Genomic DNA, 144,179 nt, shown 5'->3' with positions numbered 1-144,179 from the left:
GATGTCATACGCCGACCAGTCAGCGCTGCACCATTTAAAGTCGAACACACAAAGCGTCAAGGCAGGGCCGCTGGAAGTCATTTTGAACAGGGGGTGCTGTGAATTTTTTTAACAAAAAACCTATGAGCCTATAGGCCTATTTAAAATACATTTGAAAAATAAATACATTGAGATTTACTACTTTATTGTCATATACACTTCAGTGCACACAGCCAGGGTCTGAAACACACAGACATCATCAGTTCTCAGATGAATATGCGCTATTAATCAGAAGCAAAAATACTTATCCCAGGGGGAATTACTTTCGTTTCCACTTCAGATATACATACATACAACATATTTACATACAACATATAATACTATAACAACATATAATATTAATTAAACTTCACAATTTTCAATGTCCATGCGGACGAACATATTTTACTTTCGTTTTTAAGTTAGGATCACACGTCGATTAACAGTGGTAAAATATTCTCACATTAACATACCTAGTATATTTTTATATAGATCTTTTTTACTAAATAGTACTATTACTGTCTTTTTTTAAACTTATAAATAATTCTTAATTTGAAAAAAATAATGATGGGTTTAGTTCTGATATTGTATACTTTTATAAAGAAATACATGGTGTATAATTACATTTTTAGAATATATTAGGCTTTATATAAGGTTTGTACTGTAAAAATACTTTATTTGTTACAAACAAAAGATAAAGAATTTACAAACGTGCGGAGAGCCATTTCAACACTTGGACAGCGAAATGTTTTTTTTTTTTAAAGCATTACTTAAAATGTTTTCTCATCTCACCATATCCACAGGTGCAGAGTCATTATATACAATAAATCTGTTGGGTAGCATTAAAAAAAAAAAAATACATTTAAAAGTAGATGCATGTGTTTAAAGCAAAGCATTTATTTACTTAGCTACAGATGAAGCAGTTCTTTAAGCCTTCTAACGTCTCATAATTGGTCATCATTTATGTCCAAGAGACTCAATAATAATCTGTTACATTTTAATTCTTTAATTTTTCATATTAAAAAGCGTTTTTTCGCTGCTGCGCATCCATGTATGTGATGAACAAACCCGCGTTGTCATTCCGTTAATACGCATATTATCAACGCGCTCTTTACTCTAGCAGAAAAAACTTGCGTCGCGCATTGTGCCGGTTGTATAATAGAGAGTCCAAAGTCTCTCATGAGCTAGGGGACGAATGTCCAGGGAGTTCAGTATTTCTGCGTGGGCATGCATCAGCGAAAGGAGTATGAGTCTTTTCTGGGTCATGGTGCTGCATACCCATGTCTTCAAAAGACGCAAGGCAAAGAAAGTGCGCTCGGATGAGGCCACGGTAGGCACAGACAGTAATGAAATTTAAATCCAAAATACACGTAATAACCTACGTGTGTCAAAAATAATTTCCTAAAATATTCATAAGTAATATATAAATTGTGCAAAATATTTTTAAAAATATCTCTCTCGCCTTCCCGCAACAATGCGTCAAGATCTGGAGGAAAAGGATACCTGCCCGGATCCCACGCACGCAGATACCCTCAGAAAACGGCAGATTTATTAACCCTCACCCGCGTGTGCATGTTTGTAAGTAGTAGAAGCCTGAGTGAAGTTTGCTGTGACAAAAATATAAAAAATCAATTGATATTTGACGTCTATTAACAATAATATATTTATATACAAAGTAAAGTTGTATTGTCAGGACTTGCACATTGCTTGTATTGCTTTAGTTTAATATAAAGTGCTCATTTGGTTTGGTGTATTTTGAGTGTGGCAGTCATTCTAATAGCCCCAATCAATGACAAATCATCGCTTCTCCTATTTCTTAGTAGGTGAACTGAATAAGACCTGCTGTCATCTGCAGTTATATACATTTTACAAAACCAGTATTCATTAGATTTTAAGAACCTTTTTGCCACTTTTAAACTGTAAAACTAAATAAAAAAGATATCATGCGCCGAATGAGCATGTAAGCATATGTTTTCTTGTTCGCTCCACGGGTTTAAACGCCGTTTTTTTTCTCTAAAGAATAATGTTTAAACTTTATTGGTGGTGGTTGAGAATAATTTATATTGCAGATTAATGTATATTGCATTTTAGCGCAATATAAATGTATCATATTGTTATTCTTAATATAAAAGAATACTAATATTTTTTACAACATTTTTAACTTTAAAACATACATATACTGTAAAGATGCTTAGTACAATAGCTTTGCTTCTGACAACAATTTTCTGTAATAAATCAGTAAATCAATCACAAAATGTGTTGACAGTGGCGAATAAAATGCTTGTCAATTCAAACAAAGCGAAAGGTGTATAAAACCGCTTTAATTAACAATAACTAAACTGTGCTCTTTTGCATACCTCTACTTTTCTCATGTCTTTCTTTATACCACCTTTATCTTTTTAAAATCTTGCTACTTTTAGAAATAATTTGTTTGCATATTTTGTATACTGCACACTTTATTTGCATCAACTATACCCATAATAACATTTTCTACGTTTTTCTTTCAATAAAAATAAACATATTTATTAGGGGTTGGAATCGCTTGGACCCTCATGAATCGATTCAGAATCGATTCTTAGGGTCCCGATTCGATTCAGAATTGATTCTTGACGTACTAATTTGCATATCTGTGACGTCATTACGTCGCATTTGCTTTCAAAGCCAGGTTAATGTTTGCGCTTTTGCTAGTCTCTGAACTGTCATATACTGTACTTTAATGCAACTAGGGATAAATAATGTCATTCTTATATACATACATGTGTTGTTTCTGTTGTAAGACATTAAAACCAGTAAAAATATTAATTTAACGTGACATATTAATTCTGTATGTTAACCGGCATTAACTTCCACGAACGTTAAGCGTCTAATCATCATCATTATACACAGTGATTGGCAGTATTACTGTATTTATATAATGCAGCGCACCCAGCGACTGAATAACAAACTATGTGCATATTTTTACAGATGTATATTCATGTTATATCTAAACAGTCTGCGGATGGTTTAGGGCAGGGGTGTACAATACGTCGATCGCAAAGGCAATGCCGGTAGATCGCACAACTGCTGCTCCACGCGCAAAATTGTCATTATGGTCTTTTGGAGTAATTGTGAAACATGCAGGTCTTTTTGAGTTGCTGCGCCTTTCTTCTCAAATGTGTTTTGCCAGGCCACTGCAGCTCAGTCGTCTTTAACTTTCAAAATTCACATGGATGCGCATTCTTGCCTCACGCAGTTCCTGATTCACACGCACGGTGTGTGTGTGAGCGAGCAAACGAGAGGGAGAGAGAGGCAGCGTAGCGCTGATTTGTATGCTTCTACTGTTTGTTTCACTAAACCGCAAGGAGTACTCGACATGTACTCAAGGATTTTTTTTAAAACTCCTCAAAAAGAATAGAGTAATGGTGACAGCCCTAAATTCAATGTAGAGATATGCAGTATAGTCCTACAAGCATTTAAAGTGTTCTTTCTCTTCTGCTCTTGTAAGCTCCGCTATGCGCTCTTGCAGGGCGCGCTCTCTTAAGTTGTCCGTGTGCATCACCGCTCCCCCAGTTGAGTTCCGCCTTTTGGTTCTGATAACGTGACGTTATTTTGTAAACTAACATTTAAGAATCGATTCTTGACATTTGTGAATCGATTCAGAATCGGCCCACGTCCAAATCGCGATTCATCTAAGAATCGATTTTTTTGCCCACCCCTAATATTTATTATTGTCTTAACTTAAAACTTTGTTTTTTAATTTATAAATGCGATTTATTTAGATTATATAAATAAGTTTTAAAAAGTGTTGACTGCAAACGACTGAGATAAGATATCTGGAAGGAGACGCGGTGTGTTTGTCTATATAGGCGCAGTTTCTCTGTTCGCTATTTTATTAGATGTAGTATATGACTATAATATATGTATAATATTTTTAATTAAAATGTCTGTTCTATTTCTAGCCATTTATTTTGGTTTGACCAACTAAAAAATACATAAGAGATTTTATAAAGTTACTTTAATCCATTATTTTAGTGATATGAATTACGGTTGAAAGGATTAAAAAAATCATAACACTTACTGCCTATATGTGCAAGAAAGGTATTATTAAAGGTATAATAAATATAAATATGTAAAAATAAATAAAAATATCATATGCCCACTGTACAGTATGTAAGCATAGTCCTATATTTTCTTCGCTCTGCGTGGGTTTAAACGCCATTTTTCTAAAAAATAATTTTTAAACTTTATTGGTGGTGGTTGAGAAGAATTCCTTTTTCCATATGTAAAGCATTTTAGCGCAATATACATGCGTCATATTATTGTTCTTAATAAATTAAGAACAATAATAATAATATATTTTTACAACATTTTTAACTTTAAATTATATGTATTTTTATACCACATTAATCTCTTTAAAATATTGAAACTTTTAGAAAAACTGACATAATTAATAATATTGTGAACAAACAATGAAACAGTGTAAAAATTCGACAATACAAATAATTAAGATTCATTGTAAATAGAGCTCACACAAAATTCTCTGTTGCACTTAGTATAAATGCTGATTGCACGTACAGTCATCTTAAAAGATGTATGCGCTGTTATGCTGGCAAGAAGGGGTTGACGTCACTTTGCTGTTTTAATAGAAATGTTAAATATTCAGCAATGCTTTTATTAACTTTTGGAAACAACCACAATGACAACGCATATAAAAATTTAGTTTTTTATGCGCCACCTGGTGGATTTTCTGTGAAGCGAAACACATTAAGGGAAAAGGGAAAGTAGCCCCCCCGAAAACACTTGCAGAATTCTGCGAGACTCCACGAGACGATTTGGTGAATGCCATGGGAGAAAACGCGCATTTTTAAAGGCCACATCTGTATGTATTTTACTGTTGTATTTACTTGAAGCTTTCTTAGATTTTGAAACAAAGTAAACACGTAATGTGTGTTGCTAATGTTTGGGCATGTAATACATTAACGTTTTAATGAATAGTCTAAAGATTTATAGTCGTTGTACCCTATTGTTATAATATGTTTTTTTAACTGAATACATGTTTGTTTTATTTGTCTATTTCCTAGAATCGCAGCTGGACAGACCCTTCTACATTGTACTGGCAGCAGTAGATGTGATGTATTATGCCAAACATGCAACATCAGTGGGCACACAGTACGAGGAGTCAGACTGGCATATGAGGAGCAAAGGTATGTAACACATATGATGTATTAAGCTAGTGATACCACTACCAGTCTTAAATGTATAACTGATGATGACAAAGGTTTTTTCGTCTGCATAGGAACCCATGCAGTCGCATCGTTTTACAATGTTTCCATCACCATCATCAGTGGATGTCTTTGCCTTCCGTAGCCTGTCAGATTTGCAGCAAAAAATGAGATTTTCCCATTTATTGGAATGCTGTGCAGGTATTTAAGTATTTTAGTAACTGTGTTAAATAAAGTAGGATTTACTTTTACAATAATTGTATTGCTTGTTTATATTTTTACAGGTTGTACCTTGCAGCCATCCATTACAATGTCACCAAGCCATAACAAAAGCATGAGAGGGAAAGTACAAGGTTATGTTCCCAAAGTCTAAAAGGGGGAAATACATTACAAGGCCAGTAAAAACACAAGCGACATACTGTAAGCAGTAATATTTGTATTTCAAATATATTCATAAATAGAATAATACTTAAAACACTTAATTATAAAAAATATTGCAGTCAATAAATCTTGTTTTGATCATTTATTTCCCTACTTCACACATTATGTGGATGATGTGATCAGGCTAGGGCTGGGATAAACGATTTTTTTTTTAACGATTAATCTAGCGATTATTTTTTCGATGCATCGATTAATCTAACGATTCATTTTGTCAGTCCGATTCGACTTCGATTCGATTCTTGATTATCTCCCCATTAATTAACTAATAGCAAGTTATACATGTTGATTTACATATCTGAATGTAAACATTTCAATATATCTTTATTGCTCTTAAAATTTTAAAATAAAAAAAGACTACAAGTGCAAAATAATGCATTCTTAGACAGAGGTAGCATTCAAAAAAGCATTTGTACTGTACATACTGTGCAGTTAAGTAACCGTATAAAAATCTCAAGTTCAAATTACTTTATTTTACATGCATTTATGAGCAAAACCTCTTCAATGTGCCTTTTGATGGTCTGTGTAATTTTTATAACTAGATTTGTTTAATCCACATTGTTTTTCTGTCCATTTAATGACAGATATAAACACAATTATTTTAAGAAGCACATATATTATTAATTCTCTTTCTCTTAAGTTTATTAAGATAGATGAGGACTCATTTACTGCTGGACAGAGAGTGAATGAAAGCGCAGTCTTCTGGCAACAGTGACATATTTCATTGCTTTCTGTTAAATTGCTCAAATGACTGTTTAAAACACACTTGGCATTACATTCATGATTTTATGGTAAAATGACACTTTTTCGCGTAAATCCACGAGCATTTAAACCATAAACAAAGCACTTTCACTTTAATTGAGCGTGAGCAGCGCAGCAGAACCACGCAGAAACGATTGCAACACTGTTGCTACAGAGCCGCCCAAGTATTTGCAGCTGGCTCCGACCTCCGTTTATATCCGTTTCGAGCCGCGAGCTCGCGCTGCTCATGCGGCGGGGTGCATGCTTGTTAACATGGGCGCTGAAAAAACACGCGCCAGGCGGCCGCAGGCACTGCTCACCCTTGCTGTGTGAAACCGGCGTGGACTGAAGCCAATTGCGTTGCTACTACTGCGCCGCCTTTTTGGGTCTGACGAATCGACGCGCATATTTTGCGTCGACGTATTTTTTGCGTCGATTACGTCGACGCGTTGTCCCAGCCCTAGATCAGGCTTGTGTTTGATGAGGTATTTGAAGATAAGCTGAAGGAAATCCCGATTCTATTGGACCTGGCATCACAGTTTGAGAGACCTTCAAAGAAGGACGTGATTGCATGCCATCTCACACGCTTCAGTGTAGGGGTTGTCGGAAGCCAACATACTGACCAGTCTGATCAGGAAACTCCATGTGTATCTGGAGAACAACACACAACAGGATGACAACCGTATAGTGTCGTCTTAAATAGCACCAGCTGACAAAGCTTTGATATGCCATTTATCTGTATAGATATCTGTAAGAAGTGAATTAAACAATTTTTGGAAGAAGAGCACAATATGGTTACTAAATTATGTTTATTTGTATATTGTTTAACATTTAAATATATATTTGTAATAAATATAGTACTCAGTCAAAAGTTTTTTTAAGTTACATCTTTTGTTCTTTTGGGTACTTTGTAACTATAATGCTACTTTAGTGTTATTAGTTTAAAAATGTAATGCAACTTATAAACACTAACTCTAGTGTCCTGTGTCTCAAAGGCCCATAGTCGGTACAATAAATGTTCTGTGTGTAGGGATTTAGACAATTTGTGCAAAACCTGGTTGATGAATCACGCAGGTAAGAGGCCCTGGAACCTGTTGCATTCTCCTTAAAACCTAATAAGTAATAACATAGCACTTATAGGTAAGCAGTCTTTCATAATAAAGTTTACCATAGTGAAATAATGTAGAAATAACATTCATTTCAATTAATACTTTCTATGTGGTACATTCAGTGTTTCCATATAGTTTGCACAGTAATATAGTATGTAAGCAGCCTTTCAAAATAAAGTTTAGTATAGTAAAATAATGTAGAACTAACAAATGAAATAGTTTTATCATCATTTCAATAAATACATTCTATGTGCTACATTTGGTGTTTCCATATAGTTTGCACAGCAATGTAGTACATTATAATTACCTTTTGAATGTCTTTGCAACACAATCCAATTGCGTTCATTGACGGACATCGTTTATATTGTAACGGCCGTCTGAACTCTGGATCGAGCTCGAAGTGGTAAGGCAGTACAGACACCATCGTTTATAGAGAAATATAACTGCTTGTTAACATTCATGCCTGTGATTCTCAGTACCGGAAAACCCACGCGTAGTCAGAGGCGTAACCTTTCGAACACACGCTGAACCCAGTTGACCAATAACAGTTGAGTAGGTCATCTGACCAATCTTGAGTACACTCGACATTTTGAGAGGCGGAGACAGGAACTAAATCCAAGCGTTTCACAGACAGGAAAAAATCTGTGAGATATGTAAGCAATTTATAAGACTCATAATGCATTAGTTCAAGTTTTAATAACATGTATGTACTATGGGATATTACAATAACATGCTAAAGTGCTAATTATTAGCATAATAGGTGCTCTTTAAATCCATAGGCTTGCAATTTCCTGTCAAAAATATACATACAAGTATTGAATATGGCAGAGGGAAGGCACATCTATGGCATTGGAGTGCACTTCTGCCAATGATGAAAATTAAAAGTGGTTCACAGAATTCACAAACTGTCAGATATCTCTACACAACACATCTTTAGAGACAGATCGAGCTGACAGAAGTCAAGATTGATGTGAACAAAAGAAAGCTGCAGGACATGGACCTTGAGATGCATATTAAACGCAAGACACTGAGGAAACTAGAACTGGAAATCCAGAAACTAGAAAGAGAAGTAAGTGACTTAAGATCACACTGTAACCATGACTGTAACAAAATGTATTAATCATCATTATTTTTTCTCTCCAAGCTGGCAAGTGATAACAGCAAAATAAGAAAAAAGAATCCAAACCACTGTGATCTTGTAAATTTATTTTATGAATGTCAAGTACACTTTTTAGTTATTGATCCAGTTAAGGGAAAATAGAATTTGGCAACATAACCACAGTGTGTGTTACTGATGCCAAAAAAGGCATGTACACATGAAAAAGTTATATTCATTATCCTTTATTACGGGATGGGCTAAATTAACTGAAATAATTTGCGATGTATTGTTCTCTGAACAGTCTACCATTTCTGATATCTGGGAAAATGTCAGCATTGTCCCAATCAACATCCAAAGCAACTCTGAGAGCCCATTCTTTTCTTAGGTTGGCAATATAGTGCAGCACTGTGCAGGCAACAGTCATGTCACATGCTCTGTCTGGGAAGACCCTCAGGTGGTGCAGGCACTGAAATCATGATTTCAGGAGGCAGAAGGTCATTTTAATTCAAGCCCTGGTTTTGGCATGGGTATGATTGTAAGCTTTCTGTGCTGGGGTTTTATGGAGAGCCAACTCTGCCATATTCATAAATAAATAATTACATAAATAAATATACAAGGAAATGTAAAAAAACAAAAATACAGAAATAAATAAAGATTTAAAGACTAGTAGGTCATCCGGGTACTTTTCGCATACTGTTTTTCGAATACTATGTATTCGGACTAGAGATGCGCGGATGGGCTATTATTTCATCCGCAACCGCATCACAAAACTCATCATCCATCCGCCATCCATCCGCACCAACGTTTCTGACCAGTTTTCAAAACCGCACCCGCCCGCCATCCGCTGACTGGGCGATGCAAGACGCTGCTGATGACAGCCGCGAGACTAGAAAGCTCTAGAATATCAGCAGTGAACTCAGTCTCCGATCGGCGCACACGGGACAAAAATAAATAAATAAATAAGTAATGCCTAAATTAAACGCACAAATTACATAGTCTGCACTGGTGTCATCCTGATTTACCACTTTGTAAAACTTATTCCAGGCAAACCTTTTCTGACCTTCTATTTCCTTTGTTTTTAATTCTCATTTTTTGAGGCGTTGATAAGAGCTATGTCAAAATGCGTCCTCATTTCTCTGCGCTGTTAATGATAGAACGAATGGATTCTTAACATGCCGAGGCTATCCCAAACAATTAAAACCTTTATTAAATAAAAGTGTATTAGAAAACTTTTTCTTGTCACTGTTTTAGTATTATAAGTTATGTTTTGTGTTAATATTATTATGTTTATGTTGCGTATATTTGCAACATAAGGTTGATTATTTGATATACTGTTGAATAGTTTAATCTACATCAATGTGTCATATTTTCTAAAATAAATTAATATTTTTGATTACATATTTATTTTAATAAGTCAGAAATGTCTCCGCTGTTTTCTGCTGACAGGCGCGGTGGGGGCTACTGGGGGCGCGTGCAACAGGTGACGCAAATTATGGGTCCTCAGAAGGCTAGACCGTCTCATTTCATTTCTCTTTGAGAACTGCTGAGGCTGCCACCCTGAAAGACAGAGTGCTCACCTTTTAAGGTTGCATGCTTAGAAGGACACAGCTAACAAGCAGTCGATCCGCCACCCGCCCGAATCTAATTAAAATATTATTTTTCGTCACGTCATCCGCCCGATCCGCGGTTTATCCGCGGAGTCCGCGGCTGTAACCGCCAACCGCGCATCTCTAATTCGGACATACTCCTCGCCTCGCCTACTGCATTTCGCGTACTTTATAGTATGAAGTAGGTGGTTTCGGACGCAGCAAATGACTTGGAGATGGGCAATATCCAAAACCTTATTTCAAGTTTTAAATCATTTTGTGTCACCATAACTGTGTATATATAGGGTCACTATACATAGTATACATACTGTACTCAGGACATGGCCGTAAATCGCCATCCGGTCGTGATTTCTAAAATGTCTTTGCACACATCAATATCAAAATGCACATTATCAACAGATCTGATGACAGACCCTTTGAAGTGGACACTTTAATATGGAAGCGCGTGAAATTATGCACTATTAATAACATTTAATGTAAATGCCCTGGATGGGGGCTGATCAGAGTTTGAGGCCTGCCCAACAGCAGCACAGAACGCGGAGGGAAACAGCGCAAGCAAGCATATTGATCAATGGCTTGTTTGAATTGCGCCGGCTGCAAACACTTTACATTGGCGTTTGCTAATTTTGCAATGCACAACATGTGACAATTCGTATGCGTCGTAATGAGCCACTTAATCACAAGTCATTAAGTGGAATCAGCTGAGCGGGATTAAATCTAACAAAGGGTGATCATGCAAACTCAGCGAGACACGCATCTAACGCCATGCAGGTGATCCAAATCATGGCGAGGTGACGCGTGACTGAGCTGCTTAGAAAAGCAGACGATAGACTGAAAAGGAAGGAATGATTAGTAAGATCCCAGGGTACTGTTGGTGCACAGAAGCATCATGTCCTTTCAAACGCTCAGATTTTGAGTTCACTGATTTTTTAAAAATGAAACGTCCAAAAGACAACGTTGACAGCAACGGAAACAAACCTTTCTATTGCGGTTATATTTCTCCATATAAATAGATTTTTAAACCTTATATGCATCACCATATAGCTTATATCAAGACATACAGAAAGCTGTCTCGTAGCATATACTATAATACATAGCCTAGTTTTACAATGCTAATGCATAGGAAATTGCCCTTAGTGCAATTATAGCATATACAAACATGAGATTAGTGCTTTAATTACAGAGGCGGACACTACTTAAGTATTTTTACTTTCTAGAAAAAAGTAAATTTTCAAGTATTCGTATTTTAACAATGTTTTTCTTTGGAAAAATATATTCTAAAGCATATTATCATAATTTTTACCCCACTACATTTCATAATTTCAAGTTTTTGGTTTATATTTAATATCAAAGTACATTAAACATCTAGTAATTTTTTTACTTAAGTAAAAAGTACTTTCGTACTTCTACTCAAGAAAAGTAAAAGTACACAATTTTTATGTAATTAGGTATTAAATCAATTTTAATATGCAATATAAAAGGAATTCACAGCATGGTTCTATGCTTTAGAATGTAGTGAACAATTTTTTTTCATTCTCAAGTAGTGTCCGCCTCTGTTTAATTATAATAACATTTAAAATATAGAAGTGATGGAATCAATGAAATGATACGTTTGATGTAAAACTAAAACTGCCAGCAGGTGGCGGCAAGTCTACTGCCTTAACAAGTAGGTTCGATCAATTCAGCCGATTCATTTGAATTCTGATTCATTCAATAACACCACGTGTTGCTTGGAGGATGCATTGGCCGTTGTTATGTTATTGCAAATATGTTAATATCTGGTAATAACATATTCTTCCAAAACAAAGTCACTGCAACCAATCTCACCAAATATAGCACATACAAAATTTGGTGTATAATTAAAACCTCTCATAAAACGTTCACAACACAATTCTAGACTTTTTATTACTATTTTGGAGCATTGCGATCTCTAGACCAGTGGTTTTCAATCTTGTCCTAGGGGACCCACTGCTCTGCAAATGTATGTCTCCCTTAACTGACACACCCTGTTCTGTTCATGGATCTCCCCCTTAATGAGCTGATGATCTGAATCAGGTGTGTATAAGGGAGACATACAAAATGTGTAGAGCAGTGGGTCCCCTAGGACAAGATTGAAAACCAAGAGTCTAGACGACAGCAATAACCTTATTTTTGACAAAAGGACTTTTTTGTTTTGCCTGTGGATTTTAATCAGCCTGTCCCCGAGCCCATTCCGACTAATTTTGCCAGCACCGGTTATGGGTGGGCTTAGCCCCCAATGAGGGTGTGTGATTAATGAAAACTACCTGGATTTTATACTAACCTAATTGAAGTATTCCACTGTATTATAAATATTGGTATACCATCTGTGTTCATTTTTTTTATGCAGGCTCCCTTTATTATATTCTGTGCAAATGTGCATGACTGTATTTCATCTAATGCAACACCCACAATAGTCAAAATTTTCAAATAAAAATAATATGACCAAACATTGTTTTTTTAAAGTGTGCACAGTTGATGACTGTAATTTCGCTGTAGATAAACAACGGGTGCACATTTTTTACTGTGAATGTAAAGGTTTCTTGTATTGCCGCAATTTCATCAAAAATTTATGGCAGCAAATAAATTTTTACATTAGTTAATGTTTACATCTGGAGCTCAGACTAATAGCGGCAGTATTTTTGACATAGAGACAGCCTATGATATGATGTGGAAAGAAGAGCTGATTAGATTTTGTTAGAAATTTTTTTGTTTAAGTTTTGTTTGGAAGATCTTTTCAAGTAAAGGCAATATTTTCAGGTATAATAAGTAACAAGGAAGCCTATAGTACTTTCATATTTTTTCTATGATGACTAATGATGTGTTTTTAAATATTGAGAAGGGAATTTCCCTTGCAGATGATGTGCAATGTGGAAATGAGGTTTAGATAAGTGAGGGTTTAGATTTTCTGTGGAAAAAAGAAAAAATATATATTTTCTCAAAAAGTAGAAATAGAGTCAAAACTGAATTTATATGAGCAAAAAATAGAAACAGTGTTTACATTTCTGTGCATATGAAGAACTCACCTTTAAAAAAAAAAAACATTTAGAAAATGCGTGATGTTTATGGGGAAATAATGGAACTAAGAGGATGGCTCTGAAAAGTACATATAGACTTATATACGATCTGTATTTCATTATGGGATTGTATTAGTCTGCTGCTGCTAGTGTGTTAAAAGAATTGGACAAAGTTCAGTATAATGCATTAACATAATGCACAGGGGCATGTGTTGCTGTAATCAATTCTGAGAAATGGCTTTAGAATTTAAAATAATTCAACTCTGACTAAGATATTGGGTAAATATAAAAGGACATAATAAAGAACATTGCATGATAACTATACAACCATGCTGGGAAAATAAATAAAACATTTTGGATGGGAAGTAGGCTACCTAGAGTGTTAAAAGAAGTGGAAATGGGTGAAAAGTCCAACAGTTCTATGTTCCAAAATCTATAGTAAAAATCTCAACCTAACATATTTCAACCTACAGTAGACATGTTTATTAAGGAAAATAAGGATGAGTCAAAACCATAAACTGTAAACAAAAGAACCAAATGCTCAACCCAACACATAATTGAAAACATATATGTTTTGATTCAAGTTAATCTTTATTTACAATTAATGTAATTCATTGTGCAGATATATCGTATATAAACAATGGTGTTTCTTGAGAAACACTGAATAAATGTATAGAATAGTAATTATATAGAATATTAGCAGTGGCGTAGTGCAGGGTATACGCAGGTATACGGAGAATACCCACTTCTTTATTTGATAGCATGGGATATATCCACTTCTACTTTAAAAACATGGGGGCATAAAGTAAGAGTATACCCACTTCTCCACGTACCACTACCAGTGATTTTTACCAGTGACTTTGAAAAAGTAATCTGATTACCGATTACTGGTTACTCCTTTAAAAAGTAACTTAGTTACTTTACAGATTACTTGATTTGAAAAGTAACTAAGTTAGATTACAAGTTACTTTATTAGTTACAATCCAGCAGCTGCCAACAACACCCCCGCCGCCTCAACATAAAAATGACAACCGGTTTTGGAAGTGCATTTTTAACAGTAGGGTCATCAAAATGTTTCCTGACATTTTAAGTTGAACTGTTGTGCTTAAAAAAATAAAATGTTTTTTTTATAAAAAAAAATAAAATAGAGTCTTTCTTGACTTCACTTAACATAAATACTTCACTTAACATAACATAAATATATAATGACATTCTTTCTTGAATTCACTTAACATAAATTAACATAAATACTTGTTTTTTATAAAAAATTAAATAAAGACAGTCTTTGTTGACCTGATATTTTTCTGTTAATACTGTAATGGCAAAACTTACTATTTATAATCTACATTGTTTATAAATGTAATTATTCAATTCTTTTTAACATGTTTTATGAACATTGAACCTGTTGTTCACAGCATTAGAACCGCAATAAGTATATTATGTCTACTTTTGTTACTTTGGCCTAATCTTATGTTGTAATCGATGTTATGAGTGAAGCAGTGGAGTGGGGCGAGTGAACCAGTGGTTGTACCTCATTAACAGAAACTTCTCAAACCTCTTGTCAGAAAGTCTATTTCTTCTAGGTGTGAGCACCAAACCTCCCAGACTTGAAAAGTCGCTCCACAGGAGCACTTGATGGGGTTGGAGTGTTATATTTCAAGAAAATGTTTTTTATGTTTGGAAACTGATGCAGAATCTGAAGGTCATAGGCTGACCTCAGGTAGTCCGTGACTTTATCTTCTGCAGAGTACGTCTCCTCTGGCTCTGCCTCAAAAGTAAAAAAGTCCATTTCACCTTGGCTGGCAGTTGTGGTGGCCACACTGGCAGGGCTCTGTGCTGCAGGAGCAGTTGTGCGGTGACACTCTTCTATCAGAAGCTCTTTTACTCGCTCCCTCCTACCTGCATCTCTCAGCCATCTGAGATTGAATTTTGGATAACTGACAGCTGCGAGATGGGCATCTTTGTCATCCAGCACACCGGCAAAACATGTCTGGATAGCCTGAAAAATATAATTGATATGTTTATGCCTACAAGGCCTAATATTTATTATGTCATTGAATTACTTGCAAACCATGCCTAATGGTTACTTACTGACATTTGTATTTGCTTTAATCTTCTTTTGCAATGATAATGAATATTCTGTTCCATGTAGGGCTGCCTAACGATTAGTCGTGACTAATTGTTTGCAGAATAAACGTTTTTGTTTGCATAATATATGTGGGTGTATTGTGTATTAGAATTATGTATATATAAATGCACACGCATACATGTATAATTTTAAGAAAACAATACATTCATAAAATAAATATTTATAATATAAATTATATGTATAAAATGATAAAATGTATATACACATATTTCTTAAATACACACACACACACACAAACATGCATGTATATATTTATAGTATACATAATTATTATTCACAGTACACCCACATATATTATGTAAACAGTCCTAGTTCCATGTTCATAAATAGTGTGATTCAAGAAATTTTAACTAGCTTAAAAGATGGAACATACCTGAACTATGGCATCTGGAAGGCCTGCAGTCATCCTGGACAGGGCATCTTTCACATCCAGTGTCTTCTGCATCAGAACTTCAAGTGTGGGTTGTAAAGTGCCATAAGGACAGTCGCCTTGTAAAATGTCCAGTGCTCCAGTCAGAGGCTTCATGGCAGTGCAGTACACTCAAAAAAATATTTAACCCCAAAAGTTAAAACTTATGCATTTCAATTGCATGTCAATTTTCCATCCAATTTAATCACATAAATCAAATGTAAAAGTTAACATTATGTTTTAAGCTAAACCATCACGTTCAATTTATGTGAATGAATTAAATAAATTTTATGTAAGTCGATTAACTGGGTTTTAAGATTGGGTAATACATAAACTTTATTCTTTTTAAATAACTTATTGCTATTGCTTTATATAATTCATGTTTCAGTTAATTATATTAAATAAATTGTCAAAAAATGTTCAGTTATCACTGTATGCATTTATTGTGCTGCAATTGCTCAATGAGTCAAAGGTAACATCCACTATGAGCCAAAAAATAAATGCAATCAAAAAATAAAGATACTTAACAAAATAAGGCAACTGTTTACTTAAGGTTCATGCATCATCTTGAACTGGACCTTTTAGTATTTATGACTCACATTTGACTTTCCACTTTTAAACCTGTGTGGCAACAGGAATCAACAATGAACCAGGTTTTACCATTAAACATTATTTTAACATTTTCAAGGTAACATCAGTGCTTAGTACTTAGTATTAATCCATTTTTTCTTTCTACTGACATGGAACTTGTAAACCAAATGTAATTGCTGTAACAAATAGCTAGGAGCAGGGATACACCAAATACACAATCAAGATGCTTGAAGGAAAAAAAATTCTTTATGACAGGTTACTTTCCTTTTTATATGTAACTGTAAATAACACTTATTGACATATAACGGGATTTAACATTTTGGCAGGGCAAGTTTAAACATTTAGGGCAAAACATGAGTGCCCTACTCTCTGCTTAAGCTGCCTAATCAGGCTATCAGTGGGATATGCAACAAACATACATTTTCTTAGATATACTCTCAAGATTGTCCAATCTTAGTTCTTAAAACTCTGAAGCTTAATTTCAGCTTCATAAAACACAGGAACTACTAAAACCTGACACACAGAAACTGTTTCTTAATATACATTACTACTGTATTACAGTATCAGTGCTGCTACAAAACAAGTCCTTAGATTTCTGATGTGCCTCAATAGCACAAGAGCTAACCACTTTTGTTTCTAGATTAACAAGAGGTACAGGAAGGTGCTTTAAAAGGTGCATGTATCTTGCATTTCTGTCATTAGCAGCATTCCAGAGTTACTGAACTCGGTTTCAACACTCCAAAGTGAAATCTGGAGCTTCATATGAACACAGGAATCGAACAACATTTTTACTTAGGAGACATAACTACAACAGTATCGGTGCTTGTATTTCCAAACTGGCTCAATAGCACAAGAGCTAACAACTTTTGTGTCAAGAGTATCAGAGCTACAGGAAGGGGCATCAGGTGCATCATCTTCATCAGTTTGTAGAACAAATCCAAAAGTTCACAAGTTTTCAAATGTCCTTATAGATGTTGGAAAAATCCAAACAAGCCGAAATGCCCTTTTCACTGAAATATTTTGATTTTAAGAGCTTGAACTTTTGGGGAAAGCTTGTTGCCATCCAAATTCATCAGTACCTTCTGGAAGAATTCAAACGTGAATTTGAGGCTCTGAGGGTAGCTTAAGTTGAGAGTGTAGATCAGTCCGAACAGGATCACTACTGCAAAAGAAATACTCTTCAAGCGTTGAAGCAGCATCACACCTTCTATCACTACACCAACATCCTGTAGATTCTCCTCAGCACCAGCACCTTCTCCACGGATAGCATAAATCCTGAGAGTAGTCTCAGAAATTCCTCTCTCAGCTTCTACAGGGTTGCAGTCCTAAATCCAAAAGAAAAAAAATAACGCTGTTCAGTTTAACTGAAATATTGGACACATGCAGCTTAGAAATTAGTTTATATTCTTATATAAAAACATATACGAACCATGAATTCTTTCACGAGTGTTGTGATGTCCTCATTGAGATAAACACACAGACTCTTTATGACACAGTCTCGTTTGAGGTGTATGTCATCACGCTAGAAAATAATAAAACAATATTAAATACAAAGATTATAATGCCATCATTGTAATTAGTTCTACATAGAAAAAAAACTTTTAACCACACCTTGTCAGCAATTGCCATTATGCGCGAAATCTTCTGTCCAGAAGCACCTCCTTTGCTTTTGAAAACCTTATGCAGGTTTGCGGTGTATCTATCCAGCTGCCCAAAGAACTTGGTCAGGAGTGGCACTGTTGTTATCCGCATGAATTCAGCGTTTATCTGAGAGAAAAATTGAAATTAAAATGGACAATAAATATAGGAGGATTTAGTTGATTTGACTAAAATTGTATTGTTTCTATAGTTCTTACCTCATTTACTGTGAACAATGCCGACCACCTGCTTTGTAAATCAGAAATCATTGGCATGTCCTCAACCAATTCTTGTCGCCTATAGGAGAAGGTCAACTGCATTTTTTCCTTAATGACTGCTTCATTACTTTTCTTTTTCACTTCTGTTAAGAGGGCAATCCTTTCCTTCTCCATGCTCTCTGCTGTTTCTCCTTTTGGGAGGCAAGGAAGGAAGTTTACCTCAGCTTTTCTTGGCTTTTTGATATTTGATGCTGCTTTACCCTGACCTTTACGCTTGTTCTTAAGAGAATTCACTGTAATTTCAGGGTGTCCAATCTTGCGGAGTTTTGAACGAAAGTTAGCCATCTTTATCTTGAGGTAGTGTTTCCATCCTTCTCGGCCAGTGCGAGTTCCTTTTTCCCTTAAACAAGGGTGGGCAGTTATCAGGGCTTCAGCTGCCTGATCAAGCTGACTATCAGTGGGATATGCGGCATACCTAAAGACCTCCTCAGCCATTGCTTCAAGAATGTCCGATCTTAGCTTTGGTGGTGGAATAAGTAGCATTCCACTACTGCTGAACTCTGTACCAGCTCTCTGAAGCTGAATTTCAGCAGAACATGAAAAACGAGGAACTACAAAAACCTGAGGCCAAGAACTGGTCTTGACTCCGGAGACGTGACCATGACAGTCTCAGCATTGCTGCAAACCGAGTCATCAGACAAGTTGACTTCTTCGACTGAGTCCATAGCACAAAGACTAGCATCTCTCATGTCAGCAGTATCAGAGGAACATGATGAACTGGGTGAAGGAACATGAATGGTAGAACAGGAAGCTACATCAGGCTCAGGTTCTTGCATGCTGTTATTAGAGTCATCAGTTGATAGAAAAATCAGTTTAAGGGTATCCTTATCTTCAATTTCACTGGTAGACATGAGATTCATATATTCATTTCCAAAGTCCTTATCTTTGAACTGAAGCCTGAACTTCTGCTTAATCCCAAAAACAGTCATTATCTCATGGACAAGATCTTTCAGAGATGATGGTATCCCACTCTTAAGTGTAAGTTTTCTTGCATCACCATCCCGACCAAAAACAATCCTCAGACTGACCGGACTTGACATTTTTTTCTTGTTATCTGAAAGAGGGAACAAAACAAATCAGTAATGGTTACTGCATGAAACTGTATTAAACACTTCATACACAATTTACCTTATATGAGGATGTGCCTCTTCAGAGTAACCATTCGTCTTCCTCCTACCATATAATCATAAAGTGGATAAGCATCAGTTAGCTGTTCAAGATTAACAAGGGCAACCTCTCTATCAGGAGAGACAGTCAACTGAAATGCTCTAAAATGGTCCAGATACCATGCACACAGTACCTTCACAACAAAATGCAAATTGCTCTTAACGATACACATTTGAAGAATTTCAGCAAACTCTGGGAGGCCACCAGCTGAACCAGTTGAAATCAACATACCAGTTCTATAATTGATCCCATTGTTTGTCACATTTTTTGCAAGATGGACCTCACTGATTCCTGGATATTTCTCTCTCAACTCTGCAACAACTTCCTTGTTTAAAACATCCACAGGAAGTGTGGAGACATGTGTTACTTCTAGTGTGGGCTTCTTAAGCCTACAGGACTGGATATGGTAAGCAATCATTTGCTGGTGTTTGGCAGCTAGTGTGAGCATTATGTTTTTAAAACAATTTGTGTGGCGAGCAACTTTCTTAAAGAAACTATGTTTCGCCTCAAATCTCATAGTCCACTGGCCCACCAGAGGTCCAAAACATTTAATCATTTGTGGATAATGTTCCACAAAATGATGTTTTGGTAACAGTTGTGCTGGAAAAAGTTCAACAAATCTGCATCTGTGCTCTGCAATTTTGCAATTTAAGTAGGCAATGGTTTCTTCATTATGAATAGGGGCGACAGCAAGTTCAACTATTTCTTTCAAATCAAGAAGAACATGCCAGGCTGGCTCTGCCTCTGGTATCAAATTTCCAATAATAAATGGAAGCAATCGCAATAGATTCCAATTTTCATGTGCATTGCCTCCAATGGTCCTCTTGGAGGCAAATGTACATGGAACAACATGAGGTCTATTGGTTCGATCACTCCACTTATAGGGAAAGTTTAAGATCAGTGTGTTAAGAGTATCAAGAGATAGGTACTTCTTGGAAGTAAATTCTCTTAAACAGAGTGCCAGTTCCACTGGCACAATACCCTCAAACAGGTCGTGTACGATGTCAGGAGGGTAGCCTTGTGTTACATGGAAGTGAGATAATTTCTCTGTTAATGCACAACCCCTTTTTACTCCACAAATTGTGGCAGAGTTCTCCTTTGCAGATGAAACGTGTGTGTCATGAACTTGCTTTGTTCTAAGGGCAAAATCCCCAGTCTGAACTGACAAAGCCTGGATCTCTGACCTCTTCCCTACACAAAACCTGCAAAAGTACTCACCAGAGAAACTTTCTATGAAACCTGCTAAACTGTGGGCACCTAGGTTATCTGCAATGACAGACTGGACTGTACCTTTCACAAACCTTCCAAGTTCTGGAACATAAACACCATGACTCTCTAATGTAATCAATTCCTGTAAAAGAGGCTCTAAAATTGTGTCATATCCATATGACTTTACATGTTCACTCTTGCATAAAACTGCCAAATAGATAGATGAAAGTGTTGAGTTGCATCCAGGTGGCAAGTTATTCAAAATCCAATAAACCCCACAAAGTTTATGTTTCTTGCGTGAGGTTCCTAATGGGTTGCAGAGCTCAAAATCATCAATATACAACGACAACGAAATTTTCAATTCCTCTCCACAAAAAAAATGATTTTCCTTGAAATAAAGGCCGTCTCTTATGGACCTGTACTGCTCTTCTTTCTGTAACCCTGAATCTGTTGCCTTTCTCTCGTGGTCATCAGTAACACACTTTAAAATATTACTGCAACCTAACAGCAGCTGAAGAGAAGGCAAAATAGGAATATATTGGTAGGTCTTTCTATTCTTTTGATCAAGTATAAACTCAACTGGCTCTACAAGACTTACGTGTTCCTTGTAGAACTGCTTGCGCTTGAATACTGTGGCAAGGGGACCACCTTTTTCTATGGCTTTAACCAAGGGATTTGCCCTGCCCACTGCTTCAGTAAGCTCTTTAATGACAGACTCCTCAATTTCTAAGTTATGGTTTTTAAGAATGTCAGAAATTATGCTATGGGTCAATGGAACTGATGCTGAGGTTAATGAATAATGTAGTTCCTGAAGTAATTCATCAACTGCTCGGCCTGGGACATGCAAAATGTTTTCCAATTTTAATAAAACAAGAGCAATATTTAAAACACTTGCCTGAGCACTATCTTCATCACTATTAATATCACTGCATAATTCCAACAAAGATTCTGTTGAACATGAGGGAACATCAATTGGAGGACTGTCTGACTCCTGACAATCTGCACTGATTGTGACAACATCCAATTTAAAGTCACTTAGACAATGAGGATTGTGCTTTCTATTTTTATGTGTATGAAAGGTGTTATAAATGTTACTTTGAAATGTGCATTCTTTAAACACACAAGTCACGGTTTCCTGATTGCGCAAATGCTCATTAACATGTCTGAAGAAATCTCTTTCATTAGACTCAATGCATGCACACAACTGACATGAAAATGTGGCTATATGGTCTTGTTTTGGAGATGACTGATCACGGTGGGCACGGTAAGTGTGACTTAGGAGGTTATTCCATGATTTAAAGGTGCAGGGACAATCTCTATATACACAAGGATGACTGAACCTCGCCCCAAAATGTCCGTGTTTAAGCTTAGAATGTTTTAGTAAATCATACCTACTAGTTACTTCTATGCCACACACTTTACATTGCCACATTCCCAGAACTCAGATACATGAAAGTCAAAAGTGATTTGACATCAACAATTGAAATGAACTGAAAGTTTAAATAAATATGAAAAAAAAAAAAACTAATTTGACTGACTGTATCAATGTTGAGTCAAAATGTGCTGGTTGTCACTGATGAGGTCTCTGAAATAGTAAAGATGACGTAAAGTTAGATTCCTTTTATTACTTGTAACTTAGCATTCAAACGCAAAATCCTATACAAACATATTCAAAATATGCTGGAACAATTACTAAGTTTACATGTAAACCAACAATGCAATTTTTTTCTATAATCAGAGTAAGGACTTAATCGCTGTAAGATGTTTACATGACTGAAGCTAACCTGTTCACTCCTGTTTACATGCAGTTTTTATTTTCTGATAATTCGCTAATGATAAGTTTATTATTTCACACATAGCCCAATGACGTACTCACATATACTGTCCATTGTTTTAATATACTTATGTTAAATGACAAACATGTTCTTATAGACGGATTTCGTTTTTTGGTTTCGTGATGAAGAGAGTTTTATATGCTGTAGCGTAATTAAACCGTTTCTGGATGAAGGCAGGCTGCTGACAGCAAGTCGTGTTGACAGAGTTCAAAGAAATTTAATGTTTAAAAAGTTAAAAATGAATTTGCGCTTAAGGTGCACGACAAAAACACACGCGCACTTCAGTTAGTGTGGTATAGATGTGATTAATGTGTTTACATGGCCACATGCTGCGATTAAAAACTGCATACGCCACCAGTTTAAATGCCATTACACTTACTGCGATTATGAGCTTAATGGCATTATTTTTATCCAAATATTGTGCTTACATGAGGTAAAGTATAATCGCAATATCGACAAAATCCCATTATAATCACATTGAGAGTGCATGTAAACTTGTACAAATTAGGTCTCTGCAATAGTAAAACGACATATTAGATTTCTTGTACTCAGCATTAAAAGAATGCATGTTTCACTTCCATGGATTTGTTTAAACACAACCTTACGTGAGTGATTGTCCCAAACGTAGTCAAAATATGCTGGAATAATGACACTTATGGGGTCTCTGCAATGGTAAAGACAACCAACAGTTAAATTGCATGTACTCAGCATTAAAAGAATGCATGTTTTACTTCCATGGATTTGATTAAACGTAAAATCCTATACAGGTTTGCATGTAAACAACCCGTATCATTAAAATAAAGCAACAACAAAAAACACAAACCTTAAGTAAGTGATTGTCCCAAACGTCGTCAAATATGCAGGAAAAAATGACACTAATGGGGTCTCTGCAATAGTTAAACGACATATTAGATTTCTTGTATACAACATTAAAAGAACGCATGTTTCACTTAATGGAGTCGTGGATTCCCCACTTCAAGGACTTGTTTAAACGCAAAATCCTGAACACGTTTGCATGCAGATAACGCGAATGAGCTCAATTACGTCCTTGTAGAAAGTTTCTAAATACGTGCAAAGGATATTTCTAACAAAGTACGTCGAGATGACAAAGCTCAGTGGTGGCGTTAACCAGCGATGCGCAGAACCATCATCTTATGACGTCAAGTACCGCGAGACAGCTGTAAGAGCACAGCTCTCAAATCGCTCTCGCGGTACTTCTGTGTCATTAAGGATCAGTCAAACGACTTGTTATGAAAATGAAAATAAAGTGTTAGTTAAAGTAATTATGACGGAACTTTTATGACCATAGAAGTCTAACGCAACCTCTGGAAGTTGTTAAAACGAAGCACACACAGCGGACCGTACATCAAAGTATTTTATAAGAGATTTGTTTCAACGAGATTTGGTATATACTTTCAAATATATTCAACTCTTTTATACGATCGTTTTACTGCGTTTCGTGTGTGCAATGTTTGGGCATAATGCAAAACAAACATCGATATAACGAAGCTTTAATTTTTAATAAGTTATAATTGTTTTAATCATATATGCGTACCTGCCTAGATACATAAATTATAAACAGTCAATCGGCAGTACGTCTTGGAAAAAAAGAGTTTACTTAACAGTTACTCGTTTTTAAAATGGGGAATCCGAAAAATATAACGTTAAAGTTTAATTAGATCAAGCATCGATTAAATGATTACCAGTAATAAGTAATAATGAAGTCGAATCATTTATAGATATATAAAATATCTTACCTTGTAGGAATAATTCAAATATGTTCCTTGCTACTGAATCAGAAACGCGCCGTCGTCCACATGTCGTCTGGCGCCACCGGAAGTTCAGTTAATCAAGGCGCATGCGCAACACATGACATTGCGCCTTATTGTAACCAATTAAGTATGTTTTATGTAATTTGATCAGGTTGCTCTTAAATACATAACATTCATGTAGTGTAAGAGCACTTCAGAAAGATAAAATTTATTTGACATTTTTTCAAATATATTATATTTGAATTGTTTGCTTAATATCAATTACTGGCAAGAATCATTTTTTTGAGTGTACTCATGCAGGAACTGGTATTCTTTGTCCTTAAAGCACTTAATTCCCAGCTTGGTGCACAGAGTATTCAGCTCACTCATGGGGATTTCTCTTTACAGCATCAAAAAAGGAATTCCATCTTATGGATGTTGGTACCAGGAGCTTTCTTTTGCTGACTTCCTCCACCGTTTCTGATGCAATGGTGGATCTACTTGACTTGGTCCAAAGAGCTGTACATTTTGCTGTGCTGCTTCTATACACAGTCTTGCTCTCTGCATTGGAAATATTTCTCCACATCATTTGTGGAGATGAGGTTGATGGTGTGTAAAGCACACCTGTGGTGTGGGGGAAGAGACAGCTGGCCATCACTTTCATCATTAGCTGAGAGGATTTCTGACAGATCTAAAAAAGTGACATCATCATCTGTGGGGGTGGACTCTCCTTCCGTCTAATAATCGGACTCTGTGACAGGCTGATAAACTTTAAACGCCTTTGACAAAAATAGATCCGTTATCAGTCACTGTTGCAACTACTTTGTTGATTAATCCATATGAAGAGTGAATGTTTTCGATTTCTGCACCAATAACATCACACGTGTGTCTACCGCGAATTCTCCTACATGCCAATGCAGCCTTGTCACGCTCTAATGTGGATCTACTGATCCAGTGGAGCGTCACTCCCATATAACTTCTGTTGTTAACAGTCCAAATATCCACGGTAGTTGACACAAAGTCGACCTCATTCAGCGCAGCCTTCAAATTTTTTTCTATCACTGCATACTCATTCTCCATGTACGAAGAAAAGGCTGTTCTGTGAGGCAGCTCGGCATTTACAGTAGTAGGGATCTTGCTTATTATGGCACGAAATGAGGGCGAATCAACCGTATGTAAGGGCAGCATTTCCTCTACAACATACTGCCCGACCAACTTCTTCAACTCCCCCCCACTCACTGGTTTAGCTTTTGTTGTTTGGGTGGTGGGGGACCTGCTGGCTGCTTCGCACCACCGGGTGGGACTTGCTCCGTAAGTTTGACTGTGCCGTGCTGCAACTCCAAATGTTTTTTTAAATTTGACGTCGTGTTTTTGTAGCTGGATAGCACTTTGTCGCCAGCACAGAGTGTACACCGAACCTTAATTTTGCCATCTTTAGCTGACACAAACTCAAAATAGTGACGATATTTCCAGCTAGAAAACGCGCATCTCTCTCCTCTCTCCATGATGTTTACGTTTGTGTCGCTGACACGTGACGTGAACTGTCCTCATGCTGGAAACGTGACTTGTCGCATGCCTGATTTCACTTCCCGAGACGCAAGAAGAAATAATAATTTTTACTAAGGAAAATTACAAAAATAGTAACGCACAGTGACTTGGATAAGTAATTTTAATCTGATTACTGGTTTGGAAATATTAACGCGTTAGATTACTCGTTAATGAAAAAAGTGGTCAGATTAGAGCAACGCGTTACTAAGTAATGTGTTACCGGCATCACTGTTCATAACCAAAGAATTGAGAGACTATGGAGAGATGTTTGGTGTGCAGTTACAACCAACTTTTACTCTGCATTTCAACATCTTTTTAACACTGGTGCCCTTAATCCTGATAATGAATTGGACATCATTTGTCTTCATTATGTAATGCTCCCAATGCTCAATATTCACCTTCAGCTCTTCAGGCAAACATGGGATCGAAATCCGGTTTCCACAGAACATGGGAGGTCCCCACAACAGCTGTGGATTGAAGGGCAGTTAAGAGGAAGCAGTCAGATTTGTGACCCACTGCTTGATCAGGTATGTTTATGTTTGTTTATGTTCCAAATACATATTTACTAATGTTTTTATGTGTACGTTTATTAGCTGATGCCATTGTCCTGTGATTACACCTACCTGTTTTATACAATTCACCAGTGTTTGTCAACTTCAGATCTTGGCTCCCTCTCAGAATGTTTTAAATGCCCCCCTGCCCTGTATATATGTTCATAATGTCCTTAAGAATGCTTTACGCAATGACTTAATGCAATGTAAGCTATGTAACTTCAGCCCCTAAACTGAAGTCCCATTCACACTGCCAGTATTAACACAGACATTGATTGTTTCCATGTATTTTTGCACAGTGGACACTAAACAACTCTCTAAGCTTAATCACATCCAGACACTCAAAGAGAAGTAATACATTGCTAATTCTTATTACGTCCTCCTATGCCCTACAGCTGGCAAAACCCAGTAATTCGGCAAATGACAGTAATATTTTGACAAGATTCTTATTCTGTTTTAGGCATATATAGATTAATACAGCATTGATTGGGATGGACCAATACCAGTGAATGATTATGGTACAGAAGTTCCTGCACCACCAGAGACTTTACACAGTGCCGTTACTCAGTACCTTCAGGGAAGGGTGGATCCTCTGTGCAACAGCACATGTTCTGGATTTGACATTTATTTGGAAGCATTGAGACTTTGCCAGAGAATGATTTAAAACTGATAGCTTTGTCTATAAACTGTTGTCCGGTCACGAGTGACATCAGTTTTGTTTTGTTTAATAAAACGAGTTACCCTTCATATGAGTGAAACATATAAAATTAAGATGTGTGCGTGTGTGTGTGTAGTTCTGACATCAGTTTGGTTTCGGTATGCTACTTTAAACTTATAGCTTTGTGTTTAAACTTTTGTTTGGTTAAAAGTGACATCAGTTTTGTTTGCTTAATAAAACTAGTTAACTTCATGCAAGTGCAAAATATACAATAAAGATAAATAAATTGGTGACACTTAACGGTAAAAGTTGGAAAACCAAAATGTTCCTCCCCTAAAATGGCACCAAACTGCATGCCATATGCATAGGGTGACCAGATGAGATTGACTGAAATTCGGGACGGGGGGCAGACGTTACCAGAGGGGTGGGGGGTTTGGCTTGCAGATCGTCCAATAATAGTTTTATTTACATATTTTATTTAATTATAAAAGATAATGCTAAACCAATCATATTAATAAGTATATATGCATATAAATAAATGTATATAATACGTAGGCTATAGAAGTATTATACTTCATACAATAATAGTTAGATCATCCAATTTCTTTATTTAATGTACTTATAAAAGACAATGAATTTCAAACTGAAGTTACTGAACCAATCATATTTTTATTAATATAAGTACATATGCATATACATTTATATAATACTTATAGAAGTAGTTTTTTTTAACACAGAGCCTCGCCCTCGACCAATCTGACTCCTTCACGTGACTGACTGTCACTGCCTGCACTTTCAACTGTACTCTGGGCTGCTGTAACTTTCACTCTCTTAATCTACTCTATAAAACAAAAAGAGGACAAAAAGCTCATATTGTCTTGTGCATATAGACAAATTAGATAAATTAATAGAAACAATACAACTTAAAATTCACACTAAAGCTATAGCCTACCGAGGTTGTGGAGGATCGACGCCAGCGGAGGTTTTAACTGCGGCCAGCTCTACCATGCCTTATCAGCTTATATAAAAAACAAAGATGCTGCAGCCAATGAGCAGCCGGCGGGGGCTGGCTGCAGGATGACTCAAACTCTTCGCGCATGTTTTAATAGACATAACTACTCAAGATTTTGCATCAGTATAATTTTCGGGGAAATTAGAGCAGGATTCGGGATTAAGATTTTGCTTCAGTATAATTTTCGGGACAATTAGAGCAGAATTCGGGATTCGGGACAGCAGCTTAGATTTCGGGACTGTCCCGAATTTTTCGGGACGTCTGGTCACCCTACATATGCATCACATTTTAAAGAACTGCAATCCGTCCTTGACTACAGTAATGTGTTATGTGAAAGTAAAAAATGTGTTGCAATTTTATGAAAATGAGTGGTGTCAAATTTGAATGAAGGAAAGAGTGCTATCGAGATACTCCAGTTCAGGTGGTGGCGGTACAGAACGAAATGCTGGTTTGGCAACCGCAGAGAAGCGGCTATTGCTGAAGATAACCCTCAATTTCCACCGACTGCGGAAAGGCTGCGGATCCGTTGCGGAACGGCGCCGGAGTCAATCGGTTTCCATTCAAGTCAATGTGTGTATTTCCACTGACTGCGTTCCGAATCCGTCACAGCTCCGGCTCTCCGCAGCCCTCCGCCACAAATACGCAGAGCTTCTATTTTTGACGGATGCCAGACAGCTCCGCAGGGCGGAGCCATGACTTTATCGTGAGATCATACCTGAATTCGCGAGATCTCGTGTTGTAATCTGTGCTGGTTTGTAAAAACATCATAATTCAACGTCATAATGGGCGTAGACAGGACTCAACAGGTCAGATGACAAGTGACCCTGGCTATCATGGACGAGGAGATGCTCATCGTCGAAGTGCAAAATCACAGAATTATATATGACACGGCGCATCCTTTTTATAAGGACAATATTAAAAAGGATATGGCGTGGAGAAGCATAGCAGAAGTATTGGGTGTGGATGGTAAGTCACTAATTTGGTCACTAATAATATAGGTAGAAAGTAAATTGTTTACATGTAGCGAGAAATTCTCTACTATAAATGTTAAAAACCAATAAAAAAAAACTTTGAATTAAGCAACCATTGCAGGGTTGTTAGATTTGGATGAAGAACTTTATTATTAGGTTATGTAATGAAGTTTAATTTGACGTAATCTCTTTCGCTCTCTCTCTCTCTCTCTCTCTCTCTCTCTCTCTCTCTCTATATATATATATATATATATACATACACACACCTGTTAAAAAGTTGTAAAAAGTTTGAGGTCACTCGTTCTTTATTGACATTTTTTTCCATGTTATAGATTAATAATAAACTCGTCAAAACTACTACATAACACAAATTTAACTGTGAGAATTATGTTGGTGACGAAAAGCATCCAAAATAAATCAAAACTCTTTATTTATATTTTATTAAGGATTAATTTTAAAGACTATAGAAGGAGTTCATCTATAATATAAAATTTATATTGATTGCTTTTTCTTCAATATTCAATGTATATATTTCAAATTTAATATTTTAAAGTAAGATTTTAGTTTTACAATGTAAGTTTTGCACAGGTATGTTTTTGTCCAAAAAAGAAACTACAAACATTTAACCATACACCTTCAGATTACATGATTTTTAAGATCATAGTTAACAGTCAAGTGACCTTGAACTTTTGAAAAGTATATATGTGTATGTGTGTGTGTGTGTGTGTGTGTGTGTGTGTGTGTGTGTGTGTGTGTGTGTGTGTGTATAGCTTAAGTCAAATTTATATATCATAAATATATATATTTAACCATTTATGTAATAGTGATTTTTGCAAATGAGGGTGCTGATGTGGAGTACCCAAAACAATGGTCTTTAAAACTTTATTTTCAATACAAATCACTCACAATTCACATAACTTAACATTACAGTACAATACAAAAAAACAGTACACACAATAAATATATAATGTGTTTCAGTCAACAGGAATGGCAAGGTTTTTTACACCATTCTGTCCTGCCAAGACACACTTCCCTCGGGAGAATTGAAGAAAGTGGCAAAGCTCTCCCTAACAGCACAGGCTTCTCTTGATGCCCTGTTTCCCCCCATGTTTCTCACTGGTCCCATGTGTCTCCCTAATTCCTCTGCCTCTTCCAGCAGCCGTACATTTTCACTTGGGGCAAGGAGGAAATTGTGCAAGATGCATGCTGCCACCACAACTCTATCCAAATTTTTTGGGTGCAGGTTAATCCTGCGATGAAAAATCCTCCAACGTGCCGCCAAAATTCCAAAGGCATTTTTAACTACCATCCTTGCTCTCGAGAGTCTGTAGTTGAAAATCCTCTTCCTGTGGGTGAGGTTCTGTCCTGGGTAGGGTCTCATTAAGTATGTCTTAAGAGGGAATGCTGCATCACCCACCATGACATGTGGGACATCCCCGAGGTGAGCAGCACCAGGCAGACAGGTACTAGGAGGAACCTGTAGAGTTTTGTTCTCCATTTCACTCCCCAAATCAGATCCTGCGTACACACCACCATCAGATGTTCTTCCAAAGTCCCCCACCTGTATGCACCTGAATCGGTAGTCTGCATCCACAAGTGCCAAAAGCACAATGGAGAAAGTCTTTTTGTAGTTAAAGTACTGACTACCGGACAGAGGTGGTGCTTGAATTACAATATGTTTCCCATCAAGTGCTCCCAGGCAGTTTGGGAAGTTCCATTTCTCCCAGAAGCGTTGAGCTATCTCCTTCCATGAGTCTGCAGTTGGCCGGGGCAAAAATGTCTGCATCATGACCTTTTCAATGGCAGCACACACCATATGCACAGAGTTCATCACTGTTGTGTGGCCAAGGCGGTAACTAAATGCAAGGCTGATCAATGAGTCACCAGAAGCCAAGTATCTGTGAAGTAAATAAACAATTAAAGATTAGTTACATGTATGAATATTATTTTATTATGTCTATCTTCTTTTTTTTTCAGTTGATCTCTGCAAGGCAAAATGGCGTTCACTGAGGGACACTTTTGTTAAAAGCAGAAAGAAAGTATCTACCAGTGGTTCAGCTGGAGGATCTATAAAGGAATGGAAATATGCGGACATCATGTCCTTTATTTTGCCCTACCTACAACAGAGAAGGTGTGTACGAAATAATATAGCAGTACTGATGACAATATGATCTTTATGCTCAATATTCACATTTCAAACAGATAAAGTGATAGATAATTATTGTGTGTATGAGAAATTTGTCAGTATGTCTAAAATTTGCATTTTTGGTTCTGAAGTTCCAGAAGCAATCTTGCTGGTGTGTTGGCGGAAGAAGAAAGATCTTCAACGCCACTCTCAATGTGTGGATCTGATGGGCAGGGTCCTTCAACAGTGCCACCGGACAGCCAGCAGCCACAGACTGTTTCCCCACAGACTGTTTCCCCATCACCATCGGGGCTCCCTACATCTGGGGTGAGAGACAGGCCCCACAGGTCCCGGAGTCCAAGGGAGAGGGTGCCTATTCCCGTGCCAGAACCAAGGAGGAGCCACAGACCACAAACATCTGATGTGGAAGAACGGCTTCTGTCCATGTTACAGGATCCGCTTCCCAAACCAGATTCAGAGCTTGCAGAAAGCTACCATTTTGCCATGAGTCTGGTTCCACTCCTTCACAGACTTGACCGTAACAAGAGGCGGCAGGCCAAAATTGGTATTTTGAACCTGCTGCACAATGTTGAGGACAGCACAGAAAGGCAAGAACCAGCAGGACCATCAAGTGGATTTCACCCTCCCCCTACGTTCCACAACCCCCCTACGTTCCACACCCCCACTGCAACTTTGGCTGGGCCAGGTATTTTCAGGCCATCAGCTCAACCCCATCAACACACCCAATAGGACCATACACTGGCATGCTCTCTGATGATACACACTGGGGGTAGGGCAGCACCCCCTACACCTGTAAATAGTTGTTTTGCTGTGATTTTTCACTGATATTTTTACATTTGTTTTAAATATTAATCTTAAAATTTTTACATTGTGTTTGTACTTTTTCTATCTGTTTGAAGTGTGTATGTCTTTAATATTGAAAATAAAAGGTAAAATATATTGTGATCATAAATGTTCATTGTGTATGAAATTTAAGCTCACCTTAGTCCAACAGCCAGTCTTTGCTTTGGTTCTATGGCACACCTGTAGTTGGTATTTTTTCTGGTGAGTTCATGGCCAATGATTGAGAGTAGCTCATTCATCTTCTCTGCACTCATCCTAAAATACTGGTGATGGCGTTGACTATCCAAACGCAGTTCAGCCACAAGATAATAAAAGTCTCCTTGTTGAAGCCTGCGCTGGTTCAGTGGATGGACCCAGTACTGGCTCCTTCTCCTTATACCCCTCCTCCGCAGTCTTGCAAGAAGAAGTAAAAAAGCTATTTTTCTCCTCCTAGCAATGGGCACTGAAATGCACAGAATAATTTAATGAATTACTATAGTAATATTGAGTTTAAAAATAAAACCAAAACATTATTGTCACTGTGAAAATGTAAACCATAAATGTGTTCTATATATTTTTTCATTTCCAACAACAGGAACAATAGTTAACTATATTTACCCAGACTACTAGTTTTCAAATACATTAAAAAAAGAACCCAAAATAAACATTTAGCATTTAATAATACAATAATAATACAATAATAATATAATTATGAATATTGTACTTACCCATTGTAGAATCACAATAAACAAAAACGAGAAATCCGCAGTTCAATAACGAGTGGTTTCCTATCTGCTCCTTTGGATGAAAACAACTGTTGCTGGTTTTGTAGTTTTATTCACCAAAAGTCTCGTGATCTGGGCGGGTCCAGCAAAACGTCATAATGGGCAGAGACGTAACTAGATATCGCGCGATCTTCATGTGAATTTGCGAGACCTCACGGGTCCTCGTCACTTCAGCACGCAGCCGCTCTGCAACAAATACGGAACCGGTGGGTATTGGCGGACGACGGAGTGCGGAGCCGTAACGCAGCGGAGCCGATCTGCAGCCGTTCCGCAGTCGGTGGAAATCCGGGGTAAGGTGGGCAATTTTTTGTCAACGTTGCTTGGCCAAGAAAAGTTAGAAACTTGACTGTATATTGTGTGCTGGTGCAGAGCCATGAGAGAAATAAACTTATCGTGGCACATTTTATTAATTTGTTCCCTCGTTTAAGCTAAATTGTGGGGACGTCTTAATAGTGCCCAGAATGTCATTAAAACCACCGGGACATTAACGTGACGCGCAATGCAGCTTAACACATCAATACAGTGTTAAAATATCAAATTCACTATGCACCTGTTAATGACGATGATTACTGTTGATTCCTGCCCAGAATTCATAAAACATTGGGACATTGAGGTGACGCTTAACGCATAAATACAATGCTATTAAAGGTTCAAACTAATTATATACACATTAATGAGTCAAACTACGTATACAGTTTATCAATTCCTTGCCAGAAAACATTGGCTCATTAACGTAACGCTATAGTGTATTAATACAGTGCTATTAAAGGATCCAATTCACTGTACACCTTATTATTGAAGAATATACTGCATATACAAGTTTACATATCCCCCCAGAATTGAAAAAGGAAAAAAACAATGCAGCCTATACATAATACATTGCTATTAAAATATCAAATGGATCCCGAGTAGCCCCATCTGTTGTGGAAATTTAAGAAAAAGACATTTGTTATGTCTGAATATTGTTGTAATGTTGTTTATTTTTTGTTTACAATGTAATTTGCTATTACAAAAGACAAATGGTAAACGTGAAATATAGGGCATGTAAAAGATGGAAGGCCGATATACGGGAGAAATTGAGTGTTTCAGATTTTTACCACTTAATATGTTTGATAAAAATTAAGGAAAAAGTTACACAAAATAAAATTTGTTAAACAAAGCAATGTTTTGTTGATTAGTTTTCTGAGTATAAATAAATAAGAACATCAAAAGACACAGTGTAATACAACCCACAGCCATGCTTCGCAGCATTGAGAAAATGCCAACCCTTACGAAAAAGAAGTATACTTCAAGTTCATTTTATTAAGTATACTTAAGTAATGTTGCAGTATAGTTTTAAGTATACTTTATGTAGTAAGTGTACTAACATTTATGTTCTAGTAGTATACTTCTAAGTGTACTGCTTGAATACCGCTTGGGACTAAATTGGCCCACTTTTAGTAAAAGTATGCTTCTAAGTGTACTATAAGTGTAAGAGTAGTCAACTTTAATTGTACAACTAGTGCACAATTAGTTTTTCATTTGTACTGCAAGTGAACTCATAAGTATACAAGTAACTTTCTAGACTTATACTTTAAGTGGACTCCTGTTGATAACTGAGGTGAAGCAGTTATCAACAGGAGTCCACAGAAACGTGTAAGTGTATTTGATTTGAGACTTGTGAAGTTTTAGCGCAGTGTCGTTGCTAAGAAACGCTCTCTTGTTTACCTTTGTCTCACGTGCTGCAATCCGCGTTTGTTCTCGCGTGTCCTCGCGTGCTTTAGTGTATTACAGTAAATACAGTAGTAGTTTCGGCCATTAACATGTTGTTGATTGTTTTCGGGCGTGGCCAACGCCAGGAGAGTATTTAAACAGCAGTAAACAGTTCAGTCTTCAGGTGAAGCAGTTATCAACAGGAGTCCACAGAAACGTGTAAGTGTATTTGATTTGAGACTTGTGAAGTTTTAGCGCAGTGTCGTTGCTAAGAAACGCTCTCTTGTTTACCTTTGTCTCACGTGCTGCAATCCGCGTTTGTTCTCGCGTGTCCTCGCGTGCTTTAGTGTATTACAGTAAATACAGTAGTAGTTTCGGCCATTAACGTGTTGTTGATTGTTTTCGGGCGTGGCCTGCTGAGTTTCAGCCCACATTTGAAGCACTTATAAAAACAGTCAGTCCACCGCGGCAGCGGTCGCGTGCAGCCCTCGTCGTGTAAAGACCGAAGAGTGTAAAGACCATCGACTCTACCTGCGCGACTCCACCGAGCAGGGACACCGACTGGGCACTTAAGTATTGCACTTTTTGTACTAACTTTTTCTATTTATCTATATAGCACTCTTTTTCCTCTCTTGTACATTTCCTATTCTTATAATTTTACTATGTGCTTTCAAATCTCTACTGTCATTACAACTCGTAAATCTGTTGTATCACGTCGCCGTGGGAGAAATATTAATAACCTCCGCACTCTCCCACCTTCCACTATTGCCTCACTCTCTCTTCCCATTGGCTTATGGAACTGCCAATCTGCTGTCAACAAAGCAGATTTCATTACTGCCATTGCCTCACATTCTGGCCTTTCTGTTTTAGCACTTACTGAGACATGGATTAAACCAGAGGACACGGCCACTCCGGCTGCCCTCTCCAACAACTACACTTTCTCACACAGTCCTCGCACAACAGGAAGGGGTGGAGGAACTGGTCTGCTCATCCCAAAGGACTGGAAATTCCAACAGCAAACCCCCTCATGTGACAGCAACTCTTTCGAATCGCATATTGTTACTATCATCCACCCTACTAAAATGCATTTTTTAGTTATCTATCGCCCCCCAGGTCAACTTGGACACTTCTTGGAGGAGTTAGACGTACTTCTGTCTTCATTCCCTGAGGATGGTACTCCTTTAGTAGTACTTGGTGACTTCAATATCCACCTGGAGAAACCACAGGCAGCTGACTTCAACACCCTGACTGCGTCGTTTGACCTCAAGCGAGTCCATACTTCACCAACACACAGGTCTGGTAATCTTTTAGATCTTATCTACACACGCTGTTGTTCCACCTACCACACCCAGGTCACCCCACTTCACACATCTGATCACTTCCTAATTACTCTCGACCTCGACCTGACTCCCCCTGTCGCTACATACGATCCCCCATTGGTCACGTTCAGGCGCAACCTGCGCACGCTCTCTCCCTCCCGCTTATCCTCTGCGATTGTTTCCACGCTGCCCGCTCCCAGCCAACTCTCTCTGTTAGATACTGACAATGCCACTGACACACTTTGTTCCACTCTTACATCCTGCTTAGACACATTATGCCCTCTGACATCTGGACCGGCCCGGGTCACACCTTCTGCTCCTTGGCTAACTGAGGTTCTCCGTGAGCATCGCTCCACACTCAGGGCTACAGAGAGGAAGTGGCGCAGATCGAATGATCCTTCTGATCTCTGCCTCTATCAGTCTCTTCTTGCCTCCTTCTCCAAGGATGTCTCCTCTGCAAAGACCCTATACTACCATTCAAAGATTAACAACTCACCTGACTCTCACACTCTCTTCAAGACCTTCTCTACCCTTCTTTGTCCCCCTGCCCCTCCACCTTCATCCAACCTAACGGCTGATGATTTTGCTTCCTTCTTTGTGAAGAAAACGAAAACTATTAGGAGTCAGTTCTCCGAGCCGCCGCTTCTTGCGCATTCTCAAATCCCTGAGACATGCTCCCTTCCCTCCTTCTCTCTCCTATCCGAAGCAGATGTTTCCAAGGTCTTGGCTTCTAATCATCCGACTACCTGCCCGCTAGATCCCATACCCACCCATCTCCTCCAGGCCATCTCTCCGTCTGTTATCCCTGCTCTCACTCACATTATCAATTCATCCCTTTCCACTGGCACCTTCCCTGTAGCATTTAAAGAGGCCCGGATAACCCCGTTGCTGAAGAAACCCACTCTCAATCCTGCTATGCTAGAGAACTACAGACCCGTTTCTCTTCTTCCCTTCATTTCCAAGACTCTTGAACGCATTGTGTTCAACCAGCTCTCCACTTTCTTCACACAAAATAACCTCCTGGATAGCAATCAGTCTGGATTCAAAAGTGGTCACTCCACTGAGACTGCGCTGCTATCAGTCATTGAGGCCCTAAGGCAGGCAAGGGCAGCCTCCAAATCATCTGTGCTGATCTTACTGGATCTATCTGCAGCTTTTGACACCGTCAATCACCGCATCCTCCTGTCGACTCTCATGTCTATGGGTGTCACTGACACAGCGCTTTTATGGTTCAAGTCGTACCTCTCAGATAGGTCATTTCGGGTATCCTGGAGAGGTGACGTCTCCGAACCCCAACGTCTAGATACCGGGGTCCCTCAAGGCTCTGTGCTTGGACCGCTGCTCTTTTCGATATACATGACATCCCTGGGCTCTGTCATTCGGAAACATGGCTTTTCCTACCACTGCTATGCAGACGACACTCAACTCCACTTGTCGTTCCACCCTGATGATCCTACGGTTTCTGCCCGCATCTCGGCATGCCTGAGGGACATCTCACTCTGGATGAAGGATCACCATCTCCAGCTTAACCTTGCGAAGACAGAACTGCTTGTCATATCATCCGAACCAAAGATTCAGCACAACTTTTCCATTCAGCTAGGTTCCTCGACCATCACGCCTTCCAAGACGGCCAAAAACCTGGGAGTGGTCATTGATGATCGGCTTAGCTTCACGGAGCATGTTGCCAGCACCGCTCGCTCTTGTAGATTCATCCTCTACAATATTAGGAAAATTAGACCTTTCCTAGATGAGCATGCTACGCAGGTCCTGGTCCAAGCTCTTGTCCTGTCCAGGCTGGACTACTGCAATGCGCTACTGGCAGGACTTCCAGCCTGCACGACCAAACCCTTACAGATGATTCAGAACGCAGCGGCAAGAGTGGTCTTCAATGAGCCAAAGAGGGCGCACGTCACTCCTCTCTTTGTCAAGTTACACTGGCTTCCTATAGCAGCCCGCATCAAATTTAAGGCTCTGCTCCTGGCCTTTAAAACCACCACTGGGTCAGCACCCCCTTACCTTCGCTTGCTTATAGAGCCTTATGTACCCTCTCGATCACTGCGCTCTGCCACCGAGCGACGACTTGTGGTACCATCTCAAAAAGGGAAGAAAACACTAACGCGTACCTTCTCAGGAACTGTCCCACAACTGTGGAATGATCTGCCGGTCGTGACACGATCAGCTGACACTGTAGCTGTCTTTAAGACTCGGTTAAAAACCCATCTCTTCCACCATTACCTAACTTCCTAATTACAGATTTACTATCTTTATTTAATTACCCTTCTCTTTATCTCTTTCTCTATCTACCTTCCTCTTTATCTAAAAAAAAAAAAAAAAAAAAAAACTACTAACATACCCTTGGCTATGTATATTGTGTTGGACTTGATGAGACTATTTCCAGTGCACTTATGTATTGCTGTCTTATGTTGCCATAATTGCTTCTATTGTTTACCTCACTTGCAAGTCGCTTTGGACAAAAGCGTCTGCTAAATGACTAAATGTAAATGTAAGTGTACATGCAAATGTTCTGTTAGTGTACTTTTAGTAAACTAGTAGGTTACTGATTTTGTGCTGCAGGTATACTTCCAAGTGTTCTTTTAATATACTTTAGTTAACTAGTAGTTTACTAGTCATATACTGAAAGCGTACATGCAAGTGTTCTGTTAGTGTACTCTTAGTAAACTAGTAGGTTACTTATTGTATACTGCTTGTGTAACAAAGCACTTTGACACTGAGGATCCATCTGCAGGTTTTTTATTAAACACTCATATTCCAATAGGCAAGGTCAAACAACAGCAAACACAGCAATGTAGGGGTCAGGGCAGGCAACAAACATACTCATAAACCGGGTAAACCAGATAAAGATAAATAAATACAGATAGATATGAAGGCAGGCAAACCGCTCAGCAATGACAGCCGGTACAAAACAACTTTGCACGGACTGAATGTTTCCAGGGAGTTAATATAGGCTGTCCAATGAGTTTCAGGTGGCAGAGTAATCAGTCCAGGTATGCGGGATTATGGGAAATGGAGTCCAGAACGAAAGTTTATATTCAGGGGATTCAGCCATATATATACAACCTCAAATCAGAAAAAGTTGGGACACTGTAGAAATTCTGAGCAAAAAAGGAATGGAATAATTTACAAATCTCATAAACTTATATTTTATTCACAATAGAATATAGATAACATATCAAATGTTGAAAGTGAGTATAAAATATATATTTATATATTTTGTTTTTATTATTTTTGTTTGATTAGCTCACTGATAGCATACGAAAGATTTAGCTTCAAATTGAAAATACAATTAAAAAGTATATGTCAAGTATAAAAATTAATACATAGGAACATTGTATTGTACTTTAAGTGCAATATATATATATATATTTATAGTATAATGTTAAGTTCACTTAAAGTATAGTTGAGTAGTAAACTACTAGTTAACTAAAAAGTATTGTAAAAGAACACTTGCAAGTATACCTGCAGCACAAAATTAATAACCTACTAGTTTACTAACACAAAAGATTCTCCATAAAGATAATATACATTTGTACACTACATATACTTTCAAAATTTACTTAAAATATACTGTTTCTAAAGGATGCTAAATAATGTATTTTATAAATATTGCATTATTATAATGATAACTTTAACAGATAAAGTATACCTAAAATAAACTTTAAAATAAGTTCAAATTAGTATACTTTAAAAATTGCACAGAACTTTAACTCCAAGTATATTTTTTTAAAGAATACTTTTAGAAAATATACTAAATTATAATTATTTTTTAAATATCTTAAACATTTTAAGATATGATTAAGAGACTGATCAGATGTCACATTACTAGTTATACCAACGCACTCTAACTCTTCTTATTAAGGAAAGTTATGCTTCTTACCTCACATTTTTTGCAGCGAAAGCGTTAAGAAACAGTGTAGATCGCTGATGCAACTTTTTTTTTCCCGCATAGCTGCTAATGCGTGAGCATTTTCCATCTCACACTCAACACAAAGTTTGGGCTGTTCGTTTACCCGGAGTGGTTTACCTTCGCACTCAAACTTGCTTGGAAAGGAAAGTTGTTTGGCTAATTGTTGCCATCAGTGTTTGCACAGTGGCGTAGATTTCATAGCGGCCACGTCAGTTGGTTTGTTTACTTCGCGTTTTCTTTGTCTTCCGTAGTACAAACTCAATCAGCTGTTTTCCCGTCTCCGTGGATTCCGTACGGGCACATCGCTGCAGACCAACAATGCATACCGTACATCTGCTTCGCATTGTTCTTTTACTTATGACTGTTAAAATTACTACATTTTATTCTGTTTCATTTGACCAAGTCCCTGAGGATAAAAATGACTTTCACTCTGAACTCTCTTATATTACATTTATGCATTTTTCGTGCACTGCATTTTATCAACCAGTCACTAATTATCATTTCTTTCCCTGTGACATATATTTTTGTGTTTTTAGTAAAACTGTAACAGAAAGTTTTGATGTTTTAATATCAACTGGCCAACCTCATAATCATGATTCTCACAGTTCCAAAGCTGTCAGATTAAAATATCGTTTGTTAATAATTTTACTTCTTTTGATGTCAGGTAACATTAAGCCGAATCCTGGGCCTACACCCCCATGTATTATTTTACCTACCCCATCCGATTTTAAAGTACGAAATGGTCTTGGCTTCCTCCATATGAATGTTAGAAGTCTTGTCCCAAAAATTGACTTAGTTAGGGTTTGGGTGTCAACTTCAGACCCTGATGTTTTGGTTTTATCTGAGACTTGGTTGAAGAAATCTGTTTCTGATTCTTCTATCCATATTACTGGTTATAATTTATTTCGTAGTGATCGTCAAAATAAGGGTGGTGGTGTTGCTATTTACATTAAAGCCAGGTTTAATTGCAGAGGAACTAGATCTATATCTCGTCCTAAAATGTTTGAGTTTTTGTCTATTGATATCTCTTTCTCCTCCACATCACTCCTTACTGTTATTGCCTGCTATAAGCCTCCCTCTGCTGTTAAGGAGGCCTTAAATTCTTTGGCTGATATATTAGCTGAATTACGGGATCTGGAAATTGTGCTTATGGGAGATCTCAACTGGGACTGGCTCTCTGCTAATTCTGACTGCCTAAAATATATATGTAATGAGCTAAATCTTACTCAGCTTGTTTCCTCTCCTACCCATCCTAATAGAAAATTTCCAGATAAGTCAACCTTAATAGATTTAATCTTCACTAACTCTCCCCAGAAATATAAAGCAATAGGGGTATTCTGTAATGATATCAGTGACCATTGCGCCATTGCATGTGTCAGGGACACCAAGCTCCCTAAATCCAAGCCTCGTATTATCATAAAAAGAAATTTTAAAAGGTTTGTAGAACAAGCCTTTTTACATGATTTAAACATCTGTGATTTTTCTAGAATTAGTCTTATACCAGATATCAATGTGGCATGGAACTACTTTCACTCACTTTTTCTCTCGATAACTGATAAACATGCCCCCTTAACATGCTATAGAATTAAAGGGCGTGATAACCCCTGGTTTACCAATGAACTGTCTTCGCTGATTCATGAGAGAAATGCAGCCTGGGTCTTAGCAAAGACCACAAACCTCCAATCTGACTGGACTAACTATAGGTATCTAAGGAACAAGTGTACTTACCTTATAAGAAAGTGCAAATCTGACTTTTACCTTAAATCAATTTCCTCAAACCTAAATAATCCATCTAAATTTTGGAAGACGATAAAATCCATTGAACTAGCACCCAGTGACTCTGTTCTCCCTAAGCATATAGTTAAAGACACCCAACAGATCTCAAACAAAAATGATATTGTTAATGCTTTTAATGATCATTTCATTAAGAATGGGGACATATTTGAACAATCATATCCTGAAGAAGTCTCTAACAGACAGGTTTTTTCACCCCTCCAACACAATTCACCTGTTTCTGTAGTCAGTGATGGATATGACTTTGAACCCATTACTTTATCTGCAGTGCTTAAGGCTCTTCATGACATTGACACTAGGAAATCAGCTGGTCCTGATGGCCTAGACCCTGCTTTATTGAAACTATCTGCACATATTATAGTGGAGCCTATTACATACATTTTTAATTTGTCCCTGTCTTCAAATGTCCTACCAGATGTTTGGAAATCAGCACATGTGCTGCCTTTGCTGAAAGGGGGGGACCCCTCCATTCTCGATAATTACCGCCCAATTTCTAAATTGTCAGTACTTGCAAAAGTCCTAGAGTCTTTAGTGAACAACCAACTTAAGGGCTTTTTACAAAATCATAACATACTTAGCCTGGCACAATCAGGCTTCAGGGCCAAGCATACCACCATTACTGCAGCTGTCAAGGTGCTTAATGATATCATCTGTGACCTTGACAATAAGATGAGCTGTGCAGCCCTGTTTATCGACTTGTCAAAGGCATTTGACACAGTTGATCACTGTATCCTGCTTAAGAGACTCCATGATATTGGTTTGGGCACTAAGGCAGTGGATTGGTTTAGAAACTATCTTGCCAACAGAACTCAAACTGTTGTTGTCGATGGGCATAGTTCTGCCCCACTGGGGGTCCGGCGAGGTGTCTCTCAAGGATCTATCCTTGGTCCGGTCCTATTTACCATCTACATAAACACCATTGCCTCTATAGTAGACAATGGCAAAATACACCTTTATGCAGATGACACAGTATTATATTGTTCCGCCCCTACCCTAGCTCAAGCTTATCAATCACTACAGCAGTCTTTTAATTTGTTACAAGCAACTTTTATTGGACTTAGACTTGTATTAAATGCTGGTAAAACTAAGGTGATGCAGTTTACAAAGTCTCGCACAGCACCCTCATCAACCGCCCTATCCATTTTCACATTGGATGGGAAGTGTGTAGAAAATTTTTCATCTTATAAATATCTTGGTTTGTGGATTGATGAAAAGCTAACTTTTAAAGTTCATATTGAGAAATTAGTGAGGAAGTTGAGATTAAAGCTTGGTTTTTATTTTAGAAATAAATCCTGCTTTACTTATCAAGCTAGGAGGAAGTTGATTAGTGCCACTTTTTTACCAGTGTTGGACTACGGGGATGTTATTTATATGCATGCTGCTTCTACATTACTGCATACACTTGACACAGTTTACCATGGTGCATTACGGTTCATTACTAACGCCAAGTCATGTACTAATCATTGTCATCTCTTTGAGGCAACTGGTTTTAGCTCTTTAGGTTTGCGTAGATGGTTCCATTGGCATATTTTTATTTACAAAGCTATTAACGGTAATTTACCCAGTTATCTTAACAGTCTGTTGACCTGGAATCATTCCGTTTACAATCTCCGCTCCATTAATATTCTGGCGTTAAAAATCCCACGTAAAACAACTGAACTTGGTAAGACTGCTTTTAGTTATGCTGCTTCTTGGTGTTGGAATTTGCTCCAAAAAGATTTAAAGCTTTCTGATTTTATTTCACTTGAACATTTTAAACAATTGCTTAAATGTTATAAATTTGAACAATGTACATGTTTTTAATGACCCCTTTGTGTTTTAAATTGTTTTATATGTAGGCTGTAAATTTGTATTGTCTGTTGTGTCTGTTTCGGTGATTCTGTGTAATTTGTGTAATTGTTGCTCCAGGGCTCCCTTGCAAAAGAGATTTGAATATCTCAATGGGACATCACCTGGTAAAATAAAGGGTAAATAAAAAAATTTAATTGTAAGCAAATATGTTGTAAGCATACTTTCAATATATTCAAAGATGGTACATTTCTTTCTATTTGTATATTTGTAATGTACTATTGCAAAGATAAATATAATTGAAATACAATAAAGTATATTTATTTTTCACCAGGGCTATTCATATGGCTTTTTGCAGCTTTCTTGATGTAGCTTTCGTTGTTGGATTTTTACTTTATACTTTTAAGTATATGTCAGTAAACAAGTATAGGCCAAATATACTTAGACATTTTGGTCAGTATAGGTCAAGTATACTTTAGTACAATGTAAGTATATTTCTGAGAAGTACCTAAAGTACATTTTAGAGAAGCACATAAAGAGTAAACTGAAAGTATACTTTCCTATTTTAAGTTTAAAAGAAGTATACTTATAGCACACTTGAATAAACTTCTTTTTCGTAAGGGAAAACATGCAGTATAAACTCAACCAGGGGCTAGTTATGACTGACAATACAAACGACTGCAAGGATTAAAACAGTGATAACTGTGGCATGCATATGTGCAAGAGGTAAGCTATTACACACATGCCCAGCTTTGGGTGAATGGTCTCATGTGTTTACTGTCATGTATGTAGATCTTTACTGAAATGCTAGTATAGAAACGGATTGTTTTCATTTTAAAAGTCCATTACAGTTTTTTTCGATTGCTAAACGACAGTGAGCACAACTGGAGCTACATGTGCAAAACTCTAACTACAGTCTGCACTACCAAAAGTCACCTGAGCACAACTCTTAACACATGGCTCAAAACAGGCTCAGTGCAGCCAAACACTATGCACAACCCTCACAGATAACACACACTGTCACTCAGAACACACTGAGAGGAAAAACACTAACATCAAACACCAATACAGAAAATACAAACTTTTTATCTTTACAGTTTCAACAATTTCACTAACTTCATACAAAGTAATGTTTTCTTCAAAGAATGATTTATTTATTGATTGATTTATCACATGATTTATTGAAGTTTTTAAAACAGAACAATTCTTTAAGGTAAATGAAAATTAGCACAGTCTGGAGTAATTTACGGAATTACAGTAATGAGAAAAAAGGTAGAAACTAAAAGTACATACTGTAATTCAAACAAATAATTGAGGGGCTAATCCTGCTTCTCTCTATAGCATCAGGCCATACCCAGATAGCACACGTACGTCTCAGATACGTATCTGCGAGGTAATCACTGAGATTTCCATTCCGTCTGGAAAACGTATTATAAAGGTCGTTTGCCCATATGAATTATGTATCTGAGACGTACGAGCCCAGCCGTTTTGAAGACGCTTTTAAGATCTTTTCAAGACGCTTGATATTTAGAATGATGGTTAGCAGATGTTTCTAAGATATTTCCAAGATGTTTCTTAGATCTTTAAAAGATCTTTATAAGAGCTTTAATCGAGCTCTTTCTAAGATGTTTCTGAGAGCTTTAAAAGACGATTAAAAGATCATTAAAAATAAATTGCTCTAAACTACATATTCTACACAGTTATACACACATATTATTACAATATATCATTGACAACAATTAAAACAGTATTTTCAATAAAACAGGCAGTTGATTGCGTAAAATTTATTAAAATTAGACAAAGGAAAACATTCATAAGATGCATATTTACACGAGTGTATGCAAAAAAGCAACGTTTTTCTATAACATACAAAGAAACACAATATCTTTAAATTAATCAAATGCTTCCTCGGGCAAAGAACATCTTTTCCCGATTTTCCGCGTCTCCTTCAGTGCTAGACGGACGGATTCTTCATCTGCAGCAGCTGCATTCTAAAAGAAACCATTACAAAAATAAGGAAAAATTAATTTTACAAACTATGTCATATGTTTTCTTTGTTTCCTCAATATAACTCTGATTAGAATGTCAAACAAAGATAAATTCATCCGTATTAATCGTCAATATCGTGTATATTATTAATATGAGCGTCTTTGCGTTAAATTCGTGCTACACCACACCATGCACTTATATCGACGTCGCAATGCAAAAGAAGAAGGGCAAGAAAGAAACCTGTCCTGGTCTGGCGATTTAAGGGGACATTTGTTTAAGGTATGTAGTAATAATACATTTTAATAATGCTGGGTGTGGGATCAGTTAACTAGAAATTTCTTTGATAATAAGCAATGTATGTACAGTAACTAGCTAGTTCATGTTAGATATTTTATTCACGTGTCTGTGGTTATTTTAGGTTTTTGATAGTTAATTTCACTGATAGTTTGAGCCCGTGTAAATTTCTTAAAAAGCTGTAATTATTATTTTATTTAACATTATTATGTTTGCTGTCAAGACTGATATTTATTTATATATATTTATTGACGTTGATATGTAAACTTAACCTACTCAGTTGTACTTGACTAATGCAATAATGACAGGTCCACCTGTTTAAGTATATTGTAAAACATTTGAACATAACAACATTTGGACATAACATACACACATTGTTTCAGCCTGCATCAATTTAGTTGTATAGCATTGCTGGTTAACACCTCTGGGCAGATTCTCCATGTTCTTCTTTTATGTGTAGCTGCTCACCTTAAACAGATACAGTACATTGAAGTAATGTTAAAACAAATTAAGCCCTATAATATTGTTTGTTTACAATAATTGGTAAAAAGTTTGACGGATAAAATGGTTCTTACCATTCTCTATATAAGCCCCTCTGTTAACTTTTGTTCAAGCCTGTCTAGATCTTTTATCAGTCTAGAAAGATGTTGGAGAAAAGACATCATCCTCTTCTATAATCTCCATCTGTAATTGGACTAACAACTGGACCAGTGAATGCAGGTGACTCCAAGATTGTCTCCTTTACAGCTGCAATATCAAAAAAATAATTGAATTGAGGCTTTTTATATACATTTAGTATTTTTTATTAAAATTCATAATGAGCATATGTATACATTGATTTAAAACAGTACTCAAGACTGTAGATTTACTGTGAGGTTTTGAATGTTGGACAGATTATCAAACCTGCATCTGCCTCAGACATGTTGATGTTTAGCTAATGACGATTTTAAATACATTTATTTTATTTTTTTTTTAGGCAACTTACTCTCCATTCGACCTTGCAGGTCACACCATGGTCTCAAGAGGGAAAATGAGTGCTCTATGGATTGAACAGAAAAGGTTGTATTAAACAGTGTTATGTTGTATTTAAATGCCATGAACAATGCGTTTATGTTTTCTTCCTAATTATGTCAACAAATGCTCTCTTACCTTGCATGGTACTTTAGATTAATCAAAACTCCAACCATCTGCATGAGGTTCTGGATGGATAAAGGATGCCCACTGGAGCTGGAAATGATGGATCAGGTCATTTTCATTTGTCACATTTACAAAGAAGCACACTCTAAGGAATGCGTTACCCTGTCTGTGGCAAATACACTAGACAAAAGTATTGGGAGGCCTCATTCTTATAAACATGTTTATTTATTCCAGTATGTCCAATCAAAACAAATATAAATGCTATACCATATAATACCACTACAAAGAATTTTGATTTTTGTTGCAACAGTTTTGTAAGTGCCTTTTTCTGTTCCGAAATGACTACAGCTTCTTGTACAAGTCATTGATAGGTTTAGGTGATGAGTTTTTGGCTAAAAACCTTTGAGTCATATCAAAGGTGTTAGCTGAGTTAAGGTCTATTCAGAGCAGTCAAAGTTCTTCCACACCAGACTGAATCACTAATTTTCTGTTTGAACCTTACTTTGTTTGTAGGGTCATTCTTAAGTTGGTATTGAAAAGCGCCCTGCAAAAACTCTTGCTATAAATTTAGCATCAAACGGTTTTTCTAGAATATCATATGCTGTAGCATTAAGATTTGTGCTCATGGAAATAAGTAAAGTATTTAAACCTGTTTATTAGAAGGAGGTGTCGCAATAGTTATGTCTATATAGTTTATGTTTAACAAGCCAAAATAACTAGGGCTGCTTCTTTTTAAGAACTTTTGGGTATTTTTAAATCAGCCAGAGGAATAACAGTCCTTAAATGTGTAATGTACTGCCATAATTTTGTAATGGTCAAACGTGAGGTCAGATTCTTGTTAACCTACTGTGTTCTTTCTTGATGGTTAGCCAAGTGTCCCAGGACAGAAAATCTGTTTCGTATGGATCAGAGTCAGACATTAACATCTAATATGTAATATCTAGTGATATGTTTTCTTAGATAATGCTGTGAACAAATGCTCTTTTACCTTGAATATTAGGTGGATCCACACTTGAACCATCTGTATGATGATCTGCACCCACTGGATCTGTAAATGGTGGTGCAGGTAAGTTTCACAAGTAAACAAACTAAAATCCTATTCAGACCATTCATGATTCCAGCAATAACCAATTTTTTTCATAACAATAAGACTGCATTTACAATGCAAATCTTAATGCACAGATCACATTTTTTTGACTATATTCATTTTTTGTTCTGCTCTTTTTATATTTACATAAGACACTATTCATATCTGATATCGGTGTTACAATAATTTGCAAAACTACAGTTAATATGAGTGTCATGATTTGCACTTGAGTTTTGTATCGACTTAAGCCAGGGTCACTGCCAATTTAGGCATGTTTTAATTATGACACTTAAACAATTGTATATGTACTTCGATAAAAGTTTTTGCAATCATGGAAACATAAGTGAATCGCAGACAGAATTCTTCTTTTATGAATGTAAAATGGCTGGAGTAGTGATGTCACTAGCTAAATTAATTTTCATTTGACCTCCCCCACAGAAAGACACAGCACATCATTATATCGTTGGCTCCGCCCACTGGTGTTCAGTCTAAAGTAGTAGTTGTTGACAATCATAAAGTTGTAATAACAGTAAGATTGTGATGTCAGACAAACATTGTGCTGTTGCTGGCTGTGGGAAATTAGTGTCTTTGTAAGGGTCGCAAATAATTTGAAAATATTTATGTTTCAAAATATGCCCCCCTACCATGAACTAAACTGGACTGTTGCAGAGACCAAGTGTAGTAGGGTACGGAGTGCTCACACTAGTCACACCAAACTTTGGAGGTAAAACATACTTTGGTATGATACAGTATGCATAGTGTGAGTACCCCATAATTTTACTGTAAACCATGCCGCTCCTTAGAGCTTATTTCTATGTATATTTTAAACATTCTTCATTCTCTTGTGATTATTTTTGCAGGTTTCTGAATTGATGTCAGATGCAAAGCAGAAGCTTATTTTCTGCCAGTTTGGCTTCATTGTGGAAAAATGCTTGAAACTAAAATGCAGGTGACATTCTTTTGTTTATTGAAGCTATGACAAATAATTTGTCTGTTTAGTTAATGTTTTATACAGTGTAACTGTACCTAAACATTGTTCCTTGAGGTCCTCTGCTATTCACATTTTGTATGTCTTCCTTATTTAACACACCTTATTCAAATCATCAGCTCATTAGTAGAGATCTTCATGAACTGAACTGAGGCTGTGTCCAAATGTTCACACTTGTTGTCTTTGCACTAGACTACTTACATTACGTTTTTTTTTTGTATTTGGCCTAGGTATTCTAGTGGGCGTGAAGATCCCAAGCGTGCATGTAGAATTATTCATCCGATGACACACTTAGCATGTGTAAAAATTTCAATCCAGGTAGTGCCAGCAATTTGCACCAAAACGTATTTGTGTTTTATTTACTACTTTTAATTTATATTTAACATTTTTAAGTTTTTCTGTAAATAAAATGAACACTCTGAAATGAACATTTGCTTATATCAAACTTTTAGATGCAGAATTCTTTGCTCCTGTAAAAAAGCTCTTTGTTTTGAGTATGTAGCTTTATTAAAGTGTATTATTTATTCAGTAGTCCCTAAATAAACGACACGATGTTGCAGATGTTTCACAAAATGCATAACAATAATGCAGTGAACACCATAGAAATGTTAACATACCATTAAAAGTCTCATGCTTTACATTCAGAACATGATGCACGATAGGATGCACAAAGTGATATTTGGACGCAGCCTCAGTCTGTCAAATCAAAGAGACATACAGAATGCACAAAGCAGTGGGACTCCATGAACAGAGTTGAGAAACACTGCTGTAACTCATTATGCTTACCTGACTCATGCAGAATTCTGGCCTGGTGTTTGGTCCCCCCTTTCTCTGGCTTGTGTCTCCATCATCATTACACTCTTGTCAGTGTAATAGTATCGTCGTCTGCGTACCAGGACTTTGTTACTCAGCTGTCCCTTCTCCTTCAAGCTACATTTTTGTCAAGCTGCAACAAGTTGGAATACATAATTATTAACGTTTAATGATTTTGATGTATGAAATATGTAACAAAAGCAAAAAATGTATAGACATTCTATTAAGAAATTACCTTTTTGTTGTTTGTTTACTGACCTTTCAACCATATTGCATTTATAATTGATCATCATACCTTTGGTCTACTGTTAACAGGCTACTGTAGAAAACAAAGTCAAACAAAAAAGAGAGAAAAAATGTTTTTGTTTCATTGAATTTGGATGTTTTGATGATTTAAGGAAAATTTACGTAGCATATATATTGATGTTTTAAATCAGAGTTTGTTAATGACACTTAATCATTAACAAACATTTAAAAAGGTTTATTACAATACTAATTGATAATATTAATGTAATAATATTGTTTTGTAACACCCTAAATCACTGAGCGCACAAACGCTACCCCTGTTACAAGCATGAGTGGTTGACTTCATGCAGACATGCGCAGACATTGAAGTACCGCGAGAGTGATTCAAAAGCCCACGAAACAGTGTAATCACGCGGTACTGTGATGTCATACTGGTTAACGCTAAGCCACGTGAAGCCGGACACAAGGGCTACACTAATCTTTGGGCTGGAGTAGCCTGTGGTTTTTAAGGCTTCGTGTCTCATCGCGTTAAACGATCGCAGAACGATTTATTTCTCTTTTTCACCTCGATCTTTGGCCTCGTGTGATTTACCAAAACCAACATGTGAAGTTACAATGCTGACGAAGGAGTTTCATCAGTAGAGGTAAGTAACCAACATTCTGTTATGCATGTAGTGGATCTAAAGATTGATTGTCGTATATGATCATTCTTTTTTTGGTTTGTTTCTTTGTAACGTTTATCAATGCAAGCCAAAATCGATCTGCAAATCCTGAAGGCAAGGCACGTTGAACATGTAACCGTTTTCTCAGCGGTGGTGGGGTAAACATTTGCTAAGTTAGCCTAGACCAGCCCCTGTTTAACTTAAAGTTACTTGAGTTATAAAATGTATCAATCTTCCCGCCCGACTTGCTTGGAGTAAGTTAACGTTATGTAAACGACCGGTATTCACAAGAAGCCTTAAAGTTTTATAGCGAAGTGGTTTGATAATTAAGTTAATATATTTTATCAGTTGTATTAGCTATAAAGTTATTTATATCTGTGAATTAATTCGTATTTTTATCAGTTTCTAACAACACGTACATGACAAAAGGCTAGCGTAACGTTAATAACGTACGTTAAGTTACTTACCAACACGAACAAACTGAGTCTGACAGACAAATTAACTTAAAGCCAACAATTAAAAAAAAAACATTATAAATTAACATAAACGTTATGTTTACGAATTATATTATTTACATGTTAATAATGATGTTAAATGCGAAGAAAATGTTGAAGTGTGCCTGAGGGAAAACGGTCATATGATGAAAATGGCGCTCACGTGACGTACGAATGGCCTCGCGACCACTGTCTATGCTCGCGACCAGCTCGCGTTTGCGCGACAGAAGGGTTCCTGCTCCAACCTGCAACCATTTGAATGCAGGGATAATAACAAATAACCAAAGTTTAATAATATTGCTGGATTTTTTATAATGGTTAATAAATGATGCGTGTAAATTTACACATATTTATTACGTCACTGACATTGTTTTTTATTGCGTTTATTTCTTTTATATTGATTGAAAATGAAAACCTTATTTAATTTACCTAAAATTTGTTTGTGTTTAACACTGATTTATGTTGTTTTTCTGTTTAATATTAGTGTGTCCTGGTAAACGTGTGCTCGGAAACATGCAGATTACAGTATTTACAGAGCCGACCTTGAGGCGCCCACTGATGGATAATCTGTTTACCTAAAAACAGGTAATGTGAATTCATTATATTTGCAATGTTTATACAAGTATATAATTTCACAAATATTAAATATTATTAACAATTATTATTAATAATGTACATATTAAATTATATTATACATGTTCAGTTGTTCTGTTAAGTTATTTGAAGGATATGCATGGTAGATCAATTAGATTATCTTTCTCACTAGCTATAAGCAGCATGCTATATAAATGTTCCACTTAAAGGTGTAGCGGAGGATTTTCTCGAATTTTAGAAAAGAAACGCCGTCTCCGCTTTTAAAAAAAAATGCAATTGCGCAACACTCCAGATTGACAACTAGGAGGACCAATAGTCTTGATGATCCACCCGGAAAACCTAAATTCTCTGCAATACCTTTAATGTTTAATGCTCTTTTACCTTGATTGTTAGGGTGGTGTTCATACAAAGCAACTTATTGCTCATCTGCTTGAGAGAAAGTTACTGCTGGGGCTCTCCTGCTAAGGTTGTCTTAATTCTAAAAAGAAATTAAGTCATTTAGGCTTAGGTCATAGCAAGTTTTGAATGAATGACTTCACAATCTGTTTTAATAATGTTTATTTACAATGTATTTTATTCCACTTACCTGAATCGTGCAGAGGCTTGATGTTTAGTCCACCGGTTGTCTTCTCCAACCTCTGAGTGAAGCCACCACGAGTGGTCGTGTTAACCAATTTTTTTAATTTTAGTGCACAGTGAGTGTGTCTACATAGTCTAAACGCTTAATAAACTGATAACGTGTAAGGTCATTTAAATGCATAAAATGGTTTTCTTTTATAGGGTAAAGCCCATAAATGGCAAAAACTGATTGGCACAGGTAGTTTTTTTGCTCTTAAACCAGATTTTAACGTCTTTTTTGCCGTTTCGTATGTGCGTATGTCTCCACCTGTGATAGATAAACTTCACAAATAAAAGTAAATTAAAACGCTTGAAACATGTTAATGTAATAAGCTGATTTTTATAATATCATAATAAGATAATTGTCCTCTTATTATGTGCATGTAAACATACGCAATGTCTTTGTTTATCCTTTGTCTCAAGTCACACTGAGTGTGAGAAATCATTTGTCCAGTGCTGTCGTGAAATCTAATGATAACTGCAATTCCTTCAGTCTAACATGATGGTTGAATTACACACAGATAAACTCCCACTTTATAGACCACAAGATTTGAGTTCAGGCAGATTAAGATAGTTGATTGAGTTTAGTTGTTATTGTTTGGCTGTTGGCTCATATTATTATTGATTTTGACAATTTTCTTACAGCCCTTGTCTGTCAAAATAATGCAACCTCTGGTTGTAAAGCACATTTTAAACTGATCTTCTTCATTCTGTCACTAGCCCACCACAATCCATGTTTACCAGCTGTGAAAGTGCAGGCCAAAAATCTTCCTTCACCTGTGGGCCTCTACCCACATGTAGATAAGGTAATGAATTATTTGATTACTGTCGCTGTTTCTGTCACTGGGGCAAAATAACTGCCCTAGAGAACATGAAGAATAGCCAAAACTGTGGTATTGCGCTAGCCCTAAAAATTTGAGAATTTTGATGTTTCTAACACATGGTACAACCGCTTAGTACTAGGCATGGCCCAGTATAAGATTCTGGCGGTATGATTACCTTTAGCAAAAATACCACGGTTTCACAGTGTTGCGGTATTCCCATTGCTACACTCATTTTTTTTATTTTTCAATGGCAGGTAAAAATAAAGCCTTTAAATTATATTATATATAATATTTTCGAAATGTATATTACATGTAAACATCAAATCAATCACATGACTTAATGATTTAATGAATTTTGTATAAATACAGTTCATACCTTGGAGACGGTTTCACAGACCATTTTAGTGGTTTTGTAACCTTGACTGTTTAAAACCACGGTGTACCTTAAAACTGGTAACCAGCCCATGCCTACCGCGTAGTATCTATTATTAAGGTGGTTGACAGGTCTGTTTGCATGTTATTGCATTGGTAATAATTTATTGTTTATAGTCCAATATTGATTGTGAGAATTATTTAAATTTCCTTAAAAATGTTCTAACATCTTTTCCTTTCTTTTCTTAATGCAGCACTTCAGGAGAAACCTGCTAAGATGCACAGATTCAACTCTGGCCCATTGTCATCCCAACACCTCATCTGCCATCAGTTTCGTTTAGTGTCGGTCTATTGCAAAAGTTCTTATAAACTTTAAATGAGACTTTGTGTTAAGCAGGGGTTTCCAAACTTTTCATTCCACAACATATTAAGCCCAGGATACACAGCAGGATTTTTGCAATCCAATAAGACCTTATCACACTGTGTGACAAGGATTGTTTAAACTTCAGCAGTAGACTGTCGATGAAGACACCTATTGCATCTGAAGCTGCGACATCTGTCATCAACATGCGCTAGTGGTAAACAAATACAGGTATGCAGGTCGTAGAAGCAAACACATTGTTGATGTGCGATGATCATGCTGAACTTCTTACACTGTCATAAAACTATCGTAGGTGTCTTTGGTCCCAGGACTGGGAAAACAGACGTCTTTAAACCTCTCACACTGTACGAGATAGGACCACCAATTAAGAGCCACGATCACAGAAATCTCCACGATTGGTAATCTTTCATCTGGGACAGCCAAAAATCGTGCCGTGTATTATGGGCTTTAGACAGGTGTAATCTTATAGTATATCAAAACCATTGCTAATAATTAATTGGACAAACCATCACTACAATGCAACACTCACTATCTTACGGTGCGACCCACAAGTGGGTCTTCACCCACAGTTTAAAAACCCTGAGTATGAGAAAGAGTATGTTGTATTGTAATTAAAGTCACATCTAAGTGTTATGGAACAGTTTGTCATTATATTCACAGTATTACATGGTTCTTTCAGCAGTTACTACGTTACAGTGCTCTTAAAGTGTCCTGATCAGCTTTGGGTCTTGTGAAGTAATGTAATGAGAATGTGATCAATAGCTTTGCAGTATTTTGTTACACTGTGGCTGTAATCATATTAACACATAGGTTAAACATTTTATTCAAATTTGGTAAACAAATAGTCAATATAATTCATGCTGTGATGCTGGATTAAACCTGGTCAAATGATTGTGTATTGTGTTTTCAATTTTTTATGAGGTTTCTTCATCTATATAAACATTCTCAATATCACCTTTGGTTTGCTCAGAGTTTGTTCAGATGATTTTTAAAACTAAATGTTGTGAAAATGCAAGGTGTGTTACACAATTTCAATGGATGGCGTGGGGTCAAAAACTATCAAAAGTTTCAAACTTAGATATATAACTGTTGACAAACACACTTAATGTGAGTCACACCCAGTAATTATAATAAGCAGGAATTGCAGTAACCATTAAAGCAGGGTCACCTTAAGATAATCAGCTTGTTGGCAATTGTTTTATTTATTTAAATGTATAACTTTTTTCATTTAAGACTGATAAAACAGTCAGAGGGGCAGTGGCTGTTGGCAATGATGTTCTTGTGTGTTTTGTATTTGTTAATATTTTGTTGTCAGAAAGAGTATGAGATCACCTTTTCTTGTGCATGGTGCTTTATCTACGGTAAGTGCCTTTTTAACGTTTTGGATTAAACGCAAAATGTCTACATTGTTTTTTATTATACGTGATATGGGCTTTTATTAATTATATTTAATTATATTTTTTGTTTCAAAATTAATGCCAACCCTTAAAAACATGTTGACTATATTTTTTAAACAATTAAACAAGACATTTATTTAAAAAATGAAATGAGTTGGAGGTCTTTGCTGATTCGTCTGCGTTTGATCGGATTCAAGACCAAACGGAGATGCATTGCAGGCAGGTAGGATTTAGAATTTTTTAAGATCTTAAATAAGTCTTGTAGAGATATGGAAGACGTATTATTCAAAGACGATCGTCAGCAGATGTAAAGATCTTTACAAGACGTATCTGAGACGTACGTGTGCTATCTGGGTATATATATCATATTTATATGAAAGGTAATATTTTATATATATGAAATTGGAATTTATATTTATATAAAATTGCTATCAGCAGTGTTTGAAAGGCACAAGGCTGAAATCAATTCTGTGCTGTAAATCCACAGTGTTGTGCAGGTTGTGGTTAAAGTCATTGGATTAGTGTGTAAAGTTTTGAAAACTGTGTTTAACCAATGAAAAACGAACTAGAGTTTGGTCCACATGAACTGCTGCTGTGCAGACTGTAGTTATAGTTTTGCACATGTGACTCCAGTTGTGCCCACTGTCGTTTAGCAATCGAAAAAAACTGTAATACATTATGGTTTTTATGAAATTCTGTGCAGGAATTAATAAAATTCTGACTCATTAATAAGGTATAGTGAATTTTATATTTCAATAGCATTGTACTAATGCAATTAGCGTCGTGGCAATGTGCCGATTTATTAATTTTTTTATTCTTATTTATTTTTTAATAGATAGATAGATAGATAGATAGATATAGATAAATATAAAGCACAATGACAGCATATAGATAAATATAAAGCACAATGACAGCATGAATCAATGAACAATTTGTCATTGCTAGTCAGTAATAAGTTTATATGTAATTCTTCCACAGTTTATAAAAACCTGACTTCATAAAGAACTGCGTGTGGGCTCACGTGGAGTCTGCTGGACTAATTTTTATGTTTTTCGGGGCCGCCACTTTAGTTTATTCCTTGCAAACTGGTTTTGGTTGAGCGCTTGAAAAACTATCTTTTCAGGAAGTGACAAATGCAATAGACCAGGGGTTCCCAAACTTTTTTTCCTGCGCACCCCCTTCTATGTCCCAACAGGGTTGGCGCACCCCCAATCCCCACTTCAAAAAAAAAAAGACTTTTGTTTTTAAAGACTCATGTTTAATCATGCGCAAATAACCAGGGGCGGTTGCAACAGCCGGACGTTAAGAAGTTGGGTGTAAGTCCTACATCAAGCTTAGCTACGTCTGACATTGTGAAAATATTTACGCGTGTTGCACCATCTGAAACTACGACCAGACGCAGCTACGCTCAGCGTAGATTAATGCGCGCCCCGTGTATGTGTTTAACCACTGTGATATTTAGATGCCATTCGAGTTTACTATGGTAAAAAACTTACACTTACTGCCGTCAGCTAATAGATGATATATGAGTTTCCTCATGTTTACCAGTGCGCTCTCCTTCTAGATGCCTGCGTAACGTGCAGACCCATCATTCACGAAAGCCTTTACTGTTCGCACAAAAGGTGTATAATAGTTTGCAGATTCATTATAACAGCTTAAGTTTCAAACAAAATTAAATGAAAGCTTTTAATAAGTTCCCTACAGTGTCTTTTTAAGTATGTATGTATTTTATTATATAATTCATTGGCGGTCTCTTTACCATGCATGAAAACACATTGCTCGCGTATCCTGTGCATTAGACGTGCCCATGTCTCGTCACATTTCATTGTTTCTATTTGTGCCATAAAAAGTCTCTCTCTCTTGGTCCCTCTCCTCCTTTGTGACTAACAACTTAATCATAAGACGTCCCACACTTGACAGTTTCCCTGATTTCAGCCAGTTAAGCATATTTATAATATATATGGAATGAATGAAACGAGTTGGCACGCATATAGCGGCTGCAGTGCATAACAGAAGAGCAGTGCGTAGAAAAAGACAGCAGCTGTCTTCTACGTTTCTATCAAAAACTAATTAAGTATAGTTTTTTATTTAAAATAAAAGCGATTACAAAGGAAATGTTTACTGTTCATTTTTGTATTTATTTATTGTATGGAAAAATCCCACTTAAAGAAACAGACCGCCATTACATTTTTCCTCTCGCGCACCCCCTGGTGGCAGCTCGCGTACCCCTGGGGGTGCGCGCACCACACTTTGGGAATCCCTGCAATAGACAATCGTTCTATAATTTCCACAGATATGTGTACTTCTTCAAACAGACAAAGGATGTTTAAATTCAAAAGATGCTGTTGTGTTCACCAGTGACAGGGCTTTTTTATTATTTGTCCAAGGCACCGAAGAGTCTGAACTGAGATTCTTCATAAAAGTTACAGTATGACGTTCCGTATCATTTTTCTTGAAGTTTGAATTAAATTTAATGTCTTTCAGGAATGCTGTATCGCGAGGACAAATCAGTGCCTTTGTAAACATATGGGATGCTGTTGCAACCTATACAGCAGGAGGTATTTGCAAAAAGCGTAATTAGATGCTACACTTTGTACTGGCAGCTAGCCTACTATTTTCACCTCAGCTTTTTTACATTAATAGGATGCAATAATAAAAAGGAGTTTAAATTAATATGTTTATTAAAGTTATTAAATGGATGCTGCATTCTGGGAGAGCAAAAGCCCTCCGTAACACTACCCAGTAGGCTAAGCATTTTCATTGTTATTAAACACTCGTAAGGCACACTATTTCCACTTGTTTTATTGAAAATATATTCCTTTTCGATGTGATATTTGAGAGGGCAAGTGAGAAAAGCGAGCACGGCAAAAGCCACTTCCAGGGACCATACAAGGCTGTACTGCACATGCCGTTAATATGTCCGCGTGGCTTTTTAAAATGTACTGTTGTCCAAATAGACAATAATAATAGAGCTGAATTCTTTTTTTCACAAATGTAAATACATCAAAACAAAACCTTTATTTGTCTGTGTTTAATAACGATTTTCTTGGATGGGTATTTTCCATCATTAAACTGTATGAAACCTCATAGGAATGACCCCTGCTTGACACCCTTCTATGCAGGGGTCCAGTCCTGGTGTTTATTCGCCTTTTTTCTCAGCGCTGTAGAGTATTACAGTACGAGTCTCTTTGTTAAACTTGTAACCGACTACTATGTTACTTTCTAGCAAAATTTCATCAGCCACGATGTTCTTATTTTCATGAAGAAACTTTGTCAGGCAGATATGCCCGTGCTGTTTTTTTGGCGCCATACCAAGATGATTCAAGTCAATTTGCCATTCACTCACCGGAGTACCGTGCGAGCTGCATGGGCTATCCATGTTTGTGATTTTCGTAACTCTGATGTTCCTGGCTTTTATTATACATATTGGGGCCCCACCTTATATAATTTATGATGGGAGCATAGAATGTGGTTTTAACGTGGACCACTTGTGTAAACACTGTTTTTATTGTTTTAGTGTAGGAGGACATGATTTACGATGCAATGAACATTATCCACCATGTCCACCGTGTCGTAAACAACACATCTTGCATTCAAATAACCCTGAGGTCAAAGGTTAGCCCCTCCCCTGAGGCCAAAGGTCAGCCCCTCCCCTGAGGTCAAAGGTCACCATCAATCATTTTTAATGGTACAGTATGTCCCTCATATTTACTACTTAGGTGTTAAGTCAGTTATGTTAGTTTAACGTAAATTAGACAGTCCAGAGTTAGACAGAACCGTTAGTTAGAGAAATTTATTTTATCAAGACATAGGATTAGGGATGGGTATTGTTTGGGGTTTTTTCGATACCGGTGCCAAATTGATACTTTTAAAACGGTTCCGGTGCCTAAACGGTGCCTAAAGCGATACTTTGAAAAAAAGAGTCACAAAAAGATGGTAGATGAAAGTACAGCATAAAACACAATGAAAATTCTTATCTGTTTGTCATAATTTGTTTATTAATGATTTGCCTAAAGCACCATCATCTTTTAAGACCTGCATTCTTGATTTCTTCTTTATAAGATTTTTGATTTGTGAATTAAATAAATCTTCTCAACACTCCACTTTGAGCTCAGAAAAATGTTCTATGATTGGTTGTTAATAATCTGTTCAATGATTGGTTAAAGCGGCTGCCGCTCACAAAAAGATAAAGGGCGAGTTCTAATCGAAAGTGATCCTCCCTATTGTCCATTGTCTGCTACTGTATGTATTTACTGTTTACTCCTAACTGTTATTGTGAAGCGTACTTGAGCTATGGAAAAGCGCTATATAAATTAAACTTGTTATTATTATTATTATTATTATTCCCTTCGAAGATCAGATCTCTTGAACTCTAGAGAAAGTTGCGCAATTGTGTCTCATAGTGTGGCTAGTTAAACACACTTGGCAAATAGAGCAATAAAATACAGCGTCTTTTTCTTTTTATTTGGATCGACTGTTCATGTGACATCCTCTTCGTGAAGTGCCTTGACGCAAAAAACGGCATTTGGCATTCACCCCAAATATTTTCTCGGCTTGTGAAACCATTCACGTTTTGACGCTTTCTGCTTGTCTCCGATGAACTTGACACCCGTGACTGCCGCGGTCCATCTCAGGCCGATATAAGCCGAAGTACTAATAAAACATTAGTGAGATAATACGTTTTAGCAAATGAAGAAATGAAGAAATGTTACCATATTAGCAAAATAAGCTGCCGTCAGATCAATTGCGGCATTCACGCGCTCCTCAGAGGTTCTCATTTTCCAAATTGTTCTTTAAAGTCAGAATATAAAAATAACCTGGACATAACGTTATGTTTTTACAAAATTTGTTCGTTTTGTATTATTAGGGATGTGCAGATGAGGATTTTTTCACATTTTAAACTTATTAAACACAGCGCATATTTTAAATGAAAATGTATTTGGCAAAGTTCAAAAGTTGGCTACATCTAATCTTTAACATTAGATTATTTAATATTTACATTTATTAATAAACTATTTTTTTAATGTTTGTTCATTATTACTCTTGACGAAAAACTCAACTCCAATAAAATAGTAGCTCCAATTACAAACTTGCTTATATTGCTTGTTTATTAATAAAACGAATTCAACGGATGGTATCTGCGTTAAAACACAAATAAATGTAAAATTTAATTGACATAATTTTTCATTACTACGAATGCTTATTTGTTCATTTTTTTTATTAAAACAGAACAACAATAAATTAGTAAAATGACTTGCTTATATTAAACAAAACATTTAACAAAAACGAATAGACGGAAAACATTTTACCGGCCCTATAACATAAATAAATCTAAGATCCTTAGATTTTTCAAAACACATGATTGGTTTACATTTTTTTATCAATATAAAGCTACAATAATGTAAAATATGAACAAACTCACCTAAGTTAAGCGAAGAAATCAAACTTGAATCCTATGTATTATATCAAAGCTTTCCGACTTTCACATTCACGTGAATTTAGTAAGTCAGGAAATTATTTACACCATATGAGTGTACTATAATTTAACTAGCGATTGTGCTGTGCTTGTGTAATTATGCTTTTTGCGCTACAGAGAGCAAAATACTTCAGTCAACTGTTCATGCATTAAAGAGGCACCGAAATGAGGCACCGAAATCTGTGTTCTGATTCGGTCCGGTAGGTACCGCCCATATAGGTTCCGGTGCCATAATGGCACCGCGTTTCGGTACCCAACCCTACATAGGATATGGACTTCCGGTTTGTGGGCTAATGGAGTAGACGTGCTTTCTATTGCTCCTGTACCTTTCAGTTTAACCCAACATTTTAAGCCAATGTGATCGTTTACTCCGTTTCCAAGCTGATCTAAAATACTACGCACGCTATTATTTTGTTTAAACATGACTTCTAAATCGGCCAAGCAGAGCAAAAAAGAAACGAAAACGGACTCTGTGGACGACGCTGCTGGTGAGCTCAACATGGCGGCGATGGTCAAGCTCCTGGAACAACATCGCCATGCCTTATCGACCGAATTCAAGACATTCATTTTGTCACTCGAAGAGAAGATTGATCGCATTCAGACCACAATGTCGGATCACACACATAAAATTGCTTCGCTCGAATCGAGCGCCAATGATTTAGACGAGCGGGTGCAGGCTATGGAAACGACTTGCGCCGCAATGGCTGAATGTAATGCGAAATTACAAGATAAAGTGGTGGACCTTGAGTCACGCAGCCGCCGAAATAACATTCGAATTGTAAGCTTACCGGAATCGCTCAAAGGGCCACGTCCTCGTCCGGTTTTTTTCGCGCAAGTCCTCGCGGACATCCTGGGAGAAGATATTTTACCCTCTCCGCCGCAGATCGACCAGGCACACAGAGCTCTCGTTAGTAAACCAGCGACTGGGAAGAGACCGAGGCCAGTAATCATCCGGCTTCACCACTACCGTCAAAAGGAGTTGATCATCCGAGAGGCTCAAGCCAAAAGAGGTAAACTGGTTTACCAAGCCAACCCGGTCACCATCTACGAGTGGCCACTGAACGCGCTAAATACCGATCCGTAATGATAGAACTATATAACCTTGGATTCAAACCAACTTTGTTTTTTCCTGCACGGCTCTCAATTTGGACCAAAGACGGAGGTAAGATGATGTTGTCTTCAGTGACAGAGGCCGAGAACTTTGATGCGGCTGCCAGCTTGTCGGATCATGGGTCATAAACTGTCCAGGAGTGAACCAGTCTACGGTGCTATATTGTTTATATTGCTGTTCTCAATTTTCCGGTGGTTAAATTGACAGAGGTTACAGAAACTATTTCCATTGTTTTCCCTCTGTGCGGATGCCGGGGTGATTTTTTTGGATTTTGGCTTCTTTATGTTTATCTATTTTGCCCCTCCCCCTTTTCCTTCCTTTTCAGTCATAACAGAGAGTCGGGAATTGTAGTAGTTTTTCTATCTGCTTAATGCCGTTTATAACAACTGTCCGGTTGGCTTGTCATGATTATTGCACTGGTTATTTAGTTGTCTTACAGTATTTGTGTATTAATGTCTGAATATACAGATGCCCTGTTATTTTCTGTTATTTTCTGATATTGGTTTGTTTTACTGTTCTCAGGTAAAATTTTACATTAATCTTTCTTACTCTCCGGGGTGGGATTTCAGGAGCCCTGGATTATACCATATTTAACCTAAGGTTTAATTTTCTTTATACCACTGTTTTGCAAAACTATATTGGTTGCCTCATAGCTGGCAATTGCATCTTGCAAAATTTCATTTTGACATTCTATTTTTACCTATTTTGTTCCTGTATGTATTAATTTATAGGAAATTAGTTTTATTCAGTTTATTTTTATTTATTTTCGTTTCTTGATGCTCTTCCCTTTTGTACTTTTATACTATAAAAAGTTGTGTTCTATACCTGTTCAAGCTTTATAGGGCTTACTATTGGAATAGGGGAATGAGATCCAGAGGGATAGAATCAGTAGCGGAAGTCGAGTCTAAGTGCTCAGGCAAGTTAATTGTTAAGGCGGGTGGGGGGTGGTTAGCAGAGGTGTCAAGTAACGAAGTACAAATACTTCGTTACCTTACTTAAGTAGAAATTTTGAGTATCTATACTTTACTGGAGTAATTATTTTTTAGACGACTTTTTACTTCTACTCCTTACATTTTCACGCAAATATCTATACTTTCTACTCCTTACATTTTAAAAATAGCCTCGTTACTCCTATTTCATTTCGGCTTGTCATCTTTCAAAAATAACCTATCAAGACAAATCGCGCCATCCGGAAACAGTGAATTTGATTGTGGTTGGATGAGAAGTATAAACATATACGATTCCGACACGCTATTGGTTTGAACGCGATCCATCGCACCTGCGTATGACACAAATCACGACACACTTCAGTTACTCCAACGCTGGACACAGCAGACGTAGCGAAGATGTCCGTGGCAGAGGCTCAAAACTCAAGCGAAATGTTTCAACAACCAAGCACCAGCACCAGCGAGGAAGTTGGTAGCCAGGAAGACCAACCAACCCTTATACAACCCCAAATCAGAAAAAGTTGGGACACTGTAGAAAATTGTGAGTAAAAAAGGAATGGAATAATTTACTAATCTCATAAACTTATATTTTCTTTACAATAGAATATAAATAACATATCAAATGTTGAAAGTGAGATATTTTGAAATGTCATGCCAAATATTGGCTCATTTTGGATTTCATGAGAGCTACACATTCCAAAAAAAGTTGGGACAGGTAGCAATAAGAGGCCAGAAAATTTAAATGTACATATAAGGAAAAGCTTAAGGACTAATTTGCAACTTATTAGGTCAATTGGCAACATGATTGGGTATAAAAACGCCTGTCAGAGTGGCAGTGTCTGTCAGAAGTCAAGATTGGTAGAGAATCACCAATTCCCCCAATGCTGCGGCGAAAAATAGTTTTCTGAGTTTCTCAGAGAGAAATTGCAAAGAGTTTGAAGTTATCATCATCTACAGTGCATAATATCATCCAAAGATTCAGAGAATCTGAAACAATCTCTGTGGGTAAGGGTCAAGGCTGGAAAACCATCCTTGATGCCCGTGATCTTCGGGCTCTTAGACGGAACTGCATCACATACAGGAATGCTACTGTAATGGAAATCACAACATGGGCTCTAAAATACTTCCTGAAAACATTGTCGGTGAATACAATCGACCGTGTCATTCGCCGTTGCCAGCTAAAACTCTATAGGTCAAAAAAGAAGCCATATCTAAACATGACCCAGAAGCGCAGGCGTTTTCTCTGGGCCAAGGCCCATTTAAAAAGGACTTTGGCAAAGTGGAAAACTGTTCTGTGGTCAGACGAATCAATATTTGAAGGTCTTTTTGGAAAACTGGGATGCCATTTCATCCGGACTAAAGAGGACAATGACAACCCAAGTTGTTATTAGCGCTCAGTTCAGAAGCCTGCATCACTGATGGTTTGGGGTTGCATGAGTGCATGTGGCATGGGCAGCTTAAACATCTGGAAAGGCACCATCAATGCTGACAGGTTTATCCAAGTTCTAGATACATATGATCCCATTCAGACGTAGTCTCTTTCAGGGAAGACCTTGCATTTTCCAACACGACAATGCCAGACCACATACTGCATCAATTACAACGTCAAGACTGCATAGAAGAAGGATCTGAGTACTGAAATGGCCAACCTGCAGTCCAGATCTTTCACCCACAGAAAATATTTGGCGCATCATAAAGAGGAAGATACGACAAAGAAGACCTCAGACAGTTGAGCAACTAGAAGCCTGTTTTAGACAAGAATGGGACAACATTCCCATTCCTTAACATTGGTCCTCCTCCAGCTTTTCCTTATATGTACATTAAAATTTTCCGGCCTCTTATTGCTACCTGTCCCAACTTTTTTTGGAATGTGTAGCTCTGATGAAATCCAAAATGAGCCAATATTTGGCATGACATTTCAAAATATCTCACTTTCTACATTTGATATGTTGTCTATATTCTATTGTGAATAAAATATAAGTTTATGAGATTTGTAAATTATTCCATTCCTTTTTTACTCACAATTTCTACAGTGTCCCAACTTTTTCTGATTTGGGGTTGTACATCCCTGGCCGTACCTGGAAGAATTTTTTGAAATGGTTGGATCGAAAAATAACTCGCATGCGTTGTAAGCTATGCGCACCCAAATACCATGAGCTAATGGCTTTCAAAAACTCACCATCTAATTTGAAAAAGCATATTGAGGTAAGCTGAAATTTTGTTATTATTAGTCAATTATTAATTAATTTGAAGTTTTACTTTAGCCAAATGTTATCTGAGCTTAAATTATTGCTATATTTGTAAGTTAATTGTGCAACGCTATAGTTTTTGTTATTCTCAGTCGATTATTGACAATATTGTAGTCACCTAATAACTTAAAAATAATGATGCATTTGCAATGTTTGCTATGCTAAACTTGGGTAACATGCCAATGGTTTGTTTGCCTGCTAGCAGTAGGCTATGATTTAACGTTGCAAATTAGTTTGGTGGGCTTGGTGTGAGTTTTGAAATTCAACTTTCACCAAATGTTTTCTTGGCTCATAATATTACTATATGCAATATTTGTAAGTTAATTGTGCAAAGCTATTAGGCTTGTTCGACTTCATGCGGCGCCGTAAGAACTTGCAGCCGGGTGACGTCAAAGTACCGCGAGAACGATTAGAGAAATCTTAAGAAGTCTAATTTTGTCTCGCGGTACTTTGACAGGGTTTCCGCGGGGTTGTAAAAAGTAGTAAAAGGTAGTAAATTAAATTATGCCAAATTAAGGCCAGTAAAAAGTAGTAAAAAGTAGTAAGCGTCATCTGACGAGGTAGTACATTTTCGATTGCCTTTTGTAATGTTATGATGCCTGGAAATTAGTTCAAATCACCTGCATATCTGGGCAAATAATCAAAGGTCTTTCGTCTCTGGGATGTGATCAAAGCCTGGAGTGGAACCAAATCACGTTCCTCTCTCCGCTGTAAGCGTTCTGTAATCACTACGGACCGGATCCACTCCGGGTTTTCTGACTGTATTACGTTAAGCTGAGGTAAAACTTTATTTCAGCTAGCATGGTCAAACTTATAATGCAGGAAGGCTCCGATGTTTTGAAGATCGATAAAGGTGTAAAAGACGATTGACTTGGCTAAGCGAAATGATGAAGATTGGCAAGCCTTTCAGTTCGTGGGCTAAGAAAACAGGTAATTGCGTGTCTTTGCACAGTATGACTAACGTAAGGGGTCCTCTATTTTGGGGGTAAATGATTTCTCACGTTACTGATCATCCGCGGCACGCTTTTTAATGCTATGCTGATATAGCCAGTGACTGGTACAACGGGTTTGTTTAACTCGTGGGTAAACTTCATGTGGCGCCACAACCATAGATATGTATATAAAGGCTAGATGGCTCAAGGCGGAGTCAGCTGTGTCGTCACTTGGCGGCCATCTTAGGTCAGTGCTGCCATAGTGCTGCTCCGTGCTGCTGTGGATGGAAGGTGAGTGACATACGCCACATGGATTAAAGTGAAAAAAATTCTTCTGACTGAAATTTTTTTCAGGCCAAGTCATATTCCTTTAACTAACACTCTATGTAGCCGAGACCAATAGCATTTTAAGGGGAGATTTTTTTGCCATTAATTCCATATTAAAGTCTCCTGTGGCATATATAGGTTGCTGTAGTTTGCATGGCATTTAAGAGATGAAGGCAAAACAGCTAAATAACTGACTATATAAAAAGATAACATGAATATCAACACCTTTAATGAATCTTTTATTAATTATTTATTAATTGTAAAAGTTGAAACTGTTAACATTAGTGAATGCACCATGAACAACCATCAATTACTGTAATGACATAAACAAGAATTCATTAATGCTTATATACTCTAAATTATTTGTTCATAATGCATTTACTAATGTGAAGAAATACAACTTTTTAATATCATATTATTCAGTACACATAAACGAATAATCCAGGGTCTGTTCTGTTCACACAACAGTTTACAGTCACAGCTATACAGTAACGTTATAAATATAAACCCTGAACGAGTAACTCGAGTTAAACTCGTGTACAATTCGCGCACAGGATCACTGTACCTTTATCAACAAAATATTATGTTTACAGTAGAGGCAGCGCTGATGTGCTATTTTATGCGCAATACTTCTGCAGTTTACTTTCTCCTAAGACCTAAATGGTCGTGTTTATATGAGGATACTTGCAAAGACGGGATTTTTGACGCTATTTGTATTTAAGGCCAATAAAGTGGCAAAAATACTCACAAGCTCAATGAAGCGAATGCGCGGCTTACGTGTTCAGCTCTGACACAGAAACAGCGGATGCATTTAACGTTAGCACTGTTGTTTGTGTTTGAATGGCTTAATATATCACTTGTTTATAAACGGCGGCGCTTAAATATGTGTGCAAATTTTAAGTTTTTTGAGACCACACGCAAATGAAACTGCAAGAACCGACAGGTGGATGACATCAAAGTGACGCGAGAACATCAGAAGCAGTCTCCTCTTATGATTCCTGAAATCGCTCTCACGGGATATGGATGTCATCTGCCTCTTGGTTCTTGTGGCGCCACGAGTTTAATAAACCCGTTGTATCAGCAACTGGCCTGATGAGCATAGCAGTCAAAAACGGGACGCGGGTAATCACGTACGTGAGAAATCATTTACCCCCAAAATACAGGAACCCTAATCGCAAAGACACGTAAATTACCTGGCGGTTTGGTTTTCTTATCCCACGAAATGAAAGGCTTGCCAATCTTCATCATTTCGCTAAGCCAAGTCAATCTCCATTGGTCTTTTACACCTTTATCAACCGCCAAAACATCGGAGCCTTTCTGCATTACAAGTTTGTCCATAGCTGAAAAAAGTTTTACCTCAGCTTAACGTGATACAGTCAGAAAACCCGGAGTGGATCCTGTGCGTATGATTACAGACCGCTTAGAGTGGAGAGAGGAACGTGATTTGGCTCCACTCCAGGCTTTGATCACATCCAACTTAAAAAAAGGTGAATACACGTCGTCTTTATGATTTAATAATTTTGCAATTGACGGAAATCCGTCTAGCGACGGAAAACTTTAATCCATGTACGCCAACTAAAATGCTCGTAACTTGCTGAATTCTTGACGGATTTACAAACGGTTTGGTTTTTTACAAACGTTATTAACGTGGCTATAATTATGGATGCTTTAACATGTTTCATGAATTTTTTATTTATTTTTAGTATACGTATTCAGTGTCATAGGTACATCTTTGACGTTTATAACAAACCACTGTTGTGTGAACAGAACAGACCCCTGGATTATTTGTTTATGTTTACTGAATAATATGATATGAAAAAGTTGTATTTGTTCACATTAGTAAATGCATTATATAACATAAACAAACAATGAAAAATATAGAGTATATAATCATTAATTAATTCTTGTTTATGTCATTACAGTAATTGACCGTGGTTCATGGTGCATTCACTAATGTTAACAGTTTTAACTTTGATTAAAAAATAATTAGTAAATGCTAAAATAAATACATTTACAATTAATAAATAATTAATAAAAGATTCATTAAAGGTGGTGATATTCATGTTTTCTTTTTATACAGTATAGTGAGTTATTTATGTTTTGCCTTAATCTGAAATGCCCTGCAAACTACAGCTACCTATATGTCACATGAGACTTCAATATGGAATTTATGGCAAAAAAATCTCCCCTTAAAATGCTATTGGTCTCGCCTACATAAAGTGTTAGGTAAAGGAATATGACTTGGCCTGAAAAATATTTCAGTCAGAAGAATTTTTTTCACTTTAATTCTTTTTTGTATGTTATATATGTCAAAATCTGTGTAAATAATAGAAAGGTCGCTGATTAACACTTGCAATTCAGTGTCGTGATGGTTTTAAAAAATATTCTGAAGGTAGTAAAAAAGGTAGTAAAAAGTAGTAAATTTAACTTAAGGATTTCTGTATAAACCCTGTTTGACGTCATCCGGCTGTCGGTTCTTGCGGCGCCGCATGAAGTCGAACAAGCCTATAATCTCCAGCTATTTTGATAAGTATGTACTACTAAGGATACTAGTCATGATCCTGTCTGTGTATGAGAGTGCAAGCACCTGTATGGGGCAGGGCCTATGGGTCCTTGTAAAGAGTTAGGCCCAACTATTAGCCAAATGCTGTTTAAAATGATTTTCAGTCATGCCAGCAGCTGCTTCTGGTCCTAAAACAGCTGTAAAGGGATAGTTCACCCAAAAAGAAAAATTCTGTTATTTTCTCATCCTCATGATGATTAAAATCTGTATGAATTTCTTTATTCTGATGAACACGAAGATATTTTGATAAATTATGGTAGGCACACAGATAATGGTACCCATTGACTTCCATCATAATAGTTTTTCCTACTATGGAAGTCAATGGTTACAATCAGCTGTGTGCTTATCATCATTTATTAAAATATCTTCTGTTCATCAGAAAAAAAATTATACAGGTTTAGAACAACATGAGGATTAGAAAATTATGACAAATCTCTTATTTTTGGGTGAATTATCATTTAAAGCTGTTTTAGCCACAAGCAGCTGCTGGCATGAATGAGAAGTAGCATTGAATTTATTTAAAACTGACTTTGGCTAATAGTTTGGCCTATTACCTCTTTACAAGAATAGGGCCTGTCTCACACAGGCACGTGCACTCTCATACACATAGGGTCGTGACTATTCTTAGTACATTGGGTGAACTATCACTTTAAGTGGCAATATTCTGGACTGCTCAACATAATTGCATAGACCAGTGAAACTGCTCCATAACTTGTAGTCTGACCTTCATTCATGAACTTTAAGCATGACATTAATACAGCGGAAGTCCTAGATATTCTAAGCTTGTGGTTTGAGAGAAATAATATGAATCTCAATCTGTGCCTGTGCATTCATTTTTCTCCACAGAAGAAACACCCCACTCGTCTAGAGAGGTACACAAAACTTACTTCAGCAGCCATCAAAAGGAAGTCATCCACTGAAGGTTCTTTGGCCCCACCCTCCAAACAAACCAAGCTGTGGGAAACTCAAAGAGTGTCCCAGGCAAGTGTAGATAAAGTAGTCCTCCAATTTATTGTCCAAGGCTTGCACCCACCACACATTGTTCAGCAACAGGGCTTCATTAATCTTGTGCAACATCTTCAGCCAAATACAAATGTCATGACACGCAATACTGTTGTCAACAAAGTCACAAAGGCCTCTTTTGAAATGAAAAGAAAACTGAAAGCTGCTCTAAGTGGAATTGAGTTCATAGCAACAACAACGGACTGCTGGACAGCACACCGTTGCGGTTTCATTGGTGTCACTGCACACTGGTTTTACCCCCAGACCATGCAGAGATCCTGTGCTGCACTGGCATGCAAGCAGCTAAAAGGGTCCCACACCTTTTCTGCCCTGGCTGGTGCCCTAAATGATATTCACACAGAATTCAATATCAGAGAGAAGATTGTTCGCACTACTACTGACAACGGATCAAACTTCCTGAAAGCCTTCAGAGTTTATGGGCAGACTGATGAGAACAACAATCCTGAACCTGTAGGAGAGGGTGATGGAGAAGAGGATGATGGTGGGCAAAATGATGATCACGATGAAGAAGAGGAAAGCTTTGAGGGTGTGGATTTTGTTGATGCCGGAGCTCTGTTGGACGAAGATGATTACTTGGAATACCAGCTACCCAAGCACCATCGCTGCGACTGCCACCTCCTTAATTTAGTATCCACAGTTGATGCTTCAAAAGCAGAAGTCAATCCATTGTACAAGCGTGTGTCAAGGTCCACATTTGCCAAATGCTCTAGCCTGTGGAACAAAAGTTCAAGATCAACCACCGCATCTGAAGTAATTGAAGACCACTGCAAACTCCAACTCGTAAGGCCTGTTGGTACAAGGTGGAATTCACTATTCTCAGCTGTAGAAAGAATAGTGAGAATAACAAGAGAACAAGGCGAAGGAGCCCTCGCAGCTGTCTGCAGTGAACTAGATACACCCAAGTAAGTGCTTTTTTTCTGCCTTTTAGTTAATGAAGTGATAAACAATAGATTAAGTCACAGTTTTATACTTTGAATAATATAGAACACATGTATGCACAATGCCAATATTCAGTCCCCATATTTACTATGGAAATGATTTGTAGCAACACAACTACATTTCTAAAAGTCTCAGATGACAATATTTTCCTTTTAATTATCAGTTTCTCCAGTTGAAGGTGCTATATCAAGTAGGCTAAATGTTCCATGTTGTGTTTTTCTTTTTTCTCTGTACAGATTTACTCCAGTGGAACTTGCATTTCTTGCAGAATATTCAAAGACAATGAGCCCAGTTGCAAAGGCACTGGATGTTCTTCAGGGAGAAACCAGTGTGCAGATGGGTTGGTTGGTCCCCACCATAACTCTACTAAGGACCAAGCTCCAGCACCTTCAGGTCACCTCCAAGTTCTGTGAACCTTTGATTGCTGCACTTCTTTCAGGCCTTGAAAAACGATTTGGCGAGATGCTTGCTGATCCAGAGCTGATTGCCGCAGCCATTCTAGTTCCTAAATTTAAGACCTGCTGGACAAGTGACGAAAATATCCTCAAACTTGGTAAGTGTCTCACTTCTCAACTTCCCCTTAAAGGGATAGTTCACCCAAAAAAGAAAATTCTTTCATTTTCTCATCCTCATGTTGTTCTAAATCTGTATGATTTTTATGTATTTCTGATGAACACAAAATAAGATATTTTGATAAATGATGGTAAGCACAAAGTTGATGGTACCATTGAATTCCATCATATTTGTTTTTCCTACTATTGAAGTCAATGGTTACAATCAGCTGTGTGTTTACAATAGTTTATTAAAATATCATATATTGTGTTCATTTGAAAAAATTCATACAGATTTAGAACAACATATAGATTACAAAATGATAACAGAATTTTCATTTTTGGGTGAACTATACCTTTAATGTGTGTAATTTCTATGGAAACCATTCAAACTCATTTCACTGAGTTTAAAAAGAAATTTAATGGCACACACACACACTATCCAATACACTTACAATACTGTCATATGGTCTAAATTTCCTGATTTTTGTTTTTATTCCACAGGCCTTGACTACATCAAAAACCACTTGGACTGTCAGGCTGAGAATATCATCAATGAGGGCTCCCAATCATCTGAGGAAGAGGACTTCTTTTCCTCCTTGAAGAAGACCAACCCGCTTGAAACAACACAGCAGTTGGATGCATACCTGGGGTGCCCAGGAGACACAGTAGAGGTACTGAAGTCCTTCCCAGCTGTGTGCCAGCTATCACTTAAGCTTAATATGGCACTCCCTGCATCAGCAGCCTGTGAAAGACTGTTTAGTGTTGCAGGGCTGATCTTCAGGCCAAGAAGAGCATGCATTGGTTCAAAGAACTTTGAGAACCAGCTGCTTTTGCGGCTGAACAAAGCCTATTGGTAACTCTGTCACATGTTCTGTGCTTAACTGATGTTGATTACCCTGTTGTTGTTTGAGTCCAATGTGTTTGTTTCAATAAAGGTTATTGATGACATGCCTCTGAAGTTTGACTTTTTGCACCATTTACAAACTTCTAGTCAACTAATCATATCTTCTGCTCCATGAAACACAGCTCAGGGTCAGTAGTACACATATATGGTTCTTGTAATGTGTATTTTCATTGTACTAAAATGTGTTGTTTTTTAATGGGCATATGCAGTATGCGGCTGAAACGGGTAGCCTAGTACATCCCAAATTTTTCAACTTTATAATTTTAATATAATCATTATGGCCTTTAGAAATGTTTTTTTAAGGAGGTGGGGTAGTGCACAATAGGCCCCTGTGGCACAGCCTAAGCGTTTGTCATTAATGGCATTTTTTCCTTATTACTTTTACTTTTATACTTTAAGTAGTTTTGAAACCAGTACTTTTACACTTCTACTTAAGTAAAAAGCTTGAGTTGATACTTCAACTTTTACAGAAGTCTTTTTAAACTCTAGTATCTATACTTCTACCCAAGTAATGAATGTGAATACTTTTGACACCACTGGTGGTTAGTGGTGGAATGGTGGGAGTTGGATATTGGTCTCCCTTCTTTTTTCTCCTATACTTGGAACCAGAATGCTTTAGCCAGTTCAATGCTATCCCATTTCGTTAAACTCACAGAATGGCTAATACCATACTGTTAGGTGACAGAAGCATACGCTTAGTGTCGTGGAACACAAAGGGCATGAACAGTGCCGTCAAAGCCAGTAAAATTTTAGCGCATTTATGGGATCTCAAGGCAGATATTATGCTCCTACAAGAAACCCACCTACGAACGGTAGATATACTTCGTATCAAAAGACCATGGATGGGTCACCTATTTCACTCCAAATTCTCTCAGAGAGCCCGTGGGGCTGCTATTATTATCCATAAAAGAGTTATGTTTGAACATAATGAGACTAATATAGATCCTAATGGCCGTTTTGTTATGGTTTCGGGCAAGCTTTGAAACATACCAGTAATTTAACTTCCATATATGCCCCTAATTGGGACGATGATGAGATTTTCGTCAAGTTTTTTTCTAGCCTACCCAAAGTAGATGAGCATCATATAATTATTGGAGGGTATTTTAACTTGGTTCAAGATGTAACCATGGACAGATCTTCATCTAAACAGTCTACGCTAACAAAATCAGCCAACATGGTGCTAAACAACGCCTCTCAACTGGGACTCTCTGATCCTTGGAGGTTTAAAAATCCTCAAGACAAGGCTTTTTCATTCTTTTCTCATGTGCACCACACATTTTCTAGAATTGATTTCTTTTTGGTAGATAATAAATTGTTACATTGTATTTCCATGTGCACCTATCACACATTAGTGGTCTCTGATCATGCCCCAGTATCTATCGACGTAACTCTGCCAACTAACAGGCCGTTACCCCAACCCTGGAGATTCAATTCCTCAGGACTATCAGATAGCGCATTCAAAGTTTTCCTTTCTTCACAGATTAAGCTTTATTTTGAACTCAATCAGACTTCAGATATTAGCAGTCACACCTTGTGGGAGGCTTTCAAAGCATTCATTCGTGGCCAGGTAATTTCATATTACTCACAAGTACGGAAAGCCAAAAAATTTAGACTATCCACAATAGCTGAGGAACTGTCTAAGTTAGATGTTTCTTATGCGGCTTCCCCTTCACCTGCCCTCTATGCTAAAAGAGTTCAATTACATTCAGAATTTAACCTTCAGTTGACCGATCTAATAGAGAGACAGCTTAGGCAATGCAGACAGCAGTTTTTTGAGAATGGAGACAAGGCTGGTAAGCTTTTGGCCTACCAGGCCCTATCGGCTAGCACTTCGAGATGGATTTCTGCTGTTAGTTCTCCAACAGGTGAATTAGTTACGGAACCAACTGAAATTAACCAAGTTTTCTCAGACTATTTTGCAAGACTGTACACTTCAGAAAGCCCTCCCAATAATACTACAAATTTAGATTCTCTTAACTCGCTTGAATATCCCACAATCGACGAAAATATGTCTAAAAACCTAGGTGACCCAATTACAAAATCAGATATACAGGAAGCAATTAATTCTATGAAACCGGGAAAATCCCCTGGTCCTGACAGCTTTACCATTGAATTTTATAAAGCTTTTGCTCCCCTTCTAGTTTCTACTTTAGCACAGCTTTTCAATCACTCTTTTAAGGTGGGCTGCCTCCCTCCTACTCTATCTGAGGCCTTTATCTCTTTGTTCCTTAAAAAGGATAGGGAACGACTTCTTGCGGTAGTTAAAGAGCACAGCACTGAAACAGCACTGCTCAGGGTGACAAATGACCTTCTCATGGCAGCTGATTCCGGATAACCTTCATTGCTCATTCTACTTGACCTAACAGCCGCATTCGAAACAGTGGACCATGCCATCCTTCTGGATCGTCTCCAAAATACAGTTGGACTTACAGGAACAGCACTGCAGTGGTTTAAATCCTACCTTTATGGTAGGACTGAACGTGTTATACTGGGAGACTATAAGTCCAGGCAGCTCCCTGTTACATGTGGTGTTCCGCAAGGGGCCGGTTCTAGGACCGATTCTATTTATTCTCTACCTGCTTCCACTTGGCTCTGTCATCAGCAGACATGGACTGTCATTCCACTGTTACGCCGATGACTTGCAACTTTATATTAAAACTGCCCAAAGTCCCTCCACAGTCTTGTCACGACTCGACACATGTTTTCTGGAAATAAAGGCATGGATGGAAAGCAACTTCCTCCAACTAAATTCTGGGAAAACTGAGGCATTACTCATTGGAACCCCGCATCAGATCCACTCTTCTCTGGTATCTCAGTTCACCTTTGGACGGCCAAACCATCACGTTCTCCTCCTCAGTTACAAACCTAGGGGTTAAGTTTGACCCGCAGCTGACTTTCAATGAACACATTAAATATATTTGTAAAACTTCCTTCCACCATCTTCGAAATATCTCAAAACTATGTCCTTTATGTTTACTCCTTGAACGTGTATTATCAGGTTTAATTTCTCACGACCAGACAGGCTTTACCACAGGTCTTACTAGGCAGACTAGATACTTTGAGGCAGGTGTGTTGAGGGAAGTTTTAGCTAAACTCTGCAGGACACAGGCCCTCCAGAATCGACTTTGGACACCCCTGCTTTATGCTGACGACCTTTTATTATTTGTCTCAAACCCTGCTGTCTCCCTATCCACAGTTTTGGATATCCTAAACAAATTTGGCCAACTATCTGTCTACAAGATACATTTACAAATAAAGGGAAGTTTTTTTTGTTAACCCAGAAGCTAAAAAACTCCCACAATCACTTTTTCCCTTTAAGATTGCGCCTGATGGTTTCAGATATCTGGGGGTCTTCTTTAAAAATTCATATAATAGCCTATTTTCAAAAACATTTCAACCGCTTATGGATAAATTAAAACTAGATACGGGTAGGTGGGCCTCCCATCCTTTATCTCTTGTAGGTCGAATTAATTTGGTCAAAATGGTTATTCTACCCAAATTTATGTACCTCTTTCAGCACCTACCTATTTGTATTAATAAATCTTTCTTTACTGGCCTTGACAATGGCTTGCAGTCATTTTTATGGGCGAATAAACCCGCTCGCCTTAAAAAATCAGTTCTTCAACTCCCTAAAGCTAAAGGAGGCCTTGCACTTCCCAACTTTCAGCAGTATTACTGGGCCTGCAACATCAACAAGCTTCTTTTTTGGAACAAAGATATCTACTCTGACAGTCCTCCATGGGTGCATATAGAAACATCATCATTGAAAAGCACTCTTTATTCTGTTGTCTGTTCTCAGCTTCCCTTAGTTGTAAACAAAGTTTCAGATAACCCGGTAGTCACTAGCTCTCTTAAAATTTGGGTCCAATTTAAGAAACATTATGGTCTACATAGAGGCTCCATTCATATGCCTATCCTCAATAACTACTTTTTGAGCGCACCTAACCAATGCCAAATTGGCAAAAATCTTGCCTGTAACCATTGTAAGCTTTCTCTGGCCGACCATCTACATATGTTTTGGACCTGTCCACAGCTGGTGACCTTTTGGTCTAATATATTTCAGATGCTTAAAAAAACTATCAAAACTAATATTGATCCAATTATAGCCCTATTTGGGGTTTCCCCTATGCCTGATTTGGCTGCCCGAGATCGTAAAATCATTGCTTTTACTACAATGTTGGCAAGACGGGCCATTCTTTTCAAGTGGAGGCATAACTTCCCCCCAACACATGACAGGTGGATACAGGACATCTTCCACTGTATTGGGCTTGAAAAGTTAAGATTTTCACTCTCACATCCTTTTACAAAACCTGGGATCCCTTTTTGAATTACATTAAGAGTTTACATTGTGCACCTGTAACCGGCAATGATGCATAATATTTGCTATTAGGAGGATTTTTTTATACCATTAATATTTATTTTTATATTATTGTTATTATTAGTATTAGTATTAATAACAATAATATACGAAATTGCACAGACTTTTCCTTTAACAACTGGAGATATTGTTAAATTAGATGCAAGCCAGCCTTCTTTCTGCATTCAACCTATCTCTAAAATTAAAACCCTGGCAATTATTAATTATTTTAAAATCTCATCAGCAAAAGATATTTATGGAATGGACTCTAAAATGGTTAAATTTCTGAAAGAACATCTAGCCTACCCTATTACACAAATTGTAAATCAGTCAGTGCTTGAGGGGATATTTCCAACTTCATGGAAGACTGCAATTGTAACTCATTTTTAAATCAATTGACCCTCTGAATATATCTAACTACGGCCCAATTAGTATTTTACCCGTGATCTCTAAGGTTGCTGAAAAATGTGTATCAGAACAGCTTGTTTTTTTTCTTAATAATATTCCATTCACTCTTCATCCAATGCAGTTTGGCTTCAGGGCCCATCACTCTGCAGAAACAGCAAACTGTTTCTTTTAACGAGCAATGGTTGACAAGGGAGGTGTTGTTGGTGCTGTGTTTTTAGATCTTCGTAAAGCTTTTGACACCGTAAACCATCAGGTTCTTATTGCCAAACTCTCTACTTTTAATTTTTCTTCTTCTGCTATCAAATGGTTTGAGTCATACTTAACTGGTAGAACTCAATAGGTCTCTGTGAACACCTATCGCTCATTAGCTCTTAATTTATGCACAGGGGTGCCACAAGGATCTATTCTTGGCCCGCTTTTGTTCAGCCTATATATCAATGATTTGCCCTCAGTCTGCCCTGATATCAATACAATAATGTATGCGGATGATACTGTAATCTATGTGCATGCCAAGACAAAAAAACTGGCTGCTGATAAACTGACTACAGCTATGGACCGGATTACAGGTTGGCTAAACCGTTCGTGTCTTCAACTAAATGTAGTTAAAACTGTGGGAATGTTTTTCACAAAAAGACAATGTAATATTGTGTCAAACATAACAATCTCAGGGCAAAACATTAGTATTGTGCCACAATTTAAGTATTTGGGCATTTTAATTGATTCAAATCTCTCTTTCAAAGCACATATTTTGAAAGTCTGCAATATGGTCAGGTTTAATCTTGTTAAAGGGGACAGAGAATGAAAAACCATTTTTACCTCGTCTTTGTTGAATAATGGTAGTCTACCCGCATTCACAAACATACAAAAAGTGCTAACTGTTAGGAACGACACAATTCAGGAATCCCAATGCAGAGGGTTTAATGAGAAACACAAGTATGTCAGAAGGTATGTATAATAGATAAACACTCAATGTCTGTGGGTATGTATAATAGAAAAACACTCAATGTCTTCATGTAAGGGCAAAACACTCAAAGTGGGAAACCCAGCAGGGCTGTAGGACATCCACTATCCGTCAACACTCGAAGCGACCTGTCACGGGGCACAGAGAGAGTTCCTGGCGGGGCACGGCGAGAGAGAGAGAGGCGGTCAGTGACTTCAGCAGAGTTCGTGCTGGACAGCGCACTGGCAGTCCGAGAGAAGCGCAGAATTACGCGCCCGAAAGCGCACTGCGGCCGGACAGCGCAAGGAGTGGGCAGGCGCTGGGAGAATCCACTGACAGAGTGTTAGCTGAGGCTTGACGGTGACACACCAGACGGGAGAGATCAGCAGCAGAACGGGGAATCTGAAGAGGTAAGGCAGCAGAGAGCACGGTAAATAATCCAGACAAAACTACAAACAGACACTCGACACGACAGGACTAGAACTAGCCAGGCTAGCGGGCATGTACATACAAAGACGAACTTGCAAAGAACAGAGGAAACGAGGGGAATTTAAATCAAACCGGATGGGCAAATAATAAGGATCAGGTGTGGGACGCCGGTGAGAAGAGTCGGAGATAATGAGGTCACCAGGTGGAAGGCGCGCACGTGTGGAGCTGTCAAAACATAAACACAACACAACACATGGTGAAACAAAGACAAAGCGGCCAATAAGACCGAAATCATGACACTAACATGCTAAACATCTCAGTCTCATAGAAATTCCTCTTTTAGAAATGTCAGCCAGAAAACAGCCCAATCTGAAAAACTGATGCGTATGACATCACAGGCATCTAACTGCCCCTCCACTTTAAAATAATTGGCTACATTTTTTGAATGGTAGCAAAGTCAGCCAATCAGTAATGAGATTGCAAGTTAAGCCAGTAGGGGGAGCCAAATAGGTGCAAAACCACTTGTTTAAAATCCCCCACCCTAATAGAGCTATCTGAGAGAGGTTTTTAGGAAGCTTCTAAGGCATTACAGACCCAAACAAAAACTTTTTTGTCTACATGTCACATCACAGAAGAAGGATAAATACTCCGTTCAATCATTCTTTGTCACCTTTATTTTTTGATATATTAGAAATGCACTTACTTTTAATGCTGCTAAATTATTCATGGATGCAATGATTATGTCACACTGTAAAAAATTTCTTGTTGTTTTTACAAAAACTTTTTGGCAGCTGTGGTTGCCAGAACAATTTGGTAAAAATTACAGATTCTCTTTAAGAGGAAAAAATGTAAAATTTACATGTTTTCACTTTAAGAAATACATACATTTTAAGTATATTTATTCAAAAATATAGGTTTATTTCACAGAAAAAGGCTGCTGCTTTGTCAAAATTATTTTGTGAAATACCTGGTAAATTTACACGGTTTCACTGTAACAAAAACATACATTTTAAGTATATTTATTCAAAAATGTAGGTTTATTTCACAGAAAAAGGCTGCTGCTTCATCAAAATGATTTTGTGAAATACCTGGTGAATTTACATGGTTTCACTGTAAGAAAAACATACATTTTAAGTATATTTATTCAAAAATATAGGTTTATTTCACAGAAAAAGGCTGCTGCTTTGCCACCATATTTTTGTGAAACACCTGATTAATTTACATGTTTTCATTGTAATAAATACATACATTTTAAGTATATTTATTCAAAAATGTAGGTTTATTTCACAGAAAAAGGCTGCTGCTTCATCAAAATTATTTTGTGAAATACCTGGTGAATTTACTTGGTTTCACTGTAATAAATACATACATTTTTGAGTATATTTATTAAAAAATATAGGTTTATTTCACAGAAAAAAGGCTGCTGCTTTGCCACCATATTTTTGTAAAACACCTGATTAATTTACATGTTTTCATTGTAATAAATACATATATTTTAAGTGAATTTATACAAAAATATATTATTATTTTACAGAAAAAGGCTGCTGCTCTCTCAAAATAATCATGAAAATGGCTTTGGAACAATTTATTCACATCAAATTAGTGGACAAAACATCTGTCATTTGTTAACATACAAATTTGTAATGTGTACTGTACTTTTTTTTACAAACAACCCAAACATCATCTACAAAAAAAAATGATTATCTTGATCATCACTGACTCAAAGAGAAAAAGACATAGAGAGTCAATGAAAGAAATAAGCTTTTCTCTTTAAACTATTAAAAACCACGGAAGAGGATTAGGGCCACTGGTGAAAAAAATATTTGAATTCTGACTTCATTCTCAGAATTCTGACTTTAATCTCAGAATTCTGAGATTAAAGTCAGAATTCTGAGAATAAAGTCATAATTCAAATTCTGAGTTTAAAGTCAGAATTCAGAAAATTAAAGTCAGAATTAAAAAAAAAAATTCACCAGTGGCCCTAATCCCTCTTCCGTAAAAAACAATTAAGGGTGTTCAATGCACAGAACTTTTAACACCTTTTAAGGATCACTGCATTTTCCTCTTTACATGCAATGAAACAAATATACCAATATCTACAAAAAGCTCTTTAAATTGAGGTAGATGATGGCAAATCAGAAAATTTAACAAATATTAAAGTTATTTGTACACAAACTTGTCTGTATCAATTTTGTCTGAAATGATCTGGCCAATCCTAAGAACAAAACACAGGAGATGAAACCAACGGTTAAGGTAAGACTACGGCGCATCATTACATGTCAGAAATCTTATTGACTTCAGTCCATATTCAAAGTTTTAGACATCACGCCACTCATGATCTGAAAGTTCCTGAATCAAGGTCAGAACTCTAGGGTTTACATGGAGACGTGATGTGTTTGTCTTCTCCACCTTAGTGCCCTTCTCTGGGTTGATGGAAAAAAAACACCTTTGGAGAGGAAAAGAGAGGCAAATTTTAAATAGGTTAGTAACAGTAACTTTTTTTATTCAATATATAAATAATTAGTTTTGGCCATGGTTTCACAGACATATTTAAAACTGTGTCAGTGCCATAATGTACTTTTGTCTAAAGATGCGCATCAGTAATGTTTTGTCTCCGACATATTTAACAAATTTAACCAAGGCCTAGTACTGGCTTAAAGTCATAATTTGGCCAAAAATGAAAATTAGCCCATGATTTTCTCTCACCCTCAAGCTACATATAGTATGCCACAAAATTGAGTACACCCCTCACATTTCAGCAAATATTTTTGGATATCTTCTCAAGGGACAATACTTCAGATACTACAATCTAGCTCTTATTGTCAAATAATATTAAGTGAGTACACTGTAAGTGATAATAGATGTATATCATGTAACCATGCAAAGCCACATGTCCTATTCATCATCTTCATGTTTTTATCTGCTTGACCAAACCATACAAATGCGTGTGTCTTGTATTAGAACTGTTCAAATTTGATGCTTTGAATGCAATTCTCTCATACAGACCACTGGATGTTGAACATGGCACCTCATGACAAAAAATTCCAAGGATTTGCAAAATATAATTGTTGCTTTCCACAAAGATGGCCAAGGCTATAAGAAGAAAGGTAACATCATAAAACTGAGTTACAGTACAGAAGCGGAAGTTCAGACTGTCAGTGCTCAGACCAAACACAGCACACTGCAACAATAAGGGTTTGAATGGCCATCATCCCAGATGGAAGCCTCTTCTGAAAATAGGTCACAAGAAAGCAAACAAACAGTTTGCCCAAGACAACTTGTCCAAGAGGATGAATTACTGGAACCATGTCCTGTGGTCTATGAGACAAAACTTAAACATAAACTTGTTTGGCTCAGATGGAGTCCAGCATGTGTGGTGTTGGTCATGCAAACCAAACTGTTGCAGTCTGCTGCGTATGGTCTGAGCACGGACTATCTGACCTTCTTCTGCAACCTGTAAAGCAATGTTTGCAGCACTCATGCGTCTGTTTCAGATATTCAGATATTTTTAAAAATTTCGATCTATTCCAATCTTTATAAGAACTTAATATGGGCTCAACCTTCTTTAAGCCCAAAGAATGTGCAACCATCCTTCACAAAAGTAATCCACACAGCTCCGGAGGACGAATAAAGGCTTTATGTGGCTAACTGATATGATTTTGAAAGAGAAATGTCCATGTTTAAAACTATACAAACGAAAATATGTAGCCTGCCATAATGCCGCCATCTCAGTCTCCTCTGCATTCAGAAGAGTGTTTTAGTGTAGTGTACGCACATTTCTTAGTGACTTATGACAAATGTGGAGGGTTGTTTTGCCTCCGCATTTGTGGTATGTTGCAACAAAAAGTGTGTACACTACGCTAAAACAGAGGGGGGCATGCAGAGGAGACTAAGAGGGTGGCATTACCAGACGCTTGTCATTTTCCTTTGTAAAGTTTTGAATATGGATATTTCTAAGAGAAAATCGTGGATTAACCTCAGAAGGCCTTTATTTATCCCCCTGGATAAATTTTAAAATTAAAAAAAAAAAAATATTTTTGTAAAATGATAGAGGCACATTCTTTGGGCTTGAAGGAGGTGGACCTAATATTTGTACACTTAAAATTGGAAGATGTAGGACATTTTTAAAAATAACTGGAAATGTGTTTGTCTGAAAAATGAGGGACATATGCATCTTGGATGGCTTGAGGGTGAGTAAATCATAAGTTAATTACCATTTTTGTCCGAACTATCCTATTAAGCTAAACCTTGTCTTTGAAACCAGGCCTTGAAGTTTTAAACCTAACCCTAAATAAGAAAATATTACTACAGTGGCTATTAACCACATATAATCGTAAAAAGTCCCCGTAGCCCTAAGTCAAGCAGCCAGCTACAGTAATTTTTTTCGGAACAAGAAAGCAAAATAGTTCTATCGAAGAACACATACCTCTGCATAAACTCAAGAGTTGATGCCAGCTGTGATGGGTAGTGTATATTAAAGCAGTAATAGCTGCCAAACATCAAGCACACTGCGGAAATGAAGGAGGGGAAATTGATGTGAACAATGTTTTGATCCACACATAGCATGAACCGCTTCGCAGAAAAACACGATCGACCTAAAAGGAAAAAAAATTACATTAAACATACAGCAAAACACGTTGCACAACAATATCCCAATGTCCCAGGTGAAAAAGAAGTACACTTCCATAGTGTACTTAAAGTACTCTATTTTCGAGTACTAATTTTTTTACCTAATATACTAAAAGTTCTTCTTTAGTACTTCTTAAGATAATCTTAAAAACATCTAAGTGTATTTAACTGTGTTTTTTGAGACACCATAAATATGAACTAAAATGTGCTAAAAATGTATTTAAAAAATGTATTTTGGTACCACTTGTAGGAAACAAGTGTTTAATACAAGTGTTAAATAAATAAAAATTTTTAATACAGAGATAGTATGTTAAAAGTGCATTTTAGTTCATATTCATGGTGTCTCAAAATAGCACAGTGAAGTACACTTAGATAATCTTAAAAACATCTTAAAAAGTACTAAAGATGAATTTATAGTATATGAAGTACAAAATTAGTGTGCGAAAATAGAGCACTTTAAGTATGGAAGTGTACTACTTTTCACCTGGGGTGTACAAATACCTCAAAGAGTGGATGAAAAAAATTTGAGATACAAGACAAATTAAAAGAATGGGAAAAAATTTACTTACCACATACAACAAGGCTGGGAGTCAGATGAACTTGACCCATCGGTACTTCCTCTGGCAGGCAGGTGTCCTCCACATAACAGAACATTGTGTCTTCCTTATCATTAAAGTAAGACAACAAAAGCAGCAACATCTCTTTGACATCTTCAGAGCCATCACTCAGCTCTCCCCTGATCACTTTCATGTTCGTTACAGCCTGTGGGAACTTTTTGTTCTTGTTTACACCAACAGTATTGAAGTAGTTCAAGAGTCGTTTCCCCTTCAGAACCACATTCCGTGTGAAAGTTTCTATGAGCCCAATTCCAGTAAGTTCCTTAAAGTGGACTGTCATGCCAAGCTCGCTGAACCAAAATGGCCACTCTTTGAGGAGATGTTTCATATTTTCCCCTTGGTTGACTTGTTTACGCTGTGTATAGAAAGTCAACTTCATTAGATGCTTGACCTCCTCTGCATTTGTTTCAGTTCGCAGAAACATCCTTTTCAGTTGTTCTTTCTTTTCTCGCTGGCTCTCTTTGGTCTCTCCAAGGGGCAGGAATTTTAAATGCCAGTTAATGCAGCCATAAGTATCTTGCATTGCGGCTCTCTGTTCTGGAGAGATTTCATTGGTGTCAGACTCATCAGAGCAACATTTTCTTTTCCTTATTTTTGGGGTTGTACATCGTTTCACATTTTCTATCCTGTACTGCAACTGCTTAGCCAAAGAGTGGTACCCTAGCCCAACCACCTCTCCCTCAATTACGTCTTGCAGAGATTTAGGATATTTTGCTACCATCTTCTTGGCAACTTCATTAGAAAGCTTCGTACTTGGGCAACGATTTTTTTGTATCATCTCCCGAACCACAACCCGGACCATCTCTCTTCTCATACGTGGACTTGGTCGGTTTCCTCTTTCAAATATTTGTATCAGTTCCTCTGGTAACTTATCCCATGGAATCAGAAAGGTGTCCATCCAGTCTATATTAGGGTTTTGGGAGCTGATGGGAGAGGTTGATTGTGAACTTTGGGGTGAAAATGAACAAAAACTTGTTGAAGGCCCTGGCAAGGCATCACCAGATGAGCTGCTGCTTTCAGGAGTCAGACCTGCAAGACACAAAAATTATTATAAACATAATTTAAAAAATTTATATTTCCAACTTTTTAGATGATTTATGGTTACAATGGGCACTAGTTATATTCTGTATTGCGAAACATGACTTACACCTCAGTTTCAAAGCAGCAAGGACTTTGCGGGCTTGAACTGGCCTCAATGCTGACAGCAAATCAGCTTCTTCAATAAACCTAAAGTCATCCCTTGTCTCCACACCAAGAGACTGCTAGGTCTCTTCTAAAATATGTTTTGTCACCTCTGGAAGGTCAGGCAAGATGTCAGTGATGGTGGTGTGTAGAAATGTCTTTTCTGAGTCAGTCATTTCTGGAATCAAGTAAGCAGTAATTAGACTTTCAGTGAATACTGTACATATAAGCAGAGCTGTATTTTTTTTTTTTTTTAGTAAACAATGTGTTTGATATTTTTAAGTATTGTCTGTACATCTAATAGTAAAATAAAACTCATTACTCAAAACTCATATTTTCATACTTTAAAAGTTGTATGTATTGCTGCCTAACGATCGCGACTTATCGTTTGCAGAATAAAAGTTGTTGTTTACATAATATATGTGGGTGTACTGTATATAATACTTATTTATATATAAATACACACACACATACATGTATAATTTTAAGGAAAAAAAATTAAATTATAAATATTTATATATAATATAAATTATATATAAATATAAACATGTATATACACATGCAACTGTGGGTGTGTGTGTGTGTGTGTGTACTTATACATAATTATTATACACACTACACCCACATATATTATGTAAACAAAAACTTTTATTCTCCTCTATTTCAACAACACGCTGTGTTTCAGTGGAATGACTTGATGGCCATTAACAAAGTATGTTGGTAATGGATAAAAATCTACCAAGTCATTAATGTTAAGACAAAGCAACCTGGTGATCTGTTTTGTCACAGAGTACAGATGGTATTCAGAATGATAGTCAGCTTTATGTATTTCCATCACAAAGTACACAGTGGCATCATTTTGAATTAAAATAATGAGACGTTCTCCAAATTCAATGGTCTCATTATTTCCTGACACAAGGAAATTACCCTTTTCATATGATGTACCTTTATACACTATGTTTGTGGATACACAAGTATTAATTTCTGAAAAGCTAAACTGTTAGGAACTACACAACACGGGGAATCCCAGAGCAGAGGGTTTTTAATAGTATGTATATAAGACAAACACTCAATGTCTTCAGATGAAATGTGAAAAGTATACGAGAAAAACACTCAATGACTTCAGATATTATGCAAAATGTATAAGAGAAAAACACTCTGTGTCCATGTGAAAAGGTGCGGGGAACTGGAAACACTGGAGAGGTGAAACAGAGTGATATCCTCTCGTTGGGCTCAGGTGTGGGAAAACTCCGCCGGACTGCAAGACATCCACAATAGTCCGTCAACATAGACGAGTTCCTGGCGGGGCACAGAGAGAGAGAGAGAAGCGGTCAGAGTCTTCAGCAGTACGCGCGCTGGACAGCGCACTGCGACAGTCAGGGTGAAGAGCAGAATTACGCGCTAGAGCGCACTGCGGCTGTCAGCGTCTTCAGCAGAATTACGCGCACATGAGCGCACTGCGGCTGGACAGCGTAAGGTGTAGATATCGCTAGGAGTTTCCTCTGACCGAGAGTATCCGAAGACTTGACTGATGCCACACCAATCGGGAGAGACTGACAGCAGGGCGGGGAATCTAACGGGGCAAAGGCAGCAGAGAGCACGGTGAAAATATTCTTGAATAAACTTAGACACAACAAGAACTGGACTCGACAAGAACTAGACAGAGCTAGCGGGCAGGAACACACAAAGACGAACTTGCAAGGAACAGAGGAAACGAGGGGAATTTAAATCAAACCGGATGGGCAAATAATAAAGATCAGGTGTGGGACGCCGGTGAGAAGAGTCGGAGATAATGAGGTCACCAGGTGGAAGGCGCGCACGTGTGGAGCTGTCAAAACATAAACACAACACAACACATGGTGAAACAAAGACAAAGCGGCCAATAAGACCGAAATCATGACATAAACTCTCTGACTGCATGTTTAATTGCATCACTGTAAAGGCTGGGGTAAAATGTGCAACTGTCTTTGACTTGCAAAAGCTGACTGCATCCTGGTCCAGCTAAAAGATATGCCTGAAACATTTGATGTCTTTCAGATAGGGTTAAGCAGATGTTTTTGAAGTTTTTTAAATGCCTAGCACATCTCTTAAAGTAGCTGTGTTTACTTTCAAAACGCATCGTCCACAGTCTAATCAGGGGGCCAAATTGTAAAAATAGGGCAGGATAGTGCCGCAAGAAGTGGTGTTTAGGTTTTAGTGGACTCTCAGGAAATAAAGACTTTCTTGATTCCAAATATTCTTGGATTAGAATGTCAAGATAGGCTACCTGTGCTGATGAAATCGTCTGAGCACAAATCAAATCAACAATATCTTTAAGCTGAAGAGTTACAGGGTTCCCGCGGGGTCTTAAAAAGTATTAAAAAGTCTGAAATTCAAAATGTTAAATTTAAGGCCTTAAAAAGTCTTAAAAACACCCAGATTTTTATCCTAGGTCTTAAATTTCATTTACCCAAGTCTTAAATTTCTTACCTCCGTCATTCCCGAAAAGCGTTGTCCGCAGAAAATAAAATAGTAATTTAAAACGCTGAAGAATTAATTTAATCAGTGGCGGAGGCAGAAAGTGTATTATGGTGGGTCTCTAAAAAGAAACCTTCCGCATTTTGTCATAATCCACGCAAATCGTGCCATAAGCTATATTTCAGGTGTTGTGATCTTACTGTATACTGTGGGTTTGGCGAGAAACAATCCTTAAATTTTGTTTTGTATAAGCAAAAATCTTTTTTCAGGGTAACGTAATTTAACCAATGAGCCCGTGGCTTACCTGAGCATTTGCCAGGTTCTGAAACAAAGAGGACCCAAAATCTAAATAAAATCAACACTGCTTTATTGAAAATCAACTTAAACCGTCAAGTCACCAACAGCGTGTCAACTTTAGTGTTACACAAATATAATATTTTAGACTTTAATATTGCTCTCTGCTGCAATGCACTCGTACGTAACATGGTCCACCTTCAGCTCTTCCCAAACAGCAGCGATTGGTGGAAGGAAAGCAAGAAAGTACCGTAATAAACCATATATTTCCAAAAAGCGCAATTGTCTTCTTTTAGGAACAATTCAAACTTTTTTGATGTCGCAAATGCTTCAGGAGTTACGGTTAAATGAACAGCGGTAGAATCAGAGCCCTCTCAATCCGAAGGGTCTAGTCTCCGGAGGTCGCATAGGCAGGCTGCTGCATACGTCATCAAGCCTGGTTTATTAAAGTTAACTGAGCATTACATTCGTCATAAGCATATTACATCAATCTTACTAACTAGTCTAATCCCTGTCTGGGAAACCACCCATATAAGCTTACGTGTACTACACAGTGTGATGCATTTTAAAGCTTTAAAGTTGTATGAGGCAGTGTAAAACTGGGCACAAACCAGCAGCTGACCATACTAACCTCTCATATTAGTGGATTTTATTAGTCAAAAAACACTGTTGATAGAATTTTATAAAAAATACTACTCACACATATTAGTGTGATATATAAATATTGTAAATCAATGCATTTCTTGACTATTAATTAAGAAATATCACAGCTCTTTGGCCTTTAACTCAATGTATTTCAATGGCTCACTATGAGCTTCCAGGAACTAACTGAAGTCTCTATGAATCACGTGACGTCAGAGCTTTTTGGGCTTCCATTGTCAGAAGTCTCTTCCTAAAGAGCTATGGGTGGAATTTGTTGGCGCCAACACACGCGGTCTAATAGGGTTAAGCATAATGTATTTCCATGTATTTTGATTATCTGTTTTAATACTGTGTTTATTTTATATTTTTCTATAACTGAATCAATAAAAATAGAAGGTTTTGAGAATTTCTGAGATCATTCTAATGCTTCTAGTAATGTATCGTGTTGGTCTTAAATTTTACTCATAATGGTCTTAAAAGGTCTTAAAAAGGTCTTAAATTTAACTTGCTGAAATCTGCAAGAACCCTGAGTTAACTGCCACACATCATCTTCTGGATTTTGCACTTTTCAGAGGTGTAAAGTACTCAAGTAAATGTACTTCGTTACTGTACTTAAGTATTTTTTGGGCTACTTTGTACTTGTACTGAGTATCAAAAATATAGGCAACTTTTACTCTCTACTCAATTACATTTTTGATTGGGTATTTGTACTCTTTACTCCACTACATTTGAAATGACACTTAACGTTACTCGCTACATTGTTTATTCGTCAAATAAAAACGAGACGAAAGTGCCAGAGGGTGATGATGGATAGAATCTGTGGTCGCGAGGTTACACGCACACACACAACTGAGGGACTTCATTTGGCTCTGCGCAGAGCAACCGTATGAAATCAAAGAACTGCGAGAGCGAATCAAATGCATATGGAGAAGTCTGGTCTCGCGGTACTTTGATGTCAAACGCTGAATGGCTTGCATTGAGCCACCGTAGCGGGACATCTGCGTGCTGCGTATGTCATAAACTGTAGAGAAAAGTTTGCGTCTGGTCTGAGAGAAGAGATAAAGAGCAAACATATGGATGCATATCACATTTGCTTCAGTCAAGGGACCATTTTTTAAACATGTGATGCTACAATCAAAACAAAAGTGATGCGCGATTGCAGGAGGGTCATCCCGCAACTCAAAGGCAAGCACAAATGTTTATATACTCTGATGCTACCTTATCAGCTAACCTGAGCTGGTACATAACTTGATATAACTTACTATATAAGCCAAAATAAACCAGCGAGGTCCTGTACTGATTGCCCGAGTAACTTTAGTACATTATAATCATCTTTTAGGTCACGCTGAACAGATCCTGCATCGTAGCTCCGTCGAGTTCATCATCTAAAAGCTTTATTTTTACCATCTTATTCCTATTTATATAATATAACTTATTAGTTTTACATAGGAATACTTTACCGTGACGATTATTGAGCAGTACTACCACGTGAAACTATTTATCACTAATAAACACCCAGTTGTTAGCATATAGCCCGCTAGCATCCACACGGTGGAGGCTGAAGCTAGCATTTTCCGATCTAATGGCGGATTCATCTGATATATGCTTTTCTGACCTATCCTCACCTGAGCGGGAAGCTGTGGAGGAGTTGTTTCCCGGTTTTAGCAGATCCAAGGCGAGGTACAGCGCCCACTTCACCCTGCCTTCCGACGTCCACAAGCGAGCAACAAACATGCATTCCACGCGATGCAGCTTCACGGACCGTGAACGACATGAAAGCGATCGGGAAGCTGTGGAGGAACCGCTGCCCGGCCTTCGCAGATTCAACAAGCCAAACATCACCCTGGCCCCAGACGTTCGCAGGCGACCGAGGCGTGTCACAACCGAACACCCCACGCGATGCAGCTCCGGGGACCGCGTTCGGGTAAACGAAGACGCCATCGCCCAGCATGAAAGCGGTAAGACTCCGCTTGTTATTGTAACATGTACTACTTGCCACATGTATAGTTTAGCTTCTGCTGTTAGCATAGAGGGGTTTACATGCACTAAGTGTATTGAAGTATTAAGGTTAACTGAGAAGGTTGCTGAACTAGAATCGCGCATCCGAACGCTAGTTGAGGATAGCAAAACCGCTAATGTTACTGTCGCAAATAATCTATCGAGCGAAAAGACTAATGGCTCGGTTCCGACATCAGATGCTAATATAAATATTACAAATACTGTATCGAGCGCGCATAGTGTTTATCAAAATACACATGGCTCGGTTCCGTCATCAGAGTCAAGTCGGCGTTCAAACTGGGTGACTGTTAGGCGGCATAGTCATATAAGGCGTCCTTCTAAGACCCATAACGTAACGACAATTTCTAACAGATTCGATCCCCTAAGGAGTATACCAGCTGAAACACCTTTTAAAAGTGCCCTGGTCATTGGAGATTCTATACTCAGGAACACTAACATTGAGGCACCAAACACCATAGTCGACTGTATACCGGGAGCCAGAACGTCTGACATTAGATCCAAACTTAAAGTGCTGGCTAATGCTAAGCGGAAGTTTTCTAAGATTGTTATTCACGCCGGCACGAATGACACTAGGCTCCGCCAGTCGGAAATCACCAAAGATAATATTAAGGAGATGTGTGAAATTGCAAAAACAATGTCAGACAATGTAATATGCTCTGGTCCCCTCCCCGCCTACCGGGGAGATGAAACACATAGTAGATTAGTGTCTCTCAATGGATGGATGTCAAAGTGGTGCCCTCAGCATAACGTAGGGTTTATAGACAATTGGAAGCATTTCTGGGGAAGACCATTTCTCCTAACCCGAGATGGCCTTCATCCGTCATCGGAAGGAAGTGCTATACTCACTAAAAATCTGATCAATAGTCTTAATTCTAATATAGTCTGACTATCCAGGGTCCAGGTCAGGAAACAGACGGATCGGCTTAACCGTCCATCTGTTAGCTGCCGTGATATGTCTAGACCACTTATATCCCAGCACTTCGAGTCAATCTTACCGAAATATCAGCACATTTCAACTGTATCTGTTCCCCGAACAAATAAATACAGGGCACCGCTTGTTACATCTGGTACAAATCTGATTCAAATAAAATTAGAAAACAATACATTAACAGATGAATCTCGAATGTTAAAATTCGGCCTTCTTAACATTAGATCGCTTACCAATAAAGAACCTATTGTCAATGAAATAATTACAGACCAAAACTTAGATGTACTCTGTTTAACAGAAACCTGGCTTAAAGCAGACGACTACATTAGTTTAAATGAATCCACCCCACAAGACTATTATTATAAACACGAACCTCGATTAAAGGGGAGAGGGGGTGGTGTAGCTACAATATACAACACAATTTTTAAAGTAAACCAAAAATCTGAGCTAAAATTTAAATCATTTGAAGTAATGTTGTTAAATATGGAAATAACTGATCGTAACCACAAACAGCTTTCTTTTGCTTTAGCGACAATCTATAGACCACCGGGCCACCATGCAGATTTCCTTAATGAAATAGCAGATTTCCTATCTGAGCTTGTAGTCACTGTAGATAAAGCTCTTATTGTTGGTGATTTTAATGTCCATGTGGACAACCCAAAAGACGCGTTAGGACGTGCGTTTATAGATGTTCTAAATTCTCTCAATATTAGACAAAACGTGACAGGACCAACGCATACTCGTAATCACACATAAGACTTAATTCTGTCACTCTGACTCAATATTAATGACGTCGAAATATCACCTCAGAGTGATGCAGTTTCTGACCATTACCTTGTGTCATACACTGTACTTCTAGATAGGATCACTCAATCTACAACATGCTACCGACTAGCCAGAACAATAATTTCCACCACTAAAGATAGCTTTATTAGCACTCTTCCAGACCTGTCCCAAATGAAACATGTAGCAGATAACTGTGACGATCTAGATATTGAAATAGAAAACCTAAACAATGTCTGTTCTAACACATTGGATGCCGTTGCTCCCATTCGAAAAAAGAGATTCAAAGAAAAACCGCCAGCTCCATGGTATGACCATCACACAGCAGCCCTTAAAAAGGCAGCTAGAAAAATGAAAAGAAATTATAGAAGCACAAAGTTAGAAGTATGGCGCGCAGCATGGAAACAGAGTGTTAAACACTACAGACAGGCTATTAAAACCGCCAGATCTACATATCTTAGCAAGCTTATAAATGAGAATCATAATAACCCTCGTTTCCTCTTTAGCACAGTTGCGAAACTGACTAGAAACAAAGAACAAACAGAAACCAATAGTAAACTTCAACACAATAGTAACGACTTCATGAACTTCTTTTCTAACAAAATTTCGGCTATTAGGGAAAACATCGTAGCTACCCTGGCAGCCACCACTCTACCCATTAGTTCACTTAACACTAGACTACCATACGAACATCTTGATTCATTTAAACCTACTACAATAGATGAGCTCTCTAAACTAGTCACATCATCCAAATCATCGTCCTGTATATTAGACCCCGTTCCCACAAAACTACTTAAAGAAGTATTCCCTGTAGTGTCAACCCCGGTTCTAAACATCTTCGCTAGAAATAGGATACGTTCCAACAGCTTTCAAACTAGCAGTTATTAAACCGCTGATTAAAAAACCACAGCTTGACCAAGGAGAACTTAATAACTTTAGACCAATCTCAAATCTCCCTTTTCTTTCGAAAATATTAGAAAAGGTAGTGGCAAGCCAGTTACGCACATTCTTGACAAATAATAGTACATATGAAAAGTTCCAATCAGGATTCAGGCCCCACCATAGCACAGAGACAGCGTTGCTTAGAGTTACAAATGACCTCCTATTAACATCCGATCGTGGTGAAATCTCAATTCTTATATTACTAGACCTTAGTGCAGCCTTTGACACAATAGACCACAGAATCCTACTCAATAGACTAGAAAACTATGTTGGTATCAGTGGTCAGGCGCTAGCCTGGTTTAGGTCATATCTAACCAATCGCTATCACTTTGTTTATGTAAATGAGGAAGAGTCATATCACTCCCTGGTTAAATACGGTGTACCGCAGGGATCAGTTTTAGGTCCTATCCTGTTCTCGTTATACATGTTACCCCTAGGAGACATTATCAGGAAACATAACATAAGTTTTCACTGCTATGCGGATGATACCCAGCTTTACATCTCCTCGCATCCCAGCGAAACACACACGTTTTCTAAGCTAAAAGACTGCATTAGCGATGTTAGTGACTGGATGGCACATAACTTTCTTAAGCTCAACTCCAATAAGACAGAGGTACTTATTATTGAACCAAATCGCTACAAACATAATATGTCAGATTACAAATTGCACATAGATGGCTGTACTGTGGTGCCATCTTCGACGGTTAGGAACTTAGGTGTGATGTTCGACAGCAACTTATCCTTTGATAGTCATATCGCCAACGTCTGCCGCACAGCATTCTTCCATCTTAGAAATATCTCAAAAATACGCCATATACTGTCTACATCTGACGCAGAGAAGCTTATTCATGCTTTTATGACCTCTAGAATAGACTATTGTAACTCGCTACTCGGGGGATGCCATTCAAATCAGATCAACAAGCTTCAGCTAGTTCAAAACGCTTCTGCAAGGGTACTTACTCGATCTAAGAAGTATGACCACATAAGCCCAATTCTGGCATCTTTACACTGGCTACCAGTTAAATATCGCATCCAATTTAAAATATCACTAATCACCTACAAAGCTTTAAATGGCTTAGCACCCTCATATCTTAGAGAATTACTATCAGAATACAATCCATCACGCACACTACGGTCGCAAAATTCTGGCCTATTGATTATCCCTAGACTATCAAAAGTGTCTAAAAGTGGAAGATCCTTTTCCTACTTAGCCCCTAAGCTCTGGAATGATTTACCAACCGATGTCCGAGAATCAGACACAGTCGATCATTTTAAATCTAGACTTAAAACTTTTCTCTTCAATAAAGCATTCGCATAATTTGTCTAGTAAAGGTTCTTAACTCGCAATAGTTTTTTTTCACGGAACAAAGCACTCACGGTCATAACACAGACCAACCAAATAAATAAATAAAAACCTTTTCTGCATGAACACTTAAAATGAATTGCATTAAATAGTTTGCCACCGTTTGCCACTGAACCTGCATTAACGACGACAGTGGGGCTTCCGGCCTTAGTCAAACGGTTTGGCACGTATGGTCGGGTTGCGATTTTGGTGCTTTCGTGTGTCTTGTGAATAGTATGCCATACAGACCCGTTTGCCACTGAACCTGCATTAACGACGACAGTGGGGCCTCCAGCCTTAGTCAAAGGGGTTGGTATGTATGGTCGGGTTGAGTTTTTCGCGCTTTCGTGTGTCTTGTGAATAGTATGCCATACATACCCGTTTGCCACTGAACCTGCATTAACGACGACAGTGGGGCCTCCAGCCTTAGTCAAACGGGTTGGCACGTATGGTCGGGTTGCGATTTTGGCGCTATCGTAAGTCTTATGAATAGTATGCCATACAGACCCGTTTGCCACTGAACCTGCATTAACGACGACAGTGGGGCCTCCAGCCTTAGTCAAACGGGTTGGCACGTATGGTCGGGTTGCGTTTTTCGCGCTTTCGTGTGTCTTATGAATAGTATGCCATACAGACCCGTTTGCCACTGAACCTGCATTAACGACGACAGTGGGGCCTCCAGCCTTAGTCAAACGGGTTGGTATGTATGGTCGGGTTGCGTTTTTCGCGCTTTCGTGTGTCTTGTGAATAGTATGCCATACAGACCCGTTTGCCACTGAACCTGCATTAACGACGACAGTGGGGCTTCCGGCCTTAGTCAAACGGGTTAACACGTATGGTCGGGTTGCGATGTTTTTGGCGTTTTCTCCTGGTCCTGTAAATGGTATACAATATAGACCCGTTTGCCACTGAACCTGTATTAACGACGACAGTGGGGCTTTAGGCCTTAGTCAAACGGGTCGTCAGGTTTCATTTTCTCTTAAAGATCGGAAGGTGACCCTTATTTACCATATATACCCTCGCATTGGGCCCCCAATTTGCTAAATCCTCAACTGTGGATAACATAATTATGCCGCAATATTTAGTCTGTCTGGAACTAAGCTGAGTTAAACCACATCACTGTGTGACACTTCAATACATATGAACGGCCGCTACGCTAATACGATTTTGTTTTTCTCTCCCTGTCTCGTCCTCGACCCGAGGACGAGACAAACAGACCCAGTCCCGGTAGATGTGAAAGTCGGCACACCTCTGATCTACTGGCTGTCCTTCAACGTTATGCCCAGCTGATACCTGACCAACGATCACCGGCAGAACCGCTTAATCTCCGCTAAATCTCCTTATCCGTTCTCCCAAGGGTTTTTCCCTCCTAGGACTTATTTTTCCTCGGATAAAAGCCCGGGGTTTTTTTTCTCCTAGGGGGTTTTTCACCCCGGGGAGGCAGCCTTTTTGGGCTTTACCTAGCTTCCTCTTCTATACGTTGCTTTAGTAATACGTGCAATTATAATATTGAGTCATAGCCGCAGCAAATTTAACTGCTCATGCTATCATGTATTTTGTTGTGCTATCTGTCGTTTTCTGTGCTTTTCACTGCTTCTATTTATGTAAAGCTGCTTTGAAACAATTGACTTTTGTGAAAAGCGCTATATAAATAAAATTGAATTGAAAAATTGAATTGAATATAAGATTGATAATAAGTGTACAATTTTACTGTCCTCACATTTAATCAAGTATGCTGTAATGTATTTACTGTAAGAGGGATGCATGACGGAAGAAATGTAGTGCACTTAATGTGAGATGGTGTTACGTACTACATGTGTTTTCAATTAATCTTTCAAATGAACAACTTCACGTTTTTAATATGCATTATCATATTTCTGTTAGTGTAATTTTAGTTTACTGGAATTTTCTAAATTTAAAAATTATATCTTTTTTAGGATAGGCCTATATAAGAATATTTGGTAACACTTTACAACAAGGTTCATTAGTTAACAGTAGTTAATGTATTAACCAACTTGAACAAACCATGAGCAATACATTTGTTACATCATTTATTCATCTTTGTTAATGTTAGTTAATAAAAATGTAAGCTTTAATTGTTTGTTCATGTTAGTTCAGAGTGCATTAACTAATGTTAACAAGATTTTAATAAAGTATTAGTAATTGTTGAAATTAATATTAACAAAGATGAATAAATGCTGTATAAGTGCAGCTCATTATCAGTTCATGTTAACCAATGTAGCTAACTAATATTAACCAATGAACCCCACTGTAAATTGTTACCATATATTTATATCACAAAGTTAGGCTATATATTTTTCAGCATGGCACATTCAAGTACACAATGACACTAGACTAAAATTAAATGGGTTTAAATTAAATGTAATTTAGATTTCTAGACTAAAATCTTACGGCATTTAGATGAATAAAATTAGACAAAAAACTAAATCAATTCAGATGACAAAAATATGACTAAAACTAAATAAAATTTTAGTCAAAAGAAGACTATGACTATGTTTAATCTGTGTTTGTTCTGCCAGGTCAAAATTTTGAGGTGTTTGATTTCTTTTCTATATTAGGAAATAAAACCTCATAAATAAACTTTCTTAGTATTCACTGCCCAGACCTACAATGTCTCTTTGTGTTGAGGACTAGTGCATCTTTGAGCCAACATTCAGTACGAGTAAAAATACTTGAGTACTTTTAAATTGGGTTACTTTAATACTTTTACTCAAGTCATATTTAAATTGGTGACTTGTAACTTGTAGTGGAGTAATTTTTACAGTAAGGAATTTGTACTTTTACTCAAGTATGGCTTTCAGCTACTCTTTACACCTCTGGCACTTTTTCACCTATTAACACTGGAAGCAATTTAAAAAAATTCCAGTTCTGGATGGCTTGCCCTGAAAGCTTGCCCAGACCAGAGTTGGCAGCACATGGCTTTGTGAGAGCATCAGCTCCTTTGTACTTAAACTGCTTGATGCGGCGGTTCAAAATTGAATATGTAAACCATTGCTTTTGTTTAATGAAATACTTTAAGTACAATGCAACATCATAGGATAACACACCCTCAAATATATCATGGCCTAAACACGGTGGGAGAGCAGGATGGCAAACATGAAAATATTTTAGAGTATTAAAATCAGAGTTTACCTTTATGCCTTTATAGTCCTGAATGTCTTCAGTTTGTAGATCACAAACAGCAGAATCGTAAGTGTCAGGGGTACGCTGTGGACCACAAACATTGGGGTCATCATTTTGAAACTCATTTCTGGTTATTTCGCAGTACCTGCAAAAGTACTGAGAACGACTGAAATTTTCTGTAAACCCCCCTATGCTGTGCGAATCCAAATTGTCACCGGCAATACAAAACAAACCTCCTTTTGATCATTTTACCATCTACAGTTATTCCGTTTTCTTCCAAATCTTTTAAATCCTGTAGTAACTCAGAGAAAACTTAGCATATCCAAACTGTTTTAAGTCATTCTCTACACACAGTAAGACAAGGGACATGTGATCAGTATTGGATCACAGATAAGCAGGTAAATTAGCCACAGATAGATAAACTGCTAAAACTTTGTGCTTTTTTTTAGCAGAGCCAAGGGGATTGACAATTTCAAAAGCATCCTGGTAAAGAATTAGTTTCAGGCATTCTGGGTTTTCAGTGAAAAACTGGTTGGACTTTAAGCTTTTGCCATCATTTATGTCACTGAAAACATCTGATTCTGTTTCACAAGGCGTTTGTGACATTGAATTCTTCCAGAATTCTGACTGCAGTAAGCTACTTAATGTTTGCTTTACCGGTATGTAGTATGCAAACCTTTGTGTCATATTTTCATCATTTCCTAAGCTTACCTTTTTAGGCTCTATGTACTGGAACATTTGCTTGAATGTCTGCGCTCTTGAAAATGCTGTTCTCAGTGGTCCCTGATGACAGAAAGAGAACAAATCTGAATTTTTTACACAATCACAAACTTTAGTGACAATATCCTCTGTTAGACACATATCATTTTGTAAAAGTGACCGTATTTCACTTAAAGTGTAATCCTGTCCTAGATCATGCACATTTTGCATCTCTTCAACAATTGTTTGTATTGTTGAAGCTGGAAGGAGGAGCTGCCCTTGCAATTTTAGGTAAAGTAAACAAACATTCCTAAGAAATGACTCTTTAAAATTCTGTGGCAGTTCAACGTTGTCACTTGTTTCATCATTTGAGGTCTGGGAAGCATCATTACATGCAATGACAGCAGAAGACTGAGAAACAATATTTCTCAGGGATGTGATTTTTCCGGATTAATCCGGAATTCCGGATTTTCCGACCTGAAAATGTGACCTACGTGAATCATGCAGATATGTAAAAAAAAAAAAAAAAGGGGGGGAGGGGGGTATCTCACAGCCGTCGCCATGGTAACCCGGGACGGAACCACAATCGCCGTCCCCGCGCAACAGGGCCACACCGGTGGCAGATGACAAAGAGATGCATTTTCCTTCCTTTCCAAGTATCAACAAGGACGTGTTTCTGACCGTTCGCAAATGGCGGATTCACCAATCAGACCCGATCGTTTCTCTCCTCTCTTCTCCTCATTTGCGACGTTTGGCTGTCACTTGCGTGACGCAAAACAAAGCAGCAAACATATACACGTCGGTTTACTTGGTGGATTTGGAGCAGCAATTTTCACAGAAATGAGAGGAAAAACTAGCACCATTGCAGAAAATCCTGGTGGCGACTGAGAGAGGGACGATGCAACAATATTGGTTCCGAAAAAAGGCAAGGAAATAAGTTACCTCATCGAGCCTGGTTTAACCTAACTGAGCATTACATTCGTGCATGAAACCTGATCGACGAACACGGAGGGGCGGGAATCGCGGGACGGAGTGGAGTCTAGAGTGATGTTTCTTCAGGCTCCGGTGTGAATATAAATGACAGACACTTCAACCGCGTTTTCATCACTGCGTTTTCTCTTCTAAAGTTCGGTAAAAACACATAAATGGCTTAAAATCTTGTTTAAGAATCTGTTTTATAATGAGAATCTCTCTTTCAGCGCGCCTCTGTGTGTGTTTGCGCCGCGTGACAGGCGATTTTAATCTGACAGAGTTCGTCACTGTACATTAAAAATCCCACAAGAACATTACAGCGTAAATGCAAGGATTAAGATTGATTTTATATATAACAGATAATCTAGATACATTTACCCTAATAAGTTTTTAAAAACATGGTAATGTTTTAATGTTTTGCTTTAGTGTTTTAATGTCAGACAATCATTGAAATGAGGGGAAAATGAAGAGAAGGCAGCAGATATAGCATCCTTCTTCAGAAAGAGTAGCAAGAAGCAGCCAACCAAATCTTAGTCAAATACATTAAAGTAGCCTTCAAAATTCACATGATTTTCTGGTCTCTAGTTTTTTCAGCAATGGGAGATATAAATTCTGGTTTCAAAGTAAATTTCAAAAGTTTTATTTGATTAAATAGTTTAAAAAACATGAGGTTGAATTATGACTATAAATTGTATGTTAATCTCAATTCATTTTAATAAAAATTAAATTATTGTAGCAATTGTATGTTATACATTATTCTGATTAACACACTATAATACTTAAAAGTATTTTAAGGTTGGATGATAGAGATTTTATATGCCACCCCAGAGTAACTGCTGGCCCCTGCCTGGCCACCCCTATGAAAAATCCCTTGCTCTGCCACTGATTAGCAAAACACAAAAAAATACATTATATTATAAATCTTTACCCGGACAAGTGACTTTTGTGCATGGACAAGTGAAACACAAATTTACTTGTCCAAAGGACAAGTTCCTCAAAAAGTTAATGTCAAGCCCTGATAAACATATAACAACAATTTACGATTAACTAAGAATAATAGTAAACTTCATTATTGTTAATATTGTGACTCTTGATGACTCTTGATGACGTATGCAGCTTAGAAATGCGACCTCCGGAAGGCTGCAGACTTAGGATTGAGAAACGGCCTCTGTATCATCGTTTGTTTCAAAGGTTTCGTGTGTTTAAAGTTTTAAGGTTGACCAGTTTGATTAAAATAAATAGCACCTGCACTTTTTTGTACAATTACTTCTATTTATTAGTGTCAACCTTCTATTGTTCATGTTTAACAGCTAACAAAGTTACTCATCTACAGGGGTCTAAAATTAGAAAAAGAGACCTTTAAGACACTTTATTATAACTAATGGTCCTGTGTAGCACATTTTACAGATATTTGTATTAAAAAAAAATACTCTGGTAAAAATAGAAGTACTGATTTAACTTCTTTACTCAAGTAAAAGTATCAAAGTACAGGCTTGGAAATTTACTTAAAGTATCAAATTAAAAGTAGCCATGCCTTTAGTTCTTTATAAGCCATTGCCTACATTTTATTTGGATGTCGGCAAAATAGGCCTTCTTTTGACATGAACATTTGCATGTTGCACATTTAGCTGTTAAAGTTGTGTAAAAATGCAAAACAAAAATAAGTTAAAACATATTTTTTTATCATGGTTGTTGATATAGAGAGAGGTGGTGATGGAGCAGTGGACAAGACACTTGCTTTTGATTCCCACTGCTACACATCCACCAAATAAGTTGTTATGTGTCATACTGTACAAAAAAGTTGCATGTTGCACATCTAGCTGTAAAATAAATTAAAATGTGTTTTTTTGTTCAAATAAGTTGTTATGGGTCCTACTTTACTATCCGTATAGATCCGCCACCAGTTTGATTGGCGTGTGTGGGGGGGTCTCAATATATTTTCCTGCTTTTTTGTCCTTAGCCAATCACATGCCTGATTTCTGTGAGTGTCACTTATGCTATCCACCAAACATGATCTATGCTGTCTGGACATATGAGCAGTAAACGTTGATTTCACAGTGAACGTTTTTTTACAACCCTTTACTGGACATGCCAAAGCTTGCCCCTCAACTATATGCCCCTTTAAGTGGCATACGAGTTCCTTAACTGTGTGAAATTGTCGATCACACAATGAAATGGAACATTTTAAATCTGTAACAGCAGCTGTAACAACGGGTGCAGACTCATTGTGATACCGATAGAAATGAGCTTTAAAAGCTGCATAACTACAAAATGTCCGTTTGCAGTTAGCGCCAAGACATTTGAAAAAACAGCGGGGTTCGTTTCTATGTACTCTACAGTGCAGCACATAACCCCTCAACGTCTCCAGCGTCTTGCTGCAAAAACGACAAGTAATCATTTTTAAGCAATAAACCCCCCTGACGGCATCCTTATTATGACTGCAAAATAGCCTTGATTTTAAATTTTACGAAAACAAGCTGTTAATTTACCACTGACTGCAACAAAGTTCACATGTACACGTGTCAGCATTCACCACCATGGAATGCACGGGGGCGATCGCGCTTGCTATGACCCTTGACCTTCGTTTAATCCAAGGAGCAATCTTCCGATCTCTCTAGGTGTGTTTGACTTCATGCGGCGCCTCAAGACCTGACAGCCGGATGACGTCAAAGTACTGCGAGAGCAGACCTGAAATTAGACTTTTCCGTAAGGTTATCGAATCGCTCTCGCGGTACTCTGATGTCATCCTGTCGCCGCAGGAAGTTTGACCTTTTGCGAGGAGACGTCACATTTACTACTGCAGGCGAGAGTAGGCAGCCGCAATGAGGGGAGGAATGGAAAAGATACAGGCAAACTGGACACTTCCTGAATCTCGCATTATCGCTGTGTTGTGGACTACAGACGTCATTAATAGAAGAGATCACGTTCGCGTATTTTATCACGGATTAAATCCATGCAACTGAAACACCAACAATTTACATTTACATTAAGATGTTTAAAAGGAGATTCAACAAGGTGAAATGTGTGAAACAGCTCACAGTACAAATAATTCAACACCAATACAAAAGTTTAAAGGAACTCATTAAAAATATAAATGTAAAAAGTCAAGAACAAAAAATTATATACAATTTTTGCTAATCTCAAACAAGCCTATTGGTGAAGTGTCCTACTTATAAGCCCTTTTTCACTCCTCCCCAGTGCAGCCGTCTGCTCTAGTCTAAATTTCAGGCGAGGCCAGGTGCATCTCAAACAAGCTTAGAATAGAAATGTAGAATTGTGAAATCATCTCCTAAATTTTTTATTTTTTTAATGAATTGAAAATGTATATGAATTCTTAAAAAAAATTGAAAAGATCCTAAAACACAAAAATATATGATACCCTAAAACACTTCCCAAATGTGAACAATGACTGAATGCTCCCCTTATATGTCATGTTATACTCTTTATATTTATTTATTTATTATTTTATTTTTGTTACTAAGTCTACATGTTCCTGGGCCTGTTGCACAAAAGTAGAATTAAGACATCCAGGCTAAATGACTGAGCTGAGCTCAATGAAGCCAAAACAAGTGCGTCCACGCTTAATTGGTTGCACAAAGACCAAGCCAGGATGATCAGACACGGATTCATCAAGCCAGGTGAAACCAATCCTGGATAGGTGCGCGCTCACGGCTCACTCAACTAGACCCCGCCACCGATCACAGATTCACCGATTCACCATGGCAACTAGCGGCGTTCTTTTCCCCGTCAGAGGCACAAATCCATACGAAGAGGTAAAAGACATAATTAAGAAGAAAGGCAACACCGCCACAGTGGTAAAGCAGAGAGAAAAAGCGTGGCAAAGTATTGCAGACCGCCTGAATGCGTAAGTAGTGCACAATTACACACTCACCGCTGCGCTGAAATCACAATTACAATTAAAAGATTTAATTCACATCTCCAAAAACGCAATTGTACTCTGATTATAAAACAGTTAACATTTTTATTGAAATGGACTGCAAATATGAGTGAAATTGTAACTCCATCACACTGGATAAGGCTTCAATAAATTATTATGAAAGCCTTACATTATTACTACGCTCATTATGTACTCTGCTTCTTATGTTGTCCACCGGTTTTTTTTCTTTTTCTTTTTTTCTGCTTTTATGAATGTAAAGCTGCTTTGAAACAATGAAACAATTGTGAAAAGCACTTTATAAATAAAATTGAATTGAATAAATAGATGAGCTATTAATAATAATCAATTTAATTTATAAAGCGCCTTTCAAAGGACCCAAGGTCAATTGCTCATTGCACTGCAAAAAATGACTTTCTTTGTGTTTTTATCTAGTTTTCAGTACAAATATCAAAAAATTCTTAAATTAAGATGTATTAAAAGTTTTCTTGAAATATACTTTTTCATAAACACTTAATTTAAAACATTTTTTTTTATTCCATTGGCTGATATTTGTGCTTATTTTCCTAGGTCATTTTGCTCATCAAGAAAATGCATCTTAATTGAAGAATTTTTGATATTTTTACTGAAAACAAGACAACAATACAAAGTAAGTCATTTTTTGCAGTGTGACTCCATTGAATGTTCTTGTGTGATAAAGAAAGTCTCTTTTTGTGTGTGGTGTTGTGTGATGTAGATGAAATATGACCGGGCCAAAACGGACATGGCAGCAGGTCAAAATCAAAATCTGCAGAATGGTAAGGGCCCTGACTAATACTTAATAATGCACAAGCATAGATTGTACCCAGAAGGTGCCTGCTTACACATTGTCTGTACTGTTTTAGCAGTGAAAAAGAATACCCAGAGACAAGGCACGGGTGGTGGGTCACCAAAAGCTGACCTCATCCCAGCAGAGGCCAGCTTTGGAGTTAAATAAAGGCAGGCCTGTTGGAGGGAATCCCTGGAGGAAAAGAGACAAGCATAGGTCCCTCACAAGATGCCACCCGCTTCATACAAGGTATGTTCTTCCATCTCTACATGGGACACAATCACATTCATATTGAATCTATTTGGACTGTCTGACTGTCTGACTTTGGTTTGCCTATTGCCTTGTAGTGTCTGGCAGCACTGTGTTACTGTTAAAGTCACCAGCACGAGCACCAGACGATGCTGATCCAGTGAGTACTCCATCAAAGGCATACTGTAGGCCTGGCATGTCTTGTCTACTAGCTTCAATATGAATCCGATTAAATGTGATGGGGTCAAGGCCCCATTTCATCAGCACATAACGGCGATGATGATGAGGAGACAATCTCACTGGATTCCAAAAGGCATAAGGTATCATGTCAAACTTGTGAAAGTACTATACAAAGGAGTCATCATTGGGAGCCATCACAAAATCTCATTTCTTTTACAGGACCCAGAGTCATTGGTGCACTGGACTGCACAAACATAAGGATAAAATCCCCCTCAGGTGCCCATGAGGCAGATTTTGTAAATATGAAATCTTTTTACAGCATTAATGTTCAGGTGAACATAACTTTTTGATCTTTTCCATTGAACACTGGCAAAATGGCCTGGCTCAGTCCATGACTCCAGAATCTTTTGGACCTCTGAAATCTATCAGCGCCTATCACAAGGTGAGCCACACAACCCATATATAACCACTTTTTACATAATGGCTGTGTCAACAATATCACTGTGTTTTATTAGTAATGATGAGATTTTTTTGTTGACAGGTGAATTCTCTGGTGTGTTGCTGGGAGACAGGGGGTAAGGCTACCAGCCGTTTTTCCTGACACCTTTCACAGACCCCCAGGAAGCACAGCAGGCCTACAACTATGCCCATGCTAGGGCCAGAGTTGAAATGACCTTTGGCCTCCTGAAGGCACGCTCTCACTGCCTTCACCAATTAAGGGTCAGCCCTGTGAGGGCATGGGACATTACTGTGGCTTGTGCTGTCCTCCACAATGTGGCCTGCCTGAGGAAGGAGAGGGCACCCAGAGTGCTGCCAGCCATGGACTGGGACAATCCGGAAATCTTCCCTGATGACAACAGTGGTCGGCTGCTGAGGGACCAATATGTGTTGAATTATTTTAGTCAGTATGTGTGCTTTCACATTTTTTTGATGTTTGTGCTGTATACTGTGTGTATACTGTTTGTGTATACAAGCTTGCAGGGAGGCTACTGCATCCATTAATTGTCTTGTTTTCAGTTGTCTGAAATTTTTTGTTCAGTTAATGTGTATGAATTTGTCCTGCATTTATTTCAGTGTGCAGACATGCAGGGTGTGTTATATACAGACCTTTGAATGTGTATTTATCCTTTGGTTGTATAATATGCTTTGATTCTGTGCTTTCCATCTTGTAGAGTCACTTTGTGACTTCAGTTTCGAAAGGAGCTGATGGTTTGTCTGCTTTGTTTTGTCCTTATTCAATAAAGAAACATAATGTTACACTTTTTGCTTTTATATTTATATGAAATGTGTATGGTATAAGGGCCACACCGAGGAAAGGAGAAAGTCATACAATTGAGGCTGGTTCTTTCTGTGGAAAGATGCATATTGTTTTTACAGTCCTGATACTTATAACAATTTGATTAAGTATTTCCTTGTTTCTGAAACCATACTGAAGTACAATTCCACGAAATGCCCCACAACTGTTATTGTAACAACTGTCCTCCTCTAAAACAACAAGTTACAATATTACGACTTCATTCTCGGTCTGTTTTTTTTCTCTGTGGCCCTAATGTTGTATCATTTTATATATAGCCTTATAGTCTTTAGGAAACTGTAAATTATCTAATGATAGCAACATCATCTAAAAATCATAATTTATCCAAAATTATTAAAATGAATGATCACAAACATTTAATAAAATTACAGTGGGTCTAGTTATATGTGATAACAATGTTTATTGGGCAGTGAAATAATTATTGGTTTCCATTTGTGGTGATTGCTGACTGACATAAGGGATGAGATTAAATAGATCCTGGAATTTAGCCTGGTCTGGAGCAGGCTAGCTCCACAGAATAGATCTCCATGGTAATTTATACCATAACATATCCTCCTGCCCCCTATCCAGCTTTAGTGCAACCGGATCACGTATCAATTGAGCCAGGATCACCAAGATATCCCGGCTTAATCCCTTATCCTAGTTTTGTGCAATAGGCCCCCTGTCTGTATTAAGTGCTCCCTCAGGCTATATCTTTTCTGTATCCTATTTTGAAGAAACAAATTTTATGCAGCCATGTTTGTTTGTTAATCTTTATATTTTAAATAAATAAAATTAGTTTCTTCTTTAATAAAGCCATTACAGAAGTGACTTAAACTGTAGTTCATCGACTAGCCGCTTGAGGCTGGCACAAAAAGGAAGTCAATTCCCATATAAGTTACCTCCATGTTAAAATGCCCATCTTTACAGTAGAAAATATGTTTACAGCCTGGTACAGCCTGGTGCTATTTTCTCCCGTCATGACAACTTTGAGGTGGGGGTGAATTGTTTTGTAACTCATCCGTTTCATTTATAATACGTTTTAGATAGAGTTCTGTAAAATTAAGGGCGCGGCCAATTAAGGGACAAGTGAACTGCCACTGCTGTCACTAGAATCAAGCTTTTAGTCACCTCAACTTCACTAACCTCCCGCCTCTTTACCCATTTCGGTTATCTGCGACTCCGCGAGTGATACGGATTGCTTCATAACCTTCAACTCTCTGTCGCACAGTAGAGAATTTACCGTATGGACAGGAGGAGAAGCGTACGTAGAATATGTCGTATTGGCATTAAATTTTAAAATAAATGCTATGCAAAATTACAAAATAATGCATCAAAATACTTACCAAAATGTGCTCCTGTTCACGCTCGCCGTCTCTGCAAGATTCGGTGGGTGATTAAAATTTCTCTTGGCACAGCTATTAGAAGATTTACAATTGTCAGACAGGTTGCTCAAGTCACATCTACGTCATCAAGCTCGATTTGAGTCTGCGCAGTACGCCGACCCCCAGGAAAGGCGTGCTTCACTTGTCTCTTGAATCCAATGGGTTTGCTGTGTCCATTTCTTTTACTGTCTATGGCACCGCATACTTTAAGCTTCAAAAATGCTCTTCACAAACCATTGGGTGACGTCACGGACACTACGTCCATATTTTGTACAGTCTATGGTTAAAATAAGCGCGATAATCCGAATGCTTAGTGGATGAGGCAAAGCTCCAGGGCTCATATTTTGACATTTAAACACGGATGTTTATTTACATGGAAATTTTACACATGCATGCATCATTAATGAAATTATTCTGTAAATGAATAAAACATTTTTTATTTGATTTACAATTGATTAAGAATTAAATAAAATTGTTAAAAATACTTATCAATAATTATTATACTTAATAACCCTTAAACTGTTATGTGGAAATGGAATACATAACTACAGTAGGATAAATGCAATTCCATAACCAGCTAGGCAGTGTTCCAAAGCTTAGGCAGCTGACTTCGGAGGCATGAAGGCAGCTCCGGTCTACTTAATTCATAATACAAAACTATTTTTTTAATCCTTCATATTAACAATATTTTTGCTGTTATTGAACATTATCTGTAAATTATATAGTTAATAAAATGTAACACGCTTCCCTTTTTACTGCATTAGACTCCTTTTTATATTACAGTTTTTCTCTGTTTAAATTGCACTTATATTTAAATGTGCAAATAAATATGGTTGTTTTAACATATCCCTACTGTAAAATTGATCCCAGTCGGCATTTCAACGTTGATTCAACGTTGAATCAACGTCAGGTACCAACGTTGAATCAACGTTGGATTACCTTTCGGTTTTGCAAAAAATTTCAACGTTGAAATCACGACGTTGTTTCAACGTCACACTTTCAACATAGGTGAATTATGGTTGATATCATGACGCAATTTCAACCTTCTATTGCCTTGTTGTTTTTAACACTAAATATATTTTCACTTTACACTGCAATACTCACGAAATGATTTACTGTAAACGTGTCATTTTTAATGCAATTATCATATGAATGCAACTTGCTACGCATAACTTACAGTACAACCCCATTCATAAAACTAAACACTTAAGGAAGGTAAAGTTTAAATGTGGACAAATAAGATAGCAGGTGCCTACCCTTTCCAAATAAACATGAAAGCAGCTGTTAAAAATGTTTTTTTATGGATAAAAACACATTCTTTCAAACAGTTAGGTTTCCAGTTAGTAGTGCAGAAGTGGAATTTTCTAAATATAGAATAAAATCATAAAATATGAAACAAAATCATGTTTAAAAGTCATTTTATTAATCTGAATAGAAAAACTTTATTCAAGAAAAACTGCAAATATGAATTTTGTTGTTGGTTTAGTTGACAGTCTTCTTATGGCCACCACCACCCATCTATTCTGGCTCATGCTGTACTTAATACGATGACAGCATCTAAGGAGGGAAAAAACACAAGATATTTAATTTTCAAAAAATGCTGCATTTTAGCCCATGTACAAAAAAATCTTGTTATTGCACATCAGGGCAAGATGCGTTTTCTTTGATAGTCTGACTTGAAATATTGCATAGCCATCTGATGAAAGAACAAAGCTGTTGTGTTTACGAAGATGACAATGAGGTTCAATTAAGATCATCTACAGTGCATTCAGAAATCATACACCTTTCACTTTCAATTTTATGTTGTTGCATGATACTGTAATTGTTTAGATATTTTTACAAAGTAAAAACAGAATTTTAGAAACTTTTGCAAATGTATGAAAAAAGAAAACATATCATATGTACATTATACATATTCAGACCCTTTGCAACAACATCTGCAATTTAGCTCAGTTGCCTCCAATTTCTCTTGAGGTTGCTGAGATGTTTCTACACCTTAAAGCGTCCTGATGAACACAAAGATTTTTTAAGGAATGTCTGCAACCAAACTGACCAGAAGCACCATTGACTTACATAGTAGGATAAAAGAAAACTATGGTAGTGAATGGTGCTTCTGATCGATTTGGTTACAAATGAATCCAATAGTGAATGCTTAAGTGATATTAACTTTATATTTTCAACACCCCCAAATAAGATGCTTAACAAAGCAAACACTGACAGGTTGCTTTACGTGTGGGTCAAACAGCCTTTTGTGTAGTCCCTTACCAATGAGATCTAAGATGGACTTCAGAACCTCTGGACTGTCTGTGTAGGCGTTTAAACTCGCTCAGACCAGCAAGGCATCTTGTTAGCAGACATCCCGACCTGATCAAAAACTTTTGATTAGGAGATGTTCTAATCCTATTTTTAATATATGTTTTACAAACTTACCACAGGTGATCTGGCAAAGCGACTTATGAGACAACATCTTCCCAAATCTCCTCTTCAGGCTCATCTTAGCGATCATTGCATTTGATAAAGTTTGGAAAAAGAAAAACATATTTCATTAGTATAGAAACATAAATGTAATCTTGTGGTAAGAAATACAGAAAACTGTGGCCCAAGTACAACTTTTAAAGAAATTAAGAATGTTTAAATTTTTTGTCATAACACTATTCATTACCTTTTAAGGGGGAATGCTTTGGGGATCTGGAAAGACACACTACTTCACCTCTCTGTATTTTATCACACGTCTTCAAATTGCATGTTGATCTGCCTACAATTTAAAACACATAATAAAATAAAAACAAGTCATAGCCCCTTTTAAAAAGAAAACATAAATTGTGAAATACAAAACACTGCATCTTAATTATTAGGATTAGTAGAATTTGATTTGGTTACAAAACAAATATTAAATGCATTGTAAGGTTTTAGGGGAGACGCTTCACAAAAAAGAAATGGTAAATTACAGATTTCTATTACAACATGGTATCTTGGTGGTGCATTACCAGGGTAGGTGGCAGCTCATTGACAATTAAAAAAATTATGATTAAACCCAAAATACATAAAGATAAGAACAAATAAATGCTGTCAAATTCACCACCACAAAGACCCATTTTTTCTGTCAATATGAAGCCTCTATAAAACTTGCATCACCATCCACTCTGAAAACTGGATTGACTTTTGTCTCTGTCTACTGAAAACAAAGTGTTTGAAATATGTAGGCCTACATACTGTAGAAGGAATAGTGGCATACAAAAGAAATTAATTGCTGTGCTGAAAAGTAACCATTGTATCCTAAATTAGTTTCTTATATTTTCCTAATGACAATGATAAACCAGTCTTGAGAAACAAGTAGCAGGTGTTTTTAAAAAGCCAGTCTCAATTCTCACCTGTGAAGTTTCTTGTGTTTGTGTGTCATTCTGTTTCTGATCTGACAACCCTTGCTGTCTGTTTCTTGTTCAATCTTGACAAAATATAAAAAAGTAAAATTAGTGCAATATTGGAAGAGAATTCTATAATGACTTTATCAGAACATGAATACATACACTTGCATACTGCATTTAAGTAAATATTGTAGAATAGCGGGGTTAACACAACATTACCTGATCCAGATGTAGTGGCTGCTGATGCATGAAAATCTCAGCATTGACAAGATCATCCTCACTTTTCTAATTTGAAGGGCTCTGATAACGAAGACATTACAAAAGAGTTATAAAAATATACTAAAAACAAGAGCATATTTGTCTAGATAACCAATATTTTCTATTTCCATTAAAACTTGCTAACTATTCAACAAGTAAGCAAAATTACACCGTTACAATGTATTTCAATTCGAATAGAACATGCCAACTTACACGACATGATATTTTCGTACAAAGGAGTTAACTTAAGTGTTTCATGCCGCTTAAAATCATGGATACTGCGCGAATGACCGCAGGTGCGATCATAAGCGTAACATGTAATTTACTGATTGCCATGGAAACATGAGGGTCACGTCGACCATCTTGTCCCTTTTAATTTTATAACTGCATTTATACACATTACCCCGTCGAGAAAACCTCAGCATGATTAATATTGGATTCGACGCCCATGTTATCACGTCATCAATAAGTTTGGATTAATGTCATTAACACGAACTGCTATACGTATCCGTTATTGCGAATTCGTGAGCCATAAAACACCAACATCTCATCTAAGTTTTAACACTTTCTCAGTAATATGAATTTGAGAAACTAAGCAGCTTACACTGACCGCACCGCACTCGAGCTGCTCCTCCTTACAAAAGGCTGATAGGTGTCTGTGGCGCCTGTAAGACCTCTCGGATATAAGTTAGGCTGACTGAACTACGAAATCAACACTTTTTCACCGAAGTTGTCCAAAAAAGCCCTTACATTTATAACTAGTTGCTTTTCTGAAGCAAAAACAACCAAGTGGTTAAGTTGATAAAAACACAGCTCATATTAATTTATTAATATTCATAATAACGAAGTCCAATTTCGGCGGGAACATCCCGTGGACTAGCAAATTCACTACTATAACGAATACATTCGCAACTAACAGAAAAAAACCCGATTTGGCATTGTGCTTTTTTGTCATACCACTTATATATGTGAATAAAATAACTTTATGCGTTTACATTGACTTATATTTCCTTACCTCTTCTTTCTCTGAAGCATTTTCTCGTGTGATACGCAAGATCTCGAAGACAGCCGTTAAAACAGTCCAATCTCGTGTAATCTCGCGAGATTACGTCGCTACCTGTATATTCAATTATTTGTTATTTGTCAATTATTACCTGTATATTTTTTTATAATGTCATCAATTTTATAAAATTAGTTTTTAAAAATTTTTTCTGAATGATTCACATATTATAAAACATTATTGTCTCTCTGCAACCATTTACTTCACTGTTGTTTCAACGTTGTTTCAACGTTGAATCAACGTTGAACAAACAACTGACGTTATTTCAACCAAATTTCAACGTTGATTTTTAAGCATTTTATTAACCTTTTTCAACCGTTTACCATTCACCGTTGTTTCAACGTTGTTTCAACGTTGAACAAACAACTGACCTAATTTCAACCAAATTTCAACGTTGAAGGTCGGTCATATGCCCGCTGGGATGGTTCACTGTTTTACAACAGTATTTTTTGAAATTGCAAAATATGAGTGTAAATGAAACAAAATGTCATTGTTTTTTGGTTTACAAAATTTTGATGTCATGAATTCACACAATTTTACAGTTAATTTCACTGACATTTTTTACAGTGCACATCTAACATATGGTCTGACAAGCTGGGGACAAATTAACGGCTCATCACTAAAGCCATTAGCAACTCTTTATAAAAAAAACTCTCAAGGTTCTGGACAAGAAGCCTAATAGTTCACATCATTTTACTATCCTCAATAATCATAAACTGTTAAGTTGGGAAGATATAATCAAATACAAAAACATCTGTTTGGTTTACAACATTTTACATAATACTGCTCCTGCTCCTTTTAATTTATTCATAATCCAACGTAAGAATAGCAATCAGAATACCAGAAGCACAACAAAAGGTGATCTTCTAATCCCATTCAGGAAAAGCATGTTTGGTCAATTATCTTTTTTTGTTACAGCAATACAAAATTGGAATTCATTACCCACTACAATCAAAAATATAAATACATACTCTACTTTTACCGTACACCTTAAAAACTGTTTGTCTGATCATTATAACTGCACACATTAATCTGATGGATGTACTGTGTATTAGTTGTGACATCCCAGATAGCACACGTACGTCGCGGAGACGTCTGCTAAATATCGCTTCATCTTCTGTAGATCGGCTGCGAACATTGAAAAGTAAGACGTCTGCAATATCTCTGCAAGACGTCTTGGCGAAGTCTTGAAACATTCGAAATCTTTGCAAGCTGCATGCATCTTCTGGAGATCTTGAATCCGAGCAAACGCAGACGAATCAGCTGACCTCAATGCTCAACTCATTGTTTACACTTATTTCTTGTTTAATTGTATTGAACACAAACTAAAGATTAAAAAAACCCAGCTGCGTATAATTTGCCAGTTTTTTAAGAGTTTGGCATTTATAAAATATTATTTTTATATACCCTACCTTGTATTACGTGTAATATAGAAACCTAATATATGAAATCATACCCGCATGTATACTGTATGCGTTTAGTCCAGTTTCACTTGCATATTTTGCAGTAAGGACGAGAGGACTCCTGCATTTAAATTGCGTTTATACTTTAATAGCAGAATAAAACACATAAAGGTTCTCAAAGAAAGTACCTTGTGCACGAAAATAATCTCACTGGCAACATTTTAACAAATATACTGTAACCAATAATGGACAGCAGTCTCTGCACCGTTCTCTAACAGATGTCTGTATAGATGAAGAAACCTTATACAATGTCGAAACACATTATACATTATACATTTGACCAGGTATTATCCAGCATCACAGCATGAATTGTTCTGACAAGTTTGTTTACCAAATTAAATTTATGAAACCTATGTGCTGAATGTTCTCCAGAGCCTCCTACCCAATATACTGCAAAGCTATGACATTTACCACCTGTTCATTTAATCACTACACAAGACCCAGAGCATATCATGACACTTTACATTTTAGACTTTGCATGTTCTACATAAAGAAGGAATTCTTTAAAAATGAATGAATTTATAATAAACCTAAAAATTAAAGCATTAAAAACACTGTGATGTAGTAAGTGCTGAAAGTATCATGTGACACTGTGAATATAATCACAAATATTGGAGACTGTTACACAAGACTTTGATGCGACTTTAATTACAATACAACATTCAGTACACCAGGGGATTTTAAACTGTGGGTCAGGAGGACCCACTTGTCGGTCACACAGTAGGTTAAGGTGTGTTGCACACCTTAATGATGCAACAACAGTTTGGCCAATTAATAATTAACAATGACAATGGTTTTGAAAGAATATACCATAAAATATTTGGTATTGCAAATAAACTTATATTTACTTTTCAGTGGTTCTCAACGTTATTCCTCGAGGCCCACTGCCCTGCACATTTTGTATGTCTCTCTTATTTAACACACCTGATTCAAATCATCAGCTCATTAGAAGAGCTCTCAATGAACTGAACTGAGTCTGTCAGATAAAAGAGACATACAAAATGTGCAGAGCAGTGGGCCTCGAGGAATAACGTTAAGAACCACTTCTTTACATTATGAAATATTATGAAAATAAAATGACACCACTGAAAGAGAACAAATGTGTTTTACCCCATTAAGAAACTGTATATTAAAAAATATTTTAGTGGGTCTAGAATAGATTACACTTGTCTAATAGGTTTTAAAATGAAAAGTTTGGAAACCCCAGCTTTACACAATACTAGTCTCAATTAAAGTTAATATTAAGTTGTAATATAACTGAAATAAATAGCATTTGCAATTGACAGACATTAAATTAAACTGATGGCAGATGAGGTGTGGGGATGATGCTGGGCCAGAGTTGAATCTGTGCATCTTAGTAGATCAGGGTGGTTCATCCTTAAGAGCTGCATAAAAAAAGAGAAAGGATCTAAAAAGAAAAAGAAAAAAATATTTCTCTCAAATCAACATTGGACTATCAACCCCAAATTAATAATAATGCAATTACATGCAAACAAACCTGTCAACCGTCAATATATAACAGATACTACACACCTGTGTCCAATACATCAAGATTCTCACAACATTTTAGGGCTAGCTTATTACCACAGTTCTGGCTATTCTTCATATTCTGTGTGGTGGTTAGTTTGCAACTGTGACAAAAATGAACTTTTCATTAACATTACCATTTTTTCACTTAAACTGACTTCCAAGAGCACAGTTATCTAACACAGTCTACTGTAAGTGTTTTTTAACATTAAATATAGATTTATTTTTTCCTTTTTTTTGAGAGATACAAAGGACAAATGTCTCTGCTTGGTGCCTTCATCCGTGTGACCAATCAATGGTTGTGTTAAAAACATGGGAGGATAATCAGGTGGTGACAATTAGGTGAAATATTGTGCAGTGTTACAGACAACTCGGATTTCTGATGTTATGTCATTAAATATCCTACCTCTGACCTCAATGCATTCCAGTCAATCACGTATCACATTTGCGTGTTTACCACATACTGAGACGCCAGGAGAAGTTTGTGCTCTTGTGCCAATTATGGCAGAAAACGGTTACTGGATAATTTAACATTCATGTTCATAAATATTATGTGCTGTAAAAATAGTTTAAAGTTTGTTTGCGGTTCATGTAAGGCTGTGAAGGGCTAGCCACCACCTTGTCTGCAATGTCAAATGATGCATCTCGTTGAGGTCGGTGTTGATCGATCTGTCCCAAGTTGAGAGGTCGGATACTCAACTTTGTTTGCTGTTCCAGACTTCTTACGGGTTTGAGGTCAATAATATCCAACATCCAAGTTGTCTCGAACACAGCATTAGTTCACAGACTCCAGTTCAGTTCTATCTGTAACAAAAGAACACAATGAGAACATCATCACATCAGAGTATTTCATTTATATAAATTGCACCCAAAGAAAAACCAAAATATTAAAAACATGAAAGATCAAAATCTTCATTTAAACCCAAAGAACTAGCCTGGTAATACCATTCTCTGCTACTTTGCTTGAGCGGAAGTAAGAAGTCTGACGTAGTCAGGCTAAACGGGGACATGGTCTTTAAATAAAACACCCAAAAGACTCTTTGTAAGAGTTTTCACTATCTCCACCACAGTAAGAATTCATTTCTTTCTCAATACTTAAACATTAAAGGTCACGTTTTTCCTGATCCCATATTTCAAACTTTAGGTAGTGTGTAATGTTGCTGTAATAGCATAAATAATACCTGTAAATGATAAAGCTCAAAGTTCACTGCCAGCCAGGCGATGTATTATCTTTAAAGCTCTACTGTGTACTTTATTGAGTTAATTCTTAACAAAAACCCATGTTTTCTTTCAAAAGTATGTGCTCATTCATGTGTAATTACTTCCCACCCACTAATCAAAGTATTCTCGTAAGTGTAGAATCTGCTATTTAAAATGCATACCGTCGAAGCGCTCTCTGGCTGAATCCATGTTGTGCCTCCATCTTTGAAATACATTCACCGACGAGGGACATTCAGTAAATTCAAGCTCCGCCTTTCGCGCTTTCACTCTACACTCACGCTGGCCTATAGCTGAAGCCTCCGAAGGTTGCATGTGTAGGCGGTATACGTCATCAAGACAGTCTTATTTCAGAATATTAACAATTATAAAGCTGACAATTATTCTTAGTTAATTGTAAATTGATGTAATATGCGTATGACTTGCGAATGTAATGCTCAGTTGATTTAAATAAACCAGGCTTGATGACGTATCCAGCCTGTGACCTGCGTAGCTGAATCCTTCGGATTTTACAACAGCCGCACACCGGGATGAACCTGCGATCTAATGCTTTGATTTGAAAGCCTGTTGAAGACATATTCTCGAGGACATTAAAACAAATCGCCAAGGATGCGAAACGGGGATTTTAAACGACAACGCGACAGGAAAAACATCAAGACCAAAGTCAATATTGGAGTTAGTTTTCCAAGATGGGGCTCAAGGGACACTGAAGTTGCACTTTATATCTTCTCCACAGGTAATTCAGCATTTTCGTTTACATCGATACAGTCCATGTTGTAAACTTGAAGTTTTATAGTTCCTTGGCTAACTTTAGCATGATTATGCATAACACTTGTTAGTGTAAACATGCATGTGGTTTAATGTGTTTGAACAGCCACACACAGTCTCTCCGCCCATTTATGTAATCTGAGGTACTGAGAAAAATGTTTTTCATCTTTTCTGACCTCTAGCACAAACACACGGTGACAGCCCTATTTTTAGGCTTTTATTGATAAAAGCGTCTGATCTGCGCGTCTTTCATTTCATTTTACAAGCTTGTGAAAGTTGTGCGATCTTTTTTCACCAATATGAGAGAAAGCTCTTACATATACACGGACATGTAACATGTTTACTTAAAACATAAGCATTGTACTCTGACATAATGTCTGACATAATACTCTGATAAAAGCGTCTGATCTGCGCGTCTTTCATTTCATTTTACAAGCTTGTGAAAGTTGCGCGATCTTTTTTCACCAATATGAGAGAAAGCTCTTACATATACACGGACATGTAACGTTTACTTAAAACATAAGCATTGTACTTTGACATAATATTAGTTTGCGTCCATTTAAACCCGTCATGGTTGCTTTCTGTATGTGATTTTAAGCGGACATATCATGACAATCAGACTTTTTTCATGTTAAACATAAATCTGTGTGCTTTGATGGATCACAGGCAAAGGACATTGCAAATTGTTCATTTTTTTCTCATTGCTTTTGCTTTGTAGCTACTGGAAGCCATGTTAACCTTGGCATGACACGGCCGGGCCACCGTACGAGTTAAAACGCGTTCCGAATGGGGGGGGGGCTAGAAAGTAATATTCAGTTGCTTGTCATATAGACTTTCACCGCTAGATGGGAGTAGATCTTACACAGTGGAGCTTTAAAGAGTAACTAAACCCCCGGTCAGAGCCTGACTCCCCCCACTGGTAATATTTGAAAAATGCAAGAAAAGTGGGCAGATCCCAATGAAGATAGAGGGGATGAACTAAGCTCGTATCCAGTGTGTGGTGAGATCGTAACAAGGGCGTGGTGAGCTTGAACCTGCTTACGTCACGAGTCATTTTTTGGACCCAACATCCAATGGGAAAATTCAACTGCAGTAGCCACCGATCAACCTGAAGAGGGCAGCACTCAGACGTTTTTACACCATATATTGTAGTATTGAAACACTTTATATCCAAATGTCAAAAAAATAACTAAAATAAATGAACAGCACTAATAAAGCATCATTCTTACAGATCATTAACTAAAAAAGTTGGTTTAGGGTTTAGTTACTCTTTAAGAGAATTCCCCTTTCAATACAGCGAACGGCCGGTTTGGACTACAGCCCTTTACTTCCCGGTTGAATGACGTCAAAGCAAGTGTGTTTGACTAAACTCCGCCCTGGCTAAGCTAAGCTGCTGTCAAATCACAACACACTAAACCAGTGGTTTTCAATTTGTCCTAGGGGACCCACAGCTCTGCATATTTTGTTTGTCTCCCTTAACTGACACACCCAGTTTTGTTCATGGATCTGTCCCTTAATGAGCTGATCATCTAAATCAGGTGTGTTAGATAAGGGAGACATGCAAAATGTGCAGGGCAGTGGGTCCCCTAGGACAGTGGTTCTCAACTCCAGTCCTCGGGACCCACTGCTCTGCATATTGTGCATGTCTCCCTTATTTAACACACCTGATTCAGATCATCAGCTCGTTAGGATAGATTCCATGAACTGAACTGAGTGTGTCAGATATGAGAGACATCCAAAATGTGCAGAGCAGTGGGTCCCAAGGACTGAAGTTGAGAACCACTGCCCTAGGACAAGATTGAAAACCACTGCACTAAACAAGCTACACAATCAGAACTCGTTACGTATTTCTGAAGGAGGGACTTCATAGGACAAAGAAGACATCAGCCTGTTTTTAGGACAGTGAAAGCACTATATAGATAAGTAGATTGTGTGAAAAATACCGCATGTAAAACATGAACAAATGTTATATTGCGCACTGTAAACACAATCAAAGCTTCAAAAACACAGGAAAAACGGGACCTTTAAAGTTGTTCAGTATTATGGTTGTAATCAATAAAATGACAGGCAATTTTATTTAAAGATCATATCCCCTTTGGGTTTAAATGCAGATTTTAATCTTTCATGCCATGAAGGCAATAACGCCGGAACATCTGTCCTTGTATTGTTTGATTAGAAAAACAGGTCTAAGCACCAAAAGCTGGGAGAGCATGGTGAGGGTGTTGATTGAACTAGATCTATTGACCCCTCATTGATCTCATAGACTATGTTTACACTGTCAGTTTAAATATGATTTTTGTGTATATCCAATTTGAATGACTGACTGTACACACTGTGTATGACAACTCTTCGTGTTTGATTTGTGTGACCTGATGTGCATTATCTTTTATCCAAAATAGCTGCATTGGTTTATAGTTGAAGCAACAACCAGTTGTCATAAATGAAAAATAAAATAATGTATTTTTATCCAATTCATCCGAGAAATCATTTGGTAATTAAAATAATGTACCCTAAAAAAACCTTTCATTTGTAAGACTGCATTAATTACTTTACTACATGTGGGAAGAGACTCACAGGTGGAGGCAGAAGTTTGGTCTACACTTTACATAGCTGGTGCACAGGGATTGTGGTAGGCTAGTGACACAATTTAAGAAGACTGGTTCAAAATCTGCTTTACAACCAGAGGTTGAATTAAACTTTCTTATTGGCTGTCATTTTGACAGATAAGGCTGTAACAAATCTGTCATAATCAATCAGGACTAAAATATCAACAAAACACTTAGAAAATGAACAAAACCAACTATCTGAATCTGTTTGAACTCTAACCTTGAGGTCTGGATAGACAAAGTGAGTGTTTATCTGTGTAAAAGTTAAACCATCATTGAAGACTGATGCAGTTGTCATTAAGGCTGATTTAGTCAGACCTACCCCAATGCCTCTGCACAGTAGGCTATGCGCCACTTTTCATTTACACTTTGCGTCGTTGTTCGCATCGATGTGCATTTACACATGCAGAACGCTAGTAGCCAATGTCCATAGGCATTTACCAATGTAAAATACAATATCAAGGCAAAAGCTGAAAAAATAAAAAGCGGCAGAAAAAACCCTTGTTGGGGGCCAAACACCAAATGCTTTTTAAAGATGTGGAAACGCAAGGTGCACCTTGATTTGGTTACTTTATAAAAAGCAGTGCAGCTTTTTATATTGCTAGGCAACCACCGAGGCAGCTGTCCTGTCAATCAAATGTTGAAGCGTGAGCGCTCTTTTGCTGTTAACTGTCATATAAGCAGAAACTTTAAAAAGAGGATGCTTGCACTGACTTTGAACGAAGGTGAGAGGTGCATAAACACACAGGAGACAGTAAGTGACTGAAGTACGGTTGTTTCAAATAACTGTAAACATCGGTCCCTACAACGAAAGGCCCGCCACTCCCCATATTCAATTGGACAAAGGAAAGACACAAATGACGTCAGGTGCTTTTCCGCTCTTAGCGCTCCTTAAAAAACGCATGTTGCAGGAGAGGGCAAAAGGCATTCAGTGCGCATAAACCGTGCACATAACGCTCAATGCTGCAGTTAAAAAAGATTTACCTCATAGTAAAGACCACTGGATCTGCAGCGTAATGATGGTCTTCAGAATGCCTCTCATGGTGGCCTTGATTCAGAGGTTTGAGAAGACTACCAAGCACCAGAGCCAGCTAACAGGTGGACCAAACATTAAGCCAGAATTCTGCATGAGTCAGGTAAGCAGAATAAAAGACACTGTAAATAAACAATAATAAAAGATGGTCATTAATGACTTTCATATTCATGTTAATGCTTTGAAAATTATCTTATTTCTTTCAGAATCTTTTGATAATATTGCCAAATGCAACAAATGGAAAAAAGCATGCTTTATGACAACCTCAGCAGCAGAACCCATGACTTTCTCCTGGGTAGACGAGAAAAAAAAATTTGGTATCAACACCCATCTAACAATTAAGGTAAAAGATAAAGTTTTATGATCCCTGCATTCAGGTTAGAGTATGGGGTAAGTTGACCGTTCTATGGGTGTTTCTCAAATGCAAGGTTGCATCCTATGGAGGCTGCGTCCATCTTAGACCTGTCCTTCTGAGATTTCGAGGTTAGAAAAAAGCCAGAATGAGATGGTTTAGTTTGAAGTCCAAGGCAACGTCATGGTTTCTGCCCCAGTGGTTATTGCATGAAAACTTTAAAGAGAAAAGTTGAAAATTAGCAATGCATCACCAAAAAAAATCCAATACTGTACAGTGAATAAAAGTCATGTATCAACTGTCTTTACAACATGGACAGTTGAACATTTTGTAATTAAATAAAAAAATAAAAAAAAGAGAAAACAAGCAGATTGAGATGTCCCTCGACGATGCTTGATGACGTGGCAGCCGAGACTTTTGTTTTATTAAACAAATATTCATGTACAAACAATAAGGCATTAATAATAGTTGTTAACATTAAACGTACAAACCAGGTGCAGATGTTTAAAACAACAATACACATACACAAAAATTATATATATATATATATATATATAAATTAAATAATAATTAAATGCAAAATAATAATAATAAAAAAATCAAATAAAAAAATAATAAGGGGCTAGGGTTTTTCTTCTAAATCATATTCACATATGATGGACAAAAGACAAGTTGCATTTTTCTTCTTAATCACTTTAAGGGCTTTTATAAATGAAACAAATTCAGCATGAAATGCATAAAACGTGGCAGCCGAGACATGCAGCCTTCTAGGACGGAGCATTTTTCCCAAAAAAAAGGACGGAGCATTATTTATTTTTATTTTATATATGTATAATGTACCCCCTGACTGAACTTGTATTTCTTATTATTTAAAAAAAAAATATATATAATTTTAAAAGGAAGCAGCTGTGCGGTTGAGAAACGACCGGAAACGACTTATATGTCGCGAGGCCATCACGTGACCACAATATTTACCAGAAGACCGTTATTTGCTCGATTACCCTCAACTTTTTTGTCGCAAATAACATCATCAGGGTTTATACAGAAATCCTTAAGTTAAATTTACTACTTTTTACTACCTTTTTTACTACCTTCAGAATATTTTTTAAAACCATCACGACACTGAATTGCAAGTGTTAATCAGCGACCTTTCTATTATTTACACAGATTTTGACATATATAACATACAAAAAAGAATTAAAGTGAAAAAAATTCTTCTGACTGAAATATTTTTCAGGCCAAGTCATATTCCTTTACCTAACACTTTATGTAGGCGAGACTAATAGCATTTTAAGGGGAGATTTTTTTTACATTAATTCTATATTAAAGTCTCCTGTGGCATATAAAGGTAGCTGTAGTTTGCAGGGCATTTCAGATTAAGGCGAAACACAAATAACTCACTATACTGTATTAAAAGAAAACATGAATATCACCACCTTTAATGAATCTTTTATTAATTATTTATTAATTGTAAATGTATTTATTTTAGCATTTACTAATAATTTTTTAATCAAAGTTGAAACTGTTAACATTAGTGAATGCACCATGAACTACTGTCAATTACTGTAATGACATAAACAAGATTTAATTAATGATTATATACTCTATATTTTTCATTGTTTGTTCATGTTATATAATGCATTTACTAAGGTGAACAAATACAACTTTTTTATATCATATTATTCAGTACACATACACAAATAATCCAGGGTCTGTTCTGTTCACACAACAGTTTACAGTCACAGCTCTAATACAGTAACGTTATGTATGAATATAAACCCTGAGCGAGTTACTCGAGTCAAACTCGTGTAGAATTCGCACAGGATGTCTGTAACCATAGTGACAGTTGTTAATTGAATGACTGTACCTTTATCAACAAATTATTATGTTACAATAGAGGCAGCGCTGATGTGCTAGTTTATGCGCAATGTTTCTGCTGTTTACTTTCTCCTAAGACCTAAATGGTTGTGTTTATATGAGGATATTTGCAAAGATGGGATTTTTGAGGCATATTTGTTATTTAAGGCCAATAAAGCGGCAAAAATACGTACAACACAAGCTCAATGAGAAACGAATGCGCGCCTAGCCTGCTCCTCTGACACAGAAAAAGCGGACGCACTGTTGTTTGTGTTTGAATGGCTTAAAATCACTTGTTTTTAAACGGTTGTGCTTAAATATATGTACAAATGTTACGTTTTTGTGACCACACGTAAATGCAACTGCAAGAACCGACAGGTGGATGACATCAAAGTCCCGCGAGAGCATTTCGGAAGCAGTCTCCTCTTATGATTCCTCGTCAATCGCTCTCAAGGGATTTGGATATCATCTGCCTTTTGGTTGTTGTGGCGCCACATGAAGTTTACCCATGAGTTAAACAAACCCGTTGTACCAGCCGCTGGCTATATCAGCATAGCATTAAAAAGCGTGCCGCGGATGATCAGTAACGTGAGAAATCATTTACCCCCAAAATACAGGACCTCTTACGTTAGTCATACTGTGCAAAGACACGCAATTACCTGTTTGGTTTTCTTAGCCCACGCAAATGAAAGGCTTGCCAATCTTCATCATTTCGCTAAGCCAAGTCAATCGTCTTTTACACCTTTATCCAGGGTTTCCGCGGGGTTGTAAAAGGTAGTAAAAGGTAGTAAATTAAATTATGCCAAATTAAGGCCAGTAAAAAGTAGTAAAAAGTAGTAAGCGTCATCTGTCGAGGTAGTAAATTTTCGATTGCTTTTTGTAACGTATGATGCCTGGAAATTAGTTCAAATCACCTGCATATCTGGGCAAATAATCAAAGATCTTTCGTCTCTGGGATGTGATCAAAGCCTGGAGTGGAGCCGAATCACGTTCCTCTCTCCGCTGTAAGCGTTCTGTAATCACTACGGACCGGATCCACTCCGGGTTTTCTGACTGTATCACGTTAAGCTGAGGTAAAAGTTTATTTCAGCTAGCATGGTCAAACTTATAATGCAGGAAGGCTCCGATGTTTTGAAGATTGATAAAGGTGTAAAAGACGATTGACTTGGCTTAGCGAAATGATGAAGATTGGCAAGCCTTTCAGTTCGTGGGCTAAGAAAACCAAACAGGTAATTGCGTGTCTTTGCACAGTATGACTAACGTAAGAGGTCCTGTATTTTGGGGGTAAATGATTTCTCACGTTACTGATCATCCGCGGCACGCTTTTTAATGTTATGCTTATATAGCCAGTGGCTGGTACAACGGGTTTGTTTAACTCGTGGGTAAACTTCATGTGGCGCCACAACAACCAAAAGGTAGATGACATCCAAATCCCTTGAGAGCGAATGACGAGGAATCATAAGAGGAAACTGCTACCGAAATTATCTCGCGGGACTTTGATGTCATCCACCTGTCGGTTCTTGCAGTTGCATTTGCGTGTGGTCACAAAAACGTAACATATATTTAAGCACAGCCGTTTAAAAACAAGTGATTTTAAGCCATTCAAACACAAACAACAGTGCGTCCGCTGTTTCTGTGTCAGAGGAGCACGCTAGCCGCGCATTCGTTTCTCATTGAGCTTGTGTTGTACGTATTTTTGCCGCTTTATTGGCCTTAAATAACACATATGCCTCAAAAATCCCGTCTTTGCAAATATCCTCATATAAACACGACCATTTAGGTCTTAGAAGAAAGTAAACAGCAGAAACATTGCGCATAAACTAGCACATCAGCGCTGCCTCTATTGTAACATAATAATTTGTTGATAAAGGTACAGTCATTCAATTAACAACTGTCACAATGGTTACAGACATCCTGTGCGAATTGTACACTAGTTTGACTCGAGTTACTCGTTCAGGGTTTATATTCATACATAACGTTACTGTATTAGAGCTGTGACTGTAAACTGTTGTGTGAACAGAACAGACCCTGGATTATTCGTTTATGTGTACTGAATAATATGATATAAAAAAGTTGTATTTGTTCACCTTAGTAAATGCATTATATAACATGAACAAACAATGAAAAATATAGAGTATATAATCATTAATTAATTCTTGTTTATGTCATTACAGTAATTGACGGTGGTTCACGGTGTATTCACTAATGTTAACAGTTTCAACTTTGATTAAAAAATGATTAGTAAATGCTAAAATAAATACATTTTCAATTAATAAAAAATTAATCAAAGATTCATTAAAGGTGGTGATATTCATGTTTTCTTTTTATACAGTATAGTGAGTTATTTAGCTGTTTCGCCTTAATCTGAAATGCCCTGCAAACTACAGCTACCTATATGCCACATGAGACTTCAATATGGAATTTATGGCAAAAAAAATCTCCCCTTAAAATGCTATTGGTCTCGCCTACATAAAGTGTTAGGTAAAGGAATATGACTTGGCCTGAAAAATATTTCAGTCAGAAGAATTTTTTTCACTTTAATTCTTTTTTGTATGTTATATATGTCAAAATCTGTGTAAATAATAGAAAGGTCGCTGATTAACTCTTGCAATTCAGTGTCGTGATGGTTTTAAAAAATATTCTGAAGGTAGTAAAAAAGGTAGTAAAAAGTAGTAAATTTAACTTAAGGATTTCTGTATAAACCCTGTTATCGATCTTCAAAACATCGGAGCCTTCCTGCATTATAAGTTTGACCATGCTAGCTGAAATAAAGTTTTACCTCAGCTTAACGTGATACAGTCAGAAAACCCGGAGTGGATCCGGTCCGTAGTGATTACAGAACGCTTACAGCGGAGAGAGGAACGTGATTTGGCTCCACTCCAGGCTTTGATCACATCCCAGAGACGAAAGATCTTTGATTATTTGCCCAGATATGCAGGTGATTTGAACTAATTTCCAGGCATCATAACATTACAAAAGGCAATCGAAAATTTACTACCTCGTCAGATGACGCTTACTACTTTTTACTACTTTTTACTGGCCTTAATTTGGCATAATTTAATTTACTACCTTTTCTACCTTTTACAACCCCGCGGAAACCCTGATCATGTATAACCTGTAAATAATCAAATTTGTACACATTACGTTCCTCTTCACTTTGTAATAGTATGTTTTTGGTTTAATAGTCGGCTTTTAGTTAGTTTTTCTGTCGGTTTGATCGTCAAAATCTTGGTAAGTATAGCTTGTCATTCCTGGGTTTTAATTGTTAGAAATACGAATTAAAGAAAAGATATAACTAATATAACAATTAATAAATACAATTATCGAACCACTCCAATAGAACAACGTTAACGGTTTTGAGTGGTTTAAGGTCTGACTGACAGTAACGTTATCCATATAAGGGCCATTTTAACGTAACGTTACAGGGCGGGAAAGGTTTGAGACATTTAATAACTCTATTAAACTGGCTGGTTTATCCCCACCAGTGCGTAACATATAAAGTTAACGTTACAACGTGGCTTCGGGACTTCGCAGCGGCCTGAATAGCATTGTATTGATAAAGGTTAATAAGCTTTTAATCGCGTAAAGAACGCGATAATTAAGACGATAATTCTGTAGGTCGACTAACTTACATGCATGCATAACATATTTTCTGTTTAAATGGTTAACTTACCTTGACACTGAAACTCCGTCACTGAAGCACTGTTGCTTCACCCGTTTGAACATCCTACTAGTTTAGGGAGTTAAAAATCGAGTTGGAAAAGAACAAAAAATCGTTCTGTGATCGTTCGACACGACACCCAGAAGCTGCTAAAACCGATTGAGGTTACACTCTACTGAATGATCGCAACGTTGAGTGCAGGCAGCCCACACATCTTTCAGATGTGTTCGACTTCATGCTGATCTACGCGCAAACCAATCGTGACATCAAGTACCGCGAGTTCAAACCTTTTCCGGGGCTTTCCCAAGACTCTCGCGGTACTTTGATGTCATACCACGTGCTGTCTGCGCATCTCGGTGTTAAGTCAAACACACCTAAATGTATTTGTTGGCTGCACTCCCTTGCACTCAGTGATGTAGGTGTAACGAAATAAATGTATTAAATTGATATTATATAAATAAATATTGTAATAAAAATCTTTATAAAATGATTAGCTGTCATTAATAAATTCATCTTTGATTTGAAACATCAGTATACGTACATTTCCCTCAAGTTATGAAATGCCTAAATAAGATCAAAATGGTGGAAATACAACAATGTATATTTGAACAATCCAGCATTTATTAACTTTTGTCTTTTTAAATTGACTTCAGAAAGTTATCTACAGCCACACATCCACTGTATACCAAGTTATGATGATCAATTATGAGAATGCAAAAGGATTGATAGATCAGTAAACAAGCAACAAAAAGGTAATGTCTTAATAGATTTCTGCTTTTGTTACTTATTCATGTATTTTAATTACATAGTTCAAAATCAAACGTTAATAATTATAGGGTTTCAACTTGTTGCAGCTTTACAAAAAATTTTAGAATTTGTAGGAGCATGGACAACTTAGTAACAAAGTCATATTATGCAGATGGGTGCTCATGGCGGCCTCCAAATAAATACATGGACAGGCTGCTAAAGAGGGTCAGGATGATGGAGATGCAACAGCCAAAGACAGCACAGACCAAACACCAGGCCAGAATTCTGCATGAGTCAGGTAAGCAGAATCAGTTACACTGTATAAAATAATTAATTGACAGTACAATTAATAACACATTATTTTTTATAGCTGTAAAAAACAAAAAAATGAAACAATACCTGCATTTTAGTTCCCAGCCTTTTTCACAAAGTTTCCGACAACTGGAAGAATGTCCCAAATTGCTGCAAAAAGAAATTCAGTAAGTCCTTATAAAAGAGACAGTTTAAAAAGTGAAACAGCTTCATTTAACTTTAAAAATACCCCTAAATCCTTAAAGGAACACGCCCACATTTAGGGAATTTAGCTTATTCACCGTATCCCCCAGAGTTAGATAAGTCCATACATACCTTTCTGATGCAGCCCCCGCAAGCTTAGCACAAAGACTGGAAGTGAATGGCTCCAGCTAGCATACTGCTTACAATAAGTGACAAAGTAATGCGAACATTTTCCTATTTATGTGTTGTGATTTGTATAAATTCACTACCAGCACGCATGGATATGAGAATTGTATGTATGGACTTATCTAAAGGGGATCGCACACCGGCCGCGCAGCTCAGCGTCGCGCCGTGCCGCGTCGAGTCGCGTCTAGTAGGGATGGGCATTCGATTAATTTTTTTTAGTCGATTGTCGGGAGAATTAACGATCGACTATCGATTAATCATTAATATTTTTATAATACAAAATTATTATTTAACTTTTATAATTCAAAAATGTTGAACACAAAAATACAGCGTGTTTTCCTCCATGAGATCTTCATTACAATATCAACTTGTGGCAGACAGTTAAACTACATTTAGTTAGACAAACGGAACATATATGCGCTTGAAAATGCGGTGCTCTAAAGCAGCGGAACCTGCAGCTGCAAGCCGCATTCTTAAACAGAGACCTCATTTGTTCCAAAAAAATCATGACCTCTTCATGATTTTTTTTTTTTAAATCAAAACACGGAAGGTCACAGATAACAGAGTATGGTGTCAGCGACTAAATTCTTAACGATCAATTATCGATCGTCGATTAATCATGCCCATCCCTAGCGTCTAGGACAACTCTGAGGTATTGTAAACCGGAATTGCACATTAAATAGCGCGAGCTACGTCAGATAGCGTCTACTTCAAAATGCAAAATATACGTTAGCAGCCAATGTTAATCGTTAATGATTTGGGACAAATATGATGTTATTTAATGTTAAACTATGTGAGTGGCGCTGTGTGGCGCGACAGGGATTTGAGCAACTTCCTGAGTCACAGCTGGGCGGCGCGGACAGGCGCCACCTGGCGGCGCCGGTGTGCGTATACTCATAGAAAACAATGTGTTCAGTTGATTTAGAACGGCGCGGCGCTGAGCGGCGCGGCCGGTGTGTGATCCCCTTAACTCTGGGGGATACGGTCAATAAGCTAAATTCCCAAAATGTGGGCGTGTTCCTTTAAAAATCAGCACCCCTAGTTAATTTGGATGCTAAAATGTCCAAGGCTAGGATTTAGTGTGTTTATTTGTAAATGTAAAAAATGCAGCTAACCATTCCCAGCTCCAGTGGGCAGGTTAAAGAGTGTTTCTTAATATGAGACAGAAAACAAAAACACATTTTTAATGGCATTTAAAGACAACATACCACTTCATAAAACTACATTTTCTGTTTAATCCATAGATTGAGTAATTTTCACTCTAGAGACCCTGTGGTGACCCCCAAGACGAATGCAAAGTAAGTGACCTACAAAACAAAAACATTAATATTTTACAACTGTGTCGAGATAAGTACTCTGCATATCTATAGCAATATGCAGATTCATGAGTAAGAATTTCTCTCAGACAATATAGACCATATTTGTAGTTTAACAATTTCTATCAGGTTAAAGTTCTCACACTAAAATTGCTAGTCTAAGAATGCTACAAGCAACCTTGCCCCCACAAAGGCTTGATGGGTTGTGCAACTTACCTGCTTCCCATTTACAGCTCCAGTGAGTGTCTCTAAGGTAGATCCTAATGCAGATTGATGGAATGTTGATCCGCCTAACATGCAAGGTAAAAGAGCATTTGATAGCATAGTGGATAAACAAATAGCTTTTTTCATTTTCACAGCATTTTCAAAAACAACATAACACTTGCTATTACATTGTTATATATTACATGACAATAACTAACTCTGATCCATACAAAACAGATTTTCTGTACCGAGAACTTTGGATGACCATCAAGACAGTACGTTTTCAAAAATCTGACCTCAATTTTAGAAACCATTTAAGGCTTGTTTTTCTTTTAGTTGATTTAAATCAGTGGTTCTTAACGTTATTCCTGGAGGCCCACTGCCCTGCACATTTTGTATGTCTCCCTTATTTAACACACCTGATTCAAATCATCAGCTCATTAGAAGGGATCTTCATGAACTGAACTGAGTCTGTCAGATAAAAGAGACACACAAAATGTGCAGGGCAGTGGGCCTCCAGGAATAACGTTAAGAACCACTGATTTAAATAATACCCTAAAGTCCTCTGTTCATCTTCAGAAGCACAGTTTAAGATATTTTAGATGTAGTCCGAGAGCTTGCTGACCCTCCATTAAAAATGTATGTACGGTATACTGTTCATGTCCAGAAAGGTAATAAAAACATCATCAAAGTAGTTCATGTGACATCAGTGGGTCAGTTAGAATCTGTTGAAGCATCAAAAATACATTTAGGTCCAAAAATTACGACTTTATTCGGCATTGTCTTCTCTTCCGGGTCTGTTGTGAACCGTGTGCAAGACACTGCTGGCGTGTTATCTGGTGCACCCAAGCTTTTTTTCGTTTCAGTCTGAGGGAGACGCTGTAAACAAAACAATCTTCGCAAACATGTCTGAAGATAACACGTCACCAGCGTCGTAAGTCAGCAGCGCCACTGTGCACGCGCATTCGCAACAGGCCCAGAAGAGAAGACAATGCTGAATAAATCGTTATTTTTGGACCAAAATGTATTTATGATGCTTCAACAAATTCTAACTGACCCACTGATGTCACATGTCCTACTTTGATGATGTTTTAATTAACTTTCTGGAAATGAGACAGGATACAGCACATACATTTTTTGGAGGGTCAGAAAGCTCTCTGACTAAATCTAAAACATCTTAAACTGTGTTCCGAAGATGAACGGAGGTCTTACGAGTTTGGACATGAGGGTGAGTCATTAATGACATTATTTTTATTTTTGGGTGAACTATCCCTTTAAATGGAAAACACCACCGCTTTCCAAAATGTTACTATGTTTTTACCTTAGACCAATTAATACAGACCTATCTTTTTTCAATGCGTGCACTTAATCTTTGTACAGCGCGTTGTGAATGTGTTAGCATTTAGCCTAGCCCCATTCATTCCTTAGGATCCAAACAGGGATGAATTTAGAAGCCACCCAACCCTTTCATGTTTTCCCTATTTAAAGACTGTTACATGAGTAGTTACACGAGTAACTATTTTTTAAGCGGATAAAAATGAGAACTATATTGTATGGCAAAAGAGCACTAAGTTTGCAGCACTTCGACCTCGGCGCGCAGTAACATCATCACTCCTGATTACTCCACCTCTCGCTCAAACTCAAAAGAGGGGGAGTGGTCAGGAGTGATGATGTTACTGCGCGCCAAGGAATGAATGGGGCTAGGCTAAATGCTAACACATTCACGACGCGCTGTACAAATATTAAGTGCATGCATTGATGAAAGATAGGGATGTATTAATTTATCTAAGTTGAGGTAAGAACATAGTAAAATATTGAAAAACTGTGGTGTTTTCCTTTAAAAGCAGCACCCCTATTTATTTTGGGTGCTAAAGATATTTGCCACAGACAGTTTAAGGCCTTATGCTTGCTTCACATGAACTTCACTGCTTCACTCTCATTGGTAGTTGCTCCCAAAAGTCCTTCATCAAGTTGAACTTTCCTCAACGTTGTGGCATAGCTGGACATGCCCACTTTCTGTTGTCGATGGTCACAGTTGCTCATGTTGCTGAATGGGGCAAAGCTTCCATTGGAATGAACGAGATTGTGTTGCTACTCGCTGGCGGTGTACAAGCAGCATTAGTGTGTGTGTCTTTAAAAATATATTAAATGCAAATTACCTGATCTAACATTCCCAGCTACAGAGGGCATCCTTTATTCAGTCCCTAATGCAGATGGTTGGAGTGTTGATCCACCTAACATGAGGGGTAAAAGAGCGTTTGTTAGCATAATGAGAAAGAAAACAGAAACACATTATTAGTGGCATTTAAAGACATAACACTTGTTTATACTACATTTTCTGTTCAATCCATAGAGCACTCGATTTGAATCCTGAAACCCTGGGGTGATCACCTTTAACAAATACAGAGTAAGTTACCTAAAAAAAACACAATAAAAATATTTATTTATAAAAGTTCTTATGAAAAAGCATCATCATTAACTCGCATGAAGTGTTACCTTACCAACATGTTCAAGACAACATAAAACTTGTTTATACTGCATTTTCTGTTTAATCCGTAGAGCACTCAATTTGAGTCCTGAAACCCTGGGGTGACCACTGTGAACAAATACAGAGTAAGTTTCCTAAAAAAAACAATAATAATATTTATTTATTTAAAATAAAAAGTTCTTATAAAAAGCATCATCATTTACTCGCATGAAGTGTTACCTTACCAACATGTTCAAGGAAGGTGCAGGTCTGATGATCCATCCAACATTAAAAAAAAAACAGTAAATTTATACTTGGTAACATCTGTTGTAAAACAGACAAATGCAGTTATACGAATTTTACCTAAACTACACACCTATTTGATTCTTAAGTTTAAATAAATCAAAATAATGCATTTAATAGTAAAAGCATTTTTAAAAGCTACACTCCTAATTCATTTATCTTTGCTATTGCAGCTGCAAAAAGGCAGTCTTGACGGTACTAGGATGAATGCAAATAAAGACTAACCACCTGACTTCAGCGGTCCAGTCTCTTGTGGGAAGCAGGTGTTTGTTACCCCAAATACGGATGAAGAGTGACGAAGAGGATGATTACTTTTTTCTCAAACATCTGCTGAAGATCTTGACAGGCTGGAGACAAAATTAACAGACTGAGGGTTTATACAAAGAATCTTACTCAGCCAATATTAAAGATAAGATATTTTTACAAAATGTTCTTTTCATTGTTTAGGATGATTTTATGTAGAAAATAGTACATCACAAAAAAGACTTTAGCTGTGTTTTCACAGGCAGAGCCTTACACACACACACTAACCACAATTATAAACGCAACCCTAACACAGATTTAGACTGATTTGTGAATAACATTTGAGAGAAATAGGCCTTTTGGGGACATAGAAAATATTTAAGTTCAGCTCATGAAATGAAAAATGGGGGCAAAAACAAACATTAACAAGTGCAATACAAATATCAACCATAATACTGATCGTTTCAAAAAAGTAAGCCACTATATCTTTCTAGAATCTTAAACAAGACTCAGTTACATGAACGATCAAAATAAATTAACGTCAGACAGGTGGGCGAAAGATCAATATTAAAGCATGAATAACTGTTATCAACCCAATTTTGAGGTATTATTTAAATGATCCGACAGCAAACAGTGTATTATTTAAATGCATTATTACTACATACCTTAAGAAAATGTTCCACGCCTTTCTTTTCTTGGCATTGCGAGGTCAAGCGGATGTTGTTATGTAGAATCATGACCTTGACGCAAAGACGCACATCCGTAATTTATTTAACAATGACAACACTTTCGGGTAATTTTATCTTCTAGATCCAAATTAACGCTATGAAGAAATAACAGCACTTCACGATTATTTCCCGGTAATTTTTTGTAATGTTTTATTTTAGAATGGAGATTAATAAAGCAGACGCGGAAAGGTTTTGATTATTTTAAATATGTTATGTTTATATGTTGCTGTTTTCGCATACTGTCATGTAAAATGCATCTTTAAAGATAAATGAATGAAAGTTTTCATTGTTTAATTTGAATAAATGTGTTTTATAAAATCAACAACTGCCTGTTTTAAGATCAATTGAAAATTGTGTTTTAATTACTTAATATCGATGACACAGCATGCATGTGTAGATGTGTGTAGAAATAATTTTCTGTAGTTTAGGCAATTTGGCAATTCAATTTGTTAATGAGGGATCTTGTAATCTTATAAACATCTGGGAAAGAGCGGCTTACCGTCTTTCTAAGCTCTTCTAAAGATCTGGGAAAGAGCGGCTCGGCATCTTTTAAAGCTCTTCTAAAGATCTGTGAAAGAGCGGCTTGCCGTTCTAACATCTTGTAAAGATCTGGGAAACGGCGGCTCGCCATCGTTCTAAATAACATACATCTTGTAAAGATCTGCTGGGTGTCTTGCAAACAGCTGGGTCGGACGTCTCGGCGACGCCTTCCAGATGAGCAAACGCCCTATATAATACGTCTTCCAGACGAAAAAGAAGACATCGCGCAGACATCTCCGCGACGTACGTGTGCTATCTGGGATGGTTATGCTTCTGCAATTCAATATCTGCTGCCTGCCTCAATGTTATGTCCTGTATGTGTTACAATGTTGCCTCTGTGTAATAATTCTTTGTCTCGATTTTTACTGTCTTACTGTTTGAACTGTTTTTATGCTTTGCAACTTGTGCTTGCTTGTCTGTGCTGTCCTAATTAAGTGCCACTTTGCTTGAATGCCTAAATCTTGTCTAGTTGTGCTGTAAATGTTACTAAAAATTTTTTTATTACTTTTTTAAGGTATGCTTATTAACCCTCTGGGGTCTAAGGGGTTTTTAGGGCCCTGGGGAAGTTTTGACATGCACTGACATTTGTGCTTTTTTCAGTTGCTTAAAAACATATTAATGGCAAAAGTCTCATAACACTGTGTTCATCACAAACTGGGCTTCAATATCATATAATCAACATGTATGTACATGTTTGTATTTTTGAGAGAAAAATGTTTATGCGTGGTTTTTGAAAAAGCAAAATTTTTAAGTCAACTGATATAACACCACAAAAGTCATTCTAAACAGGTTTTCGCAAGACTTTTCTAAACAGGATCTAGTAGTCTAGAGTTTTTTCTTCAAAATGATGTGAAAATCATATGGCCTACTTATTCACATAAAGCAAGATATTGATTTACAATTTCTAAGACACTTTTGCTTGGGAAAGGCTGTATGCGTGGAGGCGGGAAAGCTCCTGAATAATCAGTGATTGACAGCTGACAGACAAAAGAGTTGAATAATGAGCCACATAATGAGCCTTGTGGGGATGTTCAACAGGAATGTAACTTTCTCTGTAGTAAAACCATGATAAGGTTTACTTTTCAATATAATGTAAATACACACACACACACATTATATATATTTATATATATTTCTATTGAAATGTTTTCTATTAATTTCACAAGTATAAGTTACCTTTTAAAAACCATAGTAGCCTAATCATGGTAAACATACTGTTTGGCCATCGTAAAATGAACACACTTCAACACAGGGTTAGTGTTTGGTTGGCCAGCGAGAGGTTTACTTTTGTGCAGTAAAAAGCTCAAAAGAACAACTGCCTATCGTTGTCTGGACTTTTATTTGTGTTTTTGTAATCATTATAGTAGAAACACAACCAGGGACACGCGTGATAAACTTATCAATGTTTGTTTACAGCCGCCGCCATTACCTCACGTGTTGATCATGAAAGCAGTGAATGTGTGCACATGCGAGTGATCCTGTGTTTAATAAACTTGCTGTGCGGAGAAATGCACTTAGAAGCAACTAAATAAGGATTGTACTGTTTGAAATCGCGTATTTTATAAGAATACCAAAAAGCGTGTGTTTGTGTATGTGTGTTCCCGTCGAGTCAACTGTTTGACGGAAGACAAAGAAAACACTCGTGTCTGGAGAAACTGACACACATCTGCAAGTAAATAAGGATTTAGATGTCAGACATCGATCCCGTCACACTGACGAAGCACACACACTCGCGTCTGTCTGGAGATTTAGGCGCGAGTAAACAGTTATGTGATGTGTGCAATCGCATCTTTTATGATGATACCACAAAGCGCTTCAAATATGAGGCATTGTGTGTTTGTGTGTGCGTTTGGACGTCGATCGAGTCACACTCGTGTCTGGAGATAACTTTAGTTACAGTCACGAGTAAACAAGTAGATGTCATGTTTCCAGCACTCGGATTAAAACTCAACACAGCAGTGAATGGCTGCAGAGACGGAATGTCCATTGACTGGGGTTGACTAATGAATATGGATGATCTCTGCTCTTCTCTTCAATGGAGCGGGGCGTGGCTCATTATAGATAATGAAGCAACAGAAGAAAGACGGTAGATCTCTCTCTTCTAATACAGTTAACAACGAATTACAATATTTGTTTTCGATTTCACTTACATCTTCCAAAAGCAGACATTCCAAGCATTATGTAGACATTTATCTTTTGTTTCTATGACAAATATTCGTTAAGTTAGAGTTAATTTTTCTGACGTGTTTTTGAAAGGACTTCACTGAGGCAGAGAGAACAAAACGCGCATCAAGTTTATTTTCTTAATTTTGCGAAAAGCACAACATGCTGTTTTTATTGGGAGTGGACAGAAAAAACTAGACAATTTAACGTTTTAAATGATGTATAAATCATATCTGTATGTCAAAAATCAGCTGAGTTATCTAAGTCTCTTTGGGGAGTGATTGAAAAATAAAGAGTTTGCGGCGCCCGCGCCGCAGCCGACCCCAGAGTGTTAACAACTGGCCGGGGACTACAGCTGGAAATTAGCCGTAGAGGCTAAAGCTGCTCCTTTTATGAAAGGAGACTGTCCACGTTATTATAAACCAATAAACTAAACTAAACTATTATTATATTATTATTATTATTATTATTAGTTGTGGGAGGGTGAGATCTTGTAAGGGGCTAAAAATTGACAATGTTTTACAGTATACTGTTTATTTTGCACTGTCATTGAAAACCAATAAAAAAGATTTGGAGTAATACATAGGATATTAATTTACCATTCTTCTCCTTTTGTATAGTCCAAATTTAGAATTGTCAAATGTTAAATAGGTATCTACAATAGATCAGGTAATAATCAAAAAGCTACAAGTCTAAGTCTTGCTATTTATGCCAGGACAACAAATTTAGCAATCAAATAAAAACATTTAAAGTATAATGACTAGGACAGCATTGCTTAAATACACACTTCACTTTTGACCCCACTAGCAACGTAACCATTTACAAATGTCTTCAACAAAGGTATAAAAGAAAACATTCTTACCATGCCAGAACTGTCTACGAGCCTGGGGAACTCTTCCAGTATTTCTGGAATTGTTTTACACCCATTGTTGCGGATCTTCTTGCCTCTGTAAATAGCCGTTTCCTTCATGTAATTTTCAACTTCAGAGATAGGATATTTGTGCATCTTTAACCAGTCCACCATCTCCTGAAATTTCTCTGAAGGCACAGCATTTTCTGTTAAATAAGGATGATAAAGTGCCAGTATAAAGCTACTATGGTATTATGAGTCAGTTAAAAATTTTCTAAATAAAGAATACATTTAATCAATATTTTCTGGTCACTAGAATATGCTCAATGTCACACCTGAACCAAAGTGAACTTCCGGTCTGATTTATTTATCGGTCTGGTTAGTGGCTAAACTGACCTCTGAAACAAAGACCTTTTCATAAATAAAATGTTATGGTTTGCTAGAGACAATGAGCATGGATCACAACTGTTTAGAGTGGTTTGGCATTAATTTTAGAGAGTAACGTTAGCGCAGTGTAATAGTTGATACACATTAGATATGATATATGACAAAGGTAATTTACTTGTCATTTATTTTCCTTGTTATCAGAAATAAACTAAAATGACTCTGTTGGTATTGATTCTATGTGGAAATCTATTGGAAATTACATTTAGCCCCAAAATGTTGTTGAAAACATCTATACTTTAAACTTAAGTGCCAAAAATTAAGTTACTCCAAAAAAGTAAATCACCCTTGACTCCAATGTTACCTGTTACATGATTGCTTGTATGTATGACATGTATGATGAATCGTAGTTACTCATCTGTTTAACTATCCTTTCACAATTTTACAAATTAATTTTACATTTTGTCAGGTAGAGAACGCTGAGGGGTAAGGGAAGAGTAGGAAGACTCAGTACAACTTGGTCGTAGAACAAGGGTGACCCAGGGTAATTTATTGAAGCCAAAAATATCTTCATATCTTCAGTGTTAAGTTCAAAACAACAAAGTTATCAAAAAAAAAAAAAAACAATAAAAAAAAGGAAAAACACAAACAAAGTGCTGATAGCAGCAAAACCTGACTGGTGCTACAATGTAGCTGGCAACACACTATTCAGGCCTCATGTGTCTCTCAGCAGACTTCCTAACCATTACACTGGCCACACAAAGTACTATTCAATAGGCTTTTATAAGCTTAATTCGCGCCAAACCCAATTGGATAAGTCCACCACAAAAAGGGATAGCTAAACCAGCAATACACAAGATATTTCCCCCTTCCATATCAATTTGGTGCACAACACTAAAATAAAATAAGAAATAAACATTTGTCCATCATATACACATCTCTAGAAGACCCTAGGACAAATATAACTAATTTATAAACTGTCCTCCCCCCACCTTACAGATAATGGTATCGCCCTTTATAATAGATGACCGCATTTTAAACATTACCGATCCACATTACCCTAATGACAGGGAAAAAGACAAAAACTCTCAAGATGAAAAAAAATAAATCACTAAGTAAATGAATAAAAGTATGAATAAACATTCACAAACTGAAATACAATGACAGTTAATACAAACAATAACTCATCATCAGACCTAAACAATAACGTAATAAATCAACACAAAACTCACAAACTGATACCTGGAGTGCAGCATATTCCTGTTATTCCTCTAAAGCCATGTTCCAAACCCCAACTTCATATTTATTAATCACGTAATAAAAGTAAGGAGGTGATGTGATGCGATGTAAACATAAACATGCGCTAAATCGCGCTCCGGTGATGATGTCATCAAATACTCATCATCACACATTTCAAGAGGTCATTACTTTAAATTAATTGAAAATGACAATTACCTGATGTAGTGGCACTGGTCCTGCTGTGGTTCAAGGCGACTTGATGGGTTTAATTTTCTCATTCTTTTTCTGATGTTTCTCAGACGCTCTTCCAAAAATCCAGTAGCAGGCCTTTGTTTTCAGCCAGGTGTGTACTAAACTCCCTGTAACATTAGAATAAATTCAGTTCAAAGTGACCAAGACGTGTGAGGCATATATGTTAATTTAATTTATTATAAAGGCAACGATTATTACTTCAGTTTTTTTACAATAATTCAAATTTTCCTTTATTCTGTAAGTTTTTTTCTAAATACTAATTGTTTTCTTTACGTAAAGCTGATTTTACTTGCGTATGATGTCTCCACTGCTGAAAGTCTGAAAGGTGAGGAACGAGAGAAGAGGATGAAGACCTGCCCCAGCAAAATGAAGGAGTACAAGCCACATGATACTCTTCCTACAGTATACCTGAATGGAAAGGCTTCATTCACAATCCACTGAATAAAGCTAATCTGTTGAACTACACGGGGGAAGCATGGGCAGCTCAGAACAAGTCACTTCCTGCAGGATGCACACTTATTCTTGGTGGAATCTTTTGTGATCCTGGTCGCACTGTCCTCTTGTCATTGGATTGTCAGGTTGAGCTTCCAGAACTTTCCTGTGAGAAACATGAGGAGGCAGATACCAGGATGTTTGCTCACATTGCATACTCAGTACAAATTCTGCAGCACAAACGGGCTGTAGTTGTTGCAACTGACACAGATGTGATCATGATGTCCATGTACTACATCACATACATGCATGGGCTGCAGGAGCTGTGGGTGAAGACAATGGATATCTTCCTACCTGTTCATGCCATCACAGAAAGTCTGACAGTGAAGTATGATGTTGCTGCTTCATATCTTACATCCCTTCTCCTCAGCACCTACATACTTACCGGATGTGACACAGTGAGCTTTCTGTACAGAAGAGGAAAAAGGCGGGCCTACACAACTGTTATTAAACACCTGACAGACCTTCTGCCGCTGTGCAGGTACGGTGATCCTGAGGAAAGCCTGGATGTTCAGGCAGATGTTATAGCAGCAGCACGGCAATACATGGTGTCACTCTATGACAGGAGTGACTTTGGTGGTACTCTAGATGCACTGCGAGCCCATCTCTTTGTGAGCATCAAAGGAGACATGCGTTGCCTTCCACCAACTGAAGATGCCTTCCTATTACACCTTCGCCGAGCCCTGCATCAGTTGGCTGTGTATAAGCGGGCACACATGGTTCAGCCAACCTACCCAGCTGCCACTGATTTTGGAAGACAACTTGTCAATGGCAAATTGGTGGCAACCATGATGCTGAAAGAGGCAAAACCTTATGAACTCAAACACATCAAATACTGCCGCTGCAAGAAAAGCATGTGTGCCCAAGGATGCTCCTGCCAAGAGCCAATGTATAGTGTGGCATTGCATGTCTTTGCACCGGAGACCCCAACAGATGTTCAAGCATTGAACTTGCGCTTGAAGACAGGGACACGTAAGTAGGCTGCACGTGTGTGTGTTAGAAGGAGAGGGTGGGGTGCATCTTTTATCGCGCTGCTGTATAAACCACCCTGCCTGTCTTGTTTGCTGTCTCCTCAGGTGGTGAGTGTGAATGTTTGTCCCCAGAACAGTGTGCAATCTGCAGTGTGCCACCCTTCTGATTATCCCACATCACAGGGACCTGCATCTAGTTAATTAAGTTATGTTATGTTAAATTATTTTGTTTTGTTAAACTAATAATAGTTGTCATCTAATAAAATAATAAAATAATATAAGCAATAAAATAATAAAAGTCATTTGGCTGTATTATATTTATTGTGTGACACATTTCCATTGGAAGAACAGGTTATGTTGAAATTAAAAAGATCCCTAGACCATGATGTTTAATAATGTGGACATTAACAATCATGTTATCCAGCATGTCTTTCGGAATTTTGAGAGTAGCCAAAAATTCTATTAACGTTCTGAGCCTGTTGATTGCCAACAAGTAGTGAAATCATCACAGATCCATTGATTTTGGTTGGATTTTTATATTTTTTTTGTGGAATGAGTATACTGTTTGGTGAAAAGAATGGCATATTGACTGATGTCATAACTTGGGGAAAAGTTGATTGCCAATGAAGTAAAGATTAAAATATTGGAAAAAAGTGAGAAAACGCCTACTTTTTACATTAAATTGATGCAAAATCATGTAGAAATGTGTTTTAAGAGTTATTTTTTTCAGTGGATGTTGTCAGCACATGTGTTCTGTGTATCTGGAATGTATTTATTGACAGCTTACCCAACCCACTGAGGATTTGAGGGAAAAAAACAATTTTCATAATTTTCTGATAAAAAATAAAGGGTACATACACTAAAATGGACACAATTTTTTTTCGCGATGTTTCCGGCAGAGCAGACCCTCCAATCATTGGTTCTTGGGGTCAAAGTTAACAGAAAAAACACATAAAAAGTATGGCAGACCATGTCAGGTTCAACCCATTTTTGAGACTTTGGCTCCCCGACTAATTGCGTGCTCGTCTGACACAGAAACAGCGGCCGCATTTAGCACTGTTGTTTGTATTTGAATGGCTTAAAATCACTTGTTTATAAACTGCGGTGCTTAAATATATGTACAAATGTTACGTTTTTGTGACCACACGCAAATGCAACTGCATGACATCAAAGTGCCGCGAGAGCATTTCGGAAGCAGTCTCCTCTTATGATTCCTCGAATCGCTCTCATGGGATGTGGATGTCATCGACCTCTTGGTTCTTGTGGCGCCACATGAAGTTTACCCACGAGTTTAACATACCCGTTGTATCAGCCACTGGTTAGATCAGCATAGCAGTCAAAAACGGGATGCGGGTGATCACGTACGGGAGAAATCATTTACCCTCATCATACTGTGCAAGGACACGCAAGTTACGTAGCCCGCAAGAAGCTTGCTATACGAATTGCATGTGTGCTCATTTGCAGTGAAAAAGAGAAAAAGAAAAGATTATGGAGGAGGAAATGGTTGGGGAGACGCGAGGATTATGCGTTCTGCAGCGAGAGTTGGAGGTAAATAAATAATTTTGCAATAGTACTGTTGCGGTAAATCAAATGTTTGTGCTTCATTTCTGTTTGCTAATTAATGCTACTTTCTGATTCCCAGAATGTACAAAAAGACCCATTAAGTACATTAGTATTTAATAACTTTTAATAAAATTTGCTTAAAAGTAAACATCTATGTAATTTAAATGCAACACAAATAAATGCATCAGTTATATGTGACATTTTGATTCCAATCATTAATTTCACTATGATTTTAATCTTTCAATCAGTAATACCATAAATTCGCAGAGTGCTTGTAATGTAAGTTTACTTGACGTAGAAAACAGTAAACTACCAATACAAATTACTTTATCTGAGTTTTCACATATTACTCGTAACTAAAAAGTAACTTTACTTCGTCAAGGATCTTAATGCATCTTTCACCACTGGCAGAGGCGGCCTTAGCTATGTTTCAACCGTTTCAATTGAAACGGGCCCCGCCCTAAAGGAGGGCCCCAGCCCGGCGCAAGAATGTTTGAACGTGGGGCTATGATTCCTGCACGGGGGAGCTCACATTGTCAGTGCCTGTGGATGTTAAGCAATCACATATCTTTCATTTTAAATCAATTAATTTCTGCTCTTTATTTTCTCTCGGACGTTCATACGCGCTTTAGCCTGTAGAAATCGGATTATTAATATGAAATGAATGTATTTTATAAAAAAAATATAGAACTGCATTAATATTTATTATATGTCATTTAAATTATTTTTAAAAGTAATTTCTTTCATTTTTATAAATCAATGTAGAATCGTTTACAGCAGCATCACAGTGCTTCATAAAAACTCTAAGAAAACGTGCACATGTGGATAATTCTAGAGGTTTAATTATTCTTTAGCATCGGGATCACTAGACGAGAGCTTAATAGCCTTATTTTTGTGAAAACCGACATTTCTTAAATGTGTTACCTGTCGTATTCATTCCGACAAATTTTCCGTCACAAATGGAGAGAATATCAATTTGAAGTAGGCCTACTCATCGCTATATGCCCTATTTATTCCCTTCAAATATCAGAGCTGTGCAGAGAGTTGCGCAATTGTGTCTCATTGCGTGACTGTGACCGCTAAAATACACTTGGAGAATAGAGCAATGAAAGCAACGTCATTTTCATTTTATCTGGAGTGAAAGTTTAAGCGGCTCCCTTCCCGAAGTGCCCTTCAAGGGCGCAAAAACGCAGTTTTGAATTCGACCATGTTCTCTCTCATCAGGCTTGTCTGTGCAAGTGCGATTCCAGGTTTTTAATAATACATTATTTTAGGGACTGATTTCAATGGTTTTTTTTTAAAATAATATTATTGGATTTTATACTAACCTTAATGCAGTATTTAATTGTATTTAAAATATGTGTATAACATCTGTGTGCATTTACTGACTGCCTTTAATATATTTTGTGCATGACAGCATTTTCTTCTAACGCAACATCCACACAATGTTCCATTAAATGAACATAATGACCAAGAACTTTAGATAAATGAGGGGTGATTTTTTTTTACAGTGGCTTGGAAATCGTCTATTTTTGTTTTGCTCCCGCATAACAATGTAAACTGTTTTTATAATAGCCTATTGAACATAGATGCCGTCAGCTCTCGTTCAGATTTTTATTGAGCACGAGGTGACAAAATCGCTGGACAAAGATAAACTTATCAGGGAATTCTCAGCACCCAAACACAGAAAGGTGGATTTCTAATAAGGTTTAGGTGAAATCTACGCTCGCCGCCAGGTGAGCTGTCTACGGTGCTGAAAAAACGCGGAGCCCATCCTTATTTATAAGTTCGGTTCAGTGTCAGTCAGACACTTGTCTTGTTTGCTTTTGTTAAATAATTCAAGTTGAGGGGATGTTTGAGATGTTTTTTTTAAAGTCAGCCCAGACAGCTGAAAATATACTGCGCAAATCAATTAAGCAGAGAATTTAGCGTCCATGAAAGGGCGAGGCAACTATAATTGTATAGTTGTAATTAAATAAGGTTGGATCATTTCTTTTGAGCTGCCTAAGCTAAAAGTGCACGTAATAAAATAATATACCATTGATGCAAACCAACAGGAATCCTTGCTTTTTGCTCTATTATGCTTATGTTTTATGTGGGTAGGGCCTCCTATTAGTTATTGAAACGGGCCACCAGATGCTTAAGGCCGGCTCTGACCACTGGTTAACAGTATGCTATGCAATATACAGTAGCCATAACTTCCCTATTTGCATTTTGACAGCTCACTGCTTTTTGTATTTTAATAAATTTTTATATGTAATAGTCAATAAAGCCTTAAGTAATGAATCCATATTTAGAGTGCATCAGAACTGTTTTATTTTATCCTGTGTGAGAAATATAAGTTTAATCAATTTCAAATCAAACTATTCTTCTGTTCTTTTGCTAGACACCATCAACAGAGGCAGAATGGCGGGCAATAGCCCACCAGTTTCAATCTAAATGGCAATTCCCACATTGCCTAGGTGCGCTTGATGGTAAACACTTCCGTATACAGCCTCCAGCAAAAAGTGGCAGTCTCTACCATAATTACAAGTCCAGCTTCTCTGTGATATTGATGGCTGCTGTGGATGCTGATTACAAGTTCATATATGCCAGTGTGGGTACTCAAAGTAGAGTTTCTGATGCTGGACTATTCGCTCAGTCAGACTTGCGCCAAGCAATGGATCAGGGCCTGCTGAACTTCCCTCCACCTGAACCATTGCCCAGTAGTGGTATAATGATGCCATACATGTTTGTAGGTGATGAGGCATATCCTTTAAGACCTGATCTCATGAAGCCATACCCTTACAGACAAATAGATCACAGTCAACGGGTACTGAACTACTGTCTGTCAAGAGTGCGTCGAGTGGTCGAAAATGCATTCGGCATTCTTGCCAACAGGCTACAGTTTTTAGGAGCACCATATGCTTGGAGCCAGAAAAGGTAGTTAAAATAACTATGGCCTCCCTATGCATCCATAATGTTCTCCGTGAGCGCAGATCTGAGGCCTCGCACCCACCTCCAGCATTTGCAGACTGGGAGAACAATGACCACAGCATAGTTGAAGGAAACTGGAGGAATCAAGG

At 37.4% G+C, this 144,179-nt stretch overlaps 3 protein-coding genes and 6 long non-coding RNA genes across 11 annotated transcripts; 3 read left to right on the top strand and 6 right to left on the bottom strand.

Annotated features, from left to right (window-relative positions):
- Nucleotides 1-15,928: 15,928 nt before the first annotated feature.
- Nucleotides 15,929-24,102, bottom strand: LOC135718440 (uncharacterized). The gene is made up of 8 exons (XM_073815953.1): nt 23,348-24,102; nt 23,125-23,188; nt 22,228-22,274; nt 19,442-19,486; nt 18,254-19,367; nt 18,009-18,164; nt 17,827-17,919; nt 15,929-17,722 (listed from the first exon to the last, which is right to left on the bottom strand). Exons 5-8 carry the CDS (start codon nt 18,794-18,796, stop codon nt 17,405-17,407), a joined length of 1,110 nt encoding a protein of 369 aa, XP_073672054.1. The 5' UTR covers nt 18,797-19,367; nt 19,442-19,486; nt 22,228-22,274; nt 23,125-23,188; nt 23,348-24,102; the 3' UTR covers nt 15,929-17,404.
- Nucleotides 24,103-45,138: 21,036 nt separating this feature from the next.
- On the bottom strand, nt 45,139-46,283 carry LOC135718441 (uncharacterized). Its single transcript, XR_010520800.2, has 3 exons — nt 46,145-46,283; nt 45,943-46,037; nt 45,139-45,277 (listed from the first exon to the last, which is right to left on the bottom strand). It is a non-coding gene; the product is annotated as an uncharacterized lncRNA (long non-coding RNA).
- Nucleotides 45,273-49,903, top strand: LOC135718183 (uncharacterized). 3 transcript variants are annotated; one of them, XR_012337819.1, is made up of 7 exons: nt 45,273-45,554; nt 46,184-46,289; nt 46,546-46,628; nt 46,736-46,814; nt 47,707-47,772; nt 48,654-48,742; nt 49,581-49,903. It is a non-coding gene; the product is annotated as an uncharacterized lncRNA (long non-coding RNA). The 3 variants fall into 3 exon arrangements; XR_010520649.2 differs by lacking the exon at nt 45,273-45,554 and having other exon boundaries at nt 46,164-46,289; XR_010520648.2 differs by lacking the exons at nt 45,273-45,554; nt 48,654-48,742 and having other exon boundaries at nt 46,164-46,289.
- On the bottom strand, nt 47,553-52,510 carry LOC135718181 (uncharacterized). Its single transcript, XR_010520647.2, has 4 exons — nt 51,972-52,510; nt 49,568-49,913; nt 47,695-47,754; nt 47,553-47,598 (listed from the first exon to the last, which is right to left on the bottom strand). It is a non-coding gene; the product is annotated as an uncharacterized lncRNA (long non-coding RNA).
- LOC135753603 (uncharacterized) lies at nt 49,958-54,616 on the top strand. The gene is made up of 4 exons (XR_012337820.1): nt 49,958-50,484; nt 51,481-51,581; nt 52,929-53,014; nt 53,659-54,616. It is a non-coding gene; the product is annotated as an uncharacterized lncRNA (long non-coding RNA).
- A 14,796-nt stretch (nt 54,617-69,412) lies between these two features.
- Nucleotides 69,413-72,242, top strand: LOC135753695 (uncharacterized). Its single transcript, XM_065271642.2, has 3 exons — nt 69,413-70,713; nt 70,987-71,303; nt 71,806-72,242. The coding sequence occupies exons 1-3, from the start codon at nt 69,521-69,523 to the stop codon at nt 72,159-72,161; spliced, it is 1,866 nt and encodes a 621-aa protein (XP_065127714.2). The 5' UTR covers nt 69,413-69,520; the 3' UTR covers nt 72,162-72,242.
- Nucleotides 72,243-80,258: 8,016 nt separating this feature from the next.
- LOC135718184 (uncharacterized) lies at nt 80,259-98,105 on the bottom strand. The gene is made up of 6 exons (XM_065240450.2): nt 98,033-98,105; nt 97,331-97,405; nt 84,736-84,948; nt 83,541-84,617; nt 82,769-82,937; nt 80,259-80,788 (listed from the first exon to the last, which is right to left on the bottom strand). The coding sequence occupies exons 4-6, from the start codon at nt 84,484-84,486 to the stop codon at nt 80,659-80,661; spliced, it is 1,245 nt and encodes a 414-aa protein (XP_065096522.1). The 5' UTR covers nt 84,487-84,617; nt 84,736-84,948; nt 97,331-97,405; nt 98,033-98,105; the 3' UTR covers nt 80,259-80,658.
- Nucleotides 98,106-109,139: 11,034 nt separating this feature from the next.
- LOC135718443 (uncharacterized) lies at nt 109,140-111,106 on the bottom strand. The gene is made up of 5 exons (XR_010520802.2): nt 111,031-111,106; nt 110,388-110,468; nt 110,175-110,248; nt 109,466-109,558; nt 109,140-109,297 (listed from the first exon to the last, which is right to left on the bottom strand). It is a non-coding gene; the product is annotated as an uncharacterized lncRNA (long non-coding RNA).
- Nucleotides 111,107-114,098: 2,992 nt separating this feature from the next.
- On the bottom strand, nt 114,099-120,643 carry LOC135718444 (uncharacterized). Its single transcript, XR_010520803.2, has 3 exons — nt 120,053-120,643; nt 115,095-115,280; nt 114,099-114,357 (listed from the first exon to the last, which is right to left on the bottom strand). It is a non-coding gene; the product is annotated as an uncharacterized lncRNA (long non-coding RNA).
- Between the last annotated feature and the right edge of the window lie 23,536 nt (nt 120,644-144,179).

Source organism: Paramisgurnus dabryanus, chromosome 10, assembly GCF_030506205.2.
Source record: "Paramisgurnus dabryanus chromosome 10, PD_genome_1.1, whole genome shotgun sequence".
Lineage (NCBI taxonomy): Eukaryota > Metazoa > Chordata > Actinopteri > Cypriniformes > Cobitidae > Paramisgurnus > Paramisgurnus dabryanus.
This window is presented reverse-complemented; position numbering and strand designations above follow the sequence as displayed.

Bases quoted from the DNA above. Each gene is read 5' to 3' on its own strand.
- LOC135718184 (XM_065240450.2), bottom strand. From the start codon at position 84,486: ATGGACACCTTTCTGATTCCATGGGATAAGTTACCAGAGGAACTGATA. The intron at 82,938-83,540 runs GTAAGTAAATTT...TTTTCCTTTTAG, and splicing joins TCCCAGCCTTGTTGTATGTG to GTCGATCGTGTTTTTCTGCG. The intron at 80,789-82,768 runs GTATGTGTTCTT...TCCTCTCCAAAG, and splicing joins ACTCTTGAGTTTATGCAGAG to GTGTTTTTTTTCCATCAACC.
- LOC135718440 (XM_073815953.1), bottom strand. From the start codon at position 18,796: ATGCTACTTATTCCACCACCAAAGCTAAGATCGGACATTCTTGAAGCA. The intron at 17,920-18,008 runs GTGTGGTTAAAA...ATTATTTTCTAG, and splicing joins TAATGGCAATTGCTGACAAG to CGTGATGACATACACCTCAA. The intron at 17,723-17,826 runs GTTCGTATATGT...TTTTGGATTTAG, and splicing joins CACTCGTGAAAGAATTCATG to GACTGCAACCCTGTAGAAGC.
- LOC135753695 (XM_065271642.2), top strand. From the start codon at position 69,521: ATGAACTTTAAGCATGACATTAATACAGCGGAAGTCCTAGATATTCTA. The intron at 70,714-70,986 runs GTAAGTGCTTTT...TTCTCTGTACAG, and splicing joins AGTGAACTAGATACACCCAA to ATTTACTCCAGTGGAACTTG. The intron at 71,304-71,805 runs GTAAGTGTCTCA...TTTATTCCACAG, and splicing joins CGAAAATATCCTCAAACTTG to GCCTTGACTACATCAAAAAC.